The following is a 135,780-nucleotide window of genomic DNA, read 5'->3' as shown; positions in this document are numbered from 1 at the left end:
TCATAAAATCATAAAGAATAAAGGTGTTTTATCTTGTCATTCCAGGTTGTACCTGTGGTTCATTTTCAATTACTCTACATTAAACCTCATTTTGCTGTCAATTTGCAGTCATTCCCCTATCTCCCATTTCCAGTCTCCCAGGCCTGCCTGTCTTTTCCAAGTTTTTAGACCAACTCTGCCCCCCTCTCTCCTCCTCCTCCTCCTCCTCCTCCTCCATCCACTTCACTCCTTTCTTCTTCTCTCCTTCCCCATTTGAGATTAAATAAACCCTCCAAAGCAGAAAGTGTGGAGTCTCACAGATCCCTCAACATGTACATTAGATGCACACACACACACACACACAGTAGAACCCTGCTCTAAAGATTTCTCCCCACTTCCCTATGTCTTGTTCTCTTGCTATCTCAGCCCAGGTTCCCCTGCGTCTCCTTTTTCTGGTTATTGGTGAGCCAGCTTTAACAATGTGCTCAGAGACAGGGAGGCATGAGGAGGAGGAGGAGGAGGAGGAGCAGAGATGGAGGATGAGACAATTTATATAGAACTGCCAAATTACACCTTCAGGTGGCATTATGAAAACAGATTCTGTGTATGCACAGTACACACAGTGCCCATGCAACTGTAGTGCGGCACTGCAGAGACAGAAATATTTCAGCCATTAATGCAGCAGTGGTGCTGCAGAAATGTTGTGATGTGAAGTGATGAAATATTACTAACTCACGTAGCTGACCCTTTGCTGAGCTCATTTTTAAACAATGCTCTGACACTGAGTACTATGAGTATACAAAGCTATTTCTAGGTAATCACCGTCAGTTGTAATATACTCACTATAGCAGACTATGTAGCCAGTTTGCATTATTTCAAAGATGAAAACCACATTTTACGACTTGTTTTGAATCGAGGAGTCAGTGAAAGGGCCTCATGACGGCTATCCTGTATGCTCGCATCAGTTTATGATCCAAAAGACAGGAAAGAGAGGAGCAGCCTTGCTGAACAGATAGTCACTATGTGTTATTTGTTCTATCCCAGCCCTGAGTGCTTGCCTACTGTCGGGGAAGAGGAAGACTGAAAGCTATGACTCTGAGGCTGGTTGTGGGTAAAGCTGCATTCTAACCTTATAGGCTACAGTCAGTGCTCACATGAGGGTGAACATGCTCAATTTTAATGGTAAAAGGGTAAATGTTTAGGTAAAGAAGAAGTTAGAGGCTCTCACGGTATTCTAGGTCTTAAGAACAGGCTTTACATCACTATTTTAAAATTAAATGTTGAATGCTTACTTTTTTGTTTACCACGACTGGGACAGCTGGGAGTATTTCGGGAGTATTAGGAGCATGGAGCGAAGAGGTGAAGATCTAAACCATTTTACAATATGTCTGCTGTTTCTTACTCCTTCTTTCCTTCTACCTTCTTCTCCATTGGTTTGTTTATGTACGTGAAACTTGCAAAACGTACTCTGGCTGGCTGGATTTTCCGTTTGGGCTCCCATACAAACATGGCGGTGCGACCAGAGCGATAGATATAACAGAGTGGCGACACTCCCATAGGACTCCGTTGTAAAAAATGGCGGGCCGACTTCCGGGTTATGGAGCCCTCAATAGTTCCAAACATTCCTCCCGTGGCGCTGGACCACGTCTATTTCTATGGCTGCACAGCAAGAAACTACTGAGCTACGTTGACGAAATACCGACCAATTTTAAGTTATAAAGTGGTAATAATCTTTCCCAAGTACAGTAACCATGTTGACTTAACAAAATAAAAATGATTAGACTGATCGGTTCATTGAAAAACATTTATTTATTTACGTAACTGTGGTGATTTCAGTAGCCCAGAAGCAGCCCTGCTCACTTTTCATTCAAACAAACTAATGCCACTGCCACAGTTGTTAAATTTCATCAATGAGACCAACATTAATCTCTTCAAAATAATTTAACAAGCCAGCGGTAAACCTCTAAAAGCATGCGGATACGTTACTTGGCTCGTTTTCTCCGACGGGAGGACGGACGGTCGGCCCCGGCAGATCAGCTCAGTAGAGCGGCTGCTGCTGCTGTGACAGCCGCCTCCCCTGGTCCCCGGTCTGTGGTGGCCCTGAAGTGCAAAACACAACGGCAAAAGAGAAAACACAGCACAAAAAGAGAAAACACAACGGCAAAAGAGAAAACACAACACAAAAAGAGAAAACACAACACAAAAAGAGAAAACACAACGGCAAAAGAGAAAACACAACACAAAAAGAGAAAACACAACAGCAAAAGAGAAAACACAACACAAAAAGAGAAAACACAACGGCAAAAGAGAAAACACAACGGCAAAAGAGAAAACACAACACAAAAAGAGAAAACACAACACAAAAAGAGAAAACACAACGGCAAAAGAGAAAACACAACACAAAAAGAGAAAACACAACAGCAAAAGAGAAAACACAACACAAAAAGAGAAAACACAACAGCAAAAGAGAAAACACAACACAAAAAGAGAAAACACAACGGCAAATCAGAAAACACAACCACAAATTACTAAACAACGGCAAATCAGAAAACACAAAAGCAAAAGAGAAAACACAACACAGAAAGAGAAAACACAACGACATTAACCAAACCGGAAAAGGTAGGTACCCTCGGGCTGGTTTAGGCAAAGACGGTTGGTTTAGGCGTGTGAAGGGAGTGGTTAAGGTTAGGGTAAGATGCAGGGATAGGCTTAGCCTTGCAGAGGCAGCCAATCAGAGGCAGAGTAAGGCGGGTCTTGGCGTGGCCATAGTAGGAAAAAAATGTATCGCAAGCGGGACTAGCACAGAGGCCGCTATGTATTGCCCAAAATGTTTGGCTTTTGTGTTTTCTGATTTGCCGTTGTTTAGTAATTTGTTGTTGTGTTTTCTGATTTGCCGTTGTGTTTTCTGATTTGCCGTTGTGTTTTCTCTTTTTGTGTTGTGTTTTCTCTTTTGCCGTTGTGTTTTCTCTTTTTGTGTAGTGTTTTCTCTTTTTGTGTTGTGTTTTCTCTTTTGCTGTTGTGTTTTCTCTTTTTGTGTTGTGTTTTCTCTTTTGGCGTTGTGTTTTCTCTTTTTGTGTTGTGTTTTCTCTTTTTGCGTTGTGTTTTCTCTTTTTGCGTTGTGTTTTCTCTTTTTGCGTTGTGTTTTCTCTTTTTGTGTTGTGTTTTCTCTTTTGCCGTTGTTGTCTGATTTGCCGTTGTGTTTTGCACTTCAGGGCCACCGTACCGGTCGGGGCTCACACAGACTCTGCACTTCTCCCAGAACAAACATCGGTGCAAGTTCCTAACAAACATCATGAACTGACCACAGACTCCGGATTAAACGGTGACTTTCTTGCATGAACAAAATATTAAAACTGTGACGTGTTGACAGCGCTAAAGCCAGGTTTTGGCAGCTTTACTGCTGTGGCTCGGTTGCCGCAAAATGGCGATATCGATGCTAATTTCTGTTAGCCCGTCTATGAGGTTTTGCATTATACGTTAGCATTAAGCTAGCGGGCTTTATATTTAGTTGTGATACTGGCTGTGTGTGTTTTGAACGTTGTTTCAAACTGTGTGGGTTTGATTGAACATCTTTTATGCTTAAATATATATATTCCCGCTTAATATATTACTTTACTCCTCTTCTTATGCCATTTTTACTGTAGGGCAGGCTAATCTTCACTTTAGAGTGACAAATAAAACCTTGAAGCAAGAAGATTTTGCCTTTTGTTTGAAAACTGACATTGATGTACATACAGTAATTCAGTAACAGTTGTAAATATACCTTTGTACGGTTTATTTTTTAATATTTACCGTCCAAAAGCAAGCTCAGTGCTGTCTGTCCCATAGCAGAACATGACAGCGGCAGCCTCGTTTGGAACTATTGGGAGCTACATGAACCACGTGACCGCGCTGGCGGCGACATCAAAGGCTGTCGCCACTCTATTATATCTATCGCTCTGGGTGCGACACTCTCTAAAGCTACATGTATAAAAGAATAATTATAAGGCTACGAAAACCAAACAAGTTTTTATTTTACAGCTATTATACACTTATACAAATATATTCATGGGTAGTATTCAGACCAATAAACCTTGTCAATTATTACACACTGGACCTTTAAATATTATCTCTAATATTAAAAAAAAAAGTAATTTATTATAATGCATAGCTTTATAATAATAAACAACTATTTGTGTGAATGATTATCTTTTATGAACAATAAAACCGGTCCAATTTCGTCACGTGGTATAGTGTCCTGCAAGAGAGTGCTCATGCGGCGCGCGCGCAGGTGAAGAAGCTGCGTGCCTCTTCGGCCAGAGACGTCTCGGCCAGGTCTCGGCTCACCACCACAGTCCGAAAGAAGACCTTTTGACCTGCTCAGACCATTGACACACGCTACAACATCAGTGAGTTTAGCGGACCTGCTGAGATACAGTCTTGGAGAATACCACTGCGGTTGCTAACTTTACGGTGACAGTGTTGTTTTATCTGCTAGCAGCAACAAGCTGCTCGGTCGGTCACCACGGCCCGGTGTGGAGCTGACTCATGGATCTAGACTTGACTCTGCTGGTTCACTGTTCCAGCGCCAGGCGGAAAACAATCGGGCTCCAGGCAACCAGCGCTTCCGGTTTCTCCAGGCAGACCATTGGTGAGTAGGCTACAGTACTAGGCCTACATGAAGTAGCTACTTCGAGCAGAAGTTGTACCAAAGTCCGTCTCTGGTTGTAGTACTGAGTGTGAACACTGTCCTACTATCCTCCTACATTACTGTCACCTGGTGCAAAGAAATCCTTCCTGTGTCAGTGGCCTGGGTGTGGGCTCTAAAGGTCTGTGTGGTTGTACAGTTTCTCAGTTCAGAGTCTTTCTGACCTGAGAGTGTGTGTTGAGTGTTCTGCACCCATGACAAAATCCAGATGTTAGTGGTGTTTGTTGGTTTTTTCAGTATATTTTATGTGCATTGTTGGATGGTTAGTATTCAAGAGAAATGGCTGATGGGATTGTTGTTGTTTGTCTTGCAGACATCCCATGTTTGTTTCCCATGTTATTACGATTAGGCTATTGTAATTTTTTATTTTTCAATATTCTATACCAATAGATAGAGCCAGTAGAGAGATATGACAGAGTCTCCACGTATGAGTCTCTTGGGTTGTGTTAAACCCCCGGGCCATGCGGTGCCCTGACTAATTGAAATTTTGACCTGATGTTGGGGTTAGAAGGAATGTGAGGAAATGGCCAAAGTTATTACAGTTCATCCTGAGGGAGGACATGAATGTGTGCATCAAATATGGCAGCCCATCGTTGTCAAGACATTTCACTCTTCACGGTGGGGCCGGAGTGGGAGCCCGGGGTCTGCCAGACTCAGTGGCTGTGGAATCTCTCTGAGGGGTTGAGAGACCACAGCCAATATATACTAATCCTTTACTGTCTGTATGGCATGTTTTATATACGAGAAGTTTGTGATGGTGCATTCAGGGGTTCAGAACAGCATCAGTAGCCTATGTTTTTTAACCTAAGGTTGTGATAGGTCCCATCATGAGATGCTTCTTATGTGAGACCTTGGTGATGACAAACCTTTTTATATCATCAACCAGGACGGAAGCAGCTGATGTTAATGAGCTCTGATAGGAGACAGGACGACTTTCTAAACTCTGACAGATTCCAGCTGCTTTCTTGTCTTTCATTCCTTTCTCCTCCTCCTTTTCTTCATGTGTTCAGTAGCCTAGCCTACTTATTCCCTGTGTCATTTCACTTTATTACACAGAACTTCATTATGGGTCAATGACATGATACACTGCAGTACATATAAAAAAGACATTTCTTACATAATTTGTCACATTTTTTTTTAGAAAAGTAGTGTGGTTTTAGAATGTGTTCTGCTCAGTGTTGCCAAAATCCATTCAAATTCATAGGAACAGAGCAAAAAAAATCTATTTCAATTTAATGTTTTCAGAAGAAAATATACTTTTTTATACACAGAAATCCAGTGTATGTGCATAAAATATTTATATCATTCTTTTGTGGTTACACCGTTTGACAGTTTCAGGGCAATCAGTCTTACTTTTGTAAAAAGAAAAACTGACCTATATGTGTTCATTTCTTTGTATGCGTGGATTACTTGGGTTGTTACCAGTAAAATTTCATGTGAATAGCCTGTGAATAAATAGGCTATATTTACTGAGAAGAATGTTGACGCGTTTGTTCAATTCCTTTCCCACTGTATTGTATTATTATCTTGTGATCAATAACAGCAACTTAGTAAAGTAAGATAGTTAGATAACAGACTGTGGGATCCAGTGGCTAATAATCATGCTTCTTGTTTTTTTGAACATGTATTTGACCAGAGAGTCCTCCAACTGGCCCCTGCAGATCATCTGCTGCTGCCTAACAGCTCTCCAGAGCAGGTAATGACGGGGCTGTGCAGGCCGGAGCATCAGCCACAGAGAACCACCGTCTCCAGCAGCTAAACACGGCACGGAGATTGATATTTCTTAGTAATGTGAGCGTTGTCTGTACGCTACTGAGGACAGAATGCCGGAGTCAAGGGTGGGGGTTGTTGTGAGGATGAGGAGGCTTGGTGGTGGTGGTGGTGGTGGTGGGGGCTCATGCTTGGAAGCTACCTTTAATCATCTGCTTGTGTGATACATTAGGTGGTTGCTAGGTTACAGGTCAGTCCAGAGGAACTCCAAATGCGAATGATGTAGAGATGCCTCGGTGTAATATCTAAGTCTGTTCTAATTCCAGTGAGATGTCTTAATGTGATAGCAGCGCTGAAATGAACTAATAACCACAGAGACCATGCTGGAATTCCTGCCTTTTTTCTCTGATTACACTCATTCTTCACATGTTCTGCATAAACCTTCAAAAATAATTGCTGTCTAAACATCCCGGGGTCATTTGGTGGAGTCGTATCTTCTTGCACTTTGATTCTAACCTGTATGAGAACCCACTTACCCCCCCTTCCCCTTCCCCTTCCCCTTCCCATCCTCGTCACCACACTCGCACATCACACTCGAGGAATGTGCTGTCTTAGCAACCCAAAGTGTTGAGCTGCGCCGCCTGGCATCGCAGTCGCTTCCACAACAGGCGTGCAACGCTGCTGATAAATAGCACAATGTTATCTGGGCCTGTAATTCTATCTAACCCATTCTGCTCGCCGCTGCTGACCCCATAAGGCTCAGCTGCGGCAGAATAGCTGGATTAGCCGCCCGCGATCCCGCTGCAAGTAGGAGGGCCTGGGCTGTGTGTGCAGCCTCCGGCTCCTTGCTCCCCCTCCCCACCCCCCACCCCCTGCTGGAGAAAGCTCCGCTCAGCTGCTGTGCAAGACCAACTGCGAGAGGAGCAGTTTTTTGGCGAGGGCTGGAGTACGGGGTAATTAGCTTTGACAGAGCTGATGAGTTGCTAATTAAATGTTTATCTGAATCTGGCATCTGTCGTAAAACAAATGTCTGTTAGCTGCCTACAATCTGTGGATTATCACAAATAACTGGGATTGGGTCCTGCATGCAGGCAGATAAGCCGGGAGAGGACGGCGATTTAGGGCACGTTTCTGAGCAGTCAGGCAGAAACTAGTCCCTGCAACAGTACTTAGTGTGTGTGTGTGTTAGCAGCTTACTGTGACTCATAATGACAACCATTATCTCCATACATAGTTAAGCTGGCACCTGTGTAATACACGGAGGTTTTAGTGACAAGTATAGCACCAGTTATCATTTTTGTCTGATTCTGAATTTTAAATCTAATAAAATTCCATTGAAAGCCTGTCATCAGAGGCGGCTTTCATCACATCCGAGACATATTTAACAGAGCAGTTCACCTTTAGTGTGTGTTTTTTTTCTTTCACCACTGAATATTTCAATAAAACAAAAACACTCAGGATGGATAATAGCTCCAAAAAGTCAGGACATTATGAATGTTCTCCAAATAAATGACTCACATACACATTGTTTTCAGTTTATGTTTCCTATTTTCTCATTAAAGCCCCAGTATGTAGGAATCGCCCCCATCTAGCAGTGCGGTTGCATATCGGAACGTATTCTTGATGTTGCGTTCACGTGAAATCGGGCAGACCTCAGGCAGACAACAGACGCTGCATGTAACAGGATAAATAAGCGTCTATGTAAACAAGTGGTCCGCCAGCACGAGACAAAACAATACAGGTGTGACAATATGTTGTCATGGTTATGTTGTATTGTTTACCTGACCCATGTTTTACCGTCTTTCTCTCGTCGAGTAAAATGACATCCGGTTGGTTTGCCGACTGCGTCATTCAGGTGCCTGAATGCACCGTTACTACACAGTGGTGACAGTTTTAACAGGCGCTACCTGGAAAACTTTCTCCCCGAGCTGGCAGCTCCAGTGAATTTCTATGGTTACCGACGGTCACACTGCCACTGAACGTAAAAAATGGTGATGCAACATGGCAGCCTCGCTTCGGTGCGCCCCCCCTTGTATATTTGTAACGACTTGTAACAACTCATTCTAAGGTATGAGAAAGCTTTCATTTGTATGCGGGTGTGATTCGACTTCAGTGAAATACGTATTTATGAAAGCAATATTTGATTTTTGCTAATAAATAGCCAAATAAGTTACATACTGTGGCTTTAAAGGAGACATATTTTGTCCCTTTTCCACAAATTAAAATAGTTCCCAGGTGTCTTAAAGACATGTCTGTGACATGCTTTGGTCAAAATACCCCAAGGCTCAAACATCACAGCTCTTTTCATCCTCTCAAAACAGCCCTGTTCAGAACGACTGGTTTCAGTGCCTGTCCCTTTAAATGCAAATGAACCACATACTGTAGATTTTAACCTAGGGAGTCTGAAAATTACAGATTTCTTTGTCAATTCTCACATTTTAGGGGCCAGAGGCCAAGTAAACACCCCAAATAAAGAGCCTTCAAAAAGTGATATTTCCATAATATGTCCCCTTTAATGTTCTTGTTGCTGGTGAGAAGCACTGACTGTAAATAAATATGGGCGGAGCCTCTGTGACGTCACCCACAGGTTTCTTCTCCACTGTCGACATCTTGTCATTATGAAAGTGCTGAACATCTGGCAAATACAAAAGTGATCAAAGAGGAGGGGTGTGTGAAGCTGAGACGTCATTGTGGTAAATATACACTAACCCACCTGTCAGTGGCCAAGCTCTGACAGGACGTTCTGTTTTATTAAGCCTTATATGAAGCCTTGATAAAATCACAAGTGAATTTTTAAATAAAAAAATCTCAGTCATCATGAAGGAGGAAATGAACTGTAGAGACCCAGACTGTTTCTGTACCAGGCTGGTGTAGACAGTTTATTTCTGCTGTAAAGTTAGATTTTTTTTTTTTTTTTACATGGGAGTCTATGGAGACTGACTGGTCATGTGAGTCATTAGAGGAACTGCAGTTATTGGTGCTTCACTGCTGGCCTGATGGTCCAGCCCTGGAGGTTGATTCTTAATTAATTAAATCCTCTTTAATTTAGATATTGCACAATTTCATCCTGCAAATTTGATTTGATTATATTTCAATTAATTCTGATCCTACTTATATTTTCTATTATATGTATGAATGTATGTACATACACATACACAACAAAAAGTTAGGGATGTTCGACTTTTGGGTGAAATTTATTACATTTTTAAAGTGCAAAAAGTTCATGCTACAGTGATATTATATCATTAAAGTAGAGCATTTAAGTAGAAGTATGGAATGGCCATTTCTTCATGTAAAACAATATATTGAAACAAAAGTTAACAACAGTGTTGGGTATAGCCAACACCACAACAAAACATGTCAATCTGTCAATAAGTCGTCATGTGTCCGAAGGACGTTCACTTGTCTGTCTCAAGATGTCTCTGGTGACACTCTGAGCTCAGTAGACACTTCCCTCTGACAACATCCCATCATCTGAAGCCTCCACATGTCCAGGTCCTGTTGATGGATTGTTATACAGGTGTGGTCTTGATGGCTCTTGATGTCAGAATGTGAACAGGATGATGAAGAGGACTGTTTCAATAGAAACTGTCCCTGAAACAGAACATTTAGTGGAGGATTCATGGATCAGACACTTGTTAAGAGAACAGCATGTTATGTTCTAAGTACTGAAACATTAAACAGTTGGACATGTGCATTCAAAAATGTAAAGAAGGTCAAATTAAGTTTACTGTAAAGGTTATAGTGCATTCTGAAATTTCATCCCAAAGCCCAATATCCCTGACTCTTAGTGAGTAGTGTATGTGTTTTCCCTCCGCCCCTGAAGCCAGTGCTCTCCTTTTGCTGGTGCGAGCTCAGTTCAGCCTCTGAGGTGAATTGTTCTTCGAAAGGAAATGAAAAATCCACCTCTCAAGACTGTGAAACTAACAGTGTCTGTCCTGCACCTCCTGTATCTTATGCTGCCGGTGTCAATTGGTACTTGATGGGTGGTCGGTGTGTGTGTGTGTGTGGCACTAGTTTTGTGAAGTGGTGCAGGTAGAAGTGGTGGAAGCTGAGGGAGACGAGGGTTTGACATGTGAGTTCAAGAGTCAGAAGAAATGATGATGCACTTGAACTTAACTACAGTGGACTGTGTGTGTGCTCTGCACAGTGGACGTGCTGGCAGAGGTCACACCACCCTCATCTCTGCCTGACCTTTCTGGAAAGAAAAAGAGCAATATAAATCTTCTCTCTCGCTCTCTCGAAGTTGAATGAAGTTCAGTCCTTTAAGAATTTGTATCAAAAACATACTCTCCACTGCACACCAGTTCTGTGTGGCGTGCTTGCAAGTAAAGAATCGTCACTACGCGTTTGCATGTGCAGAAAGAACGCAACCAGACAACTTTCAGTTTCACTGTTTACTATACATGATATCATTTGACTTTTGATCGGTTTGGGAGATGGAATAGTCCAGCTTTCTGAAACCGAATAAAATTCAATTTGGAGGGAATAGATATGGTCAAGCAGTCTATTAGGGGAGGAGATCGCCTCCAAAGAGAAACCTTTTGAATCTTTCTGTCCGATGCCTTAACACATCCGGACTTGAATGAGGAGATTTTAGACCCTTCTTATAATTGCTGTGATAACTGTCATGTGATTTAATCATATAATGATTAAACATATTCCTAGACATATCTTTTTGATATATCCTTTTGATATTATCCTGTTCTGTCTAAGTTGGGTTTTCTGTATTCTTCTCATATTCTTCTTATATATTCATTTATTTTTCCAGATATATTTCTGTGGATATACTTTTCTTATTTGTTTGGCATGTCCTCATAACTTATAAACATTGCCTCTATTATTTGGTTGATATGCTCTCACAATTGAATAACTGTATTAATTTATCAATATTGTCTCTACATAGCGGCCAGTGTTGTCAACCTTCTAGCCCACCCTCTGAGTCTATATAAGGGACTTCCACCTACTGACATGCCCTGAAGAAGACCAAGACGGTCGAAACCGGTCGGCATTTTTAAAAAAAAAACTTTTGTTCTATCTGCCCTGATTAATTAAAGGCTTTAACGCATCACCCTTGTCTGCTGCAAGTGAGTGCCTGAAGTAAGCCCAGTGCTTTTTCGTTCTTCTAAAATTCCATTTGGTTTGGGCCTGTTTATTCTGATTGAGGTGTTTATATCGATTGTAGTTGAAATATTTGGCTCCCTGTAAACCCAGCTACTGTCACAGATAGGGAAACTTTCATTTTGTATTCCAAGTCAGGACCAACAGCCACTGCAAAGAACAAGCAAATAAAAAAAGGCCAAGTACACAGAGTGCAAGCTAAATTTTTAAGCAGCACGATAAGCCCTCTGCCCCTGCATCATGTTTGGATTAAAAGTGGAGGAGGCTGTAATGAAATACATTGTTGTGTCTCATGAGATGTGGAATGCTGCTGATTATTTAATGGAAAGCCCTGTTCTCGGTCAGTTTCCTCCAGCTGCCATCTTGCCTCTCACGCTTCAGCTGCTTTCCCATACATAGATTCTTTTTGATTGCAGACTCATATTTTCATTTAAATGGTGATGGGCTAGAGGATCAGTGCAAATTGGAAACCCAAACTTATTCTCCTTTTTCCCTTTGTCCGTCCTCTTTTTTATGTGTGTGTGTGTGTTTGTGGAGGAGTGGAATTGCAGGCTCTGTTGTTTGCTGTGAGAATTGTCGTTCACACCCATGGACTTCCATGAATTTTAAGCAGGTCTGAAATTGCACTGACCAGTATTAGAGTCAACCATATTAATTCAGATGTCAAATTGAAGCACGGCCTGGGCTAACAGCGGAGCCATACGTGGCGGCGCAGCTGTCAGCAGGAGACGTGGCTCTGACTGTGACATACTGTCAGATAAGGTGTTGAAGCAGCAAAGCCCAACGTACCAGTCCCAGTGGGTCAAGCTCCAAACGTACTAGACTTCCCACAATACAGCATAATGCTCCACAATGTATGCCCCTCTCCTCTGTCCCCTTGCTTTTCAATCTCCATGCCCCAGTTTTTCATTTTCATTTGTTTTATAAATGTGTTGCTCTAAGCCCGACACATAAACAGTGTGGAAATAGTTATTGTGTTAGTTCTTCCAGAGACAGAAACAGCTGTTTTCTGCTACTTGCACAGTTTTTATGACCAGTTATTTTACCATCTAACACAGAAAGTGCTGCAATTTATGGGTCTGCATAAATTGGTGGCGTAAATGAGGCTGGGACATGTGCAGATACTGAGGCTAAAATTGGCTGGGAGTGAGAGTTGGTCATTCTGGGTACATGTATACATTTATATTGTTTTAACAACTCCAACATACAGATCACGAACAATATTTATATATTTAATTTTAAAGTCCATACAGTGCAGCCTGCCCTTGTTCTGCTCTGCAGCCGTTGCGGAAAAAGCATCGATGTGGTGGAAGGATAGAAATCACAACTTCTGGTCAGGACTGTCAGAATAAAATAAAGGATGCAAAGATTTGTGAGTTGAGCCCCAGAGCCTTGAGTTGAAGTGACTGTGGCTTTGTGTCCAGACAGTCATATGTAGAACTGAACGGTGGATTGTGGTTCTACCAAAAAATATTGTGTGGAATTAGAAATGTGGAATGTTGAGTGTAGACAACGTAACATACTCTCACTGCCATCCCTGAACATTTACCTCAATAAAAACCTGACAACCTCTTCTAAATCAAACAATTTCCAGCCTTTAAAAAAATCAGAGGAATTTGATATGATCTTTCGGCCAGACTACCCACCTCTGTCTTGACCGGACTAGAGAGCTCCATCATTGACCGGCTCCAAGGCCCAAAATGTGTGAAGGACCTCCCTGCTGCTGTCAGACTCCACAACAAGCGCTGTTCTCAGCACAAAACATGATTGGATTGGAATGTATTTTTTTTCTTATTCTTATTATTCATTAATCACACTCTATTACAATTACTGCTTTCTTTTTACTGCTACCATTTGGTATTTATTGTCTGTGCTGTACATTTCTTTGCTGTTGTCTGCTGCTACAACCTTGTAAATTTCCCCACTGTGGGACGAATAAAGGATTATCTAATCTTATATCTTATCTTAAATTATTGCTCTGTCTCTAGTATATGAAGCACCTCAGAAAGAAATTGCATGTCATCAACTGCTGACACGTTGCAGAGGTAGAGGTGTGATGAAGGTGTGCTCCCTTGATTGCATCAATTAAGTGGTTTGAAGTTTAAGGTTCAAGTTTGGCAGAAAGCTTTTTTTAGCTCTGCTTGGACAAAATATGATTACACTTAATTACACACTGAGGTCTAATGTTAACAAAACAAGCCACGAACTTTTGTGTAAATGTGACTTTTGATCCCCACTATAAAGTTACACTAGATCTAAGGCCACACAACTGTTTTTTTTGTTTTATGTTCATGAAATTGAACACTATCTGTCCAAATTAACATTGTGGGACCGTTCATGTCAAGTAGGTAAACAGGAAGCAAGAAATACTGAGGAAATGCAAAGACAGTTGTAGCATTAAAACACAAAATGTAACTGGAAAGCTACTGCTAGCAAACGTCCAAGTCCACTGATTACAATGTTGTGTATTCACCACTGGTAGTTGAGGCTGATGAGGACGTGAGGTGTGTGTCTGCATCATCGTTCCCAAAGGTCTGGGTTTCCGTCTCAACCCCAGAGTTTTCCAACTAAAACAGGTTTAACAGGGTTTCCAAAACTCTCTGTTTCATGAGACACATCAGAGCAGTGTGCACAGCAACAGTGTAGCAGAAGGGATAATAGTTTCTAAACCTAAAACTTAGTGGTGTGGATGGGACCTTGGTTAAATAAACACCAACACCAAAATGCATGAGTTACTGGAGGTATGAGTTACTGTACAATGGTCATAGTAAATGAATATGACTGGACATCAGCTGGAGGCCAAACTGCTCCATTTAACCTGATACTATCATCCATTTTACGCCAAGCAGTGTAGATCCTAATAGTCACTGAAAAGCTTGTATCTTTTAAAATATCTCATAAAGCAAAGCAGATTTAAATGTATCCTGGTTTTGGACAGACACTAAGACTTTACCCAGGTCTGTTGCCTTTTCTGTTTATGTGTCAGAAACACTCAGTGGTGATGTGGTGTATGAGGAAGAAGTAAAACACAGACATCACCCAAGCAGCGACTTTGACTCTTTAGAAAAATATGGATGGTTTATTCGACCCTACTTTGACAAGAATTATAATCCATTTCCATGATGTTCAACTCCTCTGATGTCAATGGAACACAGTCTACATCCAAATATGAACAGTGGTATATCTGTTATCAACAACACATTCATTCACTTTTTCGTTCGTACAAACAGTTTTGCAAAGACACACACAGTATAGTATTAATTGATCCTGTCAAATACTTGGTTAAGTGGGTTTCTATTCTGAACTCACGAAACAGTGATGATTTATAGTTGTTTTTTTAAAGAATCTATTGAAAACAGACAGTCTAATACAAAGTCCATCCAGTATAGACTTGTCCATGATACTGTTTCTAAAATAGCTTATTTACAATCGTCTACTGGAAGCAAAAAAATAAAAAATAAAATAAAAACCCGTCGTTGCTTTAAGAACAAAACAAGCTAGCCATCACTATTCAAACTCAGAAACAAAATCAAAAAACAGAACAGAATATTTTTTCTCATTGATTGTGCTTTGTAACCCACAAAACCACTTCGTCTTTAGAAATGGAACATCTGTCGGAGGCACCGGATACAAGTGCTGAGAACATCCATTTCAGTTTCTCTCATTGAGATCAGAGCTATGAGTAGGATAGGGTATACAAATGGTTGGTTTTTTAATTCATTTATTTATATATTTATAAAGTTGTTACAGGCTCATCCTAGTTCATCACTTGTGGTGGCGTTGTGTTGCACAACAGAAGTCACGGAGGAATCGGTCTTTGTGTTTAACCATGCAAAGCCCTTTTAAGATATGCCAGAAAAGGTCACAGAGTAGGTTTTATCTGATGGGGGGGATTGATAAGGGGCTTGGACGGACGGACACGGTTGGTGTTCTCTCACTAAAACAGACATAGAATGAGGCTGGGGTCTGTGGATGAGTCGGGTAGTCAAGACAGTGGAATTAATAGTAGGCAAGTTAGCTGGATAATACCACCCCTCCCCCTCCCCTATCGACAACCTTCTCTGGCTTCAGATCTAGCCGGGCGGGTGTATGCAGTGTACAGTGTGGATTGGTTTTCCGGTCTCTCTCGGTTAGCTATAGTGGATGTTCTTGGTCCTCTGTCAAAGAAAGTGAAATCACCACCATCCTACTCTAGCAAAACGCCAGCATAACCCTCCCCACCCCCATCCCCCCCAATCCCCCGGCACACTACAGTAGTGCTCCTTTCCTGTGCAGTTCACCCCCAATCCCCAACCCTGGGCCACTGTTACACAGTCACCTCAGTCTTGCTGCCTGTGCGGTAGTGTTGTGGCTGTTGCTGCTGCTGCTGGTGGTGCTGTGGGATGTAGTGGAGCTGTTCCACAGTGTGAGTCCGTCTGGAGGCAAACGCCTGCCTCTTAGTTGCTGTCTGGTTCATGGCTAAAGTGTTGGAGTGCCCGGCGCCTCCTCCTCCTCCTCCTCCTCCACCTCCTCCTCCGCCTCCCCCACCTCCTCCCTGTGCCCCACCACCACCACCACTGCTGCCGCCACCACCATTGTTAGAGGCACTGGGATGGGAGTGCATTTTGGTCATCTTGTAACGATCCATTAGAGGCGTGGTCGGTATGAACACATCTGTGTGCGAGATGGCGCGCGATATGGACTTGTCGCTGCCGCGGAACCCGCCGGAGACGCTGCTGACCATCCCGCGCTTCAGAGACATCATCAGCTTGTCCGGCGAGAGCAGGGGATCCTGGGACAGGAGGCGATCTTGCGAGTACAGGCGCTCTTGCGAATAGAGGCGATCTTGAGAGTAGTGGCGGTCTTTCGAGTAGAGGTGTTCCTGCGACAGGAGTCGGTCCTTAGAGTACATGCGGTCCTTGGTGTACAGGCGGTCTTGGGACGTGTGGCGGTCCTGCGGGAGGAGGCGCTCCTGGGATCGAAGACGTTCGGCGGACAGCAGCTGCTCGTCGGAGAGGATCCTGCCTCCGTACGGGGACATGCCGTTAGAGGACATGCTGTAGTCCTGCTGCGGGTCCCTCTGTGGGGACAGGACCCGGTCTTGGGACATGGCCCTCTGGACGCGACGCGGCCTCTGCCTCTGCTGAGACTGCTGCTGCGAGGACTGGGACTGGGGCGGGGCCTGGGAGATGGAGGACTGCACGGCCTGGCTCTGGTGCTGCTGCTGCTCCCGGTGCTGCGGAGCAAGACAGATGAAGTGAGTTCATTCACAAGCTGAGGCGTACAGCGCCTCACAAACCCAAATATGGAGACTCACAGATTGCTGGCATAATTGGAAGCATAAAAAGCAGAAAGAACACGACCCTGTTTAGACGCCCGCACGTTGAAAACCGAGCACTTGAGCACCCACCTGGTCTTGAGTCATTTTCAGAACATGCAAAGGAAGAGTGCCTCTTGCTGCAAGGTCTGGCAGGTGGCGCTTACGGGTGTAGTAGTCGTCAACGTCTTTATCTGCTGCAGAAGAGATGAGAATAAACAAAGACCAAAACAAAAAAAAGACAGAAGCGAGAAGTGAAGAGCAGATTCAGGGAGTGGAGAAGGCGAGTCGGATAAAGTGGGATTGCGCAAAATGCAGAGAGCGGTGCCGGTGGAGCCGTCTTGTGTTTCACCTTTCCATCGCTCATGGAGGGGAATAGAAAGTGGAGAGAGAGGCAGAGGATCACAGTCAGAGCAGATTACATGCTAGGCACATTGCATCCACACATCCAGGCTTCATCTGGGATTCTACAGGCAGCGCCGGCTGTGGGGAGGAGGAGGGGGGAGGGGGAGGGGCAAACTTTTTCAAAGGTCATGTGAAAGTCCATAAAACAAACACGGTCATATCACACAGATAACGGAGCGAAGCACGCAGGCACCTCAGACCGCACAGACATGCTGGAAAAGCCCATCGCGTTATCGCAACGATCACATCACATTGAGAAAGGAACTGCGAGTGTGTGTTGTTCACATCCTGGAGCGGATGTTTTATCCTTATTTGTTGTGTACATACAAAACGACGACGACCACATGCATCCAGAAGACAAGAGCACATTTCCAAAGACAAGAGGAGAAGAGGAGTGTAGGAGTGAATGTAGCATCAATTTCATGCCACACAACACAATCCCATGCATAAAGACTTGTCCACACACACATACACACATACACACATACACACATACACACATACACACACAATGACGCACGTCGACAAAAACCCTTTCAGACTTCCTGTCAAAGACACGAAATGCAGCACAAAACATTCAAAAATGGAAAAATTCAATTACAAGTCCATTGTTAACAAGAAGGTAATTCTTTATTGGTTGCATATAAATGATGGAGAGCAGGACTCTCCACCTTATTAAGAATTCGGAGATGACTCTGAGCCTGAGCCTGTCTTTTTCAATAATGGGTACAGCAGCGTTCACGCCACCTGTCAAGATTACACTCAGCCAAAAATCCCCTTCAGCGGCAGGCCCCGGGTGCTCGCCGCAAATCGATTCATTATGAGAGATAATAAAAACAAGATGTTCCTTTTCTCAAGCATAATAGTCTTCAAGATGTGGGCAGGGCCACTGCAAACTCATCAACCATATTACCATAGAGCGAATGAATAACCGGTGATGTATACTGTCCTGCACTGCGACGGGCTAAACGCTTTTCTTCGGTTTGATACCAATTTGCATTAATAAGCGGCGGCATTCTTCTCTTTTATTGTCCCGACAATGAGAATGCCGCTCTATCTTCCTCTCAGCACAATCCAACATGATCTATCAGCGTGCAGACACTAGTTGAGCAACAAAAAAAAAAAAGGAAACTGCAGAGCCTGTTGGCGATTCGCTGCAGCAAATAATTTGCTTTGGAAGCAGAAAGAAAGTTGGGAAGACTGAAGGACAGCGCCTGAGGATATTTCTTTTTTTCATCTTAACGCTGTGTCTCTTCTGTGAGCCACTATCTTTGACAACTGAATTCACTGTGCTTTTGTTTTACCGCCTATCAACAACTATGCTAATTTTCACAAGCGTGCTTCAATTAAGAGGATTTTTCCTTCCTTTTTTTTTTTTTTTTTGCTTTTCTTTTCTCTTTCCTCCCGATACATCTGAGCACCAGTAAATAGCTCTGCATCCTGCAAACCGTTTCTTTCTTCTTCTTTTTTTTTGCCATTTAGTTTTGAAATGGTGCCCGGCAGCTTGGAGAGGGAGCCAGTGTGGAGCGAGCCCTGACGGGATGAGTTGTAGATCGTCATCCTTCACTTTGACTGCAAGCCAGCAGTGAAGTGGGGCAGTCATGATGAAATTACACAAGCCTTAAGGAATATTTGCGTTCCACTTAGAGAATATCATGAGATGAGACCTCATTACGCAGCAGAAATCCAGCGTAGCACCACTAAATCAATACCGAGCAGGGCCAGGCACAAGAAGCCACTTAATGTACTTATACGCTCCAAGAGAAATAGTGGCTGCAGCCTTTAAGTGGAGACAAGGGAAGCGTGGAATATCAATGACTCATAGTTTCTTGAGATGACTAGGCTGATTTCATGAACGATCAGAGTGAAGGAACGGCTGTTTTCTGATTCTCATCCTCTGAAATGTTTACGCAACGGGGGAGCTGCAAAAAAAAAAGAAAAATCTCCAGAAAAACGCGGGCTCATACTTTTTATTTCTCTGTTTGATGTCCTCAGTGCAGCAGGCAAATCAAATTCACAGCTGAAACACTTCGGAGCCACTCAGTGCATCCCAGTCAGGAGTCAGGAAAGCACACTTAATGCAGTGGGTTTTTTTTTTGTTTTGTTTTTTTATCATCATGCAGGGCATCAGGGCAGGGAGCCTACTGTTGCGTTGAAGTGCATTGAACTTGGACCTACTGAGTTTCTTCAGAGACGAGAAGCGGCTGAGGTCAGCCTTGACGGCCGCCTCGTAGGAGGGCGGCAGGTGAGACAGGCTCTGGAAGGAGCGCGAGAAAGACAGGTCGTAGGGCTCCGTCTGTGAGGTCAGGATGCCGCTTATCCGATTGTTTTCTGGAGACACATACATACATATACACACACAGAAGAGGGAAGAGGAAAAAGTGGGCAGGCTGCCTTTAGCCTAAGCCCCCAACCCCCGCCCCACCACCCTCCACCCAACCCCAAAAAATAAATAGATAATTAAAGACCCCAAGGCATCATGGAAGACCACCTGCTGAGGTAGAGGAGGGAAGATGGAGCCAGAGTTTTAGCTGTACAAATATTTCCCGCAGGCAGAGGTTGCTCTGAACCAATCTGTGAAATAATCTCACTGGTTTTCGAGTCAGAATCTTCACAAGAGCCGTGTGTTTACTGTGCAACTAAATTCAGCCGAGCAGTGAGAGGTGGATAATTTATTCCTGTTGCCGAGGCTGGAGCCACCGAGGACACACCAGACATCATGCCCTTGGTGTTGTCTCTGGGAATTTGGGGGTTGTAATGACCTGAGTGGGAATTTACTTCAGTACAAATACACAAAAACATGAGTTCTTTTTAAAGAGGCTGCTTCTAATATGTTGGAGTGGTTCAGTAGAATTTCATCAGACCCTTTTGCAGTCTTTATTTTTAATGAGTTTCTTGAATTTGAGCAGTTCATTACTGATACATTCTTAGAAAAAAGCTGAACTGTGGTGAGAGGGAAGACTAGCTGTTTGGTAGCAGGCAGCGAGCCACAACCTGCAATGCAGGGGCAGGCAACTTGAAGCCAGACTGTTGTCGTTGTGTATTTCTCTGTGATTCAGTGTGTTTACTAAGGTGAAATGGACGAAAACTGAACTCCTCAAAAAAGTGTTATTTTAACCAATTATTTCTCCCCTTTAATAATACCAATTGCTGTTGTATTTTATATCATTGGAAAGCCTAGTTAGCTTGACAATGAGGTACAACTTGTAAAGATTGTGCATCCGTGGAGTGAGAAACACAGCTAAACGTGTGGGTAGCATCCCAAAAAAAATGTGCCAAAATCAATATTATCAGTCATCAGAGAGTACCTCCAGAATGTGAAAGTGGAGAGGATGGAGTGGCCTTCTGTTAGTCCAGACCTCAGCCTAATTGTGCGATCAGCTTGGGCATTGCTGTACGTGCTAGAGTGACCAACACAACCACACTGGTTGACCTTCAACAACTCCTGGTTGAGGAATGGGATGCCATCCCACAGCAAAATGTAATGTGACCAGGCTGGTGACCAGTATGAGGAGGAGCTGCCAGGATATTCCACACACTACTGAGATCCCTGACAGTGTCAAATGAATAAAGTGTGAAAATGGCCAATATGTGTTTTTTCCTCATTATTGTGATAATAAGTAATAAGATAGATAAGATAACAATCATCTTATCCACCAAGCAACTCAGAAAAAGAGAATATATCAGGGGATTTTGGCACATTTTTTGGGTGCTGCCCACACATTTAGCTGTGTTGCCCATTCCTCATGTGTGATCCTTACAAGTTCTACCTTGTTGTAAAGGTGACCAATCAGTCTTTCCAACGGTATAAAATGCAACACCCAATGGTATTATTAAAGGGGAGAAATTATTGACTGAACTATTTTTTTTCTGGCCGTTAACCAATAATCATTAACTGATTACTAACCGTTAACTGATAAGATTAAAATGCTCTATTAAACATCTGTGACTAGTGCCGATCGGCAACCCGACCCTCTATCGGTGATCACAATGGGTTTTTTTTTCTATAAAACACGCACACGTGCTCTGGCTCCGCTGCCAGTGAGCTGCAGGTGACTCAGCGGGAGAATGCAGCACCATCCTTTAAAAAAAAAAAAAAGTATTTATTTATTTATTTTATAGCGGCACCGTCCTTACAGCTGATGCACAAGTAGATGTCTGTGTACGTTGTTGTCTGACCTTCCTTCACGTTGACTGTGCTGCATAACTGGCACATGTAAGTCCTCCTGTGTAACTTTTAGCTGCGAGTGGAAGTCTGCTAATTCTAAAAAAAATTATCGATAGTATTAATCAGTCAAAGTTCTTGTTAATGGTTAAACGGTTAATCATGCGCTTCCCTACTTTCCAAACTTTTTTTGAGGAGTTGATCAAAAAGCTGAATGCATCATGACATATAATCACCTGAGGTTTAATTTTCTTAATTTCTTCACATGCATATCAATCTGACTGACGATCTACATGCTGCATTGCACATGTGCTACACCTCAAGGTTTTAAAATGAACAACACACATGGAGAAACTGAGATCAAGTCTGTTTGATGAGAACACAAACTCCTCTCGCAGGTGCAGAGTGATGATCGAGAGCGATGTCAAACTCTGCAGTGTAGTCAAGTAGAGGATGCCTGAGTTGTATTCAGATTCATTTGAGGGAATAATTTTGGGCTTGATGTTTTTAAAGACTAAAGACTTGACAGTAGATTTATTTTCTTGGAAGCCTTTTCACAGCGAAACTCATCTCGATCCAACCCTGTAGTCGAATTATTCACTATCAATGTTTTAGAGTAGAAACTAAACTGAAAGGGCACTCGGTGCGTTCCATCCAGAATGAGATCCTGGCAACAGATATCAGATAATGTAATAAGAATGTTATTAAATCAAAAAGTCGTTAATGTTTGGACGGCGAGATGTGCATTTAGAGGTCAGCGTCAATCGTCACAGCGGTTTCAGAGAGAGTCTGCTTTGAGAGATGGTTGCATATCTAAAACTCCAACTTTGCTGGTGACAGTGAAGGGGTGGGGGGGGTGAGAGGTGCTGACAGGGTGCAACTCTGTGAGCATTTGGTGTGGGACTGACTCTGACAGGAAACGTGGCGGTTTGACGAGGTGAAACAGCGGTCCACACAGAGGAGAGGGGAGGAGAGAAAAAAAGAGACAACATACCAAACAACAGATGTGTGTAGAAAGTGACCCCCCCCCCTCTACCCCAACTTGTGACAGTGCTGTGATGTGATCTGGGATGTTAGCTCTCTCAATAGCAAGCAATATCTGGGCTGGCTGTCGTTGATGCAACATGATACGGTGCCAGGAGAACGGATGGATGGGGCGGCGACTGGACCAAAGCCCTCTTTTATTCTCACTCTAGTCCTCCTCTTTATCTCTCTCTCTCACACAACATCCGCAGTCAGTCCCATTCACCGCCGTCTTCCTTGCTCTGTCAATCTCATCTGTCCCACCATGCTGCCACCCACTTTCCCTCGCTCCTTAATTCTTTCTCGTCTACTCCGTATTCTCCCTTTCTCTCGTTTTTCCTCCTCACTCCTGTTCTATCTCACTCCCCCCCTCCTCCTGTGAGTCGTGAGTGTGTCGCACAGTGCAGAGAGCAGCGTGCATGGGTGCGGCTCCAGACCGATCTCCAATTGACAGTTAAAAATAGGGCTTTAGTAACTGCTGCAGGATGGGGAAGAGGGGAAGAGATAAAGATAAGAGAATTTAAAAGGGGAAAACAGGGGGAGTACTGTAAAATACAGAGGGTGGAAAGAGAAGAGTGGAAAGAGAAGGGGGAGCTTGAGAGGTGGTGGTGGCAGGGGCCGGGGCCGGGGCCGGGGGGACTGCAGGGGGCCCTGAGAGCTGCAGGGAGGACGCTCGGAGGATGTGGATGATCTATGAGAGCCTGCCACGCTGCATCAATAGGGGGAAATCATCTGGGACTGTGGCATGCTGTTAGCTATCTCAATATCAAACACATTTGACTGCTTCATCACAACGGACAGTGCAACCACACAGACCTGGCTCAAATAGTCTTTGCAAGTCGTCGTAAAGGGTAAAACTGGAGATAGTCTTTTATTCTTTTACACCATCAACCAGCGCCACGGAAAAGACCAGAACCAACAAATGTACCCTGGACTATTTTTTTTTCATTCTGATTTAAATAATTCCCAATGAAGATTTCTAACTGTTTACATGTTAACTCTAATGGTTCAGCCCAAAATTATGTACAAGTGACTTATTTTTTGACCAGGTCCAAGCCGAGAATTCATGCTAGTGAGTCGGGCCACGTCGACTCTGGGCTTCAACACCTGCAGGTCGGGTTTTAAAGGGACAACGAGGAGTTTGTATTTGGTTATAAAAAAGTCTCATATTAATGTGGATGAATCTATGTTACCCACTTGTTAATGGGTCCATTTTCCATTATAGTTATTTTCTTATTATTATTAGTGGTCGACTCGCCCAGCATTAATTTCGGTTTCCCGGACGCTGCCCGGCTGGTCATGGGAATAACGCCACCGGATCGCCGTTTATGGTCGGAACTACGACGGTATCAGATCGTCTTCCAACCTCTGACTTTCATTCTTGGTTAATGAAAACATTCTTGGAAAATGCTTTCGCTTTCATCCGTTTTGCGCCGGTCCAAGAAGTTCACAGTGCGCGCAGAGGCTCATGGGAAATGTAGTGTGAAAACACTTTGCTTTCCAAAACTCCTCTTTGTCCCTTTCATTTTCAGTCCTGTTGAAAACTCTAGCACAGATTAATCAAAACATCACAAGACTGATGAAAGATCAGATCTAACGTCTGATAAGCAGTTGTTGTTTTTATACTTATTCAAGAATTTGCAAGTGATTTAGTGTCACTACACATTTACGTTGAGACGGAGAAAGAACGCAACCAGAGCAAACATTCATTTTCACCGTTTACATAATATAATTAGACTTTGATCGGTTTGGATAAAGGAATATTCAACCCCTGAAAAGGAATGGAATTCCATTCAGTTTGGGCCTGTTTATTCTGATTGAGGTGTTTATATGGATTCTCATCGGTTTGGTCATCTAAAACGATTCTTATTGCTATATTTGGCTCCATGTAAACCAAGCTTCAACCTCCTGGGCTGAAAAAAATGAACACCCAACACTGAAGAGCCAAAAATCTGCAGCTCCTCTAATTAGCTCACTCAGAATTGCTCTTCAGAAACATGTGGGTGACGTCACAGACACACAAACGTCTGCGATGACCCCGTTTTCAGTCGCTAGGAGCAGTTCACACTTATGACATCTAACAGAAATATGTAAATGTGAGGGTTTAATCATGCTTTTCAAGGATGAAGTGAGCGTAACATTTTCTAAAACTGTTTTGGGAAACGACTGAGTTCTTTTTTCTTTTTTGTTTTAAACTTTTTGAGTATTTACATCCACAGCAGAAATCAATGGGCTTAGGGCTGAGAGCCAGAAGCAGGAGCAGTAGGTCATCAAGTGTTGAGAGAGGAATTAACACTGTTGGTTTTGGTCTTTTCGTGGGATTTGTATCGTGTTGGACTCTCTGGAGCTCTTTGTGCCCCACATGACCACGAAAACAGCAAATGCTACTTAAAGCAGGTCTGAAAACAGGTGAAAGAGAGGAGGACACACATGTTGATGGGTTAGTCTGTGGTGCACGTGTACACGGACGTGTGCCAATGGATGAGGTTTTTTACACTAAATTAAACGCATGTCATGTGTGACTTACCACGTCTCAATGATCGGTGAGCTACCAAACCCAAGTGAGAAACACATGTTCAGTCGATGGGGAGAGAAACAGAAGCTACACAGACCTGCAGTATAACTGGTACAATACCCCTCCCTCATCCACCCCCACCCCCTCACCCCCCAAAAAATGTAAGTCAAATCAAGTCAGCGTAGACTTCCACAGCCGTGTAATGCACGTTTGTGTGCACGATTTTGCACTTTCTCCCCCTGATTTTCTGGTCATCTCCGGTTTTACTTAGAAAATACATTAATGTGAAGCTTTCCGGGGGGTGGGGGGGGCAGGGCGGCTGTGATCAAAGTGTCTGTGTTAGATGTGTTGTTGAAATGGATTTTTCATGTCTTCAATAGATCTCCAAGGCATTGCTCTGCAGTTGCGGTTTAGCTATGGCTCAGTGTGTGTGTGAAATGGACCACATGGTCAGCTATGTGTAGAAAAGCAGGGGTGACTCTGGCTGCAGGATTTCAGCCTCATCCCTGAAAGCTAACAAGGCTTTTTTCTTTTCTGTTTGTGGTTCAAACAACTAGAATATGGATCAGAAGTTGAGATCAGAGTGATTTAATAAACAGAGGAGTCAGTAAATATTCAGCTTATGGCCATTCTCTCCTTTTATCTCTGTCCTTCCCTCTATCCAGCCTCCACCTTGCTGCCTTACGCAACCGCTGCCGGCCTGCGACACCGGGGCAGACCGACCAGCCGTCTGCTTCCCCTCCTACAGTAACGGCTGGTTTTAACAAACGGCCGATTGACTTTGGTAATAAAAGAGCAATTCACGTGACATGACGTCACGCCTCCTCGCAGGGAGTCCGAGGTGACGGCGATAACTTCTGCTCTGGGGATAACAGCAGGTTTCGCACGCTCTGCCAAACTGCATTCACTTTAAAAAGCAGAAAGACGGCGTGCCCGTGTCCTGATCCCCCCCGCTCGCAGAAAAATGTCCGTGCCTATGGGATGTGACACTTCTATAATTCAATCTTCAACAAAAAAGCCTCATTTTCAGTAATAGAATGGATTTGCAGCGGGGAGAATTGAATAGGGGCGGGGGGGGGTGTGTGTGTCACATATCCATGTCGAGCACTATATTCAAGTTTCTGCCCAGGTCTGAGCTTCACCTCCAACGCTGACCTGAGCTGTACATATCCCCCTCTCCCTCTGCTGTGTCTTACCATTCTTAGGTGTGCGTGTGGGGCTACCTAGAGCCACATGGTTATAGTTGTGCTGATGGGTACCTGCAATGACAAAAGCAATGAAACATCTGTTCAGTGTCTATGAGGAAAGATCTGTATCAGCTCAAATACAGACTGTTAGTAGGGTGAGGGCCACAATTAAAGAGATAATTCACTGGAATGCTGTTGGATCTGTGTTTTGGTGACATGCTTTTTATATAATTCACATTTATAGAGAGAAATTTTGAGCTTTTCCAATAGACTTTTATAGTGTAAACATTACAAGAAAGGCTGCCACATCGCCAGTCGTCAGTTACCAGTTAACTCATTTAGTGGATGAAATATCTCTTTAATTTCCTCAGATTATGGGGAATGGACATAAAGAAAGATGAGAGACAAGGCAGGATGGGTGAATCAGCAGGAGGTGGAGTCCGCTGTAACCTCTGCAAACATCACACAGAAAACAGGAAGTACAAACAAACAAGTCTAAATACAGCATTTATCACAGTTATGACAAAAGAAGTCGCAAAGGCAACGTGTCGGTTTTGAAGGGAGGTTAAGCTCAGCGATCAATAAAAGGAAATGTCTGAGCAAAAAAACACCCACAGCCAAAAGATCCCAACCAGGACGCTGTCACTTGTCATATCAAACAACCATTAACGTTACTGCCTCACAGAAAAACGGCGTGCTTTTACTTTGAAAAAAGGAAATTAGGTTTTCAGCAGGCTTTCTGAGAATCACTGAGTCGTGACCGAGACTGGCGGAAAACTTGTCCCAAAACTCTGTGAGTAAAATGCAAATCCACACGAGATTCAAAAATGACTTTGAAATTTGTCAATTTTTAGGAATATATTCAAATGCATCTTTTTATCCTTTTCTTTTTCATGACTTAGGAGTTTTTACTGGTGGAATTTGCAGTTAGTAAATTCCCGTTTTGTATTTGTGAAAGGTGTTTCATACAGATTACATATTTATGCATGGATTGTTGATCCATTCACACAAATAATATTGAGACAAATCTACCCCCAACAGGTGGCCAGCACAAAGAAAGCAACTCTGACAATATATAGTATATCTCGCATCATTCCACAAATGAATAAAAGCAAGAGATATCCCTCAATTTACATCACAGGAATACAGAGAATACCAGCGAAAGCACAATACTTTTACAAAGTATGCAGGTAATTAGTCAAAGACTAAGGGATTTGTGCTCTTTGCATCAGCATGACCGAGTCTTTCATCATCTTACAGCTCAGCAACTCACTGATATGACACCACCACACCACCAACACAAAGTTCTACATTTACCGGATATGACACCCACTGGTTGATGACCATTGGATGTGATAGTGAAATGTGGTAAAAAGCCCAGTGTTGACTGATGATTTCACTCATCACATGTCACCGTGTGTCATATAAAAACAGCATTATGTGCATCAACACTTGATTTTCATCGAAGTTGGTCTTTAAAATGTTTCATGTGTTTAAAAGCTCCAACCCTTTGAGCTCTCGGTCACATGCTCTCTTTTTTCATGCAGCCTTCTGACGTTGTCAAGTGGAATAGCAGAGAGCATTTTAATTTCCAACTCGGAGAATAAACTGTTTCACCCAATCATCCCTCCGTCCCACTGTGCCGGAGTGTTTTGCGGATGACAGGGAACGTGATGCAGTGGTACAGTGCTCGACTGGGCACCGCGCTGTGGAGGTGCTTTAGTTGAAAGATGGGACCTTTACTGAGCCCATTGTACTGAGAAAGTTGATGAATGACAGCTATTCACAGCAGTGTGCAGGAACGTGTGTGTATGTGTGTGTGTTTTTTTTTTTCCTTTTTTTTTCTGTTTGTATATGAGGGGGAGGCAGCGAAAGATGGAGACCCGTTGTAGAGTGTTGCCGTCGCGACGCGTTCATTTGCTGTCTGCTGCTGTGCCTGTTTAAAAATGCATTAGAGCCAACTGCTGAAACATCCATTTACATCTGTCACAGACGAGAAGGAGGAGAGGGAGGCCCGACGTGCTCACATCATGGGTTTCAATATTTGCTCGAGCTATGGAGATAGATGGGATGTCTTCTGTGTGTTCCTTCACCGACTCCCTCTTTCCTCATAGAAACGCTTCACAGAGACTCTCACAGAGGAGATTATTTAAGGGGGGAAATTCACATCCACATCTAAGACTGTGTCTCCTGAATATATTAAATCAACAACTTTGTAATAGGAATTTGTGTCTGTTTAGTTTCTATCTGTGGTGGAACAAGAGTCGTTTAACCTACAGTCAGGGCGTTAAATCATTTACAAGCTGTGGTTAACCTCTTAAAATCCCATGTTTTCGTGTCATTTGCATACATTTGCATATTCAAATGCAAAGCTTCAACAGAGCAACTGCAAGGCCTTGATGCATTCATGAGGCAGCGTTGGAGAGGTAGCAAGGTAATTGAGGAAATTCTATTCAAAGACAGCTTTGTTGTTTCTGTTGACTTTTGATGCAGGTAAAAGTCAATACTTGTGTATGTGAGTATTTACATTATCAAACCGTAGTCAAACACTTTGTGCACTCACAAATGGGTCATCACGAACAAGCTGGATTTTCCTCATGCAGGCCCTAAGCATTTGCCAAGTCTAGGAAATAGACAAGTATAGGTGTAAATAAGTCTTGTAATTTGATAGAGATTCTTAGGCTGATGAATACCCAAAGTACCCCTTAGTAGCCTGTTAATAATGCATGATGCATGGCTCTCACTGTATGTTGTCCTCTTGCTTGTACTATTATGGATTTTTCTAATTCCAAAACACTAGATGTAAACCACGCATCTAAATCCTTCCACATTTATTTATTTATTTAATTTATTTGAAAGGAACAGTACACATGAATGTATATAAATACAAATGTAAATGTGCCGGAGTTAGCAAGCTTGCTACAATACACATTATTTACAGTAGGTTTAGGCTACTAAACCACAGTTAATCCTGCAGACATGTTTCAGCGTGTCTAACAGGGGATACGGTAGGAAAGCACTAGTGAACATTTTCCTTGTCATGATGATCAAAATACAAGTTCAGGCAGTGTCAGGTCTCCTACAAAATAAATCTGCTGCTCCATATTGGCTGGATATAAACACAGCTTTGTGTTGACAGGGCTGTTATGGCCGAAAAAAGCTGAAAACACTCGACAGCTTTGAAAAAGCAGGACTACAGAAAGATGAACTTGGTGGTTACAGGAGGAGCCACACTCTACTTGATGATGAATAGGTACTGTACTCCTGACAATCAGCACAGCTCCCTGCCGTTCATACAGTATAAAGAGAAGCCGGTCATGGATATCCACCCTGTAAAGTTTGTCGTGTCTAAGAATTCCCCGTCTCGATCTGGTAATTTCCACTGAAAAGTGGGTCCGGGGAGAGAGAGGGAGGCAGAAGACCTCGGCTCATTAAGAGCCTGGACAGCCATGTTCAGTGATCCCTTCGTAATCTGGGGTCCAATTAACTGTATTCATGTAAGAATCCCAGCTCGGCCTGGAACTCACAAACCTGGGGGCGCCATGAGGCTGCTTATCAGCCCACAACACCGCACTACACCGCACGCACCCTCCATCACAACAAAACCTCCACAGACCGTATACTCATGGTGGAGTTAGCCAAATGGTAGAAGTTATCCAAAACGACCGGATCGCTTACTTCTTACTTCTTTAAGTTAATTGTTTTCAATTTGGCTCTGGAAATAAAAGGGCATTGTTTTTTTGACGAAGCGTGTGCATTTTTAGGTTTTTAAGTACCGGTTCAAGTACCGTTTAGCACCGTAACCATTTATAAAATACCGAGTAGTAACCGGTATCGGAAAAAACCCAACCGATACCCAACCCTAGTGATGAAGGGAGCTTAGAGAGGAGAATGAGACCCCACCCCCACCAGATCCACTGCTGTCCATTAGTTATTGCCTTCATCTCCTTAAATTGGCACATTGAAATAAATGCAAAGCCAGTGGTGCTGTCTAATCATATAGTGGGTTGATTATTTATGATTGACGTGCTCTCCAGATTGTTGGGTTGAACGGGGTCCCCATCTAAATTGCTAAATGGATGTTTTCTGTCAGCGCGTTGATGACGCAGCGGCGTGTTTGTCAGATGGTGTCAGTCAGATTTAGTGGCTGAATCCACCACACATCTCTGATCAGTGGGCTGCAGAGGCCAGCGTTAGACACTTTCTTCGAGATGTAGTCGCCCTCACCTCCGCAGTGAGATTACTAACAGTAAATTTCCCTTTGCTCATAACTGATCCGCCGAGAATACCTCCTTGCCGAGTTTGCATAATAGCGTCCAGATGGTACACAAATGACTCAGTCTTCTGACATTTGCTTTGGCATTTTGTTTCACTTCACACTTCCAAACATCACATCCACATATAGCTCACAGGGAGTCAATAGGATGCGCACTGAGCTGACCACAAGACACCTTGAACCCTGTGCCAAGGTTAAGAAGAAGCATTTCCTGAATTGATTGTGGGTTGTCACGTGTACATTGGTATCATGGAAAACCATCAAAGCATTGATTTCTCAGATATTTGCATTCAGGCCAGCAATTGAAGAGCCACATCATGATTTCCCGTCAGCTGTGTGTGAGCTGTGAGTATGTGTGCGTCCGTGTTTGGCTACAATCCCTTGTATTTCTATGAATAGTGAATTTATGCTCAGAGAAGAGATGAGCTAATTGGTGCGCTGCCAAACACTCATCTCTGTGAGAGAATGAAAGGGCAGGAAAAACTCAAAAACAAACAAGGTCATCAGAGTGTGGGCCTGAACAACTGAACAACAACAGCCTCCAAGGTGAGTACCATGATATCAGAGACGAGCACCACATCAGACCCAATGTTCTGGGTCACATACAAGACAAAGGGAAGGGAGAGCAGATATCAATATATGGGAAAAAAACAAAGATTGCAGGGGATTTTTTCTGATACAACTCATGGGAGCAAATCCCATGATATGAACCCCTCTGGCTACAGGTGTACTGGATGTTCGTTGTCAGAGCTACAATGATAAACTAATGCGTATTAATCTTATGGAATGGCTATGATTAATTAAGTTTAGGGCACAACTGTACTTGGTGAAGTGTAGGAAAAGATTATGGTCTGCACTTAAATGACTGGAGGTAGGCTCTGTAAGTTTAGACTCTCGCATCAGCAATAAACACAGTCCTTACACAACTCTACCTGACTTCCTTCCTTTGCGCCCATCATAATTACTTTGGCTTGCTAGAGGTCACCTCACAATAAAAGCTAACTGTGGGTTGTAACAAAGCTTTCACAGACAACCTACCGGCTTGTTCTTAACAGGACAGCTCTTTTGCTCCTGTACCTGATGATTTATGTTCAGTGGAATTGCGTCAAGTAGAGTGTCCTTTATGCAGGAAGGTGAAATGTAAGAGTGGAGAGATTGGGGTAATGGATCAATGCGTGGAGAGACAAACTGTCATGCATACACATTCTGAATCAGACATAAAGGTAACCCTAACTCCAAAAACCTTAACCAGATACATGTGTTTCCCTAACGTTAGCCTTACTGTCATCGCCAAGAAAGACTTTTCCCAAAGTCAAATCTGTGATGCGGGGTATTGCAGAACTGTCTGACACCCCAGTGCTAATCATTATCATCCTCCACCATTACCAAAACACTAAAGATGGAATACCTTCAGTTAGGAAGCAGTTGGAGTTCCAGAGATGTGGAGATTTCCCTGTGGTGGCCCAACACCTTAGTAAAATGGCTGTTATTATGATTCATAATCTGACACAGGAGGCAGATTCTTGTCTCTGTGTTACAAAATGCCACACAAGAAGGTCTTCTTTCAAAGGTATTCATGGTGTTGCTCTAATATCGCCACATTACAAGTCTGGGAAGTAGTTGAAGCTCTACAGACAAAATCAGGCACTCAACAAGCTCACATCCCTGATCATCCATCCATCCATCCATCCATCCATCCATCCATCCATCCATCCATCCATCCATCCATCCATCCATCCATCCATCCATCCATCCATCCATCCATCCATCCATCCATCCATCAATTTCTTACTCATCCCTCTCCCTTGCATTGCTTTCCAGGACCTCCCCATTGATTCTGATACATTCCCAGGTCAGATCCTGGACTCCAAGGGCCCGATTGACTAAAGGTTTGCATGTGTAAAAATGCTCAAACTTGATATCACCTGCAAAAAAATATGCAAACTGATTTACTAACAAATGTGCAATGATGATTGGGGCCTTTCAAAATTGCAAAACAACATACCCTGTCCATTTAGTACCTTTGTCTTAATGAATATGCAACATGGGGCGTTCCATGGGGGAGGAGACAATACAAATAGGTTGATTAAGCCCTCGCAATGCAATTTCCTAAGCCTCAAAGTAATTATGAATGATTGTGACTGCATCTGAATATATTATGTTTGGAAAGTAGGCGCTAATCTGCCCAACACTGTGCACAATGGAGAGGAGATATTGGCACAATGAAAGAGCGCCTATAGAGCAGTGATTTTCAACCACTGTGCCGCGGCACACTAGTGTGCCGTGAGCTTTCGCCAGGTGTGCCGTGGAAAATTACCAAATTTACTTAATTGATCCAAACTAGCGATGCACATTTTGATTTTTTTTTTTCAGACCGATAACCGACGCTCATAGGCGGTTATAACCGTTAATGAGTGAGATTCAGCACTCCACTGAGCCGACCGGCCAGTCTCATTTTGTTTGTTTTTTATTTTAATAACACACGCGCGCTGCTCCCGCTGTGCTGCGTCTCATCCACGCCAGAACAGCAGAGCGCTCCTCTGCTCGTCTGTGCAGCTGCAGGTGAGTGACGGGGGAGCCGGCTGAGAGCCCCTCCTTTTTATTTTAGGGGCACCGTCCTTATTCGTATTCACTCGGTTTTCCACACACACACACACACACACACACACACACACACGTAAACATGTGTCTCGTGTGCATACGCAACGGTCAAATAGCCTATGTATAGACGGACGCGCAACAACTTATTAATCATCATTTAATTATTTTATTTTGAAAATTGACCGGATTCTCTCGCCTTTTCTGTGCCAGACTTCCTGTCTGGTACGACCTGGTCTACCCAGCTTGACGGCGCTCTCGCATGAAGAATATAACTGAACCGATCTGAAGCGCTGCAGCTGCGCACACTGCGCTCCAGAGCGCGAGATGTGCGACCAGGCAGAGTTGCAGGTTGCACTCAGAGTTTGTTCTGACTTTCTATCACAGGGAGTGCACAACATCATCTCATGTTTGCTGTGAAATATGGCTGAAGGCACGAGTGGAAGTGTGCACGTGTTGACAAGCTCGCATGAGTTGATTGACAGCTAGAAAAAAAAAGGCTTTGTTGAGCATCTGTGTCTGCAATAGTGACTGTCTGGCAGAGTTGGCTAATAAAATAGGACTTTTTTTTAATGTCAATGAGTGTAGTGGCAGAAGCCTGCACAGTGACCATTACTGAGTCAGAACAAACTAACTACACTGTAAGAGACAAAATTTGTATTATATTTACTGTATTAGGCTGCACTGTGTCATTTTCTAACATTTTTGGTTAGTGGTGTGCCGCGGGATTTTTTTAATGAACAAAGTGTGCCGTGGCTCAAAAAAGGTTGAAAAACACTGCTATAGAGAACAGATTCTTCTTACTCATGTTTACATTTTTTGGAATGACTTAAGAAAAAATAACAAAATGATCACAAGAAGGAACTTTTTTTGTTTTTTGTTTTTTGCATCTTTGCAAATCTCAGGAGCAGAGAGGGTCACTCCAGCTACTGTGGCTGTTTATATTAAGATCACCCACAACAGTTTACGTGATATTGTCCCTATGTGTTACACAGGATGGGTGGGTACAAAAGGTTTCTGGGCACCCTGGATTCAATGAAGGAAACCAAACAGTACTCCTTTCCTCTCCTCCCTCTCCAGTTCCCAGCTCTGGGACCACTGGGTTTGACCACAACCTTTACTCCATCTTTGATCCCTCTGGTTGGGGAATTTAGGACCATCAGACCAGATGCAGCACTGAACAGCTGCCGATTAGGGGTGTCCTGTCTGAGCACTTGTGAATGACAATCCATCCTCAAGTTCTGCAGACAGATTTTCCATCACTGTATTGTGTCGGGCCCTGGTGTCCCAGTTACCTCCTCATCACAGACAGAGAGCTGCACCTGCTGCTCAGCTCTGGTCTGAGGCTTCTCCTCTCCTATCCTGAGGTTTTATTCTAAGACAGTTTTCCTGCTGCTCTCTTAACCTCATTGGTTGTGCTTCTGTACTGTATTTACTCTCTCACAGACAGTCTCAACAAGTTCTTAGCTGTAGCTCAACAATATTTTTATTTGCCTCTTCCACTAAAACCTCAACTCCACTGGATCAGTTTCATTTTGAGCCTCATTTCCGTCCAAACTCCCCATGGGGGAAATAATTACAACCAGCCAAACCCTCAATTAAATACTGCTGTTTGCACCTGTTGTTTACACAGTGACTCTTTTTAGATCACCAGTTAAACGTACACCAACCATGTTTCCATGAACACGTGATTTAGTTCTCTTAGTAAATCAGACCCTAACTGCACCGACTCCTTCAGACTCTTGTCTCTTCCATTCCCTCAAATCTTACGTGTGATGCATATTTTGAGTTTGATACTCAGACTTGCAAGTTTGATTTAAAGATATGAAACCCTGCGGCAGAATATGCTTCATGCACCATCTGTGAAGAAGGATCTAAGAGCAGGAAATCCTTCCTCTGGTTTGAAAGTGCATACAGGGTAGAAGAAGAAGACGCAGGAAGAAAAAAAAAATTGTGTGGGATACAGAGAGACTACAAAACACAGACAATATAGACAGACAGCCACAACTTAATGGAAACCCTAATGGCCTGGTATCTCTAAACAACACAGAGCAGGAGGGCAGGAGTGAGGGAGGGGCGAGCGAGTAAAGAGCTGGGGAGAAATACAACGGGTACAGAATAAAGTGAGACTGAGAGCAGATAAGAGAGGGAAAGAAGTATGAAAAAGGGGAGATATGATGGGGGAAAAAAGAAACAGCATCATGGCCCAGTGATCACAAGGCACCCCTCTACCCCCCAACCCCGCTCCTCCCTCCCCGGATCTATTAGAGACCCATCCTCAGCTCTCTGCTCCACTCTCCTCATGACATCCCTCTCTAAAACCAACGGCCCTGCCATCCCATTAGCCCTGCCAAGTGGAGCTACTGGAGTTATGAAAGGCCCAGAGGTGGAGGTGGAGGTGGTGGTGTGCCTATGTGTGCGTGTGTGTACAAAATGTGTGTGACAGGTATGAATGCGGATGTCTCTGTCCCACTGGCTCTGTTGACAGCCCGTTGCTCCGAACGTGTCCCTGCCCTCCTCTCACAGCAATAGGAAGCGGGGGGAAAGGGAAGTCACCGTGGGCTTGACATTTAACAACTGACAAAGAGTGTTCACATTTAATCGCTAAATGTTAACTGCCATAATAGCCCCACTTCACTCGGTTAGTAGGGGACAAAGCTTCGGGCCCCTGGACGGGGGCTGACGTTACATCCTCATTGATTTCACTGGTAGGGCACGAGGCTTAACTCTGACCCAATTGCGGCGCTGGTGATAATGCTTATAAGTTTTATTTATAGCACTTCCAGCTCTGCTAATTTTAGCTCCCACTGCTCAATCGTAATCGAGCGACTACTGCGAGCCAGTTTGGACTCTGCCTCAAAATGAGGATTAACCCTGACAAGACTTAACCTACATCTCTAAGTGAAAGTCTCACTTTAATAATGAATGTCTGCCTATGATACAGTTAAAAAAAATACAGTAAAAACTCTGCTCAGGCAATGTGCAATGCATACCACTGAAATAAGCCAAACTGATTTTCAAGTCAGTGCATTTATCAAGTCAACCTACTCTCCTTAAAGGGATAGTTCAACACTTTGGCAAATTGGCTTATTGCCATAATCCCTATAGCAGTAGGTTTGTTACCTTTATTTGTCGGTGCGAGCTATTTTTAGAACGGCCGAGTGGAGCAGCGAGCTGCTTAGAGCTACGCTACGGAGGCTAATGGGATTTCTTGGTTTCCCGCATCAAACTCATCAAATACACAATCCAACAACTCCAAAACGCTCTGGTGGACAAGTTGTGACCTGCACATTCACCACGCTATGAGATAATAACGGAACGTTACGAGACAGAGTTGTTTTCGAGGTAAATACAGAGACTGCTTGCTGAAAAACTTCCCCTGAAGGCAACGTGCATCAGCGGTTTTGCATGAATTTAATGTTGAACTACCCCTTTAAAGATCAGTAGCATTTTTAAAACGATTCTAATTGCATTGTCTTGAACAAATCAAATCCTTACCAAAATTGCAAGACATCTGATTTCAGATCCTCAGGTCAGATGTCTGAGCTTGGATCTTAATTGATACCACAAATGTTCAAACAGCGGCATCATTCTTAATCTTTGCCTCCAGTTTAGTTTTGTGTTGTGTGGAGTTATGAATTGACAGAGTTATGGTCTTATCATAAGCTGTCCGTTTATGCATCCATGAGTTGGCCTTCCTTCTAAAATCTAAGAGGGGTATTTCACAGGATTTTCCAAAAAATATATATCTCCGAAAGAAAAAAAATGTGAATTAATTAATATAAAGTTTCCATCAACTTGTATTAAGTGAACATTAGGAGTCGAGCTGGTGGCACTAATTCTCCTTTTGGGAGCCGTGAACCCTCTACAGAGGAGCAGGGCACAATGAGATGTCATAATTAAAAGAGTACCAGTCTAATCACAGTCAAATTTCCAGCCCTCCAGTGGAGCATATACTTCAGCGGGAATATAAGTCACACATGCTTCATGATTTATTTGCTAGGTCTGATTACATCGCTTTTATCAATACAACGACTTCTCCATCTGAACCAAGTGTGAAAACTCTTGTGGTTCTGACTTTATTCTTTAATTTCCTTTAATGATGTAAATCCAATATGTACTTTAAGCTCTGTCATTGCACCAGCTAGACCACTGGGCTCACCAGCTAACTAACAGTTCTGACAGTTCTGGAGGTGCAGGAGGAATGTACAGTAATGTCAGTAGTTTAGTCTCACTGCAGCATTTGCAGCTGTAGAACAAGAAGTCTGCATTTTTTAATGTAGCATATACATTTTTAAATGACCGTTAAAACATTGTTATACCTACATTTGTAAATGCACTGCAGAGCAGGTCGGTTAACCTACATCTCACGTCTGCTGATGAGTGAAAACCAATTAAGACATGTCTGGAATTGGTTGAAATTAATAGCTGCACTGATATCATTATGCATTCATAGATAGCTCCATTAATGAGCTGCAGATTGCAAAGCTCCCGTTCTCTTGTAAGCGCCACAAAAATCCCAGTCCAGACCATCTCCTTCCACAGCGTCAGTGAGAATTGCTCTTTATCTCATAACTCCCAATCACCCCCCAGACACCGGGGGCCAAGCGGTCACTTGACATGTCACTGCCACTCCAGCTTCACAAAACGCGCCATGATAGTCTCAGCAGGGACGGGGAGGGGGCGGGAGGTTGAGATGGACTTCATAACCAGTTCATTTTGAAATGTGATAGACAGTGAACCCACCATAGACCGCTGTGACCCCGTGTGTTAAAAGGCAATAAGAGATCCATTTTATTGAAGTAGTGCTTCATAGTGTTCCTGCAAAGCTTGTCTGATTTCACTACTCCCTCACTACCGACAGCCGAGGTGACTCGTGGGGCTTAAAGGTAATAATCTTTCCTGAAAATCAAACAGTGTCACAGTTTGGCATTTTCATCCAGTGTCACATCGCAGAAATAACACGCCAAAATAAAAAAGCCATTTCTCCCAACGGCTGATTGACATACCAACCGACTCCGTTTGCAGGCTGTTGAAAAGCAGACTTCCTTTTGAGAGGAGGCGGAGAGTGAGGAAGAGGTAGCGGAGGAAGAGGAGGGTCCGTATATCGTAAGCAAGGATAAGCACAGATTTTTCTGATGTCTTCTTAAAATAAAAGAAGTAACATCATCAAAACTGCCTTTATCCGTGCCTTTATAGACCAGCCCTCCTCTCCACTGAGACGGACAGAGTCGCAGACCACGCACACCAGAGAGGTTAGGACATTCATCTCAGTAGAGTGGACAACACAGAGCAGAAGCTTCAGTAAAACAGTTCAAGACATACATTTCAAAGGTCAGGATTTAAACAGAGGAGAGAAAATGGGACCATTTGGGTTTTTAAGGCACAACACAATGAAAAGAAAATGTAATGTGGGCCAGCTGCAACAAACATCAAGAGGTACAGAACATTCTTGTTTACAGGCACTATGCCCTACTTTGGTTTGTTGTTTTATTAATTAGGTCTGAACTCCACTCATAGAATTGTATTTTATCTGGGAACAAAAACAATGTGGAATAGAAATCTGCCCTTTATGATGTTTTCTTGTAGTCTGGCCCACATCAGCACACCATAGATCTAAACAGAACCAGGGGTGTAACAGTATCACTAACCTGCCTAAAGTCCATGTTAGTTGACTGTAGACTGGAGCTAACCCAGTATTATGTGATCAAATCAAATGAATCCTCCCACCAACGTCAGCTAGGTCATGCTATCAGAGTTAGCTCCTGACAGCTAAACAACATTAATATCAGTGAAAACAGAAAGAGTTAAACATGCTGGCTAAAACCATGTGCATGCATGCTGTCTTTAACCATTTGAAATAGTACCTGATCTTGCAGGGCATAAAGCCTTAAAGTTAACACTATCTACTTCATTCCAAAAATGTCTATATTTGTACTGATACAATTCTACAACTCCTTAATGTTACATTTTCAATATCAATACAACAAGAAGAAAATTACAGTGTAAATTTTGTCTTATTTCATTTTTAAGCTCATTACACACACTCAAATGTGTTTGTGTGAATAGACAGCCAACCAGCTACCTGCATTATTAGCGCTTTGTCTTGTGTTGCGTGCTTATTGGCTCACTGGTGCTGATAACATTTACTCCTTAGGTATTGAAATGTGTTATGAAGACATTGTTCCATTTCCGTACCTGGCTGTGTAAAAACTAGAGTTACATAATAGTGTAATTTTTTTTTAAAACAAACAAACAAAAAAAACTCACAAATTGTTATTTATATACTTCTGTTTGTATAAGATTTCATATACAGGATACAGCATGTTAATTAATTTGCTTGTTGGTCAGTCAGGCTAGCTGTTTTCCTGCTGTAGCTATAGGCTAGTCACATCCCAGTGGTATTCATATTGTCAACTCTTTAAAAAAATAAATAAAAAATAACAACTCCTTTAATAAAAATAATCAAAACTTTTCTTTTTTAACCAAACAGAATTTGTTTTGTACCGTTACACCCCGAACACACAAAACAGACACAGACAGGAAGCTACATGTCAAGGAGGAATATACAAAGGTTAGGTATAGATAGATCAACATGAAGGCACTGCACTACACTTAACACTCCAGGTATAAGCTGCCTCCAAACACTGACACTTATATCACCAGCATTAATCATTAACTGAAAAACCATAAATAAAGCAGTGGTTAGAGGCAGCTTTGACCCTTGAACAAAGAACAGCCATCCCTACCATGGTGACTCTGGGAGCGGACCGGCCAATGTTTTTCCCCTAGAAAACAGAACCAGGTAGTTATTTATTAAACTGTGCTGCTTGTGTGGTAATAGAAAAGAAACATACAATCACATTGTACAAGCAACAGTTACAGTTTTGTGCTGGAAAGCAACAATTCAGTTAAATTCAGAACACCACTCTTGGTTAATATATAAAACTGGCAATTTCAGTGACAATAGACATTTGTTTCAGTGCAACATTACACAAAAAAGCAGTACAGTGGCATCATTTCAGGAATAACACCTCATAAGTCAAACACATGTCATGTTATAGCCACAGATACGAGGACACACGTGGTGCAGGAGGCTGCTGCAAATGAGAATAATGTTAGCGCTTGGATATCGATTGTGTTGCATTTTATCTTCCCATCAACTACTGGCTGATGCCACCTGACGCCATGACACAGAGAATCATGTAATTTCTCTGTGCGCACACGCTCTCAGACGCGCACACACATACAAAATGCCACCGAGTGCGGGGGAAGACAGGAGCAGGGAATCTCAAGATGAAGACAGAGAATTGGGGTAGGTGGAGTGGGGAAGAGGATAATGAGAAGAAGGGAGGAGGTGTAAAAAAAAAGTCGCCGTTGTTCCCCGCGCCCTGACACCACGGGGCTCCAGCCATGCGGCACTTTGATCCATCACTATCGATTTACCATCTGCCATCTCACCACCACCGCCTCCCACAAAGCAACATGCAGCCACAGGGAAGCATTCCCCAGGTCCTGGGTCTCAGAACCATACCAACCAGTTTTGACCTTAAACACACACTGACTGAATGAACTTTCATAGTTTGCAGAACATTAATAATTTGAGGTGAGAGTGCTGCCGTTGCTGTAGATACACTGATGAGCTTGACTAGTATAGACGTAGAGGGAGGTTTGCATGAAATCCCCTGTGAGGGGAATACGCAGGCAGCACTGAGATGCTGAAACACAGATAACGTCGGCAGCAGCAGAGAGGGAACACACCATAGATTATACACTGAGCTGGATTCTGTGTGCAACTCTTCCTTTGCCTCTGTCATCTTGACTATTAACTATACATTTTAGAATAGAAACAACAAATTTATAATGTTAATGTGACCGATGTTGTTCTGGGGCCTGCCCTGAGCGGGCTTAGAGCCCAGGTCCCTTGCACTGCGGGTGACGATGCTAACCGTTTCGCCAAGAGGCCAATGGCCACTTGGTAAGTGGGTTAGCATGTCTCTTTTTTTATGGGTGAGAGAGTTTACCTTTAAAAACCGCTAACCGCCACACGCTGTCACTTCTCCTCACTGGTACCTCGTGACTGTGACTATACCCACGGACCTCCGTTACATTAAAATTAAAATGCTGAATTCATAATAAACTGCAACTTCACATACAGTAGTTGGTCTGTCATGATCAGTGGCTCTAGTGGCTAACGTTAGCCAGTATTAGCAAACTTCCTAAGATGCCGAGTCAGTTCTGTGTCTGTGACATAAGCCTTTACTATTCGCCTGTATTTGCCACTGCAGGGGCAGCTGTTTACCCAAATTTACATAGACACATATAACGTAATCACAGTTACAGCAGTAACAGCAAAGTAATTGCTATGCACACATAAACTCTTTTCTATTGAAGTGAATCGGATTCCTCACAAGGATTACTTAAAATTTTGTATGCATTTTCAAAATAAAATAACCCGATACGATACATCATTTCATAAAATAAGTGTTGTATTAGATTTTTGCAGCTACAAAGGTGTGCTTTCTATTATATGTACTTTTTGTAAATGATTTATATGTTACTCTTAATATAATGTATATTTTAAGTAAGTATTTTTCTTTATAATATCAGTCTTGCCCTGCCTTTTTATCTTTAATCAGAACTGTTTGCTGAAGACATGCTGTGATATTATAATGGAAGATATTGCAATACCAGTTGAGTCATTTATATATTTTATTTAAACGTCATTTTTCCCTACACTCACGAATCTCAAATTACAGTTTGACCCATGATTGTTCCTGATCTTTCATATACTGATATTGATCATCAGCTCTTCACCCCCCCCCAGATTTATTATGGTCGTTGTGACCTCATGAGGCAGTGAAATCTGACATCAACCCCTCACTGTACCAAGGTAACCGCTACTTGAGATTCTTGCTCAATGACCTTGAGTGTTATTCCAGTCAATAACTAATCAATGCCATGATGAATCAATCAGACATGTAATGCAAGGCTGCCATATTGATGGCTGTGGCGTGTTTCCCCCAGTGGACACCACTCTGTCATCTCTTACATCCTGTTTAGTCCATATCTGATGTCTGGTGATGCCTGCTGAGGGCGGGGTTAATGAGGATGTATTCATGTAGCAGCATGGGACCTGGTGAACCCGACGAACCCGGGTACAGCTTAGGAAAATGCTCAGCTGCTTTAAGCCGACTGTATTCCCTAAGGTTTGGTCGAGGTAAAGACAGTAAATCATCTCTTTGTGGCCGTGCTGCCAACAACCAAACTGATACATTTAAGGCCTTCCACACATCTGTTTACTGAGCGTTCCAGTGCAGGTTACTCCGACAAACACAATGTGACAACAAACCTTGATCCCTGTGCCTTAGTTAGAGTTCTCCTGACTCAACATTATGCAGCATATTTATGATGCGTGCAGTGTTTTAGTCAACAGAGACCTGTGCGGTTGAAGAGAGCTTACAGAAAGACTCAGCCGTACTCTCTCCCCTCAGCAACAAGCAAACAATCGCTTCCTGTCACAGCATGGCCATGTGAAGCAGTCAGTTACTTTGACACACAATTTTCAGGCAGTGCAAGGAGAGGAGATAAATCAAAATGTCTGAAACTGACTGTCAGCGCAGGGATGGAATCTACAGAAACAAGACCTCTAAAGCATGACGCCAGTGTGTTTGGGAGCTCAGCGGTAAATAGCGTTGGTTATGCTCCTTAATTGGAGTAAGACTGTGTTGTTGGGTTTTTTTTTTTTTTACAGTCAACTGCTACACCTACGTGCAGTCAGCGGGGGGGATGTCGGCTTTCTGGTGCAGCACCGCTACAGGGGAAGACGACTGTGAGTAGAAAAGCTGCAGAGGAGTCAGCGTACTGAAGAGAAGCTCCCTCTCCAGGGCAAATCTACTTGCCAGCATGCCCACCATCAGCACTCAACAATATTTGCTCAGGTTCTCAGCCTAAAGGTAACACGCTCTACAGCGACGCCGCTCCGGCTCCAGCCACCCTCACTCCGGCTGCCTATATCTCCTGAAATCATCCCACTGCAGATGTTTCTCGCGTTCACACTTAACACAGGTAATACGACTTTTTCTATGAGTCGTCAAGAGCCACATTCAGATAGAAGAACACAGAGAAGCACTTCATTTTTGCACAAAACCATGCATTTGAGTGCTGTTTGGTCCAGCAATGATGTCTACTGAGAAAGAATGTATTGTACCAAATACATGGAGATTTGCTAAAACTTCATTTAACGATCATAATTGCGAGTCTCACTGGTCTTAATGGGCGTTTCACTCATGTTGAGGCTTCATAATGGGAGTATTGACTCCAGAGGCCATAGTGTGATACATGCTGCAATAAAGCTAAATGTTTTTTTATGGCTCTAAGGCCTCTTGTACTCTTGCATTTTATAATAACACACAATATCTCAGACACCATGTTTGGTGCTGATGCATTCGGCTCATCAGCCTGGAGGCTGAGAGCACATTCAAAATGAGACTACTGTAGGCCACACCCACTACATGTGTTGACCATGTGTGAAATGTTGTAATCATGGATGCTGCTAGAAAAATTGCTTAATTTACAGATGGTGTAATTTGTTGAATAGCACAGACGTCATTGGGTCATATAATCACTCAGCCTGGTGTTAGCCGGTTCCAGCCTGTTGTCTCTTTGCTTCCAGCCTCCTTTCTTTGCTCATGTACTGAACTTAAATACAGCCAAACTGAACAGAGATGTTCTTATTTACATGTTGTGTTCTGCTGTCAGACAACAGAACAAGATTGAAACAGTGGCTGACACATGCTCCATTAAGACGACATGTTTACCAGTTACTAGGCAGAGAAGAAGGGGTCTGAAGAATGTGTAGATGTTAATTTAGCAACATCGTCCCTAAACATGCTCCTTTATGACCCAGTCACATTGAAAAGGCAACAGCCAGCCAACAGATACTTTGGTCGAAAAAAGTCGATACCAACACGCAAAAAATATGCCAGCTTTTTTTTTTTGGTACAGTGAGTACTTTGCCCTCAGTGGGCTGTGCCGATTCCAGCTGCAGTCAAACTCGCGATCCGTTTGTTATGTGAGCGTTCGATCCGCACCAAACGCCTGGTGTACGGCACAAGTTTGAGCTCATGTAGACATGACGCGCCACTCGTCTTTCTCCGGTCACTCGTCATGGAAACATGACGTGCTCTGCCAGTGGTGTGGCGTTTGGATCAGAGTGAAAACAAACGTATGAGCTGAAAAATGAAAAACAATAGATCCTTTTCTCCCTTGCACTTGAAATTCTGTGCAGTTTGAAAAGTTGTTGAAGCAAAGTGGAGCTTAAACACTTGACAGTTGTGTGAAACAGTTTTTTTCTAATAAAGTAGTGAATTTAGAAGTACATGGGTTCTGTTTTTTGTTTTTGTTTTTTATCGTGGTATGGAATGAGTAATGGTATTGGTATTGTGACAAGCCTTCAGGGGCCAGTCAAACATTTAGCCAACCATCCAATAGTATAACTGCATCACTCAGTCAGTATCATACCTGACCTGTGCTAACTCTTGCATGTGAAGCGACTTGGCTCTCTCATTCGGAGACAGAAGTCTGAACTGCTGTAATTATGCTTTATAGGATACTTCCAGTTTATTACAGCTTCTGTCTTTGGGGCGTCATTTCTTCCAACAGTAGTCAAGGCAATTGCTGCTGCAATCTGGGAGCTTGGTAGATACAGATACATAGAAATACACAGAGTTTAAATTCAAAAAGCACAATACTCAGTGAAAACATTGGCACACGGAGGTGAAATCTGGTGGAGTCAGCCTCTTTGACCTGCTTTGCTTGCCGTACTCGTATGATAAACTTCAATTATTCACAACCTGCTGTTTGTCTGACTGTTTCTTCTCTGTCAGACTAGGTTGCAGTGCTGTTGCTGATGTTTCAAGGTCTCAGTATACACAAACATCAAGAACAATAGGCTACAACGCTCAAGTTAACGTTAACTTAGCAGTGTTAGTGAGCTAAATGGCAAGGCAATGCGAGTTTATTTGCACGGCCCATTTTCACAGTTTGTCTCAAAGGGCTTTACACAGAAAATGACATTGTTATCTCCATCTGATAGTCATGTGTAAGTTTATTGCCACCACCCTGGAGACTACTAGGGAGAAGCAGGGAATTGTGTCTTAGTTAACACACTCAAAAAACGACTGACACTCTGAATATATTCACAATTAGAGTGACTGAGGCCAAATGTTATCCTTCAGCAAAAGGGCGATCCTAGTCCATCATTTCTCACAGTGCAGTTGCCATGTGGAGCGATGGAGATCAACATGAAAAACATGCAAAGCTGCCCTTTAAATATCAACTGTGGGCTAATTATTACAATATAATGGAGTTCAAGAGTTTTGATTTCCAAAATGTGCATTTCTTTTCCTATCTGGCACCCTGGTTTGTTGATTTCTTTCAATCAACACCTCACTGAGCGAAGATGCGCTCGGTTTCTTGCTTCGCTAATCACGGCGCATTAGCATATTAACAAATCAATTGGCACGAAGGAGTGAATGTCTCTGTACCTGTGGCAAAACACTGGGTGCAATATTATGTCGCGTACTGAAAGTGTGATTTGTTTCACCCCCCACTCCGTCGCACGCGCACACACCACACACATACGCGCGCGCACCCCTGCTGGGTGTGTTGGATTGCTATCAGTCCCTGAGAAAGCTGCTTACATAACCACGCTGCCAGCACCAGCCCACGTCAGCCTCCATATTAGATGATAACATCTTAAATGGCTTTTTGACAATGTTGCATCTCACTTTCAGTTTATGAAGACAAGGCCACTTGTGATTGTGTGTGCGTGTGTGTGTGAGAGAGAGAGAGCAGATCTGTGTGTGTTTTTCCTGTACGTGATGTAAAATAAGATGGTGTGTAATGAAAAGACATTAAAGCGATGATGTGGCGTGGACTGTTTCAACCTTAAGAGCACAAAATAGTCCTGATTCATTTGTTTAGCAGCTGGTGCACTTGTTTAAAACATATTCTCATCGGCCTGGAGAATAATGATGTTAAATATTTATGCTTAAGTGGTTCAGGGGTTGAGATTGTAAAGCATGAAAGCCGATCGTGACGTGATTAACAAAAGCGCAAGTACAAAGTTGCCAAAGTTTACCACCAGTCCTCTGCTTGCAGGGGGAGAAAAAAAAAGCTTTCTTCATTAACTCTCCATCTCATACAGCAATCCCCCAAGCTCAGATAGAGCAGGGCGAGTGAGCAAGGGAAAGATTAAGGAGAGGGAGAGTGAGAGCAAAGATTCGATAAAGAAGGGGAGAGTCTTATTTCAGTGCTTCACACACTGCTGGATGATCAAAGTAGAAAATGCTGTTTTAATTCCAAGAATCATATCTCATCTCCTGTCCACAAGCTCATTATAGAGAATTATGCTGCAGGACAGAGGGGAAGAGAAGAAGAGGAGAAGAAGGAGGCAGGAAAGGCTTCAAAATCCAGCTAGTCTGCTGCACTCCACTTAATACCCTTTCTTTTTTTTGCTAAGCGCTGGTGTACAGCTAACCTTTGCTGACCGGCTGTGGACGCTGTAAACGGCCAATAGTGACCTTTGCCTCAACCCCCGAGGCCCTGACGGTGATGCCGTCCCAGCGGGGGGGCATCCTTGAGCAAAACAGCGTATGACGTGGACATGGTTCCGTGAGTTACTTGCAGCAGCACTAAGTTATATTAGTCTTGACTTTCCATCCACGTCTAAGGTGTTGGATACATGGAGGGGTAGACAACAGAGCTCTGTGGTTTGAAGCCATGGTTAGGACTATAAACTTGTAATGGTTCACACACCCTCCAATTAGATTATAATTTTATCTGGGTTTAGCTGTAGCTAGGTTGCCAGTTTATGAGATATATCGTGTAAAATAAATGCAACCTAGAAGTAACTGGAAAGTTTATTTCTACTCTTTTAGCTGGCTCCAGGTTTTCATGTCCAGTTCTTCACTCGCTATAAAGAGACAAGTTTGTCAAACCTCCTGAAAACTCCTGGAAAAAAAAACAAATAAAAACAAATGTAGAAACAAGAAATGTATAGGATAAGTGGCCAATCCTTTGACTTCATGCACATGAAGCTCCTGTTTTTTCCTCATCTACACCTAAGAACCTAAAAATGTGTCATTTGGAAACCCCCCACAGTAGATAACACTGACTGCCTGCAGCATTAAAGTGGTCATTAAGCTGCATTTAACTTCATTTTAGACGTCATCTTAAAACTTGTTTTTAGCATGTGAAATTCAATTTTCATGAAACATCTGACTCAATATTGTTCGGAGGTTGTTGGCTCATGTCTGGCCCATGAAGATATTCTGTGTGCACGCCAGAATTGGTGCAGATGTAGAGGCTGTATTTACATTGCTATGTCTGTCTAAACCAGAATTAACTTTTTGATTTATTTATTTTTAATCATTTACAGTTTTTTTTTAAAACCGGCTGTCTGTGTGTACCTGTGATCTATTACACTACCTGTTACTGTGAAGCTGATGTGAATGTCTCTCCAGATGAACTAATAGCTTTAACTCGGGGAATAATGGATTAGTTTTGGCAGCGTCTGACACCCCCAGCTGACCGAGGCCACACCTCTGGAAGCTGATGCATGCTGGGTATCAAAAAATCACAATAAAACCAATCCCCTAATGTAGATGAACAGGCACAGGACGACACCTGATGTCAGCCCGCCCGCCAACACCGAGCAGCGAGGTGTAACCGCTCCGACCCTCCCTGCTCTGCCAGAGCTTGTTTTTTTTTTCCTCCGCACAACAGACACAGACACCTGCACGCTGTGTGCATATCCATCTATACGTTTACTCCTCCAGCTCCCCATTCAACAGCACAATCAGCCTCAGCAGGGGCCCCCGGTCTCCAGTCATTACAGCCAGTTAATTCTAAACTCATTAACAATGGAGCCATAACAATGGTGCGCACAGAGGCAGAAGGTGTGGGTGGACTGTCTTCACGCAGGAGGGAGAGAAAAGAAACGCAGGGTTTTTCATAATCAACTGTCAGTCATTTGCTAAGATAAAGGCTTCTTTAAGTCAGCGCAGGGGACAGAAGCCCACAGTTGCAATTTAATTACCATTTTGCTGGCGTTTTATAAAAGAAACATAAGTATGCAGTGTCATGACTATGGAGGATTGGCTTCATGAATATGTTTAAATTGAATGAATGTGAATGAATGTATTTCTACAAAAGACAGAGCTGAATTAAAGTTCTGACATATTCATTGACAGTCAGGATTCTTCTGTCTCTCTGGCCTCCTGGTTGAATGAGGAATAATAAGGCAGAAATTTGGATGAATATTAACCAGTCCTTCCTGCACTGGGAGAAAATCCCAGTGACTTTTCATGCCCTCTAGGAATTTTCATCTTCACTTCTTCACCCCTTTTTTGTTTAGCTTTTTTTTTTTATCAATTACCATACGTTAAAAAGATTTTTTTTTTTTTATATATAGTTAAAAATTCCAATCAAATCTTGAGAGCACGTCAGCTTCCTGGATGTTACGGAGGATATCCTGCTTCGGCTGCAGAGCTGTCACGCAGCCCGGAGCACAAAAGCCAGCAACACTTGACAAGGTGTGCACAGTTTGCTTCAGGCGTGAGGCGTGAGTGAGACAAATCTGAATATTGATTGAGGCCATTTAATCCACCTCGGCGCCTATTGATATGTCAATCATCCTGCTACATCTAGTGAGGCGCATTAGTCCCGCGAGCGGAACAGTGGCCCAAGGACACCTCTCTTTTCTGTCGTGTTTTAATTGCTGTTGGCACCGCACGCCGCGACTCATGGTAATGAGTTAATGAAGTCATTGAGATTTAGTGAGCAGCCACAGGCTACAAACTTCCTGCCGAGAATAGAGCACCACTGAATATGGCTTTATTAACATTTCAGAAAAGTGCCACCAGTCACATCAGCTGCACTGATCACAGCAATTGTGATTAATTTCGTTGCCTGCCAGATCAGACCGGGGGGAGCAAGGTGGGAAAGAGGTTTATGGCGCCATATGTAGGCTTTTTAATATTTCATCATGATTGGATCTCACAGGAGAGTAAATCCTTTTCTCTTTGTGCAGTTCTTTCTGTTTCACTTCTCTCTCTCTCTGACACACACACACACATACTGTACCACACTGTGTAACGGTTTAAAAATCCCTTCATGAGTTTCCCGTCTTTACACCAAATCAAAGCAACTTTAATGTCCTTTGTAGCAATGTTAACAGCTAGCTCTAGGGATGACGATGTCAGTCTGTCAATCCCATGATTTTCCTCTAGCGCCACCTTCAGATTGACGTTTGTAGCTTCAAATGAAAACACCTCATGAACAGTCATGCTTCCCTTATGGTGAGCTGTGGAGATTCTCTGATCTCTCTACTCTGACACCATCAGGCCAACTTGTTATTTTACCTTTAGTCAGCTCCTACAGCACTACAGCCTTAGAATTAGAGTTGTTCAATGGCAAGTGTGCTACAGTAGTAGTAGGAACTTTTATTTACATATGCAACTCAATTTAGCATGTCCTCTTTTAAAGGGGAACTATGCAAGTCTGGTCACGTTTCTCTGTGTTGCTAACCCTCCTCTCCTCCATGTGCATTTGTTTTCAAGGAAGCTGGTGAGAAATCAATCCATGGAGCGGTGGATATTATCATATACAATGTTACAATGTGTATATCTGTGTAGTCTTAACTGTCATAAACAAGAGATTACGGATTATGGGGCGCGTTTGTGTGGCGGTGCGGCAGAGATGAGAGCTGGGACACCAGGTTGGAGGCTCTGATCTTACAAGGTTGGTTTTCAGCCAAGAGACATAGGTGGAAGGCAGAGAGCCTGTTTAATTAAGATAAAAAATGAAGCATAGTTAAGTTGAAAATCCTGCATAGTTCCTCTTTAACTATTAGTTTATGTTGCACTGAATGGGTATAGATCTTATATAGGTTATACTATGACATACTTTGAACAGCAACGATAAATATCCATATATATATTTTACATTTGGATTAAATGATTTCTGGTCATCAGAAGAGGATGAGTAAAAGGAAAGAAGCCAGGATACTGTACAGCACTGAGGCAGACAATGTAAGTATAGTATGTTGGTAGTATGTTGGTCAGGAAAATGTTTGTGTTGCTTAGCAACAGTCAGTGCCAGTGCAGCTGCAGAACAATTTGTGCGTAAATGATGACATAAACAAACAAATATGGCACTGAAAGATGCGTTGGAGAAAAACAACATCACACTTGAGGTTGTGATGTTGCACAGCTGTGACCGTCTTGGGTTGCTCACCCTGAGGTTTCTCCAGTTTTTCCCTGTTTAAAGGCTTACAGGGAGTTTTTCCCCAGTGGATGTGAGGGTGTTGTTATGATACCATGTAAAGCCCTTTGAGACAAAGTAGGCTAGTCAATGACCTCAGGTGTGACTCTCATACCTGGGCACGGGACCTTTTTTTCTCTCTTCTGTAATATGTATATTAGATAGACAGCCAGTCTGGTACCTGTTAGATCAACAAACAGGATTAGCCTACAAAACTCGGATGGGTTTTGTGGACGCACTCCCCTGGGATGGTTCCTATTGTATCCTGGATTATCATAAGTATTGTCTTAGTCCACCTCCGTCTTCTTTTGTTCAGCATTTAGCTTTAATTATCATGCATTTGAATTCAAATCCAGTTTACACTGTTGTCTCCCGAGCAACACAAACTTTGTTGGGAAGCGGTGACTCATTTCCAAAACAAAAACAAGAACAAAGTCGAAACTATAGTTTTGCGGAAATGAATTCATTCTTTCCTTCAGATGTGCTGTCAGGTAATTGGTTGAAGCTCCTGTTAAACGATCAGCGAGCTACATGACAGACTGGAGAGTTCGAGTCTCAGTCGGAGGCAGGGGGGGCGTCTGACAGAGGCTTCCTCCCATCTAATTAAGCAGTAACCCTCACTGAGAGAACAGCACAACGAGCCGAGAGGAAAATCTATAGAATTCATTTCCAGAGATTCAGCAGCAATTTGTTCCACAGTTACACATATTGCATTCATTAGATCTACAAAAACATAACTCATCTTCTGAATTCATGACAGGGGTGAGAGACACCTCTTGACATTGTTGGTTTTTCTGCTTTGCTGAAAAGTCTGACCGTCCTCTGTGCTCTCCACTCGAGCTGTGCCTTGATGTTTTTTCGGCTCTCGGCTTTGATTTACTCTTGAACTTGCAAATGCTGCAGCTGCTGGTGCAAATATTTTTTTGGAAACCTGTTGAGACTGCATGATGGAGAGGAGGGCAGGGAGGCCAGCCTGCAGATTGCAAGGTGATGGGACCCAGGACTCCTGTGGTTGGAAAGGGTGGGACGCTGAACCCCCCCTTGCCCTCGCTGTGTGAATTTACATCTGCACAGCCAAACTCTGCAGCACAAACACTTGCATATGCCAGATTTCTAAAGACGGGCCATGGAAAGTGTTGTGGGGCTCTGGGCTCCAGACAAACTTTTTTTAATAGGAGCACAGTGTTCCCCTAACTTAAAATGTTAGGAGCGCAAGCAGAAAATTTAGGGGCGCACACCGTAAATTGACTTGCAAAGCAAATATTTACATTTCTCTTATTATTCACCTCAGCATCCTCAAACATTGGCCTGCCACTTGTAATGACAGATTCCAGATTATTTGAGTCCTACCTTCCAGGTTTCACTTGTGTTAAAGGGGACATATTATGGAAATATCACTTTTTGAAGGCTCTTTAACATATATTTGGGTGTTTGTCTTGTTTTGAGAGGATGAAAAGAGACATGTCTTTAAGACACCTGGGAACTATTTTAATATGTGGAAAGGGGGTATAATATGTCTCCTTTAAAAGAAAATGAGCAAATTTACTGGTTGCACATGTGCAAGAAGATGAAAAATTGACTTGCGCCGACTCAAATTTTAGAGGCAAAATGCCCCTGTAAGGGCAGTCTGGAGCCCTGGGGTTTGATTAGCTGAGAACGCCTGTGTGGGTTTTGTTTGGGGGCGAAACTCATCCAACTCTCTGACAAACAGTTAACGGGTGGTGTGCAAGCAAGCCGCCGCCATTACTCTGTTGATATCATGTGGGGAAACAAATTGAAAGATGACTGAAGTGGAAAATGGCTGTTAGTGTATTGTAACTCTGTATAAACTGGTGAAGCATTGTAATTATGCACCAAACATTTACCCAGGGAAAAACGGCTGCAGGAAGCACGCAACACAAACGTGTCAATAGATGAAATACAATGGGTGTGTGTTTAATTATTACAATCTGCAGCTCTGAAGCCAACGTGCTCCCTCCGCCTTTGACAAAGCTTCATATTTCATGTTGGCATGCATTTCAGTCAAATGAGAGCGAGTCAGGTTGATAGATCGAGGGTCTGCGGAGATGATGCATTTCCCCCGTGATTGCTTTCATAGCCATTACTCACAGCACAGGGTGATTAGTAGGCAGGCGGCTGACACCTCTGCCTGCGCCTGTGCGACGGAGCCGTCTCATAGGAGGGTCCGGTTACCTCTGCCACAACACTGATCTTTGATTGTCGGGCTCAATCAATGGGCCAAAATAATGGATTACGTGCGTTCCTATCAATCAGCCTGCCAGGGGCGAAGGAAGTCGTGAAGGACGGACGGCAGCCGAGCTATTTATGAAAGACGCTGGATGACTTTTAGAAATATCACTCAAATTCTGTCTCCTGTCATTGTGTTACCTGACAGAGGTATTTTGGGAGGAATACGTCTGTGCCGTCCTTGGCTGGTCTCTGCATGTATAAAGAGGGAGGGCAGCAGTGACAAAGTGTTGGCTCCACCCTCTGACTGAGGAATCATCCACTGACGTTAGGCCTTCTTACACACAGGGTATCACAACAGTCTTCAGACCCGTTCACATGTTGCACGGGAAATTAAACCCTGTTAATATTAATGTTAAAAATATCATAGAAATACGTAACTCTTGAAATTAAGCTCAGGTTCCTCCATTATCATCTCTGTAATGTCTCTCCACCTTGACTGGAACCTATGGTAAACCCCGCTGACTGGACACACATCTGTTTGTATAAGATCTCACAGCTGACAGTGCAGATCAGTGCATATTATTCATGAAAGAAAATTAGGATAATCAAAATGCAGAAAATAAATAAAAATTCTGAATGTATTCTTTTTAAAATTCATAAATGCAGACAGAAATAAATCAGCAAATGAATGCAAATGCTAATGTTTTGATATTCAGTCATATTCTGGTTATTTTTTCATGATATTTACATTTTTTTTTTTTACAGATGTGGTGTGGCCTAAAGAGGCTCAGCAACAGGTTGTGGGTGGTGCTGTCACTGTCAAATATGACAAAACCACACCCACACATTAGTTTGAGTGTCACATAAATAAAGTGGAATATCTGAAGATATTTTTCAATTTTGATAGTTTCCTAATTAATCAAGAAGCCTCATTTTTAGAAGCTTTAATCGTAACTACTTACAAAGTCATTATTTACAGCTTAAAGGGGATATATTATGGAAATATCACTTTTTGAAGACTCTTTAACATATATCTGGGTGTTTTTCTTGCCTTAATTCTGCCCCCCCAAAAGTGAGTATTGACTGTAATTTTCAGGCTCCCTAGGTTGAAATCCACGTGCAGTTCTCTCTTTGAATTTGCATTATACCACCCCTACCTGGTACCAGTAGAAGGGGTGGGGCGGGGCAAGCAGTGGTTCATTTGCGTTTAAAGGGCCAGGCACTGAAACCAGCCGTTCTGAAAAGGGCTGTTTTGTTTGATCCTTGGGGTATTTTGACCGAAGCATGTCACAGACATGTCTTTAAGACACCTGGGAACTATTTTAATTTGTGGAAAAGAGGCAGAATATGTCTCCTTTAAAAATACCAACCAATCAGCATAATGCAAACTCCTGCTCTGAGCAGCTTTAATGTCCTTGTATGTGGACAAATACATCTGCCCCAGTTGAACTGCACCCTCAAATTCAGTTAGAACAAATTAATGTGTATTAGCGATGCTCTGTTAAATTATTAGAAGGGAGTTACTAAAAAGAGCACCCACACATAAAAACAATATTTTTTTGTATGAATATAACCTTGAGCTCTACTACCAGGAAAATGTGCAGCCTGTCAAACTGAGATTCATTGGGATGGAAAATGAAAATTCCTCAATTAGCGTCCTATAAATAGAACAAAGATGGCTGCCTGGGGTTACTGCGTTGGACGAGATGGTTCTCCATCTCAGCCACAGCGCCCTCGGTCAGTCCCATCGCTGCGGCGGCTCAAGCAAAATAACCAATTAAGACATTAAGTCTTTCACAAAACCCTAATTGTGCATTAATCACAATCAAACTGCATTCTGTGTCACAACAATACACACATGGATTCAGAGGACGTCTTTCTAGGCCTTTAATTAAAAGGCAAGACATAACATCAGCACGACCGTGACGCCACCAGGGTCTGTGGAATACGCTCTAGCTAAAAGGCTAATGAGCGAGCTAAAAGGCTTGAAGTCAATGAGCTGCCAGCATAGGAGATATCATCCTCTGGAAACACTTTACATTTTTTACTATATTTCCCAGGGGGCTTTGTGGCAGCTGCATGGCTGATTCCTCCTGGTTTAATTTAATATCTCTGTGCTTCTCCAGATTGCTGCGTCTGCCAGATAAACCACCATGGTCCAGAGAGAGAGAAGGAAGGGAGAGAGTGAGGCAGAGGGAGGAAGGGAAGAACAAGAAGTCAGATGGAGTTTTGGCCCAAATCTGGTCCTCTTGCGGTCCAGAGGATGGAACTGGATGGTTTCAAATCCCAGCGCTGCTCAGGTGGGTTTGAGCACTCAGAAGTAATTCTTAAGATAATTCAATTTAACTTGCAGCGAGCAAATATTAACTCACTCTTCTGTAAACATTTAATCCTCTCAGAACAGCTGATTCCCACTGATGAAAAGACCAAATACTAATTGCCAGAGATGACTAATTAATATTGGAGGTGATTAAAAATGTAAAAGTCACTTTCTGCCTGTATCATTTCCTAACCTCGCCTCCTGGCACAAAAGGAAAGATTTACTCTGTCATCCAGTGGGGTGGGACCAGCCACCATGTGACCACCCTCACCCTGAGAATGAAGACAGGCCTGTATTTTATTACCTCTGCTCAGATTGACTGCAAAAGAGTTCTGGTGCTGTTTAGACTGAACCTGATGCAGTATTGATGGCGCTGGTCTTCTTGCACAGACAGTGCCCGGAGAAGACGGATCAATGCCGCGTCAAGGGAATAGAGGCAGTTTAGTGAAGGGAGCACAAATGAAGGCGATTTACTTTGTGCGGTTTACACTGTACATGCTGGTTGGACCGTACGTTATCAGGAGGACAGAAACAGCCCCCACCCAGATGCCACCAGAGCAGACATGATTGAGAATGCTTCTTTACATCCAAAACAAGTCACATCTCACATCAGCATCACGTCTTTATCTCAGTGCCGTCGCCGTCCGATTATTATAATTTAGAGACTTAGCGAGCAAACATGGGCCCGGGTAGCGGGGTGTTGCAGCACGGATACAGGAGCAGTTTTTACACTAACACCTTGAGTGCTTCACTGCCTTTGCAGCCTTTGTGCTTCATTGCCCACGGCTGCAGGAGTCAACTCTCTCTGCAGGGTCCTTTTATGCTTTTCCGCCATCAACCACCTCGGAGGAAACAGTGCCTGGGTCTGAGACATGCACATTAATTTCTACCTAAAGGAGCTTATATTCAAAGGAGGGTTTCCATTAGATGATTTAATTGTAAATACAGATTTAGACCCTAGAAAATAAGGTTGAAGTGCCCTTAACTAATTGGCGCCCTGGGGTGTAGCTACACCAACTAACAGGATTTTGTTTAATTATGGCATTTGATCGGTCTGGCGCTGCCAGATGTGATGCTGCTGACGCCACTTTGCTGCCAAAACATGTTTTCAAAGTTGCAAGAAAATGTGATAAGAGATGTAATTTGGCACAACAGTTTAACGCTGCGTATACATACAGCGTTCAATGTGTTTAAATGACTGAGAATCCACCGGTGTTGGTTCAATGACAACATCACAGCCAGCCCTATAATCGTTAATGTCCCTAACTGACCACCATTGATCAGATGATTGCCACTTGATTCGGTTGGACTTTTCCCATTAGCCGTCACCCTTCCAAAATGGATTGGCTCAAACAGGTTCCATCAGCCTGCAGTGCTGCCAACTTTGCACATCGTTGTTAGATTTAGAGATTTTTTTTGGCTGGACCGCGACAGCTGAGTGGGGCCTCTATTTACCTCAACTTTATGGTATAGGTGTGGTTTTGATGATGGATGGAATGAAAATAAAATAAAATGAAATGAAATAAAATAAAATAAAAAGATTGGCATTGGTAGCCAAGGAGGCACAACAAAGCTACCATTGCCACAGTTAGGCTGGCTACAGGGCAATATATTCATCCATTGAAGAATTGACAAACCTGTCAGATTCAGAAATACTTGGGTCTTATTGGCTAATAAGACACAAGTATTTCTGAATTTCTGATTCTACATAAAATAACCACACTGCTGCATATGTTCACTTACATAGTGACAGACACTGAAGGCTACAGCTCTGGCCAGCCAGTGCCCACTCTGCAGTCTATCATAGAGGGTGATGTAAAAGGCATGTTTAATCAAGCTGGAAAAAAGCCTGTTGGCCTGTTTTTAATCAGACGTTCACAGAGTATATTGATTTCTTAGCATAGCAGCATATAAAATTCATCTTTGCTGTATAGTAGTGTACAGTTTATTTCTCCATCCTCACACTGACCATCCTTGTATTCCCAGTCTGGAGCCTCAGAGACATCCCTGTCTTGGCCGTACCACTGTGTAGCGATCCGGGGGGATTTAGAGTTATGTGCAAAATAAAACAGACCAGCCACTACACAATATCTCCAAAGGAAGGGAGAGTGAGGGACTGAATTTCTTATGTTTTACGCCAGCATATGGATGTTTCAATTCTGCCATATGTGCCTGAGGGGAATTCTCCCTTGAGCTAGCTCTTCCTCTTTCTTCTGCCCCTCCTCAGGGATCTCTGCCCCCCTCCCTGTTCCTCCACCACCACCACCACCACCACCACTCTTGTCATCCCAGGCACGCTAGCTGGGAGCCGTCTCTCTGCTGCGTCCTCCCCTGGCTTCTGTCACCAACCGCTGTCTGAGCGTCTCAGCTGAGTCCCTATCTCCCTGCAGCTCCTGCTAGCTCTGCAGTGCACTGTGCCAAATGTGAGGTAATTAAGACACAGAAAACTCCTCTGCTCAGTTGGGAAGAGGATTGAAAAGCTCATATCTGTCAGAAGCGGCAGCATGCGGCTAATTTTGCCTGATTTGAAAGTGCTTTGAGGGTGTGCCAATTACTATGTGCATATACTATAGGTAGCAGCATGTGTCCTGCGTGGCAGGGAGGCATAGTTTGAGGGAACAAAAAGTTTGTTTGCACCTTGATGGTGTTTCTCCTCTGACACAGAACCACCAGTCCACTATTTCCTGGTTACAGTTACATATGTATTTGTTTTTATTTTTATTTTTTATCAATCAAGATTTAAGATTTCTGTGCTGCATCACAGAGTAAGGCCAGGATCACACAGGATGAGTCATGTGTTTTCATTTTGCAGCCATGTTACTGGGACACACTGCCTGCATGAGACACACACCTCTGACCATGTGGCTGCGTCATGTGACTGGGAGATTCAGCGTTTCACCTATTTTTCATATGACCTGTGTGAGCCCCAGTAGAAACAGACAGGCGGAAAAAGCTGCTGATGTCATATTGACGTCATAGCAGCAACATTACAAAAAACGGACATCTTACATTTTAGTTGTGGAAAACAGAAATTAGAAATATATATTTTAATGATTTTAGCAGCTGCATGTGGTGCTAATTTATCTTCATAATGCAGAAATCCAACATTCGTGTGACCTGCAGAACTCTGTTTGGAGAGAGCAGGGACAAAACTGCTGTCAAAATATGCGCATTTCTCCACAGCAGTTTGGTGGTGACATCAGCTGCCTCGCTCATGCACAGCAAGCAGTGTGTTGGGTGGGTCACTGCTTCACTAGAATTTCAGAAGCTTCTGTGTAGTGAAGGGTTTTCAACTCTGTTCAGAATACATAGAGAAATTCTTGAAATTCAAGAATTTAATGTGCAATAGTCTCAAATATATTACTCACCTTTTTCAAATGTATTTTTAGTGTAGCTTTTTACTTTTCCATTGACTTCCATTAATTTATTTGAAATAAGCATACAAGCCTATGTCCTGCACCTTATTATTATTGAAAATTATGAATGGAAATAAATGGTAATCAATCATTGATGTACAAGAAAAGTCTGGACTACTTACAATAAAAATGCAATGGATGTATGTATGTAGCTTTTTTCATGTAAACCAGGGCAGCCATCACTTTCAGTAGTTAGTCTTTTGTTGCTTTGCAATGTAAAACTGTGGTCTGGAACAAATTACCATTGACTTCAATTCATTTTCACATAATATGAGTGTAAAGGAATGTTCCCTGGAATGTCTGAAAAAAATACATTAAAACTTATTAACTTTCAAATTGTCACTAAATCAACACAAACTGTGTGGTGGCCTGGGAAAACCCTTCACATGGTGGGATTTTGACATTTTCATTTTTTGATATTTCCATAAACTAGAAGTCTTCAGCCATTCATAACTGTCTGAATAACTGAGATAGCCCTTTCAGATCAAAAGTTATGGGCATTTTAATCTATTATGACCAAAAAACTGAAAAGTGAGAAAAATGGCTTTAACTAGAACGTTGCTGTTTTAACCCTCTAAAGACGAGTGTTTTACAAAACATTAAACAGCTTCTGAACCGTTTATGATAGAGACGAGCTGTAAACTGTATCTGAATCGTGTGGTTTTCTGCTTTCCGAGGGTCTTTGAATGGTCCTCTATGACAAGAAGGGACCGTATAGGGTGCGTGTAATCACGTGGTACGGGAACAGACGCTAACCGAGCGTAGCATCGATGCTAATCCGAACGTAGCATCGATGCTAAACAGAACGTAGCATCGGCGCTAAACCGAACTTATCATCGGCACTTGCACATGTTTTACAAGACATCAACAACATATTATAACTAACGAACCGTTTATGATAAAGATCAGCTGTAAAAAAGCATCTGAATCGCGGGATTCTCTGCTTTCCGAGGGTCCTTGAATGTTACCTCTACAACAACAACGGACCTGTCTCCTCTAGCGCTGCTGCTGCAGCTCAGCTGTGCTGTGGCTCAGCTGGAAACGAAACGCTTTACTCGCCACAAAAACATAAAAATAAGTACTTTCCGTTTTGTTTTCTTAAAATATTTATTCACCACGATGTAGCAGAGAGTTCAAAGTACCAGAATCACACAAAATATCAAAATCGTGGAAATAGTGCTTTTCCACCTATTTTGGCTATTTGCCACAATCGAACGTCAGCGACATCCGACGGGTTTTCCCAGGCCGCCACACAGATCAGTCAGCACCAACTCGTATTTAAATGGTGGAATTTCTGTCGGAGGTTTTCAAAAATTTGTCTGATGAATCAGAAATGTGGTGAAGTGTTTATAAAAAGATACCTGGAATATCTGAATTTGACTGTGTAATTAAGGCCTGGATTTGAATATGTCACATCACAGCTACGAGAGGGAACCAGCTGATTCATATATTTATGATAGTGTAAAACAGATTTTTAAAGATATCATAAACTCTCTTCAGGGGAAATGAAACTGTAAGAGTGGATGTTAAGGGCCAAGTATGTGTGATTTGTCAAACATGACCTCTAACAACTGGTATAATCCTCTAATGTGAACTCCCAACTGCTGCTGTAATGTCAGTACATAACACCTCACAGGTTACATCATCTGTAGGATTCTTCCGGTTTATTCATAATGAAGTAGTGTGAGTGAGTCCCTCTGCTGTTCCTGTGTTTTCACACCCGTATCATATTCCCCTCCCAGCTTCACACAGCGGGGGGTTAACAGGCTGGCTCGATATATGTGAGAACACCTCTCTCCATCTGACACACTCCCTTCCCCCACCTCCTAATGGCCCCGGGGGGAAACTTCATTATTTATCGCTATTGAAGAGGTCTTTCAATTATAATACCCCACCCAGCTCCACATCCCACTCCTCCTGTCTGTTGCTCCACAGCCTGGGCTGCGAAATTGAATATTTGTATCCGTAGCCCCTTTCAGCCATAATTCCGCCATATGAAGAGTTCACAGGACCTGCACCACCAACACTGTGAGGGCAGTAAGATCAGTGGTGAGTAATGTAGGGCAGGGCAGCGGAGTCAGTGACAGCTCAGAGTGGCGGACCGGCCTGTACTCGAGGAGTGGCTCCTCTCAGCACGTCAAGATCCTCTCACGTCTCCCACGGTTTTTCAAATTGGAGCCAAAAAGTCAAACTTGACAAGGTGTTGATCTGGTGTCTCCGCGGCCCTGGGAAACGCCACCTGCTTTACGGGGCGGTGGGGGCATGCAGCTTGTTAAATACTCTGCAAAGACGATGATGAAAAGGTTCAGTCGGCCCAGTTCAGCCGCCTGGATCGTCACCGCGCTGATTCAGGATTGTTTGTCATCTGCGAGCGCCGGATGAGTAAATTGTTTAACCTTCCTCTTGTGTTGGGGTCGCCACTGACCTGTTTTTAGGTTTTTAATGCATAAAAGTACCACATAAATTTGTTTATTGCATCAAGGCTTTTTGACTTTGTCAGGAACCTCTATTTAAACAAAATAAAACCTTTTTTTCCACAAAATTCTAAAATGCTCTGGTAAAAATGATGACATATGTGTTGTTTGGGTCGGTTTTGACCCGGTTATAACGATAAGAACAATAATGAGAGTTTAAACTGAAATCATAAGTGTAAAACCAACCTTTTCATGGATAAGGAGCCTAACAACGTAACCAAGAGATGAGAAACTAATGGGATGAGAAATAATTGTTTTTGGTGTATTTTACAGCTGATTTAAGACTCAGGTCAAAACCGACCCTAACACAAGAGATGGTAGCAGAAAGCTAACAAGACGAAGGTTAATGTAAACTGACAATGATCACTGATTATCACAGCAACAGGAACCATTCATCCACCTCTGCAATCAGGCCAGGGCTGCTTGGCCTGAGGGGTGAGGAGGGGGTGAGGCATGTTTTTCTATTCAGGGAAGGAAAACGCTGGTTTTTGGTTAGGGTAATTGTAAACGGTAACTCTTGCTAGAGACAGATTCAACTTAAAACAGTGAATGTGAATCTTCATTAAAAAACACCTTCTCCTCCCCAGCCGACTGACTAACTCTTAACATTTGGCCGCAAATCGATGAGAAAAACAAGAAAGAACGACAGAGCGAATTAACACCGAACTCGGAAACACGCGTTCCCCCTTTTGCCTTTTCAATTTTTCATACGATGGAAATGGATTTGGAGATGGATCCCGACCCTGAGCTGATAAATTTTAATCTGATCCCTCCCATGCATCAGTATTTGCACAATGCAACTGGCAGCCGTAGCTTGTGTGCACTGAATGGTAAGGTTAGCATTCAAATTCTGCACAGAACACCCCCCCCCCACACACACACACACACACACCACCACCACCAGCACCAGCAGCAGCACACCACCGCTCCTCACAAACGACAAAAGACAATCATTCCATTTGTTTTCCCACACAATAGCCTCTGGATAATAGTAGAGGGGGTAGAGGGGGGGGTGGATGGAATGGAAAGGAAAGGAAAAAAGAAAAAAGAAAAAAAGCGACCAAGTTATCTTCCTCTCCCAGTCTCTGTCTCTTCATTATGAATAATAGATTACAGATGAGAGCGGGAGTTTGCCTTGCAGGGAGGTGGCTATAAAGCTGCTTGAGGTCAACGCGGCAGAGCCCAGATCAGTCCTGAGCGGGGCCTATATCTGAGACACTGGGAGAAGTATCCTCACAGCACCCACAGCATGACTATTTATAACGGCTGTTTTATCACTCAAAATCGCTCCGAAGGACGCGACAGTCAATACTCAATGTCAGGCTCCTCGATATGATGAACAGCTTGGGCCGGCTGTTTTCCGCCGCTTCCCTCGCTGAATATTTGGTAACCCCCCACCGTCCGCACGCCGACGTCTCCGCTGTCGTGCTCTTAACACATTTCACTGAGGATCCCAGTTTGGTGGAGGAGCGACAATGCCTGATTACCAGGTCAGAGGTATTCAGAGTAAAACAAAATGCCAAACAACCGCCACTGTGTAATTTAATAAATGTAATCAGGGCTGAGAGGCATTTTACACAGCGAGGCTTGAAAGAAAAAAAAAAAAAAAGGCTGTTTGATTCAAAGGCTCAACACTGTCCTTTTAGCAGTGGATTAACAGCTCTCAGATCTGCGCCCATGTCTCTAATGAGAGAGGGTGTTCGCTGCTCACGCTCAGTCATAAAAAATCAATTAAAACTAAACATTGGATTCAATTCCCATCGTGCATGTGAAGAAGAAGACGAAGAAGGGGGGAAAAGGAGAAGCTTGAACATTCAAAGACTGGGACCAGACCCAAAGTACAATTCAACTGCTCGTGCCAGCCTCTTCTCATCTCCTTCGCAAGGGAAAGGGTATTTGGGGCAAAGGTCACAAGTTCATTCCATTTCCGAGCAGGCCGCGGCATTTTAAGTCATCTTATCTGAGAGGGACTCGCAGAAGAGGAGGGTGAAGGTGTGGATCTAAAGCCGGTAAATGTTCTTTTCATCAGGGAGTTGCTCCCCCGGGGCGAAGAGCAGCAGGACGGACACTCGGCTTTCCAGACTCAACTTTAAATGATGATAAATACGCTCTTGTAAAGATTTGTTAACGTTCCACTTGTATAATTTGACTCTAAAGAAAAGTCCTATTAAATCTAACATATTATACTTTCATTAAACATAATATGAAACTCCTGAGCTTGCTGAATAAACTTAAGCCGTGGAGGCAATCTGCAGATGTGATGCTTCAGCACATGGCGGATTCCAGATTCATCGGGCGTGCTCGCCTCCGCTCGGCTTTTATTTGTGTACGGGACCCCGTTGATCAAAGATGATGAATAACGAATCTAAAAGGAGGAAAATTAGCATGAAAAAGTCCTCGCGTTCCAACTGATGCATAAAATATCTGCACTTACTTTAATGAGCGGCGATAAAAGTTGCCGCGGCGCGTGGTGGGCAGCGCCGGTGATTGATGCGGCGCATTAATAGTTCGCTACAGTGCCCGAGCAAACATCACAGCAGCCTTGTCGAGCCCATTGTCCCCGGCCACCTGCCTGCAAGGACTCTCTATCTCCTCTCCTGCCGTTTTACCTGCCAAACCCTCCAAATCCCCTCACTCGTTTAGCTCGCTCACTTCTCCTCCACTCAGATATTCCGTCTGCTCTACATTTTCTTGCATATTCCCCTTCTCCTGTTCCTCTCCGAGATAAAAGCCTCCTTTCTCTCCCCCCTGCAGCATACCTCGCCGCCAGACAAATAGCTCCACTTGTTTCAAAGTGGCCACAACAGAAGGACAATGATAAGAGAGCTGTCTCCCAACTGTCATTTCCTCTGTCTGCCCCCGCATCTCACATCGCTGTAATTGACTGCAGTGTATCTTGGAAGTGCTATTGTTCCTCAGGATACCCGAGAGTCTTGTCAGGAATGGTAGGGCGGCTTGTCATTCACTGACCTCCACATATTTGCACTCCGGTGGTGTTTTCTGTTAAAAAAAAAAAAAATGCTACAAGGTGTTTTTTTTTTGTTGTTGTTGCATGTGTTAATTTCTCAATAACAAGAAGAGAATCATTAATTCAGTCCTTGGCTAAAAGGACACAAGGAGGAGGATCGCTGTGTGAGCTGTGTAAATGAGGGAGAGGAAAAACTGCAGTTAAGTGTGAGTGTGGCTGAAAGGCTCAGAAAGTCGCTCTCTACCCCTCGACTTTCCTACTCCCCGCTCCTCTTTGGTGCTGCGGCAGCTCAAAGTGAATGATAAAACACTAACACTGTCCTCCTTCACCCAGCAACATCCAGTTAACCCCTCGTCGAGCAGCTTCCCCCAGCAGAGAGCAGGTACAGGATGGAGACGTCCTATCAGCCCTCTGCATCGTATGGAAGAGGAATTGGTCTTGATCTCTCTCTCTCTCTCTCTCTCTCTCTCTCTCTCTGCTAATGAGTGTGATGGCCCCGGCCCCCACTGTCCCTGGGACCTTATTAACACTTTCTTAATGGTTATTCTGCATAGTGCTTAGCCAGCAGGTCAGCCGTGCCACCTCCCCTGAACCTGAACATTGGGTCTGAATGAGGCAGGTACGCCGCGTCCAATAGGAGGGCGCTGTCAATCAAACGGAGCCCTCCGAGCGAGACCGGAGCAGCCTGGCTGGGTTTTCAGCCCTCTAAAACTGATTTTGGGCCAGAGATTGGTCCCTGCAGTGGGACCAGCTTTCAGAGTGTTTAAAGTGGAAGTTCTGTCAGCGAAAAGAAGAAAGAAATCTTTGGTATCAGAGCAGCCAGTGATGTGAAGCCTGTTTTCTTATGGGAGACTTTTGAAGGACTGTTAAGACGTGTTAGATGACAGTCACATGATCCAAGTAATGGGAGGTTAGACTTCAAATGTTGGCCAGACTTCTTCTGCATTAAAAGAGCATGACTGACATGGAATTTACTTCCTGTTTTTAATTAAGGTACAGAGAAAAAGATACATCTAAGAAATGATGTTTGAAAGCCACGTATAAATATCCCTCTCAAGGTTTTTATCTATATGGATAAATCCAGGTTGTATAGAGTGAGTCAGTGCCATAAAAATAATAAATCTGGAAAAGAATAAGATAATAAAAGTGGAAATATTAAAGCTTTGGCACAAAAGACTGTTTGGCAGTACGAAAAGCACCTATGGCCAGTGGCAGTGTATTCAAATCACAGGGGCTGCGATATTTTTCATTAAGGTCAAATGTGTCATAACAGACCATAAATTAAGCATTGTGTTGCCATAGAGATGGCCCCAGCCCACAGGTCATATTCTCCAGATGATTGTTTGGTACAAAAGATCACGCCATCATCATTCAAATGAAATCAGTGTTCACATTAGACCTGAAGATACATTGACTTAGTTTGCATTCTTAAAAAGTTTTAACAGACAGTATCACTCACTGTGACCTCAGGTACACCAGTCAGTCAAGGTTAGAGGGGAGCATGAACTGTTACAGTCAGCACTAATTACAGTGCACTTCAGCTTTGTAGCACTAACTCTAGTTCAACAACCTTCATTTCAGTCAGAAAACTCACGATTCAAATGCTTATAACTGATCAAAAAATGTGCCATTACTCGACTCAAGCAGTCCCGTCACAAAATAATACACCCGTTTAAGTGTACGTAGGTTGGGATTATGGTTAGGGGGTTGACATATTTGAGTATTTTATAAAAAAGTCATGAAATAGTTACTCAATTAACAAGGAACAAGGAACTATAACTGTTTACAATTTAAAGGAGACATATTATGCCCCCTGCCCGAAAATTAAAATATTTCCCAGGTGTCTTAAAAACATGTCTGTTTCAGTCAAAATACCCCAAGGATCAAACATCACAACACTTTTTTCATCCTCTCAAAACAGCCCTGTTCAGAACGGCTGGTTTCAGTGTCTGTCACTTTAAATGCAAATGAACCACTGCTTGCCCCGCCCCACCCCTTCTACTGGTACCAGGTAAAACAAAAAAAGTCTGTACAGATTTCTTTGTCAATTCTCACATTTTGGGAGTGGGAAGGCAAGCCAACCACTCAAATATATGTTAAAGAGCCTTCAAAAAGTGATATTTCCATAATATGTCCCCTTTAAAGTAAGCCCAACTCATATGTTAACCTCCTGCAGCCAGCAGGTGGATGCTGGGCTGGAGGTGGGGCTGAAACACTAGGCAGTGTGTATGATTGAGTGAGGCAGGTCACATGAGTGCAGTGCAAGTTTCCTTCCTGAAGTAGCTTGCAGGCTTCGCTCCATATGACCCCGTCTGCCCACACTCTCCTATGTTGTTGTGTACTGAGAAGTGTAGAAAGGTCACATTGTCTCACTCAGAGCCCCGCAGACTGACTGAAGGTTGAAGTGAGTGACACTTCCACACTTTGATTTGCCAGAAAATGTGAGTTTTTGCATCAGAAATCGAATTTTCCGTTCCTTTCTTCGCGATGACGATGGCGATGTGTCGGCACTTATTCACAGCCTCCGTATGAATCAGTTCCTGTCTGAGCTTGTTTTTTGTTTTTTTTTTCCCCCTGCATACCTTAAACAACACCGAAGGTTTTTCACGGGCGGATGTTTTCATCTTCTGCCTCATCAGCCTGGAGTGTTGATTACATGGGCTGGAAATGATGATACTGCCTGTGGGCTTGTTGTTCCATGGCATCTGATTCATTGGGAGGAACAGGAGATGACTGTTTCACAATCAGAGGGAAGAAGTGAGATGCAGAGCGAGGGGCCTTTTTATACCCTGTCATCTCAAACTCCTCACAAAAGGTAAACAAAGAGGCCAAATTAGAGGCAAACAGCTGTTGGTGCGTAACAGCAGAGCTAAATGATCGGTGTACGCTTTGTTAGATTCTTTCTCCTTCCCCCTCCGCGGTCCCAGCGGCCTCTTAGCGCTGCTCCGTCGTACTGTACAGCTCGCTACACGAGGAGCACGGCAATTAGTGGCTCTTGCACTCGTTAATGTGCTGAAACTGCGCTGTAAATAAAAGTTCTGCGATAGCAACTCCCCCCCCCCACCCCCCCAACCCCTCTTCCTCCAACTAATTCTGCCGCTGCATCTCCATATCCACCATTCCAGACACATCATATTTATAAAAAAAAAACAATAATTGTCCGCCATGAAAACCAATTTGACTTCCTCGCGCAGGGCGGAATTAAAAGTTGGAGCTTAGAAAAGGTAATGAAGTATGGCACGCGCTTAAGTCAAGGATGGAGGCTTTGTCTGAAGTAATCACTTCTCCGGATGCTGTGGCTTTGGCCGCGTTTCATATCAACAAGACTGACATATGGAAAAATAATTAAAATGGACGCATTCAACCAATAACAGCTGGCGAGCTGCATTTTTTAATACGCTATCAAATTTGCATGCTCGCTGTCAATCCGCTCTCCTGTCTGGAGCGGAAAAGTCCAATCAATCAAGGTGTTGGAGTTGTAATCCCGATACAGAAGCGGAGGTGGATGGATCCTCAACCCCACACACACACTCCTCCTCAACACACTCCTCTGACAGTGATTTACAGTGCAGAGTTTTAGTCGGTGACAGTGAAAGAGCAGGAGAGTACACCGCAGCTCCTCTGTGACAGGAACAATTAATATAAAGCTGCGATTGGCTACAGGAGGATGTGGTGTAGCGTTGCATCACCGCTGCCCGCAAACAAGGCGAAGCCGCCCGCTCCCTCTTATCTATCTTTTGAGATTATGTGTCCAGAAAAAAAACTTTTATACAATTACTGGCGACTCTGAAGCTTCAAACTGAGTTCTGCAGTTTTTACACCCAAGGCAGTGTTAACAGTGCAGTCCCATCTGACAGCAGCACATACACATACAACAGATCAGTGAGCATCCTCATTAGTTTGGCTCAGTTTGACAGAAGCCTCAACCTCGCTGCCTCCTAATTTTGGACAAGAGGACAACAGAAAGCACAGGAGAGAGGGAATGTGCGAGGCGGAGACAGATGGCTGAGGGGACAGGAGCAAGGTAAGCAGCTGTGCATGCTAAATAAAGTTTAGCATTACTAAAAGATTGTCACTCAGGGAAAACAGGAGGCGAGAGTTCAAAATAAATTGGAGGAATTTTGAAAAACATCAAAGAACCGGTGTGTTAATTCTTCCATAAAAAGAAAATGCAAAGGAGAAAATAAAGGATTCTTTCAGAATCCCCAAACTAAACCATCTCCGCATAGACAGACTTAAGACTTTGAGCAAAGGGAGCTCATGCAGGGAACAGATGGCCACCCACCCTCACACTACACCTGACTCCATACAGCAGCAGCAGAATTCAGAGGGAGTCATGAAATTGCGAAAAATGAAATGTTCCAACACAGAAAAGCTCTCGACTGCTGGTGGTCGGACTGTCGGGACAGAAAAATGTCACAGTGCTCTTCTCCCTCTGAGGAGACACCAGCGCTCTATAAGCTGGTGTGAAGTTCACAACAGAGACACCGTGATGGGTGTGAATGGAGGGGAGGTCTCGGTGTTCATTTGTGTCTCTTGCTCCCCATCTATTTGATCGTTCAGCTCAGCTACAGCAGAAAGTAACTGGTTCACACCTATCACCTGATGATGATCTGTTCTCTAACAGCTACAACTGCACAAAGAAGATCAACAACAGTCTTTTACATGTGACATATTTATATGTTAAATGTATTTGCAATCTAGTCTTTAGTCTTTACACGTCACATTCACCCATTCACACACATTAGCTTGAAATGACTGATGGAAGTGTCTAGCCACCCACTTGTATGTTTTGTCAGTTCATACATGTTCTCATCACATGATAAGTGCCCAGAAATCAGATGTGATGCTGTTTTGACACTGGTTAAATCACATCCATCCGGAGGTGTTTGGTGGTCGAATGGTTCATGTTGGCAATGCCCAATGTGCTGATTCCCAACTGTGCCGATCAGTTCTGCATGTCAGTCCCCCAGTCCGAGGGATTAGTCAATTAAAGGCATAAAAGTATCTTAAAATGAAAATCACATCCATCCATCCCCATATACAAATGTGATGTGTTTCTGATATTAATATATATAGGTTACCCTAATTATTGAATATACAGTATTCATAACAGAAATCCTCTATATGACATGGTTTTGATTAATCTGGGTTTCATCTCGAGGCTTCCATATGTCTCATATGCGATAAAGATGTAAAACCAGTTTCACATTCACATTTATTTTTTTCAATGAGCTATTTCACTCGAACGTCCTCAACAATTCATCATCAGCTGCAGCTGTTGTTCACTGGAAACGCTGTGCAGCTTCTAAACACATTCAACACAATGAGGACTGTGAATGTGACATAAGTGCAGTCAGCCACTGTGTCATGTTGTGCTTCATACCTGTAAAGCACAGTACTTTATGTACTATTTACTCAATATACTATTTATGCATTATACTGTATGCTACCTGTCATAGTGTGGTCTCCTGCAGTTTGTTGGAAAAACAAATGGAATGACGTAAGTACTGTATGTCAAGAGGTAACTTTAGAACGACATCATAAATTATATGCTTTCCTCTACATTCTTATATTAAACTGTCTATTTGTCTTGGAAATAATTCACAACAGTCCTTTATTGCTGAAACAGCCGATCTGTAGCTCAGTATATTACACAGTGAGTGTAAGTACACAGATGTTCAGTGTTTGCAAAATGTAGTGCCAAAGGAGGGAGTTGTTTTAAAGGGGACATATTATGGAAATATCACTTTTTGAAGACTCTTTAACATATATATATCTGGGTGTTTGTCTTGCCTTTAAGCCCCAAAATGTGAGAATTGACAAAAAAAATCTGTAAATTTCAGTTTCCTGAGGTTGAAATCCATGTGGTTTTACGAGTTGTTCCCTTTGTTGTCTACCAATGATGTAACTAGTTTTCGAATTTGCATAATACCACCCCTACCTGGTAACGGTAGAAGGGGTGGGGCAAGCAGCCGTTCTGAACAGGGCTGTTTTGAGAGGATGAAAAGAGCTGTGATGTTTGATCCTTGGGTTATTTTGACCAAAGCATGTCACAGACATGTCTTTAAGACACCTGGGAACTATTTTAATTTTCGGAAAAGGGGCAGAATATGTCTCCTTTAAAACAGGATGAAGTGGTGAAAATATTCCATACTTGTTCTTTAGGAGGGAGTTACATTTTCTCTACATTGCCAGTGCTCTGGCCTCCTTCTCCAAACTGCCATCGTGCAAACCCAGACCTACTGCAGGGACATCATGTATGAGTACTGTACCATCATAACCCAACGTCATGTAAACTTCTGAGTTGTGAACATCAGCTCAAGCTCAAAGGTTTTTATAGCGTAGTATGACACGGCAAAAGGTTTTGTGCAGATGATGCTTTGGTTTCTTAATACTTCACGAGAAGCGTCCATATCCCTGTGTGAATACACTCCATTTCCCTTAGCTGCTTCACAATAAAAGTCCTGTTTTAGTCTGGAATCAGGACGCTGCTAAAAACAATGTGGTGTAGCTACAAGAAGTTCATGTTGAGTTCATGGTGGCTAAAAGGCTCATTCAGGGCGGGTGAGGGGAAGAGGGAGCTGAAGGGAAGGTTGCGCATCAAAAAAGGTACATGACACCAGAGTAACTCCGAGTTCGGAGTCAGTTTTGCGCCCAAGCTTTTGGGGTGTGTGGGGGTGTGTGGGGTAAGCGAAGCAACATAAAAGCCCCCTCCTCCCCCGGTGCCTCGTGGCTGATCTTGTTTGGAATTCGGCACAGGGTTGTTTTGTACCCCGCCACACAGATGTGAAGCATCCAGCTGCTCTGACGCTCAGCAACAGCCCCTGACCTCACCTGTCCTCCCCCAAAGGCTGCACGGCAACACACACACACACACAACACACACACGTACACAGCTTGCCATATAATTAACAGCCGAACATACTTCCCGTCTGTATAATTAAGCACGGTAACAGGCGCCATGTTTATCCAAGCCAGAGGGCGACATCATGACTCCTAAGTGAAGGAAGAAAAAAAAAGCCTCATATAGACTAAAAAAGCAGCTGAGACGCAAAAGAAGACAACATCTGTTCCCAGATTCGTGTGGAAACCGTATTTTCCCACTGACTGACTGACCAGTGAATATTTATTTGCGTTGCTATTTCCCAGCATTGTTCCTCTCAGCCAGAGCAAACCAAGCTGTGCAAACCTCTTGGAAAAAAACAAAATAACGAAGCTCGCTGTGATTTAAATTCAACCCGACTGTTTACTCCCCTTAATGTGCCTCTATCTCATCACCGCAGGTTCACGACCGGCCCCACAGCTTCATCATCTCCGCTTTAAAAAATCCACGTGCATATTTTTTTTGTTGTTGTTGGATGAATTCAACCTCGGGTCAGGAGGCTGGATGGAGTGATTTAGTGAGTTTGTAAATCATTAAGGTAGAAAGATAAATGAGCGCGTGTTGTCAGAAACACTGAGGACAGGAGCGATTTATTATCCTTCAATAAGTCAAGGAGAGAAGCGATATATCATGCGGCTGAAACTATTCTGCTTTTGTGCGCATGGAGAGTGCTTGTAAGAGAGCGGGGGAGGCTCGGTTAAACTGCTCATTTCCCTCCACCACCCTGAAGTGATTGTTCTCTAAAGATACGCCCAAGCAGCAACAGTATCTGAACCAAACTTCACACCGGAATTTCATTGATTTTAGGATCCAAACCGCAGTAATACCTGCCCGTGGGCACAAGACAGCCCAACAGATACGCCGGAGAAGAAGAAGAGAAAGAAGCGCTGTTAAACAACCCAGGCCCCTGCGCAATGCTTCGCTCCTCTTCTTTTTCTATCTTTTTTTTTTTTTTTCTCATCAGCAGACCTTCCCAATCTGTCACGTTTCATTTGTTGTTTTTGCAGCAGAGGAATCAAAGGCTGCGAGAAAAAACAGATTCGACTGCACAGATGCCGAACACTAAACCGTACCCCATGCTGTTGTTGTGACAGATATATAGCCCCAAATGGTGCTGTGATATTTGTACAGAGGAGAAAATCTATTTAAAAGAATCAGGATTCATAAAACCTAGTAATCCCCCCCCTCCCCTCCCTTATCTCTTGTGGAGATCATCAGAAGTGTGTTTTTTTTTTCTTCTTTTTTTTTCTAGCTGCATATAAATGCCATTGTGAGACCTCCTCTGGGGATGAAAACAAACGAAGCAAAAAGCGAAGAGAAAAACAGCTAATTTCATGTAAACAAATACGACGGTTCCTCATTAGAAATAAGAACGAAGAGAAGCTTCCAGGCTCCCGCGGCTTCGGCGCGCTTGGAGGGCGAAGCCGCGGCGCCGCGTTGAGACAGGATAGGAAGCCGGGCAACACACGAGAATGACTCGGAGCAGTATTTATTAAAGCAAGGACAGGTCATCAGCTGCTGTAATTAGGATAATGAAGAGGAAATTCCGCAGTCTCTGCAATGGAACCACGCAGCGCTGGAACCACTTTACATTTACACTGTGTTTTACTGGAGGGTCAGCCGGCGAGAAGCACTGTGAGCTTTCCCCACATTCACTTGAACATTCAAAAGCAGCGTCTGTGAAGGAGGCGGCCTCACAACCCCCCCACAAGGTAACACAAACACACACACTAGGTCTGATTTGTGGAGCCCAAATGGATGGAAATAAATCACCAGAGCTTGGCCAACATGGCTGCATACTAATCAATGTATTACCCATGGGAAAACTCTGGCCCCAGCTAATGACTGTGTTTGTGTGTGCGAGTCTTGCGGATATGTTTGGGGAGTCAGCGCCGGCCATCAGCAGCGCTCCGGGAGAATTGTTCAGGACAGAAATTGAATCTGGAAACTTTTCACCTCTGACTGCGTCTGGTTGTTGATCACAAGTGTTGGAGCATTGAGACGTGACACGGCCGGGGGTTTAGAATTCAGCGGGTGAACAACGCGGCGCCGGCTGATAAGAGGAGTTCATTCAATCTCCTGTGTGACAAAGGAGGAGAGAAGAAAGAAGAAGGAGAGAACGGGTTCTTTTTACCTTTGGGATGGCCTCGGCCCAGAGTCACAAAGCCGGACGAGATGAAGTTGTGGAGGTCGGCTCCTCCGCTGCTCCGCACGCTCTCCTTTCCATAGTGGAGACCTGGTCACACACACACACACACACACACACACACACACACAGGTACACACAGTGTTAGTTATTTTGCTCAATTTAGCATTTAGCATTAGCAACACAGCTAAAACAAGAAACCAGAACTAGTTGAGTCTTCTGTGACTGTAGAGATGCCCTGTCTGGGCAGATGCTGTCATAGTGATGTCATGAGAGTCATTTCATCTTAAAGGGATAGTTCAACATTTTGGCAAATTGGCCCATTGCCATAATCCCTATAGTCATAGCAGTAGGTTCGTTACCTTTAATTGTCGGTGAAAGTTATTTTTAGAGCTGCGAGCTGTTCAGAGCTATGCTACGGAGGGTAATGGGATTTCTTGGTTTCCCTCATCAAACTCATCAAATACACAATCCAACAACTCCAAAACACTCTGGTGGACAAGTTGTGACCTGCACATTCACCACGCTATGAGATAATAACAGAACGTTACGAGACAGAGTTGGTTTCGAGGCAAATGCATCTCATAGCGTGGTGAATGTGCAGGTCACAACTTGTCAACAAGAGCGTTTTGGAGTTGTTGGATTGTGTATTTGATGGCTGGGGAGATCCACTGTTTAGGGTTGGGTTTTCTTTTAAAGACATGACACAGAGGTATGTCAGATTGTTTTAATTTTATATCATTTAAGATTCACTCAGATTAAAAGTGTGTGAGTGTCCTGGTTGAGATTGTCAGCAATATGTAATTCTAATATTTATTTCTAATTCAACCATATCAAAACAGCTATTTTAGAAACAACCATTTGTATCTCATATTGGACCATACTAGGCACTAACTCCATACACTGGAGATGTGACAGGTTTATAGTCATAGCCCTATGACCCTAAGTAATGGTACCTCCAACCATGACTCTAGACTCAAAGTGGTGAGATGTAGAAACACTGAGAAAGGTTTCAATTCATTTGTAAGTGCTCTGTCACAGACCAGCGGCTTGGAGACGATCAGTGACAGCAGTTTCTCTTCAAAACAGATTCTTGTTCGGATCGTTTTCTATTTCGGCTCATAGTTATGGCCATATCCTCTATGACGTAACTTTGAAAAGCGAGTTTGTAATTGATGCACAATATCCTCAATTATTTTCTTTAATTCATTATTTTAACAATTACCAATAATCTTTTAGTCTACTTGGTCCTTTTGGACATCATGTAAAATGACAATCTGTGGTATGTGTCTTTGCTCTGTTGATCCTCCAGCTTTATTCTGTGTCTAATTCAAGGGCAAATGTGTGACTTGTCATATTTGGCTGTATGAACAGAATTTGACTTGACTTGAGGAGGTTTCCCCTGCAGTGGTTCAGGACGGCTGAGCGGTGCGTTGTGTGGTGTATGGTGTATGGATATCTGTCAGGACCCTGCACCTGCTGGGAGCTGCACCTCATGTATTCATGGTTTTCACCTGCTGCTGATACATGAACACACTCTGAGCGCGTGTCCATGTCGCTGAATCTTATTTCTTTATTTCCTGTGCTGTAGTCGAAAGGGGAAGGGAAACATGAACACAGCATGTTGTGGCAATTTCTTGACATCCGCTGCAGCTGAGATTTTTTGTGACAGGTCTCAGATCCTATTAAAGTTCCTCAAACTGCCATTTGAAATGTGCTGAAATGTTCTGTCCAGACCAGAGATTTCATCTTTTTTATCCCACATGTGTGTCTTAATGGTGAAAACCAGGCCAGTTAATTCTCTGAAGAAACGAGAAGAAAAGCTTGAGTGAAGCTACAGTATCTGACAAGAGTTGAGATTATTAAGACCCATAGGAAACAAAGGGATGTAATATATTCAGGGTGCCTTATTTTTCTTCTGTTTGTTGTGGCGGTTAACGGTACTGAAGTTAAACTCACTCACCCATAAAAGACGTGCTAATCCACTTGCCAAGTGGTTATTGACCTCTTGGCGAAACGGTTAGCATCGTCGCCCACGGTGCGGGAGACCCAAGTTAGAAACCCACTCAGGGCAGACCAGAACAACATCGGTCACTACGCACTTTTGTCTACATATTTATCATGTCTTTTTTTACCAACTACTAGCAATGCTGTGCTTGTAATTTATGTTTTTGGTCGTTGTGCCATGTATTTCACTCAGCTGCTATGACATTTTAAAATTCCCCTCAGGGATTAATAAAGTAATCTATCTATCTTGTCATATTTAGTAGACCAGTGCCTACATATAGTGAATAAGTTTTGACTGTTCTGTTTCTGACTGTGTTCAGTAAAAAGTTGCAAAGAGGCAAGAAAGTTTAAATTAAAAAAAACTATATCAGTTCAAACAGATAAGTCTTATGCTACTGATGCTGTAAAATATTTGTTCCCCTTTATGATATGTATATTAGGCCATAACTGGACAACATCAGGGCTATCATTAAAATATTACTGATTATCTTTATGTCAACTCCATCATCAGCTCATCAATGGATCCTCAGCTCTGATTGATGGAGTCACAGTGAAGTTGTCACAAGCCCTGAATCTCTGGGAATCTTTAATATGAAAAAAAGTTTATATTAAAAGCTCTTTAAGATTAGAAAACAGTATTTGGACTTTTCCATCATGTTCTCAGTGGCTCCTTCACCACAATGTCAAACAGTGCCCCCCCCCCTCCCCCCAGAGGGACCGATGGAGGTGGAAATGGTGGAAATGGTGAGAGAAAACATGGCGTGATGATCCTCAGAAAGAAAAGCAATAATATGTTCCCGGCACCGACACGCCGATGCACTCTGAACTCAATCACACCTCTGTCTGCTGCGCTGCTTTCATGGCTGCAGATGGAAAAAAAAAAAACATCTTCCAGGGGTTATTTGCCCCCTCTATCATACCCAGCAGTTGTGGGAGTGTCACACCCGCGCGTGAGCTGTTGTCGTCTTCCTTTGTCACCTGTGTCATTGGTAGGCCTCTCCACGACCCACTGCGACAACCTCTGAATCTGAAAGACCCTTCAAAAGCAGCCCCCCTCCCCCTCCCCCTCCCCCTCCTCTTCCTCCTGCTCCCATTCCCAGCTCATTAAGGTGAGGTAGCGTGAAGAGGAGCCTGCAGGGGGAAGGCTACACATTATGAATTTATCGTCCTTGATATAAAGAAATTCGTGACTTTCACCTCAACAATGTGCCACAGAGGATGAGCGTGCAACGGCGCTGAGAATTCATATGGTAATACTTTTTTTTTTTTTAATCAGACTTCTTCGCTGGACAACCTACACCTCTGAATTAGCTAGAGGAGTGGAAAAATGTGAATAATAAGATAATTATATCTCCAACCGATCTGGGTGTGCTGCTGTGTGGCTGGCATCGGGGAGGTTATCTGACTCCAAGGTCGATTAAGCTTTAACACAGTCAGGCGGAGGTAATTTACATGCTATACTGATTTTATAGCGTTATCAGATGCCGATCTGCTGGAGTGGACATGGAGCCGCGCGCGCCGCCGCGATAACGTCGTTCAGCTGGAGCCGCTGGCTTTCGCGTATCGTCGTATCTTTGTCTCGGTCTTCTGATGAAATGAAAAAAAAGAAGATTTTTTTAAATGCCGTCCTGCCAAATACATGTCCCCCGTCTCTTAACCCCCGGCCCCTACCCACTCATGAAACTAATGGTGCAGTGCAGTATCCCGATCCACACCAGTTGACGCTGATAGATCTCCACCTCTTCGCCTGAATCCTCCACACACACACATACACTTGTACACTCAGGGGGGCGGGGGCTTAGCGGGGTGGAGGGGGCAAAGGTCCGGCTGCATAATAAGGGGCAATAATGAGATCTAGGGCAGGAGACAATTAGCCGGGGTCTCCTAGATGCTGAGCTTTAACACAGGAGGAAGCTTCTATTAAACATGTCGACGCAGTCAGCATAGGAATGTTGTTTTTTAACATGGTAGTGGTGGTAGGGGTGGGGGGTGATTATCTGGCCAATGGGGAGCCAGCGGGGTCACCGTGGAGACGTTAACCGCACGCGTTAAGAATTAACTGGAGGCAGGAGGAGGGTGGAGGGGTGGGGGGTGTTTAATGTGGTAGCCGTGGGAGGGCTCAGTGAATATTCGGTGAATAATTAGAGTAATTAAATCAATGTTTTCATATTTAGGCACGACCTGTTGTTGGAGCAGCTCTTGGGGATAGCACGCTACACACGCCACACACACACACGCACACATTTAAAAATATCTGAAGGTCATGTCAAAGCCGCTAAATACCTGGAAATGTTATTCTATCATCACAACCTCTAATTGTCCACAGCAGCTGACCTTTAAGCTCAGGAGGGCTGCTTATCTGCCACTGACTCATAACCGACTGCTCAGATCCCCGGAGAGCCGCAATCGGATCTCAGACACTGGCTGTATAGAAGCTGAAGGCTCTCCAACTTCCACATGAGCGCGCTTCTCCGATGCCGCCGTCGTTTCCCACTCTGATTTTTTTTTTTTTTTTTTTTCTGGTGCAGTAAACGCAGCCTCTGTATAACTCATAATCCAATTTGCCCGTTCTTTGTTTTCCATGGGAGTAATTGTTTTGTTCCCCCCTCTGGTTTTTCTGTTGTATAAAAACGAGTTAAAAAGGAAAAGCAGCCGCCCCTCCGCCCCTCTGCCGCGCCACCTGGAAACTCTGTTTTCATCATCCGGTTGCATTAAGGAGATGTCAGAGAAAGAAACCAAGCAACAACTTTTCAGGCAAATCTTAGCCCGCGGTAAATAAATCATTCTCATCTTAAAGAGAGCTGAGGGCCAAACTCCATTATTCTGAGAAGTAGTTATTGTTTACTTTAACCAACAGTGAACTCCTGTTAAAGCCCCCCCCTCCCCTCCCCTCCTCCTCCCCACAGAGTGCTCCCTGTTGTGGCTGTGGGGTGCTCTGTGTTTACACCCCGACTGAAAAGGATCTGAGCCCCCACAACAATGTAGAGTGGATGTGAATAAAAATAGAAGCTCTCACGCTGGTATCATATTATGCTGCCTGTACTGTTTCTGCTTTAGGCCCTGCTCTTTTTTTTTCTTTTTTTTTTCTTTTTTTTGGGTAGGAATATGACTGTAAAGTGCAGGCGGGTACAATGTCAGCACACAAAGCCTGCAAATGTGAAAAAAAAAAAAATCAGCATGTTATTAGAACGGAGGCTAAACAAAAGCTCAGAGGAGACGGAGGACGTCAGAGAGGAAGTGATTAGCTCCGAGGGCGACGGGGCTGAGGATCAAAGGAGAAATTGATGTTATTCCTGCTCTTGACGCGGGTTGATAGTGTCCTTTAGCCACTTGCTTTATGGAGGTCTCTCCACCTGATTTTTTAAAGTGTCTCAAAACCTGTGGAAGTGAAGAGCGAAGTCCTCGGCAGCATCTCCAACTGAGGAGCCTCTCCATAAGAGCCCTGCCTCCCCGCTCTGTGCCAAATGCCCATTTAGGCGCACATGAATATGCATTTTTTTCTTTTTTTTTTCAGTGAGAGCGAGTGGGCTCCCTCTCCACAAGCGTCACACAGCTCCCAATTTATATGCACACATTAACCACGCTTTCGCCCGGGCTGTCACTGCCTTTCATGTCCAACCCCATCAGGACCGCTGTAAGTCCCTGATGAAGAGGGTGTGGGGTTGGAGAGCTGGGGGCCCGGCGGGGAGGGGGGGGTGAGGACCGAACTGAGCAGGCGCGAGTCTGGCTCTCTGTCTTTGCAAGCGATTGTGTGCAAACAGGCAAAACAGCCGCAGTCAAGCAGAGAGCGACAGAGAGACGGATAAAGTCATGCCCGACCTTTGCTGGGTAGAAACGCATGCAAGGTCAAACTGAAGGCAGTGTGCCACGTGCAGCTGCATACCAGCCCCACCCCACCCCCCCCACCCCCCCACTGCATGAACGGAGAGTGACCGACTGATGCAGTGACTGGATCTTCCCAGCAACTCTTTAGACGGATGTATATAGAAGTATGCACGGTCTCTTTTATCAATTCAAGATGAGGATGCAACTCAGCTGTGAGAACAACAGGTATCAGCAGCTGGGATGTTTGACCTTCAGAGACTTTTGCGTGTTGCTACACATCTATGAGTCCTAATTTATAGATATTTAAATATTTACATCTTATACTTTCTCATTCATGGACAGAGAGGAATTGGCTGAAATCCTATTTCATTTTCAAGTACAGTACATCCCTATAACCTGTCAACTGAATGAATGAATAAATGAATGAATGAATCTGCTTTTCAATGTACAGTCATGATAAACTACCGTCTATCTGCTCGTGCTGCCACTGTTTAAATGCACAGTGAGGACGGTGAGCCTGACTGCAGTGAGAGCGAGGTAGACCAGATCCACCAATCAGGTTTCATTAGACCAGTGCCTACATGCAGGTACTTCACTCTGAAATTTTTCCAGAGCGTAGGAGAAAAACAGACTGGAGGTCAGGAACATGACAGAATAATATGAAGACAGAATAACATGGCTCTCTGAACAGATCACATGTTCCTCACCCAGAACATGTGATGTCTCCTCTCCAAATGAGAAGATGAAGACCAACTTTTCATGAGTCTGGTCTCCAGGCTTAAAATGCGTCACCACATCGCAGACAACGCAGGGCCATGAGACTGAATAAAGAAGAACTGAATGATGAGACTTATTTCCATATGTCTGGGGCATGGTCGGCCCAATCACGGCCATTTATCTCTCAACCCAGCTTGAGGCAGGCGGCCCCTCCCCCTCCCACCTCCTTCTGCTGGAGCTTTCTTCCTGTTTTCTCCTCCCTGTTGCCAAGTGATGTCATGACCTTGTCAAGCACATTGACCTCATGTTTGTTATGACTTATAATAAACTGAATCTAAATTTCTAATATGGGATGGGTTGATGACTGACACCACTGAGGCTGTAATGCATTAACAACCAAGACGGCCGCTGCTGTTGTGAACGTGTCTGTTAAATCCATTATCACCATAATCAAATTGGGTGTCACATTATCTCTAATAGCAGTAAAGCAGTTTGCTCATGTCACAGCTCCTGTGGCTCTGATTGGTTGATCCCTGACTGTCAATGGAAACGAGGTTCCAGGAATGTGACTTTTATACCCATGAGTGTAAGTTGAGGGTGGAGGTGATGATCAATTATTTACCAATATAAAAAAAATATATTTTCCAGTGTTAATGGCAGATGACACACACACACACACAAACACACATCATCATACTGATGCGTTACCGTCCATAGAATTAACACCCCCGGTTTGTTTCTGTATTAATACCCTGCTCAGTGAGACGACACGTCTTTCAGCTTTTCTTTCCATCTCAGCGACTACTTTGTGTTTTAAATATCTCATTATTTTCCATCTGTGTTCCTCTCCCCCAAGTGACTTTGTCTCTCTCAATCTGATAACACCTGCTTTGCCTTGGGAAGCCGCCGGTGCTGACTGACGTCCTCCAGACTCCTTGTTGTTCCTGCATGTTTTTTTTAAGCCCCTGATACCAATTTACACCCCCCCCCTTGTCTGTTCTCCTGGATTGCGGAGTTAAATCACACCGTTGCGTTGCCTGCGTCTGATTCGCCCGCTGACTGACTGAGGGGTCATCACTTCCAGCCTGTCAGAGGCTGTGGGGCTGTGCTACCTTGCCAGCCTGTAATTATCTCCGCTAGCAGGCCCCTCTTTTTCTCTGCTGCTCTCCTCCCCGCACTCTCTCGCTCAAATCGGATGATTACTGGATGTTAACATCGTGGATTACGTTGCTGAAAGAGCAAACGCAGTGGGTGTTTTTTCCCTTTTTTGGGGGGTGGGGGGGTGCTGCTCTATAACTTCACACAGAAACAAGAGGCATTGCAACAGGGCAGACAACCGAGGGACGTCTGACATTGGTCCATATCAATGACAACATGATGTTGCCAATGGCTGTGCACACAGGACATTGTGCAAAAAAAACAAAAAAAACCCCGAATCATCCCTGGTTTTGGATTTTTGAATTCATTATCAGTTGAAGGGATAATTCAACATTTTGGCAAATTCGCCTATCACCATAATCCCTATAGTTTTAGCAGTAGGTTCATTACCTTTAATTGTCGGTTCAAGCTTCGGCGGGGCAGAGACACGAGCTGCTCAGCTAACGAAACGGAGGCGCACGGTATTTTCACGTTTCCCTCGTGAAACTAAATACACAATCCAACAACTCGAAAATGCTCCCATGGACAAGTTGTGACCTGCACATTCACCACGTGATGAGATAATAACATATAATTATGTAACATTACGACACATGAAGCAAATACTCAGAACTACTTTTACTACAACTTTACAAATCACTCCGCCGAGCAGCCGTGTCTGGAATGTAGTGCCGGCTTTGCATTTGCCTCGATAACAACTGCCCCTCGTAACGTCACATTATTATTTCATAGCGTGGTGAATGTGCAGATAACAACTTGGTGCGTTTTGGAGTTGTTGGATTGTGTATTTGATGAGGGAAATGCGAATGTTCCGCGTGCCGTGCAGAGGTCACGTCTCTGCCCCGCCGATCTAAAAACAGCTTGCACCAACAATTCTAGGTAATAAACCCACTGCTATGACTGTAGTTTAATGTTTGTGGCTGTGGTTATGGTGGGGGAGCCCTCCAAGGTGCCTTTTGCCCGAGGCCTCTGGAGTGTCTAGAAACACCTCTGCACAGAAATAATGAACGTGTATCGCAGATGCATCTCACAGACGCAGATAGATAGACGTGGGCTACGGGGTTAAACTGCTGAAATCTGCCTCTGAGCTATATTTGACCAAAAGTCGTGACACATAAACTCATAGATGCTTTGTGAAGCGTTGGATCTGAGTGCAGCGCAGAAACAGAAGGGCTCTTACCGTGGTTAGATTTGGAGGTGTGAACAGGGGTGTAGTGGTTCTTGGATGAGGTTCTGACAGGCGTGTTGTCTTTGGGTGAGCCGTTCATTGCTGCGAAATTCTCACAGTCGTACTGAGATATAGGGATGGGCCCCTGCTGCCTCAGGATGTCTGCAAGGGCCCTGGAAACACAAACAAAGAACAAGCGTTAATACTTGAACAAGAGACATGTGTTTTTTTCCCATCTTGTGTAGTTTTTTTCTCAGTGAGTGCAGCTGAACTGGAGGAAAAACAGAGCGGCGGTGCGTCTGTTTTCTGCAACGCCGAATGGCTGCTAATTGTTCAGACAGTGTCGTGCTATCATGGGTAATTCGGGGGCCGCTCTGTTTCATCGTCTGCCTTTTACGGCTGGGAACATGACGAATGTTCATTTTGCAGCAGAAACAAACGCTGGATGTGCGAGTCTCTCGTCTAATTGGGTTGAATTTGAATGTTTTTCAGACCGCACCAGGTGCATATGGAAGGATGGAGCCCTCGAGGGGGGGAGAGAGAGCGGAGGAGAGGGAGAAGCAATCACGATGAAAGAAAGTTCAAAAAGTGTTTGTTTGCTTTTTCTGGCAGAGCTTTAGAAAAAAGAAGGAAATCAAATTACTTCTGCGGCGCCGTAGCAGCTCAAAGCTTTTGTATGACAAATGTATCACTGGCGTAACCTTTGCTTTTAAATTAATATTTTAGCCTCACCCCTCCTCTGCACTGTTCCTTATTGAATGTGCAGCGGTGCATGCATGTCACATGACCTTGATACAGTCCCAATGTTAACACTATCCATTATTCACAGTCTTTAGGATTGCTCAAGTGTTGAATAATGCATCCAATAAAAAAAAAAAAAAAACCTATTCAATCTTAAGGCAATAATGTGTGTCAGCGTTTGTTCACCGATGCGGGAGCAGCCTTACAACATGTGGTCCACTCATGTATGATCAGGCTCATACTGCGGCCCCCGGGAGGAAACAGGAGCCAGCTGTGGAGGTGAGACGGTGTCCTGTGAAACCCCCCCACCTCCACGCAGCAGACATCCATGAGTGGGTGGGGTTGGGGAAGGGTTAGGATAATTTTTTGACAGCCTGGCTACTTGAACTTTCACTGTGATCAGATTCAAATGTAACAGACACCTTTATTATTATCATTATTATTATTTCAGCTAATGGAGGGGGGGAAAAAACAGAGATCTTATGATGAATATAAATGAACAAACATCCAGTGTAAACGCCTGGCACCAGTCCTGCTCACTCCCACACACACACACACAAACACACTCGGGCTCCATGAACGCCAGCCATCCACAGTCACTGTAGTACAGTTCTCTTTCAACTCCTCCATCATCATTTCGTTTCATCCGTTTGAATTAAACATCTGGTGCAAATCTAATAGAATCTGATCTGAGGTTCCATTAGATAACGATCTGTTAATTAATTCAAACACACTGTCAGCCTGATTTTCACCTCATTATATCTGATACTGAGGAAAAACTCCCCGACCTCAACTTCAAATAGAAATATATGAAGTTATATGTGTTGGTAGCCTCCACTGAACATCCCTGCAGCACTGTTCAGGCTTGACCTTTGAACCCTGCCTGCAGGAGGGTCTGCCTGATTGGTCCTTATCTACACGTGATGGTGTAATGAGAACATACTGAATAGAATAATAGGCCTACTTATCAACTCAGGTATTCAAGCCTCCACCCACTCACCTGTGTATGTTCATCTCTTGAGGCGGCTCTGTGGCTTTGTCATAAGCAACTTTGACGGACACCCCCAGCACTATGATGAAGGCTATGATCCCACAGGTGATGTAGACCGCCGTGTTGGTCTGATCCATGCTCAGATCGTACGTTTCCCCGGTCGGGACTGGGGACGGGGCGGCCGTCTGCACCCACACCGGCGTGTGGTAGTTCTTGCAGGCTTTCTGATCCAGCCGGTCTTTCTTGTACTCGCAGCAGAAGCGCAGGTAGCACGTTCCGCAGCAGTACCGGTGGTCCGTGTTGTTGCACTCGAACATCTTGTCATACTGCCCGCTCACGTCGTAGTAGCCCAGGCAGGTGTCGTGGTTGCTGGCGGGCGGCGGCGGCGGCGGGGTCTTCGGCGGCGGGACGGCCGACGGGACCGCGGTGGCTTTGGGGATCTTCTTGGACGGCTGCTTGGCTTTCTTACCGCCGCCCGTAGCGGCGCTCAGCACGCTCAGCGGGTCCAGGTATATGAGCAGCAGCAGGAGGTGCCTTATCCCCATGGTAGTGAGAAGAAACTCTAAGAGCTTATTGTACTGGCAGCAACACAAAAAAAAAAAGAAAAAAAGAAAGACGCGTCAACTCTGGTGGGTTCAGTCAGGTGTAAGTTTCGCCATCGAGTCTTCGGTCTCCTGTGCAGCCGTCATGCTGAATTCGGCTCCGTGCGGGCTGGCGTCAAGGACATCTTCTCTCGCTTTTATTATGCAACAGACAAACTAAAGTCCATTGCGACCCAGCGGGGAGCGGTGGCGGGAGAGCAGCATATCCAGACTGGGGGCGGGTGGGGGGGTTGGGATAGGGTGGCGGATGGTTTTCGCCCGGGCTCCGTGCGCTGCTGTCCGTCCGCCCCGGCTGAGTTGGCGCGTCGCTGTCCAAGGTGCTGAATCCCGGAGCCTCACTCTGTTCCTGCGCTAATCAAAGTTCGGCTGCAGAAACAAAATAAGCCAAACGGGCTCATTAGGTATTACCCTCACGTCCCACGCGTTATTTTAAGTAGCAGGCTCCTACACGGCTGATATAGCCTATATATATATTTTTTTTTACTCATTAACATTAAGTCACTGTTGCAGTTTGCAGCGCGTATTCAACTTAGGAACGACACACATTATCACGGAATGGTCTTGAAGGAACATGCTCTCCTCATGTGAATCATTTCTACCCCGCGCACCGCTTGCTGCGCTCCGCTCACGGAGCGGAGACACGACCGCGTCTGTCAGCGTCCGCGCATGCAAACTGAAATTAGGTTTTCATGCATTTATATTTTCTCTCGCTATATTAAAAAAAAAAAAGAGAGTGGGAGTGTGAGAGCCGCCTACCTCTGTCAGGATACCCGCTGGGGAGTTGCTCTGTCTGGGTCTCTGAAAGTGAGCAGAATATCAGAGCTCCGAGACCCTCTCTCTCCTCTCTCCTCTCCTCTCTCTCTCCCCTCTGTACTTCTTCTCTCCTCCTTCTCCGCTCTCTCCCTCCCTCTGTCCCTTACATCACTTCAGTGCTGGCGTCAGAACTCAGCCAAGTATCGGTAAATCCCCCCTCCTTTTCTCCTCTCTCCCTCCTACCCTCCTTCACCCATCTCGCTATCGTCCTCCTCCTCCTCCGAGCAAGAAAACAAACCCTGGCTATTGGCATGAACACTCCTAAATTAAATAGCTGGACAAGACCTTGCGTATTTATTTGCATTCAACAATCCCTCGACCTTTTGTGCAGCTGGCTGTTATCGTTTTGCAGCGACATGCCTGTAAACAAGCATCGTTTTTTTTCCTTCTTTTCAGGATGAAACAGTAATTGGCTGTGGCTCTCTCTGTTAACACGCTCATTATTTCATAGATAAAGTCGTGCATTTTGGTCTGAAGCCAAACCATGGCACCTGGGGGATTATGGAGAACTGATAGGGGCTAAATTACCAGCGAGGAGCGTTTCAACAGAGCCGCACTGAAATGAACCAAAGCTGCAGAGCACACACTCCCACAGACAGATCCTTTCTTTCTTCCTCTCCCTTGGTCACCAGTGGAAGCTGTGTGTATTTACATAGAGGTTTTTCCAAATAAAGATCTTGACTAATTAACACACCTTCAACCAGAGCTGGGTTATATTGAAACTCTAGCTGCACTCCCTCCTCCTCGCTTTGAGTGACACTGCTGGAGAGTGCTGAGCTGTATTGCACACCGTATTCGCACCCATCACAAACTACAGCAAAGGTGTCTTGACATCAGCAGCTACAGAAAAGTGTGAGAGCTGCAGGGTGAGAGCAGGACCTTAAATCGCAGTTAACCGCCTCGGTTGGGAACACATGGGACGTGATGAGAATACACACCATTGTTTCTGGGGAGTGTTTCTGGCAGGAGGGCTGTAATGATGTGGGCCAAAGGAGCTCCAGTTAGGATCAGAGAAGAAGGAGAGAGTAAAGGCGCAAAATGCTGAAGAATTACACAACATTTATAGCCGAGACACACACAAAAAAGAAATTGATTTTGCAGTATTTTGACAAATAAAACAAAATGTGTGGAAGTCTCAGTTTACTGTGGTGGGATTCAAGAAAGTCACAAGTTAGGTTTCATAAAATCCAGAGGATCAGCCTGGGGTTAGTTCAATAATTTAAAGACAAGGGCCATGAAAAGTTTAGTTTTACCTTGAAGATGAATGAAAAATGTTCCAGCTCTTCACTCCTGGTGAATATTTTGTGCCAGTGTCCACATCTGTGTCCCACTCGTGAAGGGGAGGGGGAGGGACAAGAGAACAATCCTATAAAACCTTGTAGGATTGTTTGGCCATGGCAAATGTTCTTTTTTCCCCCCTGTAATCAAAATTTTTAGCTCCTTCGCATATTGTAATAGCTGGTTGGCAGGAAACATACTAGAAAGCATGTTTCAAAAAGAAAATGTCAATGACATTAGAAAGATACACAGAAACATGCAATCTTGTTTTGAAAAAGTCAGTTTCAATTGACTATCTCAAAGCAAAGTCAAGTCAAGTCTTTCATCAAGCAGGTCTCAGGTTCTCAAACTTCAGGTCACGTGGGCGTCGTTTAGTTCAGTGGGTTGAGCAGGCGCCATAGAAGCTATAGTCTCTCTGCCGTATTTCCTGTCTCTCTCCGCTAAAAACTTATCAATTAAAGGAGACATATTGCTTCCCTTTTCCACAAATTAAAATAGTTCCCAGGTGACTTAAAGACATGTATGTGACATGCTTTGGTCAAAATACGCCAAGGATCAAACATCACAGCTCTTTTCATCCACTGAAAACAGCCCTGTTCAGAACAGCTGGTTTCAGAGCCTGTCCCTTTAAAGGGGAACTATGCAAGTCAGCTAGTTTTTCCGCTGTTTTGGTTAAGCTCCTCTCGCCCATGTGCATTTGTTTACAACGAAGCCAGCGAAAAAATCAATAAATAGAGCGGTGGATAACATACAGGGGTCCGTTACATAACATATACGATGTTACGGCGTGTGTGTTTGTGTAGTCTTAACCGTCATAAACAAAAGATTACGGGTTAAAGTATGTGTTTGTGTTGCGGTGTGCAGAGACGAGAGCTGGGACAGCGGGGCGGTGACTGAGTAACTACACTGATGTTGCAAGGTTGGTTTTCAGCCGTGAGACGCCAGGTGGAACAAGTCACAATTCATGTAGTTAACTATCACAATTACTCCAGAGCTTTTTAATTAAGGTAAAAATGTAGCATAGCCACGGTTGAAATCCTGCTTAGTTCCTCTTTAAATGCAAATCAGCCACTACTTGCCCTGCCCCACCCCTTCTACTGGTACCAGGTAGGGGTGGGGTTATGCAAATTCGATAACTAGTTACATCACTGGAAGACGACTGAGGGAACAGCTCATAAAACCACATGGATTTCAATCTATAGGGAGCCTGAACATTACAGATTTTTTTTGTCAATTCTGGCAAGGCAAGACAAACACCCAAATATATGTTAAAGAGCTTTCATTTCCATAATATGTCTCATTTAAAGGCAAAAATGCCCCAAAAATATACTTAAAAAAAAAAACTTGAGGTCATGTGACTCAAGTCCTCTGCTTTGTAGGCCTACTTACAGACTGAGTGCATGAAGTGGATCCTTCCTGGTGAGGAAGCTACAGAGAATTAACTCCACACTCAGCAGGTCCTCACAGCTCTATGGAGCCTTTTACTGTTTTTACACCTCCATGCCTGTAAAAGCCAGAGTGGGAACAAAGCAAAGCATGGATGTAATGGGGATTAAAACAAAACTAGAAGGAGTGTGAATGTTGGACTTAGTATCTGCCATGACGCCAGAGGCACAACTCGGTTTTTGCTCCACGTGTATTTAATGTTGGAAAATAGGATCATTAATTCATTCATTTATTCATTATCTGTACCACTTCCCTATAGGGTCAGCTCCCAACACACACTGGGTGAGGTTAGGGTACACCGGAACAGGTAACCAGGGCAACACAGCACTGACATATAAAGACAAACAACCATTCAATCTTACACCAGCAATTTAAAGCCACCAATCTCCCTCCAAGTCTTTGGACTGAGAGGAGGCCTGAGGTGTAAGAAAATATCAATACACTGGAATATCGTGGTATTTTGTTTCACAATACTGTATCAATATTCAAAAGCAATGTATAGATATTTTATTGGCAATTTCCATACAAACATTCACAGCCGTGGTTCATTTTTGTGTTCCATCTAAAACTCTAAAGCTTGTTGGCAGCAGTCATTCAGCCACTGACTCCTCTGCTACAACAGAACAATGAGATTTCAGAGAGTTCAGGCCTGTTAGCTAAGAAGGAAAAATTATGATCTTGCATATTGTATCAATATTGTATCGCTCCTTTGGTTGTGGGACACCAAAAGCATGCATTTCAACATTTTTTAAAACTTATTTTTATTTTTTTACAGACATACAGCAGACATATCATCATATGATGACGTGAGAGAAAGAAAGGAAGAAAAAAAGGCTTAAATTAAACTAACTATTTATCCTCGAGGTGGGATAAAAAAAAGAAATTAAATAATAATGATAGTTGCATAAAAAGTTATAGGATCAGAAACAAGAGTTAACTTAACACATTCAAACAAGGTGAGGTGAGGGGGGTAGGAGCTTGACTTTGATATCGTTTATGAGTTTGCATTTCAACATTTTAAAGCAAAACTACTAAACCATTATTAGCAATATCAATGTCTCTTACACACACCCCTATAGGCTGAAACACCATGAGGAACCCCACACAGACTCCAGGCAGAGAGACCCAGGTTTGAACCCAGAGCTGTAATGGGAACATCACTGTAACACGTGAAAGGGGTGATCATTTGTTTTAGTGAAGAAATGTAAATGAAGCTTTAAGGTTGTCACGACTTTACTGCAGAATCTGGCTGCTGAAAGGTCTTGTGAATATAATTGTGAAAAAAAAACCAAACAAACAGGTTTTATGAGTCATATAAAAGACTTGTTCACTCACAACATTTACACACTGTAGACCGTATTTACAGCTCAACCAGCCTGGACTTTTCAAAACATGGAGTATATCATCAGTACAGTACGTGCACTCGCTTTGGAGAGTTGCTAAAAAAAACAACAACAACAAAAAAAAGCCCCTTTGTGCTGAAGCCACCGTGCAGTGTGAGGAGTGGACTGTCTGCCCTCGGCAGGTCAGGAGGTGAGAGCGCACTAATTAAAGCTGCTCTCTCCAAACTGTCCATCACGACCCGCTGTGTTTTTGTGCCAGTGGAAGCACCTTCACACCGCTGTGCTGCTGAAATCAGTGAATTCAGGGTTTTTAAACTACGTGCTTCTCGAGCCCTGGAGGGGTCATCGACCAATCACGCTGGAGCATTCTCATCACCACAGGGTGAGGTTGTTGAGAATGTGAATTAGCAAACGGCAGAACATTATCAATAGTTAAACACAAATGCACTGTTTCAAATGGTTTTAACAACATTTGTTAAAAACTGCAGTGTATTTTATTACTTATTATCAAGCTTTTTCAAAAAGCTCATTTTAAAATTACAAATTGACATTGGGGCTGAGAGCCAGAGTCGTAGCTATGAAGTCAGACAAACAGATGTTTTTTTTTTTTACTTTTCCAAGGTTTTAATGACATTAACAACTTGTAGTGAATACAACTTAATTTAATATGGATTTTCTGTTTGTTTGTTCTGTTAAAATGTTATTTAGTCCCTTTTTAATGAATTTGTATTACAGAAGCAAATGTGACACCAAGGTTACTCAACAAAAACAATAATAATTTATAGAGATATAGAAACAATTTGTGTGGTATGATGTGTGTGCATACAGCATGTGTGTGTGTGTGTGTGTGTTTTCCGCAGTTCATAATTGATGCATGTGTTATGTATCTGTCCTTTGTCAGAAGGTGAAAGAGAAAGTATGATGAAGCATTAATATAATGTGGTGGAATAAGATAAAGACAATCTATAATGAAATGTCGTCCGATAGTTTTGTTTGTATTCGGTGTGTAACTTTATTTATGAGGTGTTGTCAAACCAAATTGCCCCTCCAGGAACAATAAAGACTTCTTCCTCATCTTCTTTCTCCTTATTGAAAACAATAGAAAGTGATTATTGTGGGACCTTTAAAAGTCTCCTGAATCCTCCTCCATCAGCAGCGGCTGTCAGAGCTTTTGCAGGAACAGCCAGCGGTGCCAGATCAGATAGCGCCGCCGAGGATGGAGGTCACACAGGCTGACCGCCGCCGAGCAGTCACACCACATTGTTTATAATACAGCAGACAATCCTCCAGCCTGAGCACGACTTCTCCATAAGCTGAGAGCAGAAGACTTTTCCTGACTGTGGCACTTTTCCGCTGCTGTCATCCTCCCCTGCTCCCCTCCGGAGGAAATACTGAAGGAAGGTTGGAATGCCAGCTCTCATTAGAAAAAAGGATTTCAAAAGCTCCCTGACAGGAACAGTAGGGGGTGGGGTGGGGTGGGGGGGTTGCTTTGCATAAGCATCTTTTTTCACTATCTCCAGTGGTGTGACTGGCAGCAGGTTAGGCTACCTAAAGATCCTAATTTAAAGTCTAAGCCTCTCCCTATAAACTTACAGTATCTCCTGAATAGCTTTCACACCTTCAGCACATCAGGATGAAGTTGACAGACTGACTCAGGACACTGATTCGTCCTTCAATGAGCTCGGCTGAAAGACTTCTGGGGTCTAAAGCGGTTTGTTTCTTCATTTACTACACCTCCGATGAATCCATTCAGCGCAGGCTCCGAACGCTGAGTGACATGCAGGGGAGGAAAAAAGAGAGTGTGATGATATTTGTGTCTGAATCTGGAGCCAACAACGCCACTGATTGGGAGGCTGAAAAGCAGTTGCTTGGTAACCACGTTTTTACGATGCCATCCGTACTTGTTGTGATGAAAAATTTAAACTCCTCACTACTGAACTATTCTCCGGGACTCCGGCATTAGATATGGATGTGCTCTGAGACATATGGATCGGGGCAGGAAGCAGAGCAGCAAATAAAAGCACATACACCAGAGTAAAAAAAATAAAATACAAACACAACAGCAGGTAGACAGACCTATCGCCTCCTCCATGATTCATGATGCATGCTACTGTACCTCCAAATACAAATACATGCAGAGCCTTCAGTGGGTCTTTAAGGAGCCAAAAATACAGAGAGGTGATGTTTCAGCCTGACTCATCTACATCTGTGTGCAGCAGTTTGTGACCAACTGGGATGATGTTCCATTAATGTTTCAGATCCATCCCTGTTCCTGCAGTAAACATGATTGAGGGTGCATCCTTCTTGAAGCTGCACTCGGTGTCATTACATCAGCCCTTTTTTTTTTTATCTTAAGGGTGGATCATTACTGGTGGTTTTACTATATGATTCAGCCTGGTGTTATAGGTTGTATTATTGTCAACACTGCGTGTGAGGTTCCATCCTTTTTCTAGGCAAGGCTTTATTTTTACCGTCTCCTAATTTAGCATTTATGAGTCTGATTTTAGATGGTTTACGATGGAGCAGCCACACTGTGGTGCAGCTCCCAGAAAAAATATAAGGACATTGTTAAAGTGAAACAGTGCAACCTTTGACAGGACAGACTGTGCATCTAGTTTGTCACAGATAAAGCCACCGGCCAGGGACCAAGTCTGCATTCCAGTCAGCCAACCTCCAGCCTGTTAGCCTCCAGTCACATTCCCAGTTGGCCAGGTCTCTGGCCCTGCGAGTCCCCCAGCCTGTGAAGCCCTGGCCCGCAGCCCAGACAGTGTCTCCGGGCAGCCAGCACCCTGGCCGCCGCCACCACCCCGCCTGTTCCAGCGTCAGGGGTCCAGGTCGACACCTCGTCTGTGTCTGGGTGAATCTTCCCAGCCAAAGCTTCACCTGTTCCAGCATCAGGAGTCGATATCTTCGCCCTTTGGTTCTGATTCAGCGCTCTGGCCGACACCTGCTCCTCATTTGCAGTAGGTGGCCTTATAGCCCACATCCAGCTCAATCTCTGGCTCTGCAATGCAGCAGTCTGAGGCGTCAGAGTGGCTCCGTCTTCATTTGGTCTTCATGTCCCCAGGGTCTGGGGAGCCTGGGAAGGCTTCTTGGAACAGTTCTACCTGCCTGTCAGGCCTCCAGGATATATCCCACCGAGAAGCCTAATTTTGACAGAAACAGAAATGCCAGAATCAGGATTTTACACAACATAAAAAAAGTTTAGACATATATTGATAGAAGAATAACTTCCATATTTCATGGTTTTAGGTAACTATAGCACTTGGTAAATTTAGCTGTGTAGTCAGGGTTAAATACTGAAGTCAAAAGTACCTAAACATAAAAAAGGGCACTAATTTAAATACTTGGAAGATTGAGATTTTAATCCTGGACCATAGTTGGAGGGTATTAGAAGATGGTTTGTGTTGTTGTTGTTGTTGTTTTTAACTTTTTCTTTTTTTCAATAGTTTTCAGTTTATTTGTTCCTTTCTTTTTTTGCTGCAAATCAAAGTCAATGAAGTTACCATATAGCCAGTGATGGGAATATGTTACTAACGGCGCTACTTTTTCAGTAACAAGTAATCAAAAAAGTTACTGTTTCCTCCGTTACAACGCCGCTATGACAATAAAAGGCGCCGTTACACCGTTACTTGACTCAAGAGGTCCCATCAGTAAATAATACACCTTTTCTACCTAAGTGTAGGATTTTTTTCAGTTCATCGGAAAAAGCCGTTTATCTGGAACTAACCAACACAATCAACCTCTGTATTCCTCCACAATGGCAGGCTCCGCGACGCGCTGTATCACTCCGCCTATTTCACATCCAACTGATCTAAACAGCTGATAGGCGGAGTGATACAGCGCATCACAGAGTCTGTCTATTGAGGAATACTGAGTGAGTTGGTTAGTGCAGTAGTTGTTAGTTGTGTTAGTAGTAGTAGTAGTTTGTTATTGCAAGTCATTTGACATATTTGAGCATTGTATTTTTAAAAAGTACTGCAATGGTTACTTTCCTTGTAATTAATTACTTTAATTAATTACAATTCATTAATTAATTAATTATCGTTTAGTAACTTGTTACTAACTCAGTTACTTTTGGGGGAAAGTAACTAATAACTATAACTAATTACTTTTTCAAAGTAACATGCCCAACACTGCATATAGCCTACGGTTCTTTACCCTAAGAAGGTAAAAAAGGTGTAAATATAAAAAGATATTTAAAAACACACAGACAAGGTCAAAGGGATAATTAAAATATGTGTTAATCTAAATTGGGTTACTTGCCTGATTCAAGGTTAAAGGACAGAAACGTTTGTCAGTATAACTTAAAGTAGAATCTCTCCCCAACCTCAACCAGAATGTTTTCATTTCCTTTACCAGAAACCACATTCTCAGTGTCTCACACAAAACACAGCACTTCATTCTGAGTAATAAACATAAACATCATAGTCTGTTATAGACTATATTAAGTATTTATGTATTCCGTGTGAGTGCTATAGGGGGGAGGTAAATTGTTCTATTGTTTCTGCTCTATCCTTGGCTCATGTGTCTCAGTGCTGCATTTTAAATATTCAGCCACTTCTAAGATTTGTTTATAATTAAGGGAAAAAAGTCACTGCAAAATCTGTTAAGCAGCCAGTCCTTTCTGTTAGTGCAGTCATAACAGCCAGTTAAAAACTTCACAGGAACCAGCTGAGCAGAATAAAGAGCTTTTTAACTATTTTTTTTTCCGGGTGCCTTGGATCTCTCTTTTTTCCTTCTCAAATTTTAAGCTTGCAATTATGACTAGCCATGCAGAATAAAGGGCTTCAGACACATTTTCAAAGTGCCTTGGATTTTTCCCCTTTCCACATGACCACCAAAAGACCTTTTTCCACCCAGAGGAAACTCTGAACTCCACGATCATTAGAGGCTCCAAAAATAAAATAAAACACACCTTAAGCTTCTTATTTGTTTATGAAATGACCCAGGATCAGTGCGGTGCTGACTCTCTGACCGTGGATGATGCGCATTATACCTGAATGTGGAAGAAACAGAAGGGAGGACCGGAGAAATCCAGTTTCTGCAGCGGACAAGACTTTGCTGTTGCAGCACTGACAATGCAGTGAAGCGCGGCCTCGTCTGAACGGGGCCGCCATTGTTCTTGAGTCCTCTTGCTCTCTCTCCAGGGGCCGATCCTTTCTACATGCCATGTTCTCCTGCCATTACCATGACCCAATTTCTTTTGAAAACTGTTTCCCAAATTGCAGAAAGAACCCGGGCTGGTACAAGAGCTTTTAAGAGAAGCTGTCCCCTTGAGTTTAACTATGCGTGATGCTGAGTCCTACTGCAGAAAGTGCTTTGTCAAGAATTTCTGATAATGCTCGTTTTTTTTTTTTGCCCACAGGGCTACAAGAGCAGTGTCGAGCCGGGCAGAGAATTAAAACCCGGACGGCTTCTCTAATACGGAGAAACAGAGCACCTCCAAAAAAGAACAGGATGAAGAGGTGTTCCTCGTGTCATGTTTAGCTACTTTCGTTTCGTGGGCCGTCAATATAAGTGAGTAATACACACATTTTCTCCTCTGTACTGTGTTCTAATGAATTGAAGACATCACATCATGTTTGCGAGCGCTAAAACATTTTATCGCCGTCCTGTATTTCTCAAGCTTTTAGCCGTTTACCGTCTGCCTCATCCGGGATGAATAGTGTGTCGGGTGTGGAGTAATGGCACTTGTCAGCGTGCTGTCATCACTCCCCTGTCTTGTTAATCTAAAATCCTGTCCCTGCTCCTGTCCCTGGCACCGGCTCTGGCACACTATAATGTCTTACTAATTTACAGCCAGACTTACAACTGAATGAGCCCGTTTGATGTTCAGTGTTGGCTTTTGATCAGGGTCATATATTCGCAGAGCTGAGTGGTCGGGGTTATAAATGATTATTACCGTAGTCCTGCTTTTTTCGGATATAATGAATGGCATGGCGTGTGCCCAGGGAGGGGTGTCCTCACACAGCAGTCGGTATCTTTATGTCAAACAGTAATCAGCTGCAGATTATCACAATCTGCTGGAATCATCACCGAGGCCTTGTGTTGGAACCTTTTAACCACGCAAACATAGGACAAAACAAGCAGCTCTTTAAATCTGCAGTCATTTTGTTATGAGCTCCCCACAGAGCGTATTAGCATCTTTCAGCTGGTTGTTAGGGTCCAGGCAGCCTAAGCTGCTGGGACCTTATTGTTTTAATCAGTCTTCTTCTTCTCCTTCTCCTCCTTCTCCTTCTCTTCTTCTTCTTCTTCCTCCTCTTCTTCTTCCTCAGCCAATTCTTGCTAAATAGGCTATATAAAATACATTTTCAATCTTCCTGAAAAAAATTGACAACATTTTCAAGTCATGGTCGATGAAGTTTGGCATCTCAAGAGCTGAATTTTGGAAAATATTTTGAATTCTGCTCTCATGTGAACAACTGGAGTCAGTGTAAGAATGGCATTTTTAAACATTCGTTTTTCTCTTATGTAGAAAACAATTATCGTTAAAAACAAGTGACCAACATTTCCATGCTGTCAAGATTCAATTGACTTTTGTCTTGATAACAGAATTTTTGACATTTTGACAGTTTCTGAAATCTGCCTTGACAGCTGCCGTCACCATGGTGACTGGCTGAGTCCATTTGTGAAGCCACACACCGGGTCTCACCTTTAGCCAATTGACCATATTCACAGTGTCACCATTTTCTTACGTCTTTACTTGATGTGGGAAAACAAACCGTACTGCTGCGTCCCTGGCTGCAAGCCGTACAAACGGCGGGAGTTTGATGAACTGCTTTCCTTTCATCGCTTCCTGGTTGATACAGATGTAAGAAAGTCATGGGTTGTTAACATCCGAAGGGACATCAGGCCACATTTCAAAGTAAAAGGACATTTGGGTTAAACTGATTTGAATTAAGTTAGCCGGCATTAGTTGCAACTGCTAACGTTAACGTTATATGATGGCGTTGAATCGTCCCACCCTGAGTGACGGTGTAAGCAAAGATGGCGACACTGTGAACATGGCTGGTTAGCTCCATGAGTTAGGGGATGGTTCTTGGTGTCAGAGGTTGTGAGTTCAAACTTCAGCTAATGCAAAAAGGAGGTTGTAATGCAAATGTTGTTGTTGTCTTCCTGTTCTGTCTCTTGTTGCTCAGAATTGCCTAAAATTGCGAAGCAGCTTTCATTTTGGTTTTATGTTATTGAGGAGTTCTGGACTTAAACCTTGAATTTCAACGTATATTTCTGACTCCTCCAGTGTTGCACATCATGCTGCTTGGCTTTCACCTTTAGACCACTTCATCCCAAACCAGCTGAGCTCTGGAGACTGTGCTGGTCTTCATCATGTTTCATTCATGTTGTGACTCCTCATCTTGCTGAAGGATGCAGCTCTGACCAACCAGTCTGTCTCTCCACTCTGTCAGCACTGTACAGTTCCTCTACCTGCAGTACAGTGTTGTCCTGATGATGCATCAGAGAGTGTAGTGACACACTCTGTAGTCAGAGAATCTGTCAGCATCAGCCTGTAGAACTGTCTGGATTAGAGCTTCATTTATTTTTATTGCTGCAGGAATTCAGCAGTTTTCTCTGATGTTGTTTTTTTTTACTAGTTTACCATTGTTTTATATCATTTAAGCTTATTTACATGAGCTGCTTAAATTTCAAAACCAACTGGGGAGATGGGGGTGTTGTAAACTCTGGTACTGTATAATGGTTTATAGCTTCCTGTGCTACCACCAAGTGGCCAACAAAGTCAATTAATACAACTCCAACAGTCCTTCAGAGTTCTGTTGTTGTTCCTTGGTGACACCCAGTCACCTGTAGTTAAGGAAAATGATTTTATTCACACAGGTCCAATAGAGCTCTGTGGCCTTGGATACATCTATAAAATGGAAATGAAAAGTGAGACAAATTTACAAAATTAAGACACATTACAATTTCATGTAGATATGTAGTACTGAAATTATATTATACTGTAGATCTTGTAAATGAGATTTTAAACAATGCAACAAAGCAAATAATTATTCATTATGTAAAGATAGAGGAGTGATGGTGTCATATTCAGAGAATGAAGTCATGCCCCCTCTGTGTGTGTTGTAATTTGAGTTTCTCTGTTCTTTATTTGGGGGCAGCATGCTTGTGTCAAGTCCCTCCTGTTAAAGAGGAACTATGCAGGATTTGTAGCTTAACTATGCTTAATTTTTACCTTAACTAAACAACTTTGGAGTAATTGTGATGGTTTAATAAATTACATGTAACTTGTTCCAGGGAGAATGGAGGCTCTCTGCCTTCCACCTAGCATCTCTTGGTTGAAAACCAACCTTGTACGATCAGAGCCTCCGACCCGGTGTCCCAGCTCTTATCCTGGCAGCACCACAAAACAACTGAACCCGGAACCTGTACTTTCTTGTTTATGACAGATAAGAGTACACAAATATACACATGGTAACGTGTTTATGATATATAACGTTATGTAACGCTCTATTTTCTTTGTTGAGAACAAATGCACATGGCCGAGAGGAGGGTTAGCAACACAGAGGAAAAGACACCGGACTTGTGTAGTCCCTCCTGTTACAGTAAACTGCTGGTACTTTTACGTCTATAGACATAAGGACCGTGTTTCAGAGCTCGACATCCGTATGTGTTGTTATGTTGATGTGTGTTCTTGTGTAGCTTGGCTGCTCTTCAGTGCAGGTGAGGTGACACAGTGCAACACTGAGGTAAAGGTGACCTTGGAGAAGAAGAAACCAAGATCACAGGTGGACTGGACTGAGCACTGGCTGGTGGTGGTGGACCAATATTGATTTAACCCTTTGATGCACAACATATGCACACCCCCTCTAATGCGCAACATGGGTCTAAAATGACCCGCATTCATTTTCCATGTGAATTCATGCTGGGTGAGTGTTTCTTTGTGGTATCTTTTAAAATCAATATTTTTTATGATTGAATCCTCCAAGTATCATTTGAATATCTTGTTTTTAATTAGTACAGGGTGTTATTTCCATTTTTACTTTATTATTTTATGAACAAATAGACAAAAAGTCTCAGAGAGTGGACCAGTTAGCTAGCTAGCTGTTGACATTTCTACATTCTACTGTATTAGTTAACTACAGTAGAACATGTCACCAGCTAGCTAGCTAGGTAGCTGTTGACATGTTCTAGCTGGTGTCTACAATAGAATATTATTCTATTGTAGACACCGGCTAGAACATGTCATCATGTTAACAGTTAGCGTACTTGCTAATATTAAGGTATTTCCCTTTATGACAAGTAATGTAGCTACTTATTCAAGGTAACTAAAACCTTATCAGTTATGCAGTTATCTTTAATGAGTCATCAAATGTTTCTTTAGGTAAATTGGAATAATTGTAAAACAAGTAAATATGATTATATGTGCTTAAAAAAGAATATTTACTGAAGAAAATTATAAATACTGAGCAGTGATTTCAAAGATATAACATTGAAATAGCCTACTCAGATAGAATAAACTATGGCTAGCTGTTGACCACAGTAGAATATGTCAACAGAGCTATTAATGGGGAAAAAGGACAAATAATGACTAGTCATTATTGTAATCAAGGAAACAATGGTCTGTTGTTGGTATAGATAGTGAGGGAATGCTAAAATTAAAGTATTCTTGCTATACTTGTTTTTTCAACTCGTCCACTCACTGAGACATTTTTGTTCATTTTTGTTCACAAGTAAGAAATGAAAAATGGAAATAATGACCCCACTAATAAAAAACAAGATATTAAAAAATACTTGGAACATTCAATCATAAAATAGATAGATTTCAAAAGTTACAGCAAAGAAACTATCACTCAGCATGAAATCACATTGGAAATGAATGTGGGTCATTTTAGACCCATGTTGCGCATTAGAGGGGTAGTGATACAAAATGTGTTTTTATTAAAAAAGTGAAAAAGTAAAAAATAAAATAAGGATGTATTATGATCAAAAACAAGTTAATTGAGGAATACCTGGAATTCTATATGATGAAATAAATTTTTCGCAAAGATATAGCACAAAAAAACTCACTCGGGTCTATTTAGACCCATGTTGTGCATCAAAGGGTTGTGTTTTAAAGATTTATCTTTGGTGTCACTGCTGAAGCCGGTCCGGGTGGATCCGGCTGGACTCAGAACTGGTTGTGTTTAGTTGTACTTCGTGTTGTGTGTACTGTAACACTTTCACTGCTGACTGAGAATGTGTGTAAAAGGAGAGGAGGAGAGGTTGTGACCGAATGGAGGTTGGACGTGTGGTCAACACGAGATGTTGGAGGTGAAGTGCAACAACTGGTGGCAGAACATTTAAGTCAAATATAGTTACTTAAATAAAAAAAGAAGCTTAAATCATCATGAAACAGTGGTCAGCAGTTTATTTTTTAAGCTGGATGTGAGATCTTTCTGAGTGGTACCCAGCGCCTACTGTTGTTACTGTACAGGAAATAATGCAAGCGTGTTTTTTGATACAAGCACCAGTCATCACAGGTTCTTAAATGCAACCCACTTCACACATGACACATTAGTGTTAAAATGTTCCCTTTCTTCCTGAGCTCCTTAAGTAACAGCGACCTGAGCTTGCAAGGTTCTATATGTAGGGGAATTCAAAAGCCATCTAACCGCAAACGAGGCCATCACATCTGAGACGACGTTTGTCGATTCAGCTCCAGCCGAGCCGCAGGGAACTTAAACGCTCCCCACTCACTCCTGAGGAGACACTTAAACTGAAGTTAAACATTAATGTGCAATTATTTATACATTGTGTGGTCTCACATGCCTCTTTACAGTATGGCCCGAGCACAGACCCCAGCTCCCTGCTTCGTCGATTAGTTGCGCAGCCACAGAGAACGCACCGGGAAGTCACCTGGCAGAACGCTGCTCCACCAAAGTTATGGGAAACGCAGCGAGCCCCCGCAAATCATGTCAATGCCTCCCAGAGGACGACTTCTCCAGATGCCTCTGTTTTCCTCTTCACTGATGCGTTACGGCATGTGTGGGCGTGTGGGTGTGCAAATGTGTGTGTGTGTGTGTGTGTGCATATTGTAGCTCAAGTAAGAATATGTAAAAGTGGGTCACAGCTGCAAATATAGGACCATTTTCTCAAAGCTGGGGCTTTCCTTGAGCAAAGAAGAGAAATGAGATGAGTGCATCAGGATTGTCATTCATCTGCCCTCATCCAGCCGTGGCCCTCACCACATGTTCCCTCTCTCTCTCTGTGGAACACAGAGGCAATACCGGAGCATACATTCTGCAAATAGGCTGTCATACTGATGTGCATCCTTCTCTCTATTTTTTCCCAGGCCTCTCAGCTATCCCTCCGTTTCTCTTTGATATCTGCTCTGTCTCCCGAACCTGCATGAGCCCTGCCTTCTTTTTTTTTTTTCTCCCAGGTTGGCCTTATCTTTGTTGTTGAAGAAAATCCATTTTAGACTCTTGCATTTTCAATTTCTGCACAGATTGCAGGGCTGCACATATTTTCTTGAATATTTGGCTTTGTGTTTTTTTCTTCACGCACAGTGCTGCTAATAAAAACCACAAGGTTTATTTGTGAAACCTAAGAAGATAGCAGCGGATACCAGACGCAACTAACAAATTCCTCTGATAGTACTTCTACCTCAATTTCTCTTGTTTGATTTTTTTTTTTTTGCTCACTTTATGAAACACCAACCCTTTCTGTTAACCACCCCATCCCCCGGCTACAGGTTTACATAATTAAACAGCCCCAGTGAGATGTAGACTAAGAGGGTCAATGAAGGGAGCATCCACAAAATTGAGACTGCACCTCTCACATTATTTATCCGACCTGACACACTCACATCAGAGTGACAGTCAACATTATCAATGCAGTTTTCCAGCTCATTACCCAGAGTTCCTTGAAGCCCCGTGTCTCTCCAGAGACATGTGTTCATGTGCTTTAGTGCATCCCTCCTGCTGCAGAAACACCCAGCACATGAATTTAGCAACAGTGTGGACATTGATAATTGAACAAAGGGAAAACAAACAGTGGCTGACGCTGAAAGCAAAAAGCCTTTATGTGTTATGGTTTTGTAGGAAACTAATGAGCGCTGCAGGCTCTCAATTTCTGCATTATCCATATGTTCAGGGCTGCACTCACATGATGTCAGATGCCTCGGCTACTGTATTTTCCAACAACAGTGTCTGTCCCAGAGCTGAGTGGACTGAAAGCTGCCTGAAGGCTGCCAGGTAAACAAAGCTATTCCCTCTCTCTCTCTCTCTCACACACACACACACACTTCTCCATCTCTAAGCCTCAGTCTGTCGATGAAAACCTGGTCACAGCTTTAATGCAGACTCACATATGGTCACATTCTTAAAGTCCATAAGAGATTAAGGTGCGTGTTTTTCTGCTGCAGATCTAATCAGCAAATATTTGTAAATAATGAACCAAATAGTTTTCTGCCCATGATGATCCTAATATTTTACATTTTATATGTGCAGGACCCATGATTTCATAATTTCATTTCAAACAAGTTGCATAATGCAGTAAAGTTACCATTCTATCATTGGCTGATGATCACACAGACAAACAGACAAAATTTTTGCAGTCTGTTAGAGTTTGTATCTTTAATGGTTATGCAGATTTTTACATCAGTCGTGGGTAAAGCAGTGAGAGATACCAACCTGTATTATTTATTGATAGTCATTTGCAATGCTGCTAGCAGCTAACCTGACATGTCAGTTGGTTTGTTACAGGGAACCATCTGGAGGGCTTTGCTGGAAACTGGAAAAGGGGTAGTGCTTACAAAAAAAAAGGAGTTACTGTATCTCCCTATGACGTATCATGTTGTCAGGCTATGAGGCTACAGAAAGCTTGTTGTCCTGACTCATGACAAATATATGTAAAATGATAAAATAATGAAAATAATAGTGACATTATTCCATTATTTCCAGTGTTTACATCTATGTTTATCCTGTTCTGTTCCCTGAGGTCATCCCTATATGTTCCCCGGGTTCTATTTTCCCCGCTCACCAAAAAAGGGTGTTCCCCGCTTGCCAAAAAAAGGTTCTATGTTCCCCGCTTATCCAAAAAAGGCCAGAAACAATAGCATTAGGGTTAGGGGATAGGGTTTATGCTCCGTTGTGTGTTTTTAGAGATGTTAAAACAACATGCTACAGCTAGTTTTCTGCCTTTTTTGGATAAGCAAGGAACATAGAACTTTTTTTTTTACTAAGCGGGGAACACAGAACCCTTTTTCGGGTGAGTGGGGAACATAGAACCTGGGAAATATAGAACCCAGGGAACATAGATACGCTCGCCTCTCTAACTCCTCATAAAAACATAAATAACATACAGTAGCATGCATCTGAATTCAACACTGTTTGGTCTATGTGTCAATCAGTGTATCATTGTCAAGATTGTTGCTAGCCTTTGAGTCATAGTAGAGTATGTACAACACTGAAGGCGCTTTCTGACAGAACCTGTCAGTTTTCAAACAGTTAGCTGTCATACACAGAAGAGAGGAGACAATTAGTCTTTTCTGAAGAGCTCCAGGGTGTCTTCCATTAAAAGCTACCTGGCTATGTTCAGGATGTCCATGATGCACAAGGATATGCTTAGTGCTGGAATGACTGTCCCCTACCCTGATGAAAAGACTGTGATACATGTATGTAAGCGCTTTTAGGGGTTTGGAAATGTGGTCACCCTCTGTCAGGCCCTCAGCTCTGATCCAGAATCTGAAAAATTAGAGATTTCCTACAGTATGTAGACAAAACGTTGCAGACTGACCACAGTGCCACAACTGCTGGATGTTCAATCCAATATTAACATATTTACAGTCTGTTCAGCTCATTTAAAACGGAGCTGCAAAAATAAAACAGCATAAAGCATCAGAGTTGATCATTTATTTACTCTCTTATTCACTGTGTGAGACACTATGTCTAACTGTGTTAAACTCGGTGGTTCATCCTTGAAAAGCAGTTCCTCAAAATGTGATTGGTCCTAATGAGGCGCTGCTTGTTACATGTTACCAGGTCGGCTACCATGAAGACAGTTGTTAACTCTATAAGTTCTATTAGTTTGTCATTGGATTACTATAACTAATACAAACCCAAGCATGTGTGTTTGCTCTTACTTCCAAATATGTAATGCCATTAAAAACAGAGATGTGTCTGGTGCATAAGGCTAAGTGATGTCCTGAGATACCACAACTACACATGACTTTACACCATATAGTTTAGATTTAACATGGTGATCTCTACATTCAGCCTTCAGGGAGCTCAGTGAAGAAGCTGAGAGAAACTGAGGGAAAGGCAGAAAGAGAGCTAAACAGAGACAGAGAAAGGGAGACAGAGACAGAGAGATCAAAAGGTTGTACCCACGAGTGATGCTGGGAAACGACCTCTTCTGCCTGGATGGCCATGCTCAGATCAGACTGGGCCACAGCTGTGCTGAGCTGGCTTTGTATGTCTGCACGCATGCATGAGTCTTTATATTCATATTTTTGTGTGTGGTATGCACGAAAGGTGTGTGTGTGTTTTCCTCTGTGTGTGTGTGAGAGAGAGAGACAGAGAAGTGTTGAGAACAAGCAGCAGGCTCCCTGCTGAGACCTCAGAGAACAGCAGCCTCAGATTGACCTTCATCATGAGTCCATGTAAAGAAGTGTCTGCTCGCTGACACTGCCTCCGACGGGGAAACAATGGAACAGCAGGGTCAGGATGCACAGTGGTTGTCATGGTACAGTACATCTGATCTCTTCTTAATACTGACATATACATATTTAGTCAAAAATCTGCACGTCATTGCTGTGGACTCTTTGTGAACTCATTGTCAGTTATTGGAAACAGTGCACTGCAGGAGGGCTTTGCACAGAATAAAGTTTCTCTCACTGAAACTTTTATTTCAGCTCAAATCATTCAGATGGAGTCAGTGTTGTCGTTACTGTAGCTTGACACACTTGGTTTACAAGTTGTATTATCAACAATAATTACATGTAACTGTGTCAAAGTATGAGATCCTGTGAATAAAGATGTTTTTGTATCAAACAGTATTGTTGTTGTGGCGACTTAGTCCAACATTAATAGATTTTGACTTGAGACAAATGATTGGGACTCCAACCATAGCTATATTATTTATACAGTAGTATAGTATAGTATTTATTTTCTATACACTTTTTGAAACATAATGAATTGATGATTGTGTGATTTCTACTTCAATGCCCACAAACTAGCTCTCATGGGGAGGGCCTTAGCCCTAAAATAAAAAGTGTAAAGTGTTTGGTTTATAGGTGGAAATAGAGCAAATCACAATGCAGACTCCACATACAGTAGAAGTTAATGGTAAATTTTACTAAATAGAAGAATGACATTGAGTTCATATCTCAACCAAACTATTCTATGTATCAAATAACGTTATAACTGAAAGTAAATTTAAAGTTGATCAATGATGTTTAAATCAGTTAAAGATTTAAATGTTGAAAATGTAGCTGATCATCAGAATTGTATGTAACTGACTTATGACTACTCAAGACTGAAGACTTGGGGGTCAAAACAGTCACAGACTAAAAACTGAAATTCAGAAGGAAGTTTGCACTGGAGTCTCGGCGCGCTCCCGTCATCTCGATCATTAAGTATAAGGTGTTAATCTGATCAGTTTTTTGCTAGTCTTGGCCTTACAACAATATCAAACGTGTTTGATATTACAGTATCACAAGTCTTTCAGTCTTTGTTTTGGCGAAACACAATCAACAGCCAATAGATGAGCTCAAACAAAACAGGAAACCTGGCAGACAGACAATCACAAGAGTGACATGGACAAATGAGAAACACCTGCAAAAGGTCGAAGGTCGCGATTAGTAGCCATCCAGAAAGAGGAGCGGATGGTAGAGCTGTGGGCAGAACAGCTCAGTCTGTTCAACGTGAAATTTCTACTGAGAGCATGATGGGAAAAAATTACATGGTGGGAGAAAATTGCTAAAAGAATCAAGTTGTAGTCTTGTAAATAATGACCCTGCAAGATTCACAGTCTTTGTAAAATCTACAACTTGTCTTTAGATGTGAGCAGGTGTGAGACGATAGTTTTCCAGGAGTCTTTTCCAAATATTTTCAAAGTCTTCTGATGTACGGATAGCATAAGAAAGATCATGGTTTGTGTTAAAAATGTATTTAGTGTGGTAAACAAAAAAACTAGCTTATGTACAAACCATGGAAAATACAATATCTACAGTTCCATACCAGCTGTTACATTGAATGTTTTAGTTATTTCAGTGAATACAGCTGAAGTGGAGCTTCCAGTTCATCTGGATTAATAATTGCTGTAGTGAAAGTGTCATCACAGTCAAAGTAGAGCGTTTGATGGGACGAGCTGAACTGTCATCGGCTGGGCCTTTTCCACAACAGACACTTTGAGGTGTCACCGTAGTAACAGCACAGGTGTTACTAATATCATTAATGATGGCTCTGCTCTGCTGACGTGTCCCAGCAGCAGGCAGCATCAACACCACCAGGAGCCTGACACCAGCTCATCCACTGTTTTTAATGCTGTCAAATATATAGAGAAGTGAGTGTGTTTTATTTGAATAGAGGGAGAATTATAATGTGGAAGAAAACACTCTTTAAATATTTCAGAGAGCACAAGCTCACTGTCAGTCCTGAGGTATCACAGCAGCTGAACAGAGCTGCAGCCGCTTCCTCCTCCATGTTAAAAAAATGATAATTAGTAGAAGAACACAGTAGTGGCCAAGTGTTAAATATTGCATCAGGTGGAGAGTGTGGATGATACAAAGTGATGAAATATTAACAGCTGCTCACACACATGTAAGGCCGTACATGAAAGTGTGAGCAGATATAAGAATAAAGCTAAGAGTGTTCGAGTCCCTGGAGCCAGAGCCACGGTGCATTGCGATTCAAGGCCCAGGAAGAGTGGTAGCTACACCCAGGGGTCCTTGAGCGGGTGGGGTGGGGTTGGTGGGGGTTCTGGAGTGAAGGGTCCTTTTTTTTTTGGATCACTGCTACTTAACACAGTAAAGGGCCTTTTCTCTGCTCTGCCGTCGTTTTAAAACTGAAGGACACAGAAATGGCACATTCATCCCAAATACCGCCCAGCTCATCAAAACCGCCCCGAGCCGACCCGACGGTGGGACGGAGCCCACTTCTCTCACAACCAATAAAAAATGTGCATACGGCCGTCTCAGCATTCTTCCAGTACCTGCTCAGGGATAAATGTCATTGGTATGTATGGGCTGCTCTGACCCCCCCCTCCACCCCCCGCCACACACACACCCCTCCCTTCTCTATAAGCCTCCAGGCATCATCTTCAGCACTTTTCAATAAGGGATCAACGGAAAGAAAAGAACATCTCTGTGTTTTTTTTTTTCTAATCATTGGATTTCTGCATGAGAGATGGGGATAATGATAAAGACATATTCCATCCTCAGTCCATCAGTGGTTTTATCTCACCTCATCATTATTTCATCCAGCAGCCTCGGCTCAGATTAATGTTGTTTGTCGAGATAATCAGCGGGTTTGGTTTGGATGTATTCATGTGATGGATAAGGCTGTTAGCCTTTACACAGCCGAGGACACCTTCAGCAGAGTTTTTGTCCTCAGATAAACTGTATCTTCCTTCCAAAATTATCCTGCTAAAAGCTCTGACGCAGGACTTGAAGGAGGATGTTTTTTTAGTGCAATTGCCTCGGTGCAACTCGGAAAATTGCCCTGGGTCTCTTGGCTACACGTACGCAGGGTGAATAAAGTAAAGTGGAAAACAAATTCTTTGCAGAGAGGGATGTGTCTCTGCGTTTCCTCCCTCACTTTTTTTTTTACTGGGGAAAAAGATCTGAAGGGTTTGATGTCATTAAATCTAAATGTAAAGCTCCAGGGTCTAGGTTCAGGAGAACAGCTACATTCATCCCAGGAAAGCCACATTATCTGTGGTGATGGGCGGAGCATGTTATGTACAGTACAACAATTTAAAGATCTATGTTATGTACAACAATTTAAAGATCTATACTTTATACTTTATACTTTTATATATACTTTATATGTATTTACTCTGTATATGGTTTCAGGTATCAGAAGCCCCACTGATCTGTGCCACATCATTTATTAATAAACTTTATAGTTTCACACTTGGGTGAAACTGCAGTGTTCCCACTGTTAATGAACAACAGTGGTCTACGCACTCTGCAGCCATGGCAGCTACTGTTTTAGAGCAGCCAAGAAGAACTGATGAGCGCTAATTGTTGCAAATTGTCAGCATTTTGACACCGTGTTCCACCACCAGTAAAAGGAAGGGGAAAAAAGCAGCATGTACGGCACAGGCTTTCAAAGTGGGAGGTTGGCCTCACCAGGGGGGGTCCAAACTGTTTCAGGGGAGGTTCCGTGAATAGAAGGTAAAATATAGTTCAAGGTATTATATTAGTTATCAAAAGGAGATCACAGAAGTTGGCCTAAGTTTGTATATTCAGTAGTTTGGGGACATGTCAGTGTTTTTTCCAGAGTCAGAACAGACCTCTTATGTATTTGCTTCAATCTTAAGTTAGATCATGGGCGTAATTGTTGAGTGTCTGTGGGATCAAGTAGTTTGGGTGAAGAGGCTCCGTTTACTAATTTCATCTTCATGAGTGAAGGCCTGCAGTGTCAGGCTTTGAAAGTCTTGAACATAGCGTAAAGACATCTACTGTAGTGTAGTAAGAGTTTTCTTTTTCTACAGTAGATGTATGATTTTTTATGACTGGAAATCATAAAACAGTGTGCAGAACTTTTTTCTAATAGAGTTGGATGTTTATCGACTAATACATGAACCACTGAAATAAGTTAACTTTTCTATGATATTCTCATTTATTCTGATGTTCCTGTATACTATATTTATGTGAACTAACATAAAGTTGAAGCTCATCTAATTAATGTATTATATTCATATATTCACATTATACTGTATAAGGATGCTGACTGAAAATTACAGACATGAACAAATATGAATACATTCACATTTATTTTTATTTTTATGTAGTTTTAGTGAATACATTTAAAAGATCACTTTCAATGTAAATACATTTAACATTTCACTAACTCTATGTAGAGAGATCCACAGTAGCAGCAATGCAACAGAGATGCAGCAGCTTTGAATACACACGGGCGTGTGATTCAAGATAGATCGGATCCAGTTTGATGAGGATGACTGAGTCTCTCATGTGAAAAGCTGCAGCTCTTGTGGGCTGTGCCCTGTCTGCAGTGGTCAGGATCTATCAAAGTGGTCCAAGGAAGGAACAGTGGTTTTGATAGAGAGCTGTCAGAATACACAGTGCACTGCAGTTTGTTGAGTATTTGACAGAAATGGGGACCAACACAATATTAGGTGTTAGGTAACACTTTAAGGGTCCCTTAATTAATGTTAGTTAGTATTATTAAGCATTAATTAACTGTTTACAGATATATTAACAATCATTATTATGTATTACTCAGGATTAGGAAACACATTAATGAATGTAGCCTATTAGTTAGCAGTTAATTAATGTTTACTACTCATAGTTAGTTAAGTAATAATACAAGTTTAATAATATAATTAGTTATTATTATGTATGAATTACTCAGCATTAATTACACATTAGTTTATATTAATGCTTAATAATGTACTAACTAATGTTAATTAAGGGATCCTTATTATAAAGTGTTACCAGGTGTTATCATGATGTTATGCCTGATCGGTGTAGATAGAGAGATGTTAAACTATGAAGGCTAGTGCAGACAAACTAAAGAAAAAAAGAGAGAAATCAAGAGAGACACATACACATACACATACACATGCACATGCAAACAACAACAACAGCAGATAACAAATAGTTGTTTCACAGATTTGATTTCCCATCCATCCTGCTTCTGTTGCCAGTGATGTCGATAAGTCTGCGGAGGTTCTGCCCACGTCCTTCCACAGCCACGGGAGGTGTGTTGTTCCCAGCTTCACTTCAGATGCTGGCACATTGCGCTGGGTTTGCTCAGAGGGCCACTCCAACATGAGTGATCTCGCACTCGAGATGGGATGCAATCTGTCTTCTCCCAGGGCTCTTTGTCTAATACTGCTAATTAGAGAAAGAGAGAAAAGGGTCAATCCTCTCTGTGTGTTCTCCGTACACTCTCTCTCTCTCTGTCTCTCTCCCTCTCATTCTCTCTACCAATTACTGGATTAGAAGGGACACTACCAGGAGTCACTTAGAAACCCGGGCGTACACGCGCTGTCACTACCAATATAAGACTAATGGTGACTGTAACACAGCCTTGAAGAGCCCTGCGGTTTGTGACCAAAGTTGCCCATTAGCTGATTACTGCAGTTAATGTACAACAGCAGGCAAATAAAGGCATTTACCCTTTATTTAGATTTACTCCAAGAAGGTACAATAAACAGGAGCAGCATCCAGTCTAAACCGGCCTGTTTGTGTGATGGGGTAAACCTGACTCCGACTTTTACAGCGATTTCATGGACGTGCTGTGAAACCTGAAAGGCCAAATAAACCGCCCAGATGGTCTATAAGACACTGCATACATAGCAAGATGAAATCTGGCTCTGCTACCGTGATTTTTTTTTTTTTTCACTGTTTGCTCTCTACACATATTTTTTCAGACATGTAAAAGAATGGGCATCTCAATCAAAAGGGTGTTTTCCAGCCAACAAACGGCTGCCAAAAATCACCATCTGTTCCTACTTGGGGGCGGAGGTAGTAGAACAGTGTACTAAAGTAGTTCCAGCACCCGGCTGATGTCAGGAGAAGTCGCTCCGGCCCGATTGATCAGTCACATGGCCTTGAAACCTCAATGTGATCCCAGCCCAGCAGGCAGCAGGGAACAGTGGAAACGAGATTTGGGTAAGATTATAGCATCCTGTCTGCAGGGAAGCAGAACACTGGTGCGTATGAAACATCAAGGCAACGCTCAGGTAACAGATGGTTGAAAAGAAGTCATTGAATACAGGAGGTGTGATAGATGGAGTAAGTGTGAAACGCAAGCGTCAAGTATGACCCTCCCGCACCATCAATCGGGAAGCGAGAGGGAGATTCTGCGCTATCTAATTATGTCTACATCTGGTGTTTAGATAAAAGATTTAATCCTGAACCTTGTACAGTATCAGGCGCTGAGGCGACGGCAGCGTTTTCCCTCGGCGACGATCGGAGCCGCTGAGAAACAAGACGGGACAGAACTTAGCTTAGAGAAGACGACTTTCCCCCGGTGGTTGCAACTGTAGTTATGCAAATTGGACACTCATGGGTAAAGGCACGATGACTCACGCACGGGACGATCTTCACAAAGATGGTCTCGGCTCGGCTCCTCAGCAGAGAGATGTGTTGATTTACTGGCTCGGGGCTTTTTTTTATGTTGTTTTCCCTCTGATTTTTGCAACACAACAAACCTTAGAATTTCCCACAGATCTTCGAAAATGCCCCACTAACTTTTGACTGAATAAGTTTGGAGATTAAATCACAGCAAATCAAGCCTCTTTTGAAGAGGAAAGGCCTGCACCACCACCACCACCCCCAACCCCACTCCTCCTCCTGCTTGTTAGCCAGCCAGCGACTTGACAGTGTTTAATTGATTAAAGTATGAATGCCTTTCGAAAAAGGCTCGGCTCCACCAAGAGAAGCAGTGCACACACACACACAGCGCACGCATGGCAGGCAGTAGCAGAGGGCCCCAAAATCTCCAAAATGACTCACGAGTGCAAGAGAATATGGTGTTGATTATATAATTGTGTGCATGCCTCCTCCAGTAAGTCTCATTGACTCCAGCTTTCACACAGCACTCCTATCGTCAAAAGCACATTTACGTTCCTGCAATGTGTGTGTGTGATGTGTGTCTCCCTAACAGCCTCCTTTCGCATGAAACTTTTCTGTTTGTCTGCTTTCATTTGATCTGCCAACACTGTTGTGTTTATTTGTGCCAGCAGAGGCTTGTGTGTTGGGATTGTTTATTGCCCTTAGAGGCCCGGCTCTGCTCTCGTGTTTCTCGACAGCTCATCAGCCGCCAAGTGGCTTCGCCATAAATTGACCTAAATTATGCATGGCTCCTCTTTGGGCCAGTGCAAAGGGTCCCTGACATCACCCATTCCCTTCATCACAACAACAGCAGCTCCAGCGCAGTGCCTATAGAAAACACTAACTCCCAATGGAAGAGTTCATGTGTTATTTTACAGTAATGCAGCTAATGTGGCCAAAGCTGAAACACAGATCATCTTCCAACTAGGACAGTCTTCAGAGTGTATTATTAGTTGTTGTTTTTTTTCCTGCTGTGCTTCTGCAAGGATGCAACCACTGCCATGATTCACACTGTGTTTATGAAAAAAGTGCAGTAGATGCAGTTTTTAGTCTGATGGTCAGAAACCTCAATCCTGGTCTCATCAGACCAGAAAAGATTTTTTTTGCCAGCTGATGAACACCTCCTGACTAAGTGAAATCTGGGGAGCGTATCTATGTTCCTTAGGTTTTTATGTTCCCCTCTTGCAAAAAAAGGTTCTATGTTCCCTGCTCACCTGTAAAAGGGTTCTATGTTCCCCACTTATCCAACCCTAACCCAACCATAATAGTTATATAGTCATACAACCATACAATAGTTATATAGTCATACAACCAAAGAAACTCATAAATAATCATGGTGGATTTACTGAACAAAGTTCCTGAAAAAACGCTGCACTTAACGGCTGGATTGAAAACCTTCTGGAAAGGATATTATTGTCCGAATTGCCCACCACAGAGTCCAAAGGGTACGTTTCTGATAGTCATTTCTCCACATTATGTTCCATTGTGTGTGTTTAGAGATGTTAAAACAACATATTAATGCTACTGCTATGTGTCCTGCCTTTTTTTGGGATAAACGGGGAACATAGAACCCAGGGAACATAGGGATGACCCCAAAATGTCATGTTAGTCAAATGTGCCATATAGTTTCAATCTGGGACTATTGTCATAATAGTTGCTTCCATCAGGATGGAGAACATTCATTTCTGCTCCTATATTTATTCCATGTGTGCAGAGTTTTTCATTGCTGCACCTCACACGGGAATTTACACTCCCAGAGCTCTTAAGCAAAGACCGACTGTGGCTTCAGAATGACAGCTACGTGTTTGCACATTGACAGCTTCTGTAAGAGGCAGCAGCCAGCATCATAGCATTTGACACTTACCTTCACAACAACACAGTGATTGACACACATTCAATCAGAATTTCATTCAGACGCATCAAACATTATTTGTGTTTTTATGTTTACATAAATTCACCCACCCACTAGCTACTACACTTACCCATGCAGAGTTCTGGAGCCGATCCCAGCTGACTCTGGGTGAGGGTGGGGTTCTCCCTGCTTACCAGTCTGTTACAGGGTCAAAGAAATGGGAATAGCTCAAATATAGACTTCTTGTTGTGAGACAGCACTAACCACTGCACCACTGTACTGCCATTCTATTAATTGAAAATTAACACAATAGCTGATAGATGATGAAAACTGGGACATGACATGTAGCCATCATGTGCTGGTAGCATGGCTCAGTCAAAGGGTGGCACAGAGCCACATTATAAGCTTCTATCTATTTTTGTGTCAGAATTGGCTTAATAGCATATAATTTGCCTGTGACATTATATTTGTTATATTATGTATGTATTGTATTTTACAAGTGACATATCTGGACTCCTTTTCTTAAAAATAAAAATGTCTCCAAAGGACTCTAAATTGGTTTTTATAAGGTTCTAGTTCTGAGCCAATCAACATGTAGCATGCACACAGGAAGACCAATCAGGCTCTGCTGCTTCCCACAACATGAGATTCATCAGAAACCTGAAGATGGATGATATAATGATTTCTGATAAATAATTGATTGGTGGTTCCTATGTGACTGACCTCTGCACTGGACAAAATATTAAGCACTGACCTTTAGATTTTTTATTTTTTATTTTTTATTTTTTTTGAAGGAAAACGATGATTTATAATGAAACCAAGATATAAAGGTCATAAATTATTTTACTGAATACATTAAATGTGGGGATGTGTTACATGCAGACAGTCTTTTAAAAACAAATTATGAGTAAGGTGTATGGAAATCCTGCAGCAGAAATAAAGTTCTCTTATGAACTGTTAAAAAAAAAAAAAATGTCATGAGCATTATCATGCCAACAATATGGCTATAGATTTACAGGTGCATGATCTCAATAAAGTAGAATATGATGGAGGTCAGCAGTCTTCTCCATGATAGAGTTACATAGGTTACCTTTACTTTAGGTGAACTTTTTTTTCTATTCAAATTTTTTGATGTACTGAATTTAAGGTTTTCATTAAATGTAAGCCATACAGTAATCATTACAATCAAAAGAAATAAAGACATGAAATGTTTCCGTCTGTGTGTCATGAATGTATATAATATATGAGTTTCACTATTTGAATTCAACTACTGAAATAAATTAACTTTGCCATGATATTCTCATTTATTCAGATGCACCGGTACAGTCTTGTTTTAAAGACCCAGGTTGTTTCATCTGGCTGAATCAGGCTCCTGCTCATGTTAGAGTTTTGCTGGAGCCAAACTGGATTAATATGAGGTCAAACAGAGAAACAGGTGCAACAGAACAAACAGCATGGTCTCATCAGGCAGGTTAGTGAAAACACCTGTGTAGCTGAAGCACGAGGATGTAAAGCTGCACCTGGTGAAGCACCTACTGTACCCCCCCCCCCCCCCCCACACACACACACACACACAGCTGTGTCACCTGTGTCTCACTCTCCGTCTTCCATAGTTTCTACTGATGTAACTTAACTTGAAGATGTCCAGTCACATGGAAATGTTCTTAAATCATTCCAACCTCCCATCACATGTTCATGGAGATGGAGAAGTTCTATACACACAAAGCATGATATAAGATGGCGTAACTCCAGGTTTAACCTTGGCTTAATTCTTTTACCCGGCTGGCAGAGATGATGATTTTATTCTTCATCATCACCACAGATCAGAATAACACAAGGAGGACTCTGTGATGAAAACTTGTCATAAGAACTAAATCTTCTATGTCTACGATGCTCACTCTGATCAATATTTCCATGATTCTAAATCTGATTTGAAAACTTTTGAACATCTCAGACATGAACTAGTTTTCTATGTCTGTACAGCAGAAACAGTCTGATGTTAACTTCAGCTTTTATCTTCTGAAACACATGTTCAAAACAGTTCATCAGACAAAACAGCAAAAATACATACGCATTGATATTTCATGCTCTTACAATATCACTGGTCTGACTTTGTATGAATGACTTCATGAGCGTGTGTGTGTGTGTGTTTCTTTTTTTGTTCTTTTTTTTTTAGTACATATTGTTTACATCATTCTCTTTCATTGCTTAACAACTTAGCTCATAGCCAGAGAGGAAAACACAGGGTTAACTGAGCCATCAGCTTCAGGTTATCCAATACAACTAATGTCAGGTTTAATTAATCTAGATAACTACAAGTTATCCTGGCCATGTTAAACTTGCTTTGTAGTAGAGTCCTCTGAGCTCAGACCCTTTAGATAAAGCTGTATTCATATTACAATCTGTTGAAACCCCATGATCAAACTCCATTTAATTCATATCTGGCCTCTGAAACCATCAAATCAAATCATATGCTGATCGTATCAAAGCCACGTCAGATCTACAGTACATCGACTCTGTTGTAAAACAAAGAAGCATGAAAACATCCAAGAGGAGTTAGCTCTGTGGCTGCCACAAATCTCTCCAAGGCCCGTCTTGGACTCAACACCACACACATACAGTCGGTGGCCGAGCCAACTGGGACGATCAGGATTTGATGAAGTATACATGCAAAACAATAGCTTCTCTCTCATGACAGGCTGACTGCAGGGGCGAGCGCTGGAGAGATGCCACCGCCGAGCATCTTCAGAGGGATTACCAAACACTGCTTAATAAAGAACGTGGATAATTAGTTTCATCCGTGGCAATTGCCAATTGTTATTTATATAATTTCCAACAAGCTTGATTAACAGATGCAAATTCCCCATAATCCATATGTACACATGCCAGGCGGTCTGAGGATTCCTGCAGGCGCTTTGACTCCTGATTCTCATCAGAACTGGGGAACTAATTTCTCAGAGGGAAATCGCGGAGGAGTCGACCTCAAGTCAAATCCGTCACATGATTTTTCATAGCGGCCGGGTTGCTAGGACATATTTTGCCACCAATTAAACTGCCCATTTGATAATGAATAACCAGTGTTTACGCTGATTCGACAGCGCACATTCATCCAGTGCGTGTTTACACCTCATTTATTTTCATTCTCCCCCCTTTCTCCTCACTTTGAGCCTTCAAAGTTTATGATGCATGGCTGAGAGATTTTCTATTAGTCGGCTCGCTTGTAGATTTATCCCGCTCGGGTTGGAGCGGAGGCGGCTTGTGTTTGTGAAAGTGCTGGAAGAGAGAAGCTTTTCCCTGTTATTACAGGGCGCAAGGAGAGTGGATTTAGTGCAGGTCAGGGTGCAGAATCCTGGAATGCATTCACACCTGCAATTTGTTCTCTCTGTCCTGAAGTGGAAAACATCGACTTTGATACAGTTTTGTTGTTGCTTTAGGTTACCTCTACCCAATAGAAACCAAGTGAAACCACATTTGTAGGTTGGGTTTAGTTTAACAAATACTCACACAACAGTGGTGTGTGGTGAGAATATGTGATCTACATTACTTCAATCTCTCTCTCTCTCTCTCTCTCTTTCTTTCAGGCGCTCCATCTGTTTTCCCTCCTTCGGCAGATGCAGCACCTGAGACTGATGAGACAGGTTATTGGGGGAGGTCTTTAAAAAGGTTTTGGAGAGGGAGGAAGTCCTCTCTCACACACAAAGCAGCCATCTTCCCAGCCTTTGTTGGTTTAAGCTGGGGACACACTACGCGATTTTCACAGTTGTTGCCGATTTATGAGTACACATTAACCGACTGGCTTCAGCAGATTTTTATGACGACTGGGGATCACACACTTAACGACCAGATGAGGGAGCACATTTGTCAAACCAACTGAAGCCACCTGAATGCACCAAACTCTCGCAAAAAACTCTGGCGGGAGTGATAGTTTATTTAAGAGTGTAGTAGTGTAATTTCCACAGATGCTGTTAGTTGAATTAACTTGTGACTCGCTTTTTTAGCGGAAGTGATTCCCCGAGTGAACGCGGCTGCTAGGCAACCGTATCAAGACATTTTACAAAGTGTAAACAAACATGGACGACATACGACTCACTGCTGCAGTTGTTGTTTGCGCAGCGATCTGCTGTGAGAAATCCATTAAAAAGAAAAACCGGGTCTGGATCAAGTTGTGGAGGAGTCGGCGTTGAGTTAAGACGCTGTTTCATTTGTTCCACCTCCTCTTTTTCATTGGCTGTGGGCGACGTGTTTGCGGTTGGGTCGGTGACCAGTACACACTACCCGACTGCGTCCAGAATCGGCTCAAAAAATCAAACATGTTTGAATCGCTGCGACCAAAGTCGGGCGGCATCTGTTCTCCTCACACACTTGACGATTTGAGTCTGTTCCCCGTCACACACTAACAGATTTCTGCACCGACTCGCCATGCCGACTGTCGCCAACTAGTGCCGACTGGTGCAGACTAGACCCGACTGTGAATCATGGGTAAAATCAGGCAGAAAATCGCGTAGTGTGTCCCCAGCATGAACTCCTTGGTGCTACTGGCCCAGGAGCTCCCACTTTTTGTTACTTTCAGCTGGGACCTCCATTCCCTCTTTTGTTTATTTTTTTGTTTGGGTTTTTGATGCATTTTTAATGTATCAGTAAAAACCATTCATTTGTTTTTGCAGCCCCTGTGTGTCGTCCCTTTTATGTTGCAACCTCCACCTGAGCCCTTGTTGATTAGGGAGGCCGTAACAGAGTGTTTTACCTGAGGCCTAGTCCTGGGTACCTTTGCAAATACTTAAGTGTGGATGATCAGTTTCAGCCACTTGTGTTGGCATGTGGACATGGTTTAAATATGAAGGCTAATCTGAGGAGAGCACCAGAGCCTCCTCTCCTCTGATTGGTTCACTGACCTCCAGACAGAAGCCTGAAAAACTACACTTAATTTCTAAAACCACAAATATAACGTCTCATGGATCAATGCTTCAAATAAAACAAAGGAAATAAGAAAGTATGGGACATTAACACCAATTAATCATGTGTAAATGCCACAGTATTGTTTCAGACCATGTTGATCCCTTTATGGCTACAGTTCACCTTCTTCTAATGGTTACTTCCAGCAGAATAATGAAATGTCAGTGAGTTCAGTGACCTCCAGTGACCTCCCCAGTCTCCAGACCTGAATCCAGTTTGGGACTCCTTTTGGGATGTGGTAGGACAAGAGATCAACAGCATAAATCTACATAGATGACGATGCAGTCGTGTCAACATGGAGCAGAATCTCAGAGGAGTGTTTCCAACATCTGTTGGATCCATGAAGAACTAGGTCAAAGTGAGGAAATATTAATATTAATGCAAAACAAATGATGATCAGATGTGAAGTACCAACACTGCAGCACAACATCAATCTTTCACTCATTTTACGGGATGGGTGAATGTGATTAGTGTTAAGTTGCTTCAAAATGCTGTGAAGGCTGGAAAAATGCTAAAAATGCAGGTCCATCATAGTCCAGATTTCATTCATAGCTGTTCATTGTGACTTTAAGTAACTGACCTCTCAGGAGTGGATCACAGTCCTGAGCTGGTTCTTTAACGTTGGATAAATTCACTATGTTTCCATTCATAGCTTTTCTGGGACATCTGGAGACCAGAACAAAGGAATCAAACCTCCTCACGAGGACCCACTGAGGAGAACATAAAACTGTTTGTCCTAATGAAGGTCGACTAGAACAACTACACTCCAGCTTTCAGGGCCGTGCTGTACTGTAAACGTGCCAGAGTTGTTGAAGGCTTGCCAAGCATGAGGACCTGGAGGCCAGAACCAGAAGGGGAGAGGGCTGCCTGCTATACATCACCAACAGTGTGCTGGCTGATTACCTATATATTATTAAACAGACTTTGCTAGGTTTGTGTACCTGTGTTTTTAAAGGATAATCCTGGTTTTGTTTCTTATCTCGTACAAAGCACAACACAAGTTATTATAAGGACAGATTCTGAAGATATTGGACCCTAAACCACATGCATCCACTCTCTACAACACAAACAGAGTGGGCTGAAAAAGAGCTTCACATGTTTGGATAAGTCAAGTGGAACATGCACAATGCAGCAGCACAAGGTCGAAGGGAGTATGCTTTGTGGCACAATGTGCTGTCATGTGTCATGGACGTCTGTGGGACATGAATGAGGCTCTGCAGTGAAGCCGTCTTCCTTACTACCTTGTGAATACACCCTGGGTTTAGACCAGCTGCTCCCAACCTTTGTAAAAAAACTCACAGCCTGTCCAAGAATCTAAAAAAATGTTGTTGTTCCGCATAAGACCCAATAACAAGATGGAGGACAGATGTCTTCTCACAGCACCTTTTTAGGAGTATTGAAATGTTCTAATGTATTAAAAGAGATTTTCCCTTCATTTATAGTTTTTATAGACTTGTCAGCCCACTGGTTTGGAACCATTGACCAAGACAATTTTTTCCCACCAGTTTCATAATGAAGCAAAAATATATTTACACTGCTCAGACTATAACATGAATGATCTCTGATGGTGTGTTGCGTCTGTTACCTCTTTGTAGAGCTGTGTGCAGAGTATTGACTCTCTCTGCTCTCTCTTCTTGCCCCTCATTGCTCACAGAGCTGTGTGTGTCTGCGTGTATGTCTGTGTGCACGGACTCACTGGTCAGTGACAATATGTGATCAACTAGCCATATACTGAATCTAATTCTGCGTGAAACACTATGCCATTATAATGGCAATACACCAAGATACAGGTGCACTTGCCAGTGACATTTAAAGGGAATGGGGGAGAGCACTGTGATGGGTTTATTTGATATTATGCCCAAAACACCCCCACAATTAATTATGAGGATAAGTGCAACCTCCTTAAACTGTGCACCTGGAGCAGTGACAGTTTCCCTCTGTTAAAATAGCAACAATGGACACACCCATGCTCTCAGATAAGTAGACCATCATCACTATGGAAGTTTGACAAAACAAGAGACATGAGTGTTCAGATGATTGGACTGGTTGTAAATTAGTCCGCACCCCATCATAAACCTGCCATCAAAGCTCAGCTTTTTATCAACCATAACTTCACTCTCTCTTTACGCTGGGAACACACTGCCTGCATTATGTGATGGCTGTCGTCGCTTAACTGCTGCAGTGAAACGTCTGTGCAGGTGTGGGGCTTCAGGGGGGACTGGGAGGACGGTACTCCCCTGGCCCTGGGCCTGTGACAAGGTGTGTTTTAGTATCTTTTTTTCCTCTGGACAGCTGAGAGACAGGAAATGGGGGGAGTGAGAGAGTGAATGACTGTGATTTCAAGATGAATTTGAATTGATTTTAAAACTCTACATTTGCACTTTACTTTATTTGAACTTATTTTATGTCTTCATATTGTCTATGCTCTATGTTGGTTTGCGCTCTTGTGGATGAATAGATGTGTGGTTGTTGTTATCTGTTTTTTATGATGAGCTACTGTACCTGACATTGGAATTTCCTTTCGGGGATCAATAAAGTTCAATCTACTCTACTCTACTCTACAAAGAGCCAGAATTTTGTTTGAGGAATCAGGCCCCACCCTCTGTAATACTGACCTGAAACACTGATCGCCAATGCTTTGAATAGTGTAAAGCCATGTAATGTGGAACCTTTATTGGGTTAAGAATTCTCAACGGGCCTAAAAATTAAAACCTGACCGACCTGTAGATATTGAAGCTCAGACCCGACGTGGCCCGACCCGACCCCTTACCCGACGTGGCCCGACCCGACCCCTTACCCTGGTAGTCTGAACCCCAACCCAAGTCATTTGTATAGAATTTCAGCCCAAACCAGTGCGTCTGGTCAGGTTGGTCGGGCTGGTCCAGACTCGAAGTGGGTTTAATGGGCTGTTGCATGAATGTATGTTCACATCAGCTGCCTGTCTGGATGGATATAGTGTGTTCATGGCCTTACATCCAATAAAACCAAGATGGAGGTACAAAAGTGTCTACAAAAGGCTAGCTGCAGTGTTTGGTTGATTCCGATAGACTCTCATGTTAGGCCTTCTCCAAATGTACCCAGGTATTTTTGCAAACTGAAGCTGACTGTTTTTCCCTCCATTTCCCAAAAAATTCACATCCATCCATATGTAAACACAATAAAAACACTGTGCGCTGCATGCCACAGCAGCAGGCGGCAATAATATTTAAACTTTTAATTAAAAACACACTGACCAATCATAGCATAGTACGGAAGTACCAAAGCATACCGGTCTGATCTTTGTACTGTATCCATGACTACCATCATACTTTTACACAAATCCATCACTTCCAATTAGAGGCACATCAAGGGTGCAACATGCATGCAGCAAGATGCACCAATGTGTGGACAGGGCCTAAGAGAGCATTTAAAGGCTCAGGAAACCTTTGCAGGTTTTTGGAGTTAATCAGCTGATTAGAGTGTGACACCATTAGGTTATAATAGTGGATGTTCTCACTATATTCCAATTTTTTTTTTTGAGATACTGAATATTGGGTTTTCATGAATCAATCAGGGTGTGAAGAGGATTTAAAGCAATTTAGTAAAAAAAAAAAATACTCCAGCAAAAGATTTCCAACCTTAATGTAAGCCTGAAAAGAAATAAAGACATGAAATATTTCAGTCTGTCTGTAATAAATCTATATAATATATTCTCATTTACCGAGATGCATGTGGTTGAATATCTTGATAACTTAGTAGTATTGTTGCTCTCACTGACGTTGAGAACAACTGAACCTTCACTCAGCCATGATTTCTATTTCATTCACATTACATCCTTACTCTCATTCGTGCACTTCAGCTCAGTTGAAAGGTGGCCACAATCATCCTTAATTTTCCCGCAGCATCTCCGAGTGAAGTGTTATGTGGCATCAGAATGTGAAACGCCACGTTCTCAATAAGCCCGGCAATCTGAAGAAAAAGGAGGTAAACACTCCAGAGTTTCAAGAAAACTCTGCTGTAAGTGCCATAAATTTCAGAGTGATGAAATGCACAAGTAACTGCTCCTGCACTGATGAAAATGGTCCGTAGATAAATACAGTTCCAATTCAGTGATAAACTGAAGACAGCGAGTCGTCTCTCTCCTCTTTGTGAGAGCGAGGCTGATTCACTGGAGCAGATGAGAGTTGAGCTGCTAGAAAGTGGAGTTAGATTCCACTCAGAGGAAGGTAGCCCTGGAGATTTTAGGGGGCGAGAATTTGCTGCACGCATCGTTTGCTTCTTTAATTTAAGGATCCTAACAGTAGGAGTGGTGCTGTATGGCTGAGCGGTTCCATCCCTCATTATAAAATGGCTGCTTGTCTCAGTCCATAGGCTCAGTCCTATTACTTCCACTGTTGCAGACACAGGTTATTATAAAGCTCTGCAACTCATTCACAACAGGGGTGTTGTTTGGGGGTGGCTTCTAGTTTCAGGATGGGGAAAGTTTAAGCAAGAGTGTGACATAGGTTTCTTGGTGTGTGTCCATCTGTATGTATACGTGGGTGTGGGTTGCCCAACAGTGTTAAAGGAGACATATTATGTCCCTTTTCCACAAATTAAAATAGCTCCCAGGTGTCTTAAAGACATGTTTTTGACATGCTTTGGTCAAAATACCCCAAGGATCAAACATCACAGCTCTTTTCATCCTCTCAAAACAGCCCTGTTCAGAACGGCTGGTTTCAGTGCCTGTCCCTTTAAATGCAAATGAACCACTGCTTGCCCCACCCCTTCTACTGGTACCAGGTAGGGGTGGTATTATGCAAATTCGAAAACTATCTACATCATTGCCAGACAACTGAGGGAACAGCTCATAAAACCACATGGATTTCAAGGGAGTCTGAAAATTACTGATTTTCTTTTGTCAATTCTCATATTTTGGAGGCCAAAAGGCAAGACAAACACCTAAATATATGTTGAAGAGCCTTCAAAAAGTGATATTACCACAATATGTCCCCTTTAAAGCCTGTACGGGGGGATGTGTGTGTGTGTGTGGAGGTAGGTACTGTGCCATCCTGCCACATAAACTGTTGCCCTACAAATAGCTCTTTCCATCATCCTAAATCTCTCAGTCCTTTCCACTTTCTGCTCATCATTTATAAAGACCATCCTTCCTGCTCCCGTCCCCCCGTTCACCACGTGTAGTGAAAGTGCTGTATTTCATCATATATTACCAGTTGGGCTCACCCCCCCACCCCCACCCCCAACTTTCATGAGTCCTCTTGCTTCTCAATCACTTTGCTCTGGGATCCTATCCAAACCCAGGCTGCAGCCAGAGGGAGATAATGCAACCAGATAATGCATCCAGACAGTCTATTACTCTGATGGCCAGCACAATGATGGCTGCGAGATTTCCGACCAATTTCAGGCTCTCCTAACTCTCACATTTGTAACGTGGGCTCACAACAGCGTCAGCGACAGCAGCGTAGGGAGCCAAACAAACGCGTGTAGGTGTCCCAACACAAAGGGACTACCTGTGTTTTGTTTCCCAGTTTCATCAGCCTCCGAGTGCAGTGACGAAACCACACCAACCCCCGACAATTTCGCTTCAGTCAGACCGTCCATGTATCAGCATCGCATCTTCCCGCCCACCCACTCGGTTCTGACCTCTTTTTGTTGGGCTGTCTTCTTTTTCATTACCTCCCCTCCTTCTTCTTGCTGTCACTCTCACTCTCCATCACCGCTCTGCTTTCCTCCCTTCTCCTCCTACTCCTACCCTGCCAGTCCAACATCAGGTGTCACTTCAAGACACATTTTTAGTTTCGGAGAAGACAGAAGGACTCCTTCTGCTGGTTAACTGTGGGCTGTTGCCAAACAAGAGTAAAATGACGAGGCACCAGTGTGAACAAGCAGCACAGTACCTCTGGATGTCATGTTCTTACTGGACTGTAGCTTACAATTAAAGTTGAAGGCCAACTCTTGAACTCTGTTCATTCATGCGTACCTTATTTCCTACAGTGTCTTATATTTGGGGTTTTTGAAATGTCATACTAATCTTGATTGGCGGGTTCATTCAAGGTCTGAAACAAGGTTAAAAAGTTGGTACAATAATCAGAATGTTGCTGTAATTTTATAGATTTTTTATTATTATTTAGGTCAGTTGAACTGCTGTTGAATTTTCTCCCCATGACTCTTTTTTTTTTTTTTTTTTTACATTTAAATCACCTCAGTTTTCATCATGACACGTAGCAGATCATAACATAACAATGTTAAGTATAGAAAATGAAATATGTAAAGCAACATGTAAATAACTTATGTATAGAGAGTAAATATTATATAAATGCAAATTTAAATTGCATTTGGCTGCTACAGACTCTCCAAACACATTTAGTGGTTCATCTGTCCTACATGTTTGTTTGTCAACAGAATTGGGATGAATCCTGACCTTGTATAAAAAATCAAGCCTGTAGACCACAGATCTGCAGGTTATTATGACCCATAGTTACATTTTGTTGCTAAGCGACAGAGGTTAACAGCAGTATATCAGTGACAGTTTGAGCAGCTAAACTTATTTAAAGCAACACAACTTAACTTAAAATAATGTTTCTAAACCCATTCAAGTGGTAGAAAAACAACGGTTGATAGGTCGAATCATGCCACTAGGGCAGTGAGATTCTGGTGGGGAGTTGGAAAACACTGGTCCGATATTTAGACTGTGTTCGGAAACTACATTGTGTTCCTTTAAAACCAAATAACAACACTAAAAAAGGGGGGCCCAGCAGGTCCTGGTCGCCTAAAGGCCCATTTATGCTCAAAGTATATACGAAAATGTATACGTCCGTTTCAAATGATGTTACCGTCACTAGTACACACATGTGTCCTTTACGTTGGGATGGATGTTAACCAGTACATCCACCAGGGGGCAGCTCACTTCTCCTTCGCTACCGACCAACTGACGTTCAATTCTCCTCCCAGCTGTTCTGTAGCATCTGTTTATCCCGGTGTCCAGGCGAAGTGCTATCATATATGTGCTTAAAGTTCCTCACCAACTCACACAACTTCTCTTCAAAAAGTTCCGCCATTGTTAGCCTACATCTTTTGTCTCACACTGGAGCTAGGCTATGTATCTGGTAGTGACAGCAACACCACCCCATGGTTTCCAGTGGTACTGCTCCGTTTGGTCCGTATCTGTAAGCTTTGTGGAAATGTGCAGAAATACAGATGAAATAAACACAGAGTACGGACAAAAGCCTCCATCCATATCTGTGTGCGTATTTAAAGTTGAGCATAAATGGGCCTCAAGCTGGTGAAAGGAGAGGAGCCAGGGGCGCTCTGATTGGCCAAGTGTTAGCATGTGAGCACAGATGCCCTGACCAGCAAGTCTCCAGTTTGACTCTGGGTTGGTTGGACTCCTTCCTGCATATCATCATTCCCCTGCTCCCTGTCCCTCCATTTCCTGTCATATTCCACTGTCTTGTTGAATAACAGCATGATGGTAGAAAACTGACTCGATGGATGTATCATATAGACTTTGTTCCAGCTGTAAGATGTTTCCATCCTGCAGCCAGCTCATCAGTTGCTGCAGCTTCCTGATCCATCACTGACCTGAGAGGAAAGTCTTTTTTCCTCACATTTCCTCTAATAGATAGAGACTGGAGCAAGGCTGGCCTCTTTAAAGTCTGGTTGCTGTTCTCAGGTCTGACTCTTGTCACTTGTCTCCACTCTGTTGCTTTTAACCTCCCTGTTCTTGCCATTAGGTATTAAGGGCAGGGCAACATATGTATGAACATATAGGGAACATGTAGGGAGGCATCAGCCTTGACATGCATTAATGCATACATGGCACAGTCACCAGTTTATTTGAAAGTGTCACTTTCAGTAAGTCACAGGAATTCTATATCCAATCCAACAGTTATTTACAGCTGCAGGAGAAAATATACACATCTGCTCTTCTCTACTTAAAACATTTTTCTAAACATAAGTCATTCAACAGCATCACAACAAATGGCAATAACTAAAAATCCACAACATATTTTCCAGAAGGTCTGAGTCTGCTGTACGCAGTGAGATTTTATTAATCAGTGATGAAACCTGACACTTGAGAGAAATCATTTTTTCACTTCATGTTTGAAGGGAATGAAAGCTGCTGGATTCTGTGGACTGACAGTTAATAAGACCGCACAGGATCCCTGCTCGTACAACACTTGTCTATTAGCCAACATGATCAAACTGAGACTCACACAGAAGAGTAAACCAGTACTAATCAAGAGTTATGACTCACAAACTACAGGCAGAAGCAAAGCAACCAAGTGACATTCAGTCCAAGTGAGTCAGTCCCCATAGACTCATGTTAAAATGTCAAACTACATAAAATAATTTTGTTTTTTTATAACTGTTTCTCTAACTAACCCTTTTTACATTTAAAGCAAGACTTAAAGTTTTGCTTTAAAGAGGAACTATGCAAGCCTGGTCGCTTTTCCGCTGTTTTGCTAACCCTACTCTGGGCCATGTGCATTTGTTTACAACAAAGCCAGCAAAAAATCATACACATGGAGTTGTGGATAATGTTATACGATGTTACAACGTGTTTGTTTGTGTAGTCTTAACTGTCATAAATAAGAGATTACGGGTTACGGTGTGCAGAGATGAGAGCTGGGACACCGGGGCGGCGGCCAGGTACTACACTGATGTTGCGAGGTTGGTTTTCAGTCATGAGACGCCAGGTGGAAGACAGAGAGCCTCCGTTCTCACTCCTAACAAGTCACAAGTCATGTAGTTAACTATCACAATTGCTCCGGAGCTTTTTAATTAAGGTAAAAATGTAGCATAACCACGGGAAAAATCCTGCTTAGTTCCTCTTTAAGTGGCAGTTGAGTGAATTAATTTACACCTGTTACTACCCGGCAGGTACCGAAGCCTGACCTCCACACCCACCACTCTTCTTTGCCTACATGATGGAGATGAACGAAGTAACACTGAGTTCAAAATCCACTCCTCAGAAACTGTCTTGTTGTCGTGGAGACGACATCTCATTAACCTTAACAGGAACTTCTTCAAACATTCACAAGGACTTAAGGTTGAACTGATTAGATTTACGTGGTCCACCTCAGAACCTCAGAACACATTTTAGGCTAAAACCCCAGAATTCATTCACTTATATGACACAATTTAAGTAAATTGGGATCAAATTAGGTGAAGATACTTTACATCCACAAGGTCAAAGGTCAACTACACTGTGAAATTATAATGTTAATACAAGAAATCTTTACTTTTTCTTGATGTCTTCCTTTTCTTTCTTTCCCACTTTGCACACTTCGTTAGTCAGGAAGTGACTATGTTTGTGGCAGAACTAAACTTTACTCTCCTTCTATATGTGTACTTTTACAGCATGCCTGTCCCAGTGTACAGATGGTAATTATTTTTGGAATAAATGCTTATGAACCGAAGTCATTACTGTTCTAAATTGGGACCTTTTGACTTTGGATTGAAACCGAAGTTATCGTAACTACTTGAGAGTCAAATGAGGATGATGGTCACTCTGCTGGTGTCAGCACTCTGCTCACACGAGTGTTTCAGGCGTTCATGCAGTCCCGGCTAATTGATATGTGTTAGAGAGTGGGGATATGCTGATGTGCCAAAGTCATTAGCTGAAATGTGAGGAATAATCATTTTGTTTCAGGGCCATAGGCCAAAGTAAGAGATAGAGAAAGAGAGAGAGAGAGAGGCCTCCTATTAATTCTCCGGCCAACTGAGCCACAAAGTGAAGTAAAGCTCACCTGGAACACGTCCAGGGGCTGCTCTTGCAAGTCAAGCTCTCCTTAGTTTATCAGAGACAGGCATCAATATCCTCCGGGGCTGATTTCAATAGGTACACAGATCATTAAGCGAGGTCTCAGGAGTGAGTTCAAATGAATCTACAATCAGTCTGATAAATGCTTGAAAAACACACTGCTGTCTGCCCATCTGTTTAGCAAAGTTTCCTCTTTAAAAAAAACTGCATTTGGATCAGCATGAAACTACATCCTGTTCTCATCATATATTTATTATTTTGCATCATGGATCATCTACAGTCAATGCACAGGTGTAAAATCCATATTTCTGTTTTGACATGGAAATATTTTTCTGACTTTGTAAACTTTATTTTATTCCCTGCACAGTTTGCAGGTGTTTGCAATTTTGAATGCTGTGACTGTATGTACAGTAAGCTACTGTGGATTAGTATAATCACCTCTTACAGTACTACATGACTGTGTGATACAACAGGGCTTAATTCACATGGCACTGCTGATTACATTACAACAATTTTGTGACCCTTTTTCCATTTGCACAATTTGTCTCGTATGAAAAAAGGCTTTAAGCCCTGTGAAAAATTGCCTTTGTGCCTCATCTTTTTATGCAGCCTAAACCAGAGAAAATTGGGTCACAGGCAAAAAAAAAAAATGTGAATGAAACACAGAGCGAGAGCCGATTCCGTTGCCAAGGAGTCCCAGTGACGTGTCGGTGCCGAGAGAAAAGCCGGCGTGCAGAAGGGAAAAGAGGTTTTACATGGAGGTAGGGGAGCATTGAGAAGTGTGATCCAAGCTTCATAATTGTAGACAGTGAGGGGCCAAGCCCTCGTGTACATGTCAGTGTGACACATCTGGCTCTGATGTCTCCTCTCTGTGTGAAGGGCTGTGATGAAAGCTGTGGTATAGGAAGCACTCCAGGCTGTTTACTCTGCCTGTGCTCTGCTCTGACCCACACTGCCAAATAATTTGCTGTTTAGCTTCTGTGACATATTTTTTTGGGAAAAAAAAAAAAAAAATCATTTCTGGATTCAATTACGGCTGAATTAACCAACCGCGGTGGCAAGGGGCAAAAATGAGCAGAGGGCGTGCGCTGACCCTGTCGTCGTCCTGCTCTCTGGGCTTTATGTAAGGCATCAAATCCCCTTCAAGAGCCCATCATACACAGAGCCCATGACACACACACACACACACACACACTCAGCCAGCCAGCCAGCCTGCAGCAGACTATACATGGCAGCTTCATTACATTTTGGCTGGACGCTCACATCACAACTAGTGTTCCTAATGCTGCCTGGCTCGAGGTCTGCCATTGAGTTACATGCTGTGCTCACAGTAATGAAGCTCTTAAAACTGCTGCATATACTGCTGGATTTATTGGCAGTTTCAGTTGAAACCGGCTCCATCTGCACTCATGCATCTTTGTTTTAACAACACATCATTTTTTCCTATATTCACTCTTGCCGTCAACACGCGAGTCTCTAAAAGAGAGATTTTAGGAAATGCTGCTGGAGCTGCTGAGTGCGAATGCTCCAGGATTGTGTTTTGATTCTGCACAGACAGGAAAATGAGACCTTTGGAACTGATGATGTGGTCACCCATGATTGGCATTAATGCTCCTAGTCATTAATGGCTGATCGATCAGGGCATCCCTACAACCTCATTACCATGTGTCTTAAAGATCAGACACATGCTCAGTTATAATAACACAGTAAGAAGTTATTCACACTTTTACACGGCTCTATTAAATGCTGCTCTGATTGGTCCAGCGCTGCGTTCTGCGGTCTGTTATTTCTGTATAACGGACCGTCGTCATGTATAACAGACCGTTGCTAGGGAAGCCGCTCTGATCAGCGCAGCACAGAAAAGAGAAACTATGCAGGATATTACCTTGTGTTTCATTTTTATCGTCATTAAACAGCTCCGGACTAATATTGATGTTAGATAAATGACTGGTAACTTGTTACAAGGAGAGTGGAGGCTCCTTCCACATCGTGGCTGGAAACCAGACCTGCTGATCAGAGCCTCTGACCCGGTGTCACAGCTCTCCTCTCGTCTCTGTGGCACCGCGGCTCCGCGACACAAACGCACCCCGTAAACAGTAAAGTTAATCTCTTGTTTATGACAGATACGACTACACACAATACACACATCACACGTGTATGGTAATCCATCGATCCACTGATTGATTATCAAAGGCTTCAAATGCACGAACGGGAGGAGGCTCAGCAAAACAGCGGAAGTGACCGGTCTTGCAGATCCGCTAAATGCAATTTTAAATCGATGAAAGTCGTATTTTGATCAACATTATGTTTCAAATTAATTATTTCACTCGTAAACCGTGTAATAAGCGGGATAATGTACAGTTGGTCGGTTGTTATGGAGAAATAAACCCCTTCATGTTGAATGAAACCCCTCCGCTTCGCGTCGGGGTTCCATACAACCTGTCGGGGTTTATTTCTCCATAACAACCTCCGAACTATACATTATCCCTTACATATCTGACAGATGCATGAAGCACTATGTTTATTTTCAAGGCCCTTACTGGTAAGCAGCCCCCATACATTTCATCTCTATTAGAATGGCGCTCTGGATCTTATTCAACTCGTTCTAGTGGTTTGATGTTTTTTTTAAGGTCCCTTTTGTACATTCAGAGCTTGGTAAATCTGCCTTTTCTTTTGATGCTCCAACATGCTTTGGGGCTGGAGAATATTCCCTCTCCTGCTGATTTTAAACATATGGTGTCTGACTTTTGTAAATCGTCCTGCAATGTTTTTCAGTGTAATTGTATTTATGGTCTGTTGCTTCTTGTAAACTCGTCGTCCCTGTAAATGTGGGAAACCTGAGTGACCAACGAGTTAAATAAAAGTGAAATATCATCACGCTTGAACTACTGTAATTTCCTCTTTACCTGCTTAAACTCTCATTCTCCATTTCACAACTACAGTTCATCTAAAATTCAGCAGCGATTATTAACAAAGTCAAGAAGGTCCTGTCATGTCACATCAATCTTAGCATCATTGCACTGGTCGCCCGCTCATTTTAGAATTGTATTAATTACCTACAAGGCAATCCATGGTCTGGTCCCAGAGTATATTGAGGAACTTTTAACTTGGTACTCTCCAGCTAGACACTTGAGATCAGACAGCCAGACTCCAGATTAAAAACAAAAGGTGGCCTTGCTTTCCCAGTGATGGCCCCTCGATTATGGAACAGCCTTCCCGTCTGTAGAAGGTAAACAGACTCTTTTACAACTTTCAAGAGCCTTCTTAAAACTCACTTCTACAACATGACCTACAGGCTACAGTTAACTATGTTTTATGTTTCTATGGTTTTAATATATATCTTGTATGGCTTGCTCTCATCTGTGTTTTTATATGTAACTGCATTCTGTAACATTTGTTTCAGTCTTATAGGGAGGGAGGGCGTACATGGGATTCTTTCTCCTTGTAATTATACGCTGCTTGTTTGCTTGTTTTTATCTGGAAAGCAAGGCAAGGCAGTTTTATTTGTATAGCCCATTTTCACAAACAGTTTGTCTCAAAGGGCTTTACATGGCATCATAACAACATCCTCTGTCCTTAGACCCTCACATCCACTGAGGAAAAACTCCATGGAAACCCTTTTAACAGGGAAAAATTGGAGAAAGCTCAGGGTGAGCAACAGAGGAGGGATTCCTCACCCAGGACGGACACATTATGGAAAACATAGACATGGTTAACAAGAGTTGATGACAGCAGCTTGAAAAGTGCTTTATGAATAAAATTAGAATTATTATTTGATTATTATTATGATCTTTCCTGTTAACACTGCACACACATGCTCAGGTGTGTTAGAGATTATTTCTGCACACTCAGTGTATCAGTGCCCAGCAGCACAAGGTCAGGAGAGGCAAACCAGGCAAATACTCGAAACCCCTGAGGAGAACAGAGCGCAAACTGTTATTGCATTTTGCAATGACAACTATTACCTCTCATGCACTACACAGTAAACTGCCCTTGCCCCAGAATCCCTCAAAGTGGAGCCGCTGATGTGGTATTCTGTGGTCTACATCTGCCTTAACTGTATTTGAATTAAGGTGTGAATATCATCAAATCAGTTTAGTTTGATTGCTATAAAACCGCTGACACAGACAAAGGCCTCGGGATTTTAGTGTCCTGTGAAGTCTGTCAAGGTCAGTCTGTGACATCCAGACTGACCATGAGGGCTCATTTTTGATTTTTGAAGTTTTAAATCAAGGCCCGTTTTCATGAGTGGAAACTGCCTTTGACTGCAGCCACTTTAGTGTTTTAATCAATCGATCAGGAAAGATGTTTTAGAACAATGAAACCAGAATGAAGGGCGTCTCTTTCTAACAGAGGATCATGAATGTTCAAATTCCATGAAACAGAAGGATTACTAATAGCATTTGCTGTACACATCAGTCTAAGAGTATGAGTCCATACTGAAAGCATCAGTTTTTTTTTGTCTGCACACATGGACTCCAGAATGTCATCACTAATCCTTTCCCTACCTTAAGAATGTAAAGGCAGTACAAATAAAATGTATTATTATGGCTGGGATGCGATTTTTTTTTATAGTCCTAGTATTATTAATCAGCTTGTTCTTTCTGTCGGACAAGGCATATTGCACCCATTAAACATCAACAGCTCTGACTTAAAACCTCCTTTTCTCTCTCTCTTTTTTCTTTTCCTCTTCACCTCTTCAACACAGCAGTGAGGAAGCGGGACTGAATCCTCCGGCTATGGTACGTCCCAGCCCACAGGGGTGTTCAAAGACCAACGGTAAACATTGTCAGTTTCAGTGCTGACCTTTGACATCACAACTACCTGATCCTGACATGTGCATTTCTTTTCCTGCAGCTTTGCAGGCCATATTGCAGTGGGTCAGAGATTTTGGGATTTTAATCAACCCTCTTCCGCCCTATTAAAAAAACTTTTAATATTCTTCTTAGATTATTATATTTGGTTCTTGGTCTGTTTTTTATATTTTTTTTATTAATTGATTCTTTAATGACCACCCAGACTGGTGGAATTTGTAAATATCATATTTCTCACAACATATTATTTCTAAATAGGTTATATTTTACTTATTTGTTATTATTTTATAGTTTTGTGTTTGTTAATTAAATATATAGTAACAGTTGTAGAGTCCAAATACAGCTCTCAGACACGGAGGCAGTGGACAGCAGATTGGGGTTGGGGCGGGGGGGGGTTGGAGGCGGGTGACTGTATCCCTCTTTGAATGGCCTTGCTATCACTTAGCAGAGATTGTCTGCAGTGGCTTGATAACTGGATGAATCCCTTTAATCTATTTTCATGTAGCCCTGATCCTCTCACTGCTGTTTCCAGTTTGTGGCCAACCACACACACACACACACACACACACACGAAACACACACAAGTTTCATTCACCGGTAACTGACAGGGCTGGTGTAATTCTGGGGCTGTATTGTTGGTGTCCAGGGGTGAAGCCTTTGAAAGAGTGAAGTGATAAATTCCCTTTACTACACACGTCCTCTTTGATCCTGTATTTGAAGATAAAGACCAGAGTGTCACTTTAACTTACAGTTTCTTTGCCTTATCTCACTAATGAACACAGAAATACTGTACAATCTTTAACTAGTTCATGCCAAACAAATGTATCAGGAATGTAAACGTTGGACAGAGCAGCTGGCTCAGCTACAGTAGGCTAACAGTGTCCTGGCCCCAGCTCGGTACTTGTCAGTTTCCTCTTCTCTCTGTCGGGGCTGGAGTGAACTGGTGAACTGTTAATGGTCCTGCAGAACTCCGAGGTCACTTCTCTCACTGGTTCAGTGTCTCAGTGAATCATGGCGCATCCCAGTGGGAGGAGAGGGCATGTTAGGGGCTGCAGCCAGATCAATCCAGCAGTGCACTCCAACATTGGTGCCAAGAATGACTGTATTTTTTTTTGTACCATGGTGTTTTGGCCACTTTCTGAAATGTTGAAACTGTGAAATTGCACCATTTCCTCTGATTGGCTCTCCTCTGAATCAGCCTTTCTCCTGGATTGGCTGACTACTTTCTGAGAGATTGATCAAAGATACTGCAGATTACAAGCAAAAACCCAAATCATTAAATTCTACAAAGTAGGACGAGATGGACGGGGCTTGAGGCCTGACTGACAGCTTTTTAGGTTAGGTTAGGTTAGGTCAGGTTAGGTTAAGTTAAGTTAGCTTTATTAATCCTGCATGGGGAAACTGGTTTACCACCGGGTCAAAAAAAAAAATCATACAGCCGATAAACAGCACGGAGACAACAGACAACACAATAAGGACATAATTAAAAAAGAGAAAGACATGATTAAAAACCACAAAAGCATGATAAAAATTTAATAAATACTAAATAAATACTGCTAAAGACTATGCAGAAGTGCCAAGTCTGACCCTAACAATGTTTGTTAAAAAATCTGACTGCTTCAGGAAAGAAAGACTCTCAGTCGCAAAGTTACAGAACTCAGGATGCACGATCAAAGAAGACATGTAACATGTTCATGTAGCACTGGACCTTGGAAAAAAAAATACTATTAATATTCATTATATGAAGACATAATGATAAAGACATATCTGGAGGATTTGCCTGGGTATATACAGAGTGCATATATAAAATTTCATATAAATTCATCAAGCAGTTGTTAGTTATCTCAACCAGCAGAAGGGACCTGCTGTATCTCCTCCTTCATGCCTCCAGTCCACATTGCACGAGGATGAGTGGCATGTTGATACTGAAGAGAAACAAGAGGCATGGCTCAGGCTGCTGCTGAGGGTCCACTCAGAAGCATCACACAGACAATGTGAGATTAGACAGCAGCCTGGTGCTTTCCCAAGTCTCAAAAAACATTTCTCACACATCCTCCTGTCCCGGCTGAGGAATGACTTTGCCGCAACAAGGAGACAGTGATAAATAGAAGTGTTCAGGTGACTCATAGGGAAGCCTCAAACAGCTTATAGCAGGGTGGAAGTGCAGCACAGCCACTTTAAAGAACCTTTTTTTTGTTGTTGTTGGTCTGAATTTGCAGTGTGTCTCAAGGGCCTTTGTGGTCATTTCTGAGTCATTCCAACCTAGAACAAAGCTCACAGATAAGTGCTTCAGTTAAAGTGTGGGCTTCCACGAAATATACTTTTATTCTTAGACAGTGGCAAACAGTGTCTTAAGTAAAAGCTTTGGCTGGTATTTACACTTCCTGTGCGAACAAGTGACAGAAGCAGAACAGTCTGTGAGCGCTTCATGCTGCGTTGAATCTGATGAAGTTGGTTTTCTCTGCCCTTTAACTCTATTTCTCTCTGAATTGGGTCTGTGAGGATCACTGCTAATTCCAAGAGGAGCCGATCCTAACAATATGAACTCGGGCGGAAGAGTTGGCTCTTTGGAAAGAGTTCTGCTAACCTGTGATCCTGTAGGCTACGGGTTGAGATTTTCAGATAGAGAAAGCAAAACAAATCTAATTCCAGTCACTGGTATTTTAGCAGACCATGATGGGCTCCTCTGGGCTTTTTGCCCAGAAAACATTCAATGTTGTTCAAACTGTTCTCACCCAGTCTAAGCTGAACCAAACTAAAAGAATGAACTCTCACAACAGAGGCTGAGTAAACTGCTCCAAAAATATGTGGGAGGTTAAGTAAGGAAAGGAAAGGTAAAGTATGGTTGGGTATAGAAGGTAAGAGTTAAAGGGACAATGAGGATTTTGTATTTGGTTCATATTAATGTGGATGAATCTACCCACACTTCTTAATGGGTCCATTTTCGATAAATATATCGTTTTGTCTTATCGTTATTTTGTTATTATTAGTGGTCCAGCATTTCCTACTTTCGGTTTCCCGGACGCTGCTCGGCTGGTCATGGGAATCGAATCGCCATTTATGGTTGGAACTACGACGGCATCTGATCGTCTTCGAACTTCCGACTTTCATTCTTGATCAATGAAAACATTATTGGCAAATGTTTTCGCTTTTGTCCGTCTTGCGCTGGTCCAAGAATTTCACAGTGCCCGCAGAGGCTCATGGGAAAAGCTGTCACAGGCTCCAACCTATTGTATCACACACAGGAGCCCAGGAGCACATGTTCTATGTGAGACAGTGACCAAAAAAAGTGTTTATATTCATAAAACTATAGGTGTAAATAGTAAACTGTGATAGAAGATAATTGTTCTAATAAAACCAATTATAAACATTAACACTCAGATACATCAGGTTTTTTAACCCAGTCTTTTATTGTCAGTATCTCAATGAATGAGTTTATGTATTGGTTCAACCTACAACCTAACCTCCTGAACCGTCGACCTGAGGGCAGAGTCAGGAGTTCTGTGTTGGATTTTCCATAAGCACCGACTCCCCCCACGAGGACTGAAGATAGTAATGTAATTTTTGCCCTCTGACCTTCACACCCCTCTGAATGAGACATGCCGTCTTAGACTTTCACTGTGCTGCCTATGTTATTCCTATATGCCACACTGGATTCCTCTTACAAGCTGTGTTCCATGACTTTTGCCTCATTCATTAGTGTTTGGTTCACTGCATCAGTGCCCCAGTTCACAACAGATGCTCCTTAAAAACTCTTATATGACTTACAATTTGCTTTGAACCACAAGTTCATGTATTTATGAAGGCTGCCACTGCTGCATTCCTTCAGACTGTTTGCTGCCCTTATGTCTGTCAGGTTTTGCAGGAAGTACGGACCCAAAATGCAGACTCTTAGGAGCAGGTAGGTGACAAAAAACGGTCTTTATTAATCACGAAAAACACACTCAGGGATGACAGGGGGAACACACCAGGTAGGGAAAAACCACATGGAACGACGACAATGACAAATGAACCAACAAGAGACAAGGAAACACAGAGGTTATATAGGCTACACGAGGAAACGAGACACAGGTGGTGCAATCAGACACAGGTGAGACACATGAGGTAATCAAACAGGTGGGAGAACACAGGAAGACAAGACAGGAACTTCAAGGTAAAACAGGAAATAACTCAAACACAGAGAAAGTGACACCAACACAGGACACAAGGGTGCAGACCATGACATTGCCATGGTTACGACAGATTTCAGCTAAGCTAGCAACCCTGTTAGGTTGTGCACAGACACAGCATTGTAGCTACATGCTAACATGGCCACAATGACTAATTCTCATGTATTCTTCCTTTAAGTTTAGCACGTCTTAGCTAATGTTAGCATACTCTTGGTATT

At 42.9% G+C, this 135,780-nt stretch overlaps 1 protein-coding gene across 4 annotated transcripts; it reads right to left on the bottom strand.

The window, feature by feature from the left end:
• Positions 1-14,556: 14,556 nt before the first annotated feature.
• Positions 14,557-84,850, bottom strand: shisa6b (shisa family member 6b). Of its 4 annotated transcripts, XM_085761019.1 has the most exons (10): positions 84,656-84,850; positions 83,307-84,265; positions 81,578-81,738; positions 72,679-72,780; positions 39,712-39,750; positions 26,098-26,160; positions 24,914-24,934; positions 19,377-19,529; positions 16,887-16,990; positions 14,557-16,712 (listed from the first exon to the last, which is right to left on the bottom strand). In XM_085761019.1, the coding sequence occupies exons 2-10, from the start codon at positions 83,840-83,842 to the stop codon at positions 15,804-15,806; spliced, it is 2,088 nt and encodes a 695-aa protein (XP_085617145.1). In that variant the 5' UTR covers positions 83,843-84,265; positions 84,656-84,850; the 3' UTR covers positions 14,557-15,803. The 4 variants fall into 4 exon arrangements, with proteins under 4 accessions (XP_085617145.1, XP_085617146.1, XP_085617148.1 ...); XM_085761020.1 differs by lacking the exons at positions 19,377-19,529; positions 24,914-24,934; positions 39,712-39,750 and having other exon boundaries at positions 84,656-84,849; XM_085761022.1 differs by lacking the exons at positions 19,377-19,529; positions 24,914-24,934; positions 26,098-26,160; positions 39,712-39,750 and having other exon boundaries at positions 14,557-15,982; positions 16,025-16,712; positions 84,656-84,848.
• Positions 84,851-135,780: the final 50,930 nt, after the last annotated feature.

This window comes from Trachurus japonicus, chromosome 19 (genome assembly GCF_045865225.1).
Source record: "Trachurus japonicus isolate A0001 chromosome 19, Traja_1.0".
In the NCBI taxonomy this organism is placed as follows: domain Eukaryota; kingdom Metazoa; phylum Chordata; class Actinopteri; order Carangiformes; family Carangidae; genus Trachurus; species Trachurus japonicus.
The sequence above is the reverse complement of the archived record's forward strand: the minus strand, read 5'-3'. Positions and strand labels throughout refer to the sequence as shown.

What these genes read in the sequence shown, in the direction of transcription:
- shisa6b (XM_085761019.1), bottom strand. Translation starts at nt 83,842, where the DNA reads ATGGGGATAAGGCACCTCCTGCTGCTGCTCATATACCTGGACCCGCTG. An exon ending in CCGCTCCCAGAGTCACCATG is followed by an intron (nt 26,161 to 39,711) that starts GTAGGGATGGCT and finishes TTGTCATTGCAG; the next exon opens with GTACCCATCAGCACAACTAT. An exon ending in CACACGCACACCTAAGAATG is followed by an intron (nt 24,935 to 26,097) that starts GTAAGACACAGC and finishes TGGGTTTGGTAG; the next exon opens with CTCACCGATCATTGAGACGT.